Source organism: Daphnia pulicaria, chromosome 4 (assembly GCF_021234035.1).
Source record: "Daphnia pulicaria isolate SC F1-1A chromosome 4, SC_F0-13Bv2, whole genome shotgun sequence".
NCBI lineage: Eukaryota > Metazoa > Arthropoda > Branchiopoda > Diplostraca > Daphniidae > Daphnia > Daphnia pulicaria.
Genome location: NC_060916.1, coordinates 12,108,144 through 12,240,312, shown reverse-complemented (window position 1 = coordinate 12,240,312; position 132,169 = coordinate 12,108,144). Strand labels below are relative to the sequence as shown.

At 40.0% G+C, this 132,169-nt stretch overlaps 25 protein-coding genes, 10 long non-coding RNA genes, 3 other non-coding genes and 3 pseudogenes across 51 annotated transcripts; 22 read left to right on the top strand and 19 right to left on the bottom strand.

Annotated features, from left to right (window-relative positions):
* Positions 1–16,775: 16,775 nt before the first annotated feature.
* Positions 16,776–17,548, bottom strand: LOC124337408. The gene is made up of 5 exons (XR_006917336.1): positions 17,488–17,548; positions 17,203–17,421; positions 17,063–17,138; positions 16,949–16,992; positions 16,776–16,882 (listed from the first exon to the last, which is right to left on the bottom strand). It is a non-coding gene; the product is annotated as an uncharacterized LOC124337408 (long non-coding RNA).
* Positions 17,549–17,807: 259 nt separating this feature from the next.
* LOC124337181 (alpha-crystallin A chain-like) lies at positions 17,808–18,759 on the top strand. The gene is made up of 3 exons (XM_046791275.1): positions 17,808–18,064; positions 18,132–18,365; positions 18,443–18,759. Exons 1-3 carry the CDS (start codon positions 17,861–17,863, stop codon positions 18,566–18,568), a joined length of 564 nt encoding a protein of 187 aa, XP_046647231.1. The 5' UTR covers positions 17,808–17,860; the 3' UTR covers positions 18,569–18,759.
* Positions 18,760–19,377: 618 nt separating this feature from the next.
* On the bottom strand, positions 19,378–22,422 carry LOC124337727 (ankyrin repeat domain-containing protein 50-like). Its single transcript, XM_046791756.1, has 4 exons — positions 22,139–22,422; positions 21,579–22,081; positions 21,340–21,467; positions 19,378–21,276 (listed from the first exon to the last, which is right to left on the bottom strand). Exons 1-4 carry the CDS (start codon positions 22,342–22,344, stop codon positions 19,378–19,380), a joined length of 2,736 nt encoding a protein of 911 aa, XP_046647712.1. The 5' UTR covers positions 22,345–22,422.
* A 515-nt stretch (positions 22,423–22,937) lies between these two features.
* LOC124337726 (zinc metalloproteinase nas-7-like) lies at positions 22,938–23,548 on the bottom strand. The gene is made up of 4 exons (XM_046791754.1): positions 23,369–23,548; positions 23,230–23,298; positions 23,053–23,162; positions 22,938–22,982 (listed from the first exon to the last, which is right to left on the bottom strand). Exons 1-4 carry the CDS (start codon positions 23,535–23,537, stop codon positions 22,938–22,940), a joined length of 393 nt encoding a protein of 130 aa, XP_046647710.1. The 5' UTR covers positions 23,538–23,548.
* A 1,801-nt stretch (positions 23,549–25,349) lies between these two features.
* Positions 25,350–31,297, top strand: LOC124337022. Of its 3 annotated transcripts, none has more exons than XM_046791030.1 (9): positions 25,350–25,850; positions 25,932–26,100; positions 26,180–26,318; positions 26,515–26,887; positions 26,954–27,153; positions 27,219–27,414; positions 29,221–29,456; positions 29,549–29,807; positions 29,885–31,297. In XM_046791030.1, the coding sequence occupies exons 7-9, from the start codon at positions 29,297–29,299 to the stop codon at positions 30,942–30,944; spliced, it is 1,479 nt and encodes a 492-aa protein (XP_046646986.1). In that variant the 5' UTR covers positions 25,350–25,850; positions 25,932–26,100; positions 26,180–26,318; positions 26,515–26,887; positions 26,954–27,153; positions 27,219–27,414; positions 29,221–29,296; the 3' UTR covers positions 30,945–31,297. The 3 variants fall into 3 exon arrangements, with proteins under 3 accessions (XP_046646986.1, XP_046646985.1, XP_046646987.1); XM_046791029.1 differs by having other exon boundaries at positions 26,168–26,318; XM_046791031.1 differs by lacking the exons at positions 25,350–25,850; positions 25,932–26,100; positions 26,180–26,318; ... (1 more) ...; positions 26,954–27,153; positions 27,219–27,414 and having other exon boundaries at positions 27,774–29,456.
* A 1,014-nt stretch (positions 31,298–32,311) lies between these two features.
* LOC124337075 lies at positions 32,312–34,429 on the top strand. Of its 2 annotated transcripts, none has more exons than XM_046791105.1 (10): positions 32,312–32,483; positions 32,560–32,634; positions 32,703–32,753; positions 32,826–33,036; positions 33,105–33,241; positions 33,311–33,361; positions 33,426–33,597; positions 33,661–33,797; positions 33,863–34,019; positions 34,111–34,429. In XM_046791105.1, exons 2-10 carry the CDS (start codon positions 32,560–32,562, stop codon positions 34,191–34,193), a joined length of 1,074 nt encoding a protein of 357 aa, XP_046647061.1. In that variant the 5' UTR covers positions 32,312–32,483; the 3' UTR covers positions 34,194–34,429. The 2 variants fall into 2 exon arrangements, with proteins under 2 accessions (XP_046647061.1, XP_046647060.1); XM_046791104.1 differs by having other exon boundaries at positions 32,556–32,634.
* A 105-nt stretch (positions 34,430–34,534) lies between these two features.
* Positions 34,535–37,023, top strand: LOC124337412. Its single transcript, XR_006917339.1, has 5 exons — positions 34,535–34,804; positions 34,912–35,045; positions 36,362–36,558; positions 36,732–36,841; positions 36,906–37,023. It is a non-coding gene; the product is annotated as an uncharacterized LOC124337412 (long non-coding RNA).
* Positions 35,526–37,801, bottom strand: LOC124337019. The gene is made up of 3 exons (XM_046791025.1): positions 37,416–37,801; positions 37,095–37,353; positions 35,526–37,026 (listed from the first exon to the last, which is right to left on the bottom strand). Exons 1-3 carry the CDS (start codon positions 37,564–37,566, stop codon positions 35,940–35,942), a joined length of 1,497 nt encoding a protein of 498 aa, XP_046646981.1. The 5' UTR covers positions 37,567–37,801; the 3' UTR covers positions 35,526–35,939.
* Positions 37,802–40,789: 2,988 nt separating this feature from the next.
* Positions 40,790–40,898, top strand: Trnai-uau. Its single transcript has 2 exons — positions 40,790–40,827; positions 40,863–40,898. It is a non-coding gene; the product is annotated as a tRNA-Ile (tRNA).
* A 2,334-nt stretch (positions 40,899–43,232) lies between these two features.
* LOC124337725 lies at positions 43,233–46,728 on the bottom strand. The gene has a single exon (XM_046791753.1). The coding sequence runs from the start codon at positions 46,726–46,728 to the stop codon at positions 43,264–43,266; it is 3,465 nt and encodes a 1,154-aa protein (XP_046647709.1). The 3' UTR covers positions 43,233–43,263.
* Positions 46,729–47,064: 336 nt separating this feature from the next.
* Positions 47,065–51,815, top strand: LOC124337724 (vascular endothelial growth factor receptor 3-like). The gene is made up of 18 exons (XM_046791752.1): positions 47,065–47,404; positions 47,510–47,734; positions 47,791–47,948; positions 48,028–48,202; positions 48,263–48,429; positions 48,502–48,658; positions 48,726–48,896; positions 48,964–49,113; positions 49,217–49,323; positions 49,389–49,655; positions 49,766–49,910; positions 49,976–50,203; positions 50,272–50,413; positions 50,473–50,573; positions 50,662–50,774; positions 50,835–50,957; positions 51,046–51,175; positions 51,252–51,815. Exons 1-18 carry the CDS (start codon positions 47,065–47,067, stop codon positions 51,629–51,631), a joined length of 3,279 nt encoding a protein of 1,092 aa, XP_046647708.1. The 3' UTR covers positions 51,632–51,815.
* A 624-nt stretch (positions 51,816–52,439) lies between these two features.
* Positions 52,440–60,100, top strand: LOC124337368. Of its 4 annotated transcripts, none has more exons than XR_006917270.1 (4): positions 52,440–52,523; positions 52,585–52,722; positions 52,783–52,872; positions 60,050–60,100. It is a non-coding gene; the product is annotated as an uncharacterized LOC124337368 (long non-coding RNA). The 4 variants fall into 4 exon arrangements; XR_006917269.1 differs by lacking the exon at positions 60,050–60,100 and adding an exon at positions 54,545–54,634; XR_006917268.1 differs by lacking the exon at positions 60,050–60,100 and adding an exon at positions 53,199–53,916.
* On the top strand, positions 55,864–55,972 carry Trnai-uau. The gene is made up of 2 exons: positions 55,864–55,901; positions 55,937–55,972. It is a non-coding gene; the product is annotated as a tRNA-Ile (tRNA).
* On the top strand, positions 56,267–56,375 carry Trnai-uau. The gene is made up of 2 exons: positions 56,267–56,304; positions 56,340–56,375. It is a non-coding gene; the product is annotated as a tRNA-Ile (tRNA).
* A 580-nt stretch (positions 60,101–60,680) lies between the features above and the next one.
* LOC124337455 lies at positions 60,681–77,895 on the bottom strand. The gene is made up of 3 exons (XR_006917383.1): positions 77,639–77,895; positions 73,349–73,350; positions 60,681–60,691 (listed from the first exon to the last, which is right to left on the bottom strand). It is a non-coding gene; the product is annotated as an uncharacterized LOC124337455 (long non-coding RNA).
* Positions 60,995–63,818, bottom strand: LOC124336959 (carotenoid isomerooxygenase-like). Of its 2 annotated transcripts, XM_046790930.1 has the most exons (12): positions 63,714–63,813; positions 63,432–63,653; positions 63,272–63,359; positions 63,051–63,197; positions 62,819–62,963; positions 62,404–62,754; positions 62,161–62,343; positions 61,852–62,077; positions 61,729–61,790; positions 61,605–61,647; positions 61,489–61,544; positions 60,995–61,414 (listed from the first exon to the last, which is right to left on the bottom strand). In XM_046790930.1, exons 1-12 carry the CDS (start codon positions 63,805–63,807, stop codon positions 61,241–61,243), a joined length of 1,791 nt encoding a protein of 596 aa, XP_046646886.1. In that variant the 5' UTR covers positions 63,808–63,813; the 3' UTR covers positions 60,995–61,240. The 2 variants fall into 2 exon arrangements, with proteins under 2 accessions (XP_046646886.1, XP_046646885.1); XM_046790929.1 differs by having other exon boundaries at positions 63,432–63,818.
* On the top strand, positions 61,525–62,257 carry LOC124337410. Its single transcript, XR_006917337.1, has 4 exons — positions 61,525–61,662; positions 61,731–61,806; positions 61,869–61,969; positions 62,169–62,257. It is a non-coding gene; the product is annotated as an uncharacterized LOC124337410 (long non-coding RNA).
* LOC124336908 (jouberin-like) lies at positions 64,882–67,841 on the top strand. The gene is made up of 3 exons (XM_046790824.1): positions 64,882–67,034; positions 67,104–67,274; positions 67,385–67,841. Exons 1-3 carry the CDS (start codon positions 64,963–64,965, stop codon positions 67,821–67,823), a joined length of 2,682 nt encoding a protein of 893 aa, XP_046646780.1. The 5' UTR covers positions 64,882–64,962; the 3' UTR covers positions 67,824–67,841.
* On the bottom strand, positions 68,147–68,599 carry LOC124337323 (histone H3). The gene has a single exon (XM_046791431.1). The coding sequence runs from the start codon at positions 68,594–68,596 to the stop codon at positions 68,186–68,188; it is 411 nt and encodes a 136-aa protein (XP_046647387.1). The 5' UTR covers positions 68,597–68,599; the 3' UTR covers positions 68,147–68,185.
* On the top strand, positions 68,909–69,369 carry LOC124337306 (histone H4). The gene has a single exon (XM_046791413.1). It carries the CDS (start codon positions 68,909–68,911, stop codon positions 69,218–69,220), a length of 312 nt encoding a protein of 103 aa, XP_046647369.1. The 3' UTR covers positions 69,221–69,369.
* Positions 69,823–70,295, bottom strand: LOC124337258 (histone H2B.3). The gene has a single exon (XM_046791364.1). The coding sequence runs from the start codon at positions 70,213–70,215 to the stop codon at positions 69,844–69,846; it is 372 nt and encodes a 123-aa protein (XP_046647320.1). The 5' UTR covers positions 70,216–70,295; the 3' UTR covers positions 69,823–69,843.
* LOC124337339 lies at positions 71,353–76,153 on the top strand (annotated as a pseudogene).
* Positions 76,585–77,510, top strand: LOC124337384. Its single transcript, XR_006917296.1, has 5 exons — positions 76,585–76,779; positions 76,848–76,941; positions 77,008–77,228; positions 77,309–77,411; positions 77,472–77,510. It is a non-coding gene; the product is annotated as an uncharacterized LOC124337384 (long non-coding RNA).
* A 158-nt stretch (positions 77,896–78,053) lies between the features above and the next one.
* LOC124337462 lies at positions 78,054–79,618 on the top strand. Of its 2 annotated transcripts, none has more exons than XR_006917390.1 (2): positions 78,054–78,082; positions 79,524–79,618. It is a non-coding gene; the product is annotated as an uncharacterized LOC124337462 (long non-coding RNA). The 2 variants fall into 2 exon arrangements; XR_006917389.1 differs by lacking the exon at positions 78,054–78,082 and adding an exon at positions 79,081–79,117.
* A 1,094-nt stretch (positions 79,619–80,712) lies between these two features.
* Positions 80,713–84,692, bottom strand: LOC124337340 (annotated as a pseudogene).
* Positions 84,693–85,362: 670 nt separating this feature from the next.
* Positions 85,363–87,762, top strand: LOC124337723 (annotated as a pseudogene).
* Positions 87,763–88,647: 885 nt separating this feature from the next.
* On the bottom strand, positions 88,648–92,143 carry LOC124337241 (histone H2A). Its single transcript, XM_046791346.1, has 2 exons — positions 92,119–92,143; positions 88,648–89,710 (listed from the first exon to the last, which is right to left on the bottom strand). The coding sequence occupies exon 2, from the start codon at positions 89,678–89,680 to the stop codon at positions 89,300–89,302; it is 381 nt and encodes a 126-aa protein (XP_046647302.1). The 5' UTR covers positions 89,681–89,710; positions 92,119–92,143; the 3' UTR covers positions 88,648–89,299.
* On the top strand, positions 89,932–90,405 carry LOC124337259 (histone H2B.3). The gene has a single exon (XM_046791365.1). It carries the CDS (start codon positions 90,013–90,015, stop codon positions 90,382–90,384), a length of 372 nt encoding a protein of 123 aa, XP_046647321.1. The 5' UTR covers positions 89,932–90,012; the 3' UTR covers positions 90,385–90,405.
* LOC124337302 (histone H4) lies at positions 90,859–91,339 on the bottom strand. Its single transcript, XM_046791408.1, has one exon. It carries the CDS (start codon positions 91,317–91,319, stop codon positions 91,008–91,010), a length of 312 nt encoding a protein of 103 aa, XP_046647364.1. The 5' UTR covers positions 91,320–91,339; the 3' UTR covers positions 90,859–91,007.
* On the top strand, positions 91,629–92,081 carry LOC124337325 (histone H3). Its single transcript, XM_046791433.1, has one exon. It carries the CDS (start codon positions 91,632–91,634, stop codon positions 92,040–92,042), a length of 411 nt encoding a protein of 136 aa, XP_046647389.1. The 5' UTR covers positions 91,629–91,631; the 3' UTR covers positions 92,043–92,081.
* A 148-nt stretch (positions 92,144–92,291) lies between the features above and the next one.
* LOC124336909 (jouberin-like) lies at positions 92,292–95,265 on the bottom strand. The gene is made up of 3 exons (XM_046790825.1): positions 93,194–95,265; positions 92,954–93,124; positions 92,292–92,843 (listed from the first exon to the last, which is right to left on the bottom strand). Exons 1-3 carry the CDS (start codon positions 95,263–95,265, stop codon positions 92,405–92,407), a joined length of 2,682 nt encoding a protein of 893 aa, XP_046646781.1. The 3' UTR covers positions 92,292–92,404.
* On the bottom strand, positions 95,193–100,663 carry LOC124336888 (DNA repair and recombination protein RAD54B-like). 2 transcript variants are annotated; one of them, XM_046790790.1, is made up of 23 exons: positions 100,574–100,663; positions 99,975–100,093; positions 99,680–99,880; positions 99,422–99,623; positions 99,242–99,341; positions 99,073–99,177; positions 98,875–99,014; positions 98,637–98,807; positions 98,441–98,540; positions 98,269–98,373; positions 97,973–98,209; positions 97,710–97,912; positions 97,503–97,650; positions 97,282–97,446; positions 97,099–97,222; positions 96,827–97,032; positions 96,605–96,757; positions 96,352–96,540; positions 96,163–96,289; positions 95,946–96,105; positions 95,744–95,870; positions 95,434–95,676; positions 95,193–95,361 (listed from the first exon to the last, which is right to left on the bottom strand). In XM_046790790.1, the coding sequence occupies exons 3-23, from the start codon at positions 99,741–99,743 to the stop codon at positions 95,287–95,289; spliced, it is 3,144 nt and encodes a 1,047-aa protein (XP_046646746.1). In that variant the 5' UTR covers positions 99,744–99,880; positions 99,975–100,093; positions 100,574–100,663; the 3' UTR covers positions 95,193–95,286. The 2 variants fall into 2 exon arrangements, with proteins under 2 accessions (XP_046646746.1, XP_046646745.1); XM_046790789.1 differs by having other exon boundaries at positions 99,680–100,093.
* On the top strand, positions 100,314–101,149 carry LOC124337199 (baculoviral IAP repeat-containing protein 5-like). The gene is made up of 4 exons (XM_046791299.1): positions 100,314–100,559; positions 100,623–100,732; positions 100,794–100,911; positions 100,991–101,149. The coding sequence occupies exons 1-4, from the start codon at positions 100,416–100,418 to the stop codon at positions 101,093–101,095; spliced, it is 477 nt and encodes a 158-aa protein (XP_046647255.1). The 5' UTR covers positions 100,314–100,415; the 3' UTR covers positions 101,096–101,149.
* Positions 101,150–105,334: 4,185 nt separating this feature from the next.
* On the top strand, positions 105,335–111,463 carry LOC124336913 (venom dipeptidyl peptidase 4-like). Of its 4 annotated transcripts, none has more exons than XM_046790836.1 (14): positions 105,335–105,437; positions 107,640–107,907; positions 107,974–108,068; positions 108,142–108,216; positions 108,303–108,567; positions 108,638–108,807; positions 109,276–109,376; positions 109,498–109,621; positions 109,679–109,908; positions 109,981–110,200; positions 110,277–110,464; positions 110,526–110,720; positions 110,792–110,952; positions 111,014–111,463. In XM_046790836.1, the coding sequence occupies exons 1-14, from the start codon at positions 105,384–105,386 to the stop codon at positions 111,337–111,339; spliced, it is 2,472 nt and encodes an 823-aa protein (XP_046646792.1). In that variant the 5' UTR covers positions 105,335–105,383; the 3' UTR covers positions 111,340–111,463. The 4 variants fall into 4 exon arrangements, with proteins under 4 accessions (XP_046646792.1, XP_046646791.1, XP_046646793.1 ...); XM_046790835.1 differs by lacking the exon at positions 109,276–109,376 and adding an exon at positions 108,946–109,067; XM_046790837.1 differs by lacking the exons at positions 105,335–105,437; positions 109,276–109,376 and adding exons at positions 105,656–105,711; positions 108,946–109,067.
* LOC124337451 lies at positions 105,369–106,449 on the bottom strand. The gene is made up of 2 exons (XR_006917379.1): positions 106,161–106,449; positions 105,369–106,033 (listed from the first exon to the last, which is right to left on the bottom strand). It is a non-coding gene; the product is annotated as an uncharacterized LOC124337451 (long non-coding RNA).
* LOC124337446 lies at positions 108,710–109,016 on the bottom strand. Its single transcript, XR_006917374.1, has 2 exons — positions 108,924–109,016; positions 108,710–108,864 (listed from the first exon to the last, which is right to left on the bottom strand). It is a non-coding gene; the product is annotated as an uncharacterized LOC124337446 (long non-coding RNA).
* Positions 111,464–112,209: 746 nt separating the features above from the next.
* On the top strand, positions 112,210–113,557 carry LOC124337100 (dimethyladenosine transferase 1, mitochondrial-like). Its single transcript, XM_046791148.1, has 3 exons — positions 112,210–112,836; positions 112,894–113,051; positions 113,128–113,557. The coding sequence occupies exons 1-3, from the start codon at positions 112,361–112,363 to the stop codon at positions 113,490–113,492; spliced, it is 999 nt and encodes a 332-aa protein (XP_046647104.1). The 5' UTR covers positions 112,210–112,360; the 3' UTR covers positions 113,493–113,557.
* Positions 113,543–126,361, bottom strand: LOC124337338. Its single transcript, XM_046791445.1, has 23 exons — positions 126,206–126,361; positions 125,919–126,099; positions 125,621–125,839; positions 125,460–125,561; positions 125,277–125,400; positions 124,691–124,798; positions 124,538–124,615; positions 124,386–124,466; positions 124,189–124,277; positions 119,603–119,815; positions 118,199–118,204; positions 117,980–118,134; positions 117,579–117,904; positions 117,208–117,501; positions 116,206–116,274; positions 115,674–115,882; positions 115,423–115,606; positions 115,201–115,360; positions 114,940–115,136; positions 114,674–114,861; positions 114,505–114,613; positions 114,310–114,425; positions 113,543–114,239 (listed from the first exon to the last, which is right to left on the bottom strand). The coding sequence occupies exons 2-23, from the start codon at positions 125,952–125,954 to the stop codon at positions 113,796–113,798; spliced, it is 3,507 nt and encodes a 1,168-aa protein (XP_046647401.1). The 5' UTR covers positions 125,955–126,099; positions 126,206–126,361; the 3' UTR covers positions 113,543–113,795.
* On the bottom strand, positions 119,066–119,593 carry LOC124337436. Its single transcript, XR_006917364.1, has 2 exons — positions 119,331–119,593; positions 119,066–119,260 (listed from the first exon to the last, which is right to left on the bottom strand). It is a non-coding gene; the product is annotated as an uncharacterized LOC124337436 (long non-coding RNA).
* LOC124336973 (cell wall protein DAN4-like) lies at positions 120,607–124,039 on the top strand. 2 transcript variants are annotated; one of them, XM_046790953.1, is made up of 7 exons: positions 120,607–120,707; positions 121,428–121,974; positions 122,064–122,555; positions 122,632–122,988; positions 123,059–123,289; positions 123,363–123,479; positions 123,555–124,039. In XM_046790953.1, the coding sequence occupies exons 2-7, from the start codon at positions 121,453–121,455 to the stop codon at positions 123,588–123,590; spliced, it is 1,755 nt and encodes a 584-aa protein (XP_046646909.1). In that variant the 5' UTR covers positions 120,607–120,707; positions 121,428–121,452; the 3' UTR covers positions 123,591–124,039. The 2 variants fall into 2 exon arrangements, with proteins under 2 accessions (XP_046646909.1, XP_046646908.1); XM_046790952.1 differs by having other exon boundaries at positions 120,608–120,707; positions 121,425–121,974.
* Positions 126,362–130,417: 4,056 nt separating the features above from the next.
* Positions 130,418–131,162, bottom strand: LOC124337284 (DNA-binding protein inhibitor ID-2-like). Its single transcript, XM_046791390.1, has one exon. The coding sequence runs from the start codon at positions 131,036–131,038 to the stop codon at positions 130,676–130,678; it is 363 nt and encodes a 120-aa protein (XP_046647346.1). The 5' UTR covers positions 131,039–131,162; the 3' UTR covers positions 130,418–130,675.
* Positions 131,163–132,169: the final 1,007 nt, after the last annotated feature.

The window sequence follows — 132,169 nt, the reverse complement described above, 5'->3', positions numbered from 1 at the left end:
GCTTGGATTTCGTCCCTGCGCCACGAAAATTAATTGGCATGTTTTCTTTAAAAAATCGGAAAAAATCAGCGTATAATTAAAATAATTCGAAACTTTGTCCAAATGAAGACGACTATGTCGTCTACCGTTGGTGCAAGTTTCAAGTAATAATTGATATATTTGAATTGTTTGTAATTTTTTAAGTAGCATATACACTTTAGCTTGGAATCATATGGCGAGCGTGCCCATAATTCCAAACTTTATATCTAGGACTTTTGGCCTAAACTTCTATTCACTGTGATTTGCAAAAAATCATGGTGAAAGAAAATTCTTTCCTCAACAAGAGGATTTTTTTAGATTTGCTTTGCGATAACTCAAACGTGAGTTATCGCGAAAAAAGGGAACACTTTGGACCGTAAGCCGCCGTGTTAAAAGCGCGGAAACACTCGTCGTGTTTCCAAACTTTTTTTGGGTACTGTAGATATATTCGAACAACATCATGGATTAATTTTAGAATTTTCCAACTCAATTAAATATTTTTTAACTTGCTGTTGCATATACAACGGACTATATAACCCCCTTCTCCCCTACGCTAACAATGAAGATTGGACAGAGAAAAAATTGGAATGGATTAGACCTACACTATCTTATTGGTTAATCAAAATATTTGATACTGGTTTGCTGATATGTGGGACTTTTGTAAAAATTGTGTACTTCAGCTGTTCAGAAAAATTTTTATTAAACAATTTTTCATTTGAATCCTTTGACAGGATCACGTTTTCTTAAGACAACAACTTTATGTGTTTGGTAGGACCACGTTGCGACGAAAAACACGGTGACTCCTACTCTCCTAGAGAGGACTACAATGATACGATCTAGCTACAGATCTCTGTATAGCCTAATTATTAAATAGAAAATAAATGTTAAAAGTTCTATGGTAACCTCAAATATACTTACTAGAATGCTCTATGCTCTCTATGTTCTAAAGTTTTTAAACCAATATAGCCAGGGTTTGACCGGTTGGCATCTGGAATCAGTAGCTTAATTCCAGATGTAAAGCTTTGGGTTAGAATATTATATGCACAAGAAGTTTTACAAACACGATACCGGCATTTTCTATTTTATGCGGTTTTATGGTAACAATTTTCATTTAATCACTGGTGACTAATAGTTCATTATTTCAACCAAGCAGAAAAATTCTGATTTTTCATGGTTGGTGGTTGCACATTTATATTTCTTTCCAACCCAAAAATAGCATACCTATTATTTAGAATACAGTTTTACGTTTTCTTCGTTTCATCCTGTAAATAATGTACAAACAGAGGTGAGAATTATATTTATAATACCTTCATCAATTGATCAATATACAGAAAACCTCTATTGTTCCACGTTCCATCGTAACGTGTTTTGTATCCGCAATTTTGATCATGATAATTTGATGACACAAAATCTGTTTCGGAGTTTAGAGTTTTGCTTTTCTTTTTCTTGACGTCCCACGTCTGCTATCAGAGTAGACCATACGTTAGACCGGTTAGACCATCTCTAATAGTCAGTTCCTCCGTGCTAGTAGCTGCTCCACATTTGTTAGCAATTACAAATCATAACTCAATTTTGGCATAATAATCTTCTATTACACTTGAAGCCGAAAGGTTGTTCTTGCAGCCAATTTTAATCATCAACTTTCTTCGACAGTTTTTAAGCGAAAACGATACCTTCTACCTTCGACACTGGCTTCCCCTGATTTGCTACCCCCGGAAAACAGTACTTAAAACGAATTCTCCCTTAGCCTTGTGTGTTGTGGCCGGCTAATTATTGATTGTAACAATAATTTAGAATATTTTGATCTCCAATACATTTGAATGTATTATTGAGTGTTGACTGTAAACAAAATAGCCTTGGAGAACAACAACAACAAAAATTGGAGAATTCGCAGTCAATTATCCAAGACTTTTTTGTTCACAGTCATCACTCTATAAAAATGTACTGGAGATCAAAATATTCCAAATTCCAAATTTAATTCTCACTTACTTGGTTGATTCAAAGCAAATTATATGAAAGAATCATACCACGATAGGCTGACATAGACTGTTTGTTACAGTCAATAATCAGCCCGCCACAACACACAAGGCCAAGGGAGTATTCTGTTAAAGTACTGTTTTCCAGGGGTATCCAATCGGGGGTAGCCAGTGTCAGGTAGCCAGGGTCGGCCGTATAGCCGGTAGCCAGGGTCGGCCGTATAGCCGGTAGCCAGTGTGAGGAAGCCAGTGCTGTCGGGGTAGCCAGTGTCGATCCCCGGGTAGCCAGTGTCGAAGTGTGAAGCAGGTGTCTCCATGCCGTTTTTTACTGCCACTAGATGGTAAAAGAGCAACCACGGCTTTACTTGGCCTAAAATTGAGGAAGAGTGAGCAAAATAAGCTTCAGTTTTTGAATAGTGGTTTTGAGTGGAAAAGTTATGTCAACAAATTACCGGCGTGTTAAAGTCTGAAATGGAAGTGCCAGTTTTTCCCCTATATTGTACTTATTGTTCACGTCCTGGGTAGTAACTGGATCTGGATGTTATGACTGCTGGAATTACGTAAATAACGCTTTTTCTCTATTGAATTTTAGTTGCTCGTTTATGAACTTTACCAAGCGAACTGTGTGCAGGGAATGTGGAAAAGCCAAGAATCGTACGTAGCTATTTATTTTTTATTTACATTTTATTGAAAGGTTATTCTTTATTTTTGTTGTAGCGGGCTCATATGATGATGTGAACGCTGCAAGTAAGAATGAAGAAAATAAATGTCTACAAATAGAAATTTCACTAGTAGAACAGGACGAGATTAAAACAGTTCTGGAGCAGGTCTGAGACAGGTCTGTGATACGGACTTCTGTCGAAATCTCTTCCTCAAAGTTACATTACTTTTAACTTTAATACATCGACAAGTTCCGTGTGTCAGGCAGGATTCAAGAAAATATTCAATAAATTTTACTTGGGTTACAGCATTGAAGAAGTGAAGTCACTAATAGTTGCAACTATATACACCATCAAATCAGGTTCTCCTTTTTTTCCCCTTCATTTACGGGGAAATCGTAATCTTTCTTTTTTTTATCTACAGTGCGCCGCGAAGGTAGCGCAACTTTTGAATTTGCTGATAAAATATTGAAAAACTTCCCTCCCCCCGTAATGAGCGCATTCATATAAAATTGGTTGATGACCTTATCGTTATGACGTCGTCCCCTAGGTTTCTTGTTTTTGTTTACGCGCGCTTGTTTCTCGATTCTGTCAAACAGTGGGGTGGTATTCGAGTCATTTGCTAAATTGACGTCGATTGACTCGTTTTGTCGGCGCCGACTGGGGAAAATCCGATTCTTCAAGTCTTGGGTTTTTACGCGGCGGTTCTCCATTACGATTATCGTCTTCGTTGGCCGCGTTGTTGTCGTTAGACTCATCCCTGCCATTATTTCTGTTACCAGTATTATCGGTTACACCCACTTCATCTGGCATTTTGTGCGCAGTTCGAAGATGGGTCATATATGATGAAATCTTCCACCCTCCTGAGCTATCGACGGTGAGTTTAAAAGGCCGATTACTGCATTTCGTGCACTTGATTCCGTTGTCGACAGCTTCGAAGTCAGTGGAGGTAACGTTCAGTTTTAGTTTTGTTGATAAGAACCATTGCTGTATATACTGTTGGAGGGTCTTGCCTTTTCTTCTAACCAACAAAGTGATTTCTTCAGTTCCCTCAGCCGAGTTTGTTTGGTTAATATCTAAAATTATGTTATCCATGTTGGCGTTATGGCTCGGTACTTATTTTTTTTTGCGCTGGAGGTCTGTCACGTTTTTAAACTTGTCATATAGATAAGACTTTTCATAAGATTGAACGACCCTTTTGCACATAGTCACTGCTGCATGAATTGAGCATTTCTCACCGGCAAGTAATTTAAATTGTTGGGGTTTATCAGCAAAGAATTCCCCTAATAATGCAACTCTATCTTCTTGAGTCATTTTCAAAAGTTCTTCGTCTGAAGCAAACAATGAACGCACGTCTAGCTCAAGATGTTCAAGTTTTTCTATGTTGATCATGGAAATAGTTCGGACGCTATTGAATTTTAATTTTTGTAATATTAGCTGTACCTGAGGACTTAATTCCACATCATATTCACGTAACAAGTCAAAAACACTGGACGCTTTGTTTTGGTGTGCCATAGTTGCAAGTCAACAGAGAAATTACACGAACATTGTTACCGAGAATCTCGAATGTTTACTACTGAATAGCCCCTTGTCTGCTAGGATTTTTCAGGAAAAAAAAAGGAAATTTCCTTTTTTTGCTCTTATGCCTTCCTTTTCCTTCATTTTTCTCCTTTCCTTGTTTTTTCTTACCGATCCATTTTTTTCTATTTTTTTTACTCCGGCTCATTTTTAATCCTTTACCTCCCTTTTTTCATTTTTCTTGCTCATCCTTCCTCTTTTTGGTCATTTTATTGTGGCAAATTTGAGTTGCGGACCCCTTGGTAGCGTCATCATAGTCTCTATAACTCTGTTACTACAAATCAAAACAACTCAGTTATGGGCTTTGGCATAGTATCACAACCGGCCGTATTCGATAATAAACGGCGCGTAAAAATTTGAAATTGAATATCAAAATGGACCAAGTTTTTCCCGATGATTGGCAATGTACTCGTCTCGGGTAGGAACTGAATGATAGAGTGTTGGAATTATGTATTATTGCTGTCTTTTTTCTGTTGAATTTTAGTTGTTCGTTTTTGAATTTTGCTCGACGAACTATGTGCAGGGACTGTGGGAAATGTAAGGGTCGAAGGCTACATCAATTATTTTGCATTTACCTTTCAATGGAAGTTTATTCTTTATTTTTGTTACAACTGGCATATGATGACCCTGTTGCAGTAGCCAGAGACAACGTTTTATTCTGGTGTTACAGGTAAAGAAGAGGATTTCTACTAGAAGAAGAAATCCCACTAGACGAGCAACATTACATTTATTCTGTTCTTGAGGAACAACAAGGTAAATGTCAATTTTTTCTATAGCGCTGCTGCACACAATTTCAACAGCACTAATTTATTGTAATACCTTTACAGAGTCTAAAATAAATGTTGAACCTCTTAACGAAGATTTGGATACTCTTCAAAAGGATGCCATTGACCCTTGCACCAAAGAGAAAACTGGTAAAAAGAAAAATTATAACAAGCTTCAACACAAGGGGGAAAAGCAAAGTATCGAAAGCTTGAAGGACAAGAAAAAGAAAAAAACAAGAGGAGTTGAAAAAAACAAAAATAAAGCGAGTGGAGTAAAAAGTTTTAGGAAATAGATTTTTCCTACCATTGTTGCATTATAGCACTTTCATGAAATCCGGTAGTAGAAACCTCAAATTGTCTGAAACATGTAAGCTGTATTACTTCAGCCACCACCGACCCTATTGCAGAAAGAATTCTCTCCGAGCTAGTGGAGGAAACATTAGCAGAGGTTGTAGGAGTAATGATGGAAGAAGAAGCACACCGCAAGGAAGAAAAAGATATGTCAGACTGTTTTTCCGATGTTCCCTTCATCTATCTAACCTTCAGCTTCAGGAATTCGAATTGAAAGTTACCTATCTTTTATCCTTCCATGAGGAAAACGAAGGTATCTGTAAATATCACCAGTTGTGAATTATATTTACAGCGCATAATAACAAGTTGTAAATCTCAGCAGGTACACTATGTTTCATCAGTTCAAATTCATCTCCCGTTCACCATCCACCGTGAGATCACCTTAATCTTCACAACAGTCTGAAGGAGAAACAATTGGGAAAAAAAGGAAATATAAAAGCCAAGATCGGAGCGCACTAGAAACTGAAGAAGATTTTAAAGAGAAAATTGAAGACTAGAAAATCTGCAACTAAGATTTAACGACGGTGAAAGTCTTGGAAACCAACTAAGGGATGCGACGGAAACTATTTTTTGCAGATCTTCTTGAATCAGTTGTGGAAGAATTGCTGCAGGAGATTGTCCCACTTGAAATCGCATTAGAAACAGAATTGGAAAACTGCTCTGGAAATTTATCCGACTTCATCAGCTTGACGGAATTGAAACAAGATAAGAAGAAAAACTCGAAAGTTGCACGAAATTTCCACTTCGACAGGTCGATGAGAGGGATAAAGGTCTTTCTTGGTGTGGTATTTTTTAAATCTTTCTCTCCTCTTAACATCTATAAATATTATAGGTATGATATTCTCTAGACATCTATTACGCTCATATAGGGTGTATAGAACTAGAATGGTTAGCCCCCTTACGATCCTTCCGGGAGGATCCGAAAGGTCAATGGCCTCGAATGAAGCCATGACCGATAGGGAAAGGGAGAAACCGCAATGGAGATTATCCATGATGGAGTTTTGGATACCCTTGAAAAGGATGCTATGGAGCCTACCACCAAAGAGAATACTAGCAAGAAATTAAAAAACACAAATCTTCAACAATTGAAGAAGAGGTTTGTCTACAAGTAGAAATCTCAACAGACGAGCAGGATAACCTTTATTCTGTTATTGAGGAACAAGAAGGTGACTATTCTTTCTACAGCTGCTGCACACATGCAACTTCAACAACTGCAGAGTCTAAAGAAAATTTTGAACCTTTTAACGATTATGACTATTTGGATATTCTTCAAAAGGATGCTTTCGACCCTATCAACAAAAAGAATGGTCGTGGCCAGAAAAGAAATTTCAACAGCAATGCAAAAAGCTGACGATGGGAAAATAACAGGAAAGAAAAAACAAAAGCAAGAGGATTTGAAAAGGAAAAAAGCCAAATATGCGTCTGTAACCAGCACTGACCCTATGGCAGAAACGATTCTCTAAGAGCTCATTGATGATATATTAGCAGAGATCGTAGGAGCAGTAATTGATGGCGGAAAAAAACATCAAGGAAGAAAAAGACATGTCGGACTGTTTTCCCGATATAAACCTTGACTTATGACTATTCATTTTCCAACTTTTAATGCCACACTCCCCCCTCCCTACTTTGTAAAAATTTTAACATTTTGCTGCAATATTTCACCCAAAATTAATACCTAGTTTTACACACTGAGCTGCATGCATAAGGCAGGCATATAACGCGTTTCTTTTGCTAATGGATGAAATAACTGCAGAGATTGTAGCAGTTTGATGAAGTAAGGCATATAAGGATGACAATCCTTTTCCATCCCTTTCCACCAAAGAGGGGTTTTAACTTTTAAGGCGCGCGCACTGCTACCTTTCATCTTTCATGTCAGTCTCTCGAATGCCTGCGATGAAAGGGGTAATGGAATGGTAAAAAGGATTATTATTTTTGAAGAATTAAAACCAATTTGGCAACTCTACCTCCTATGTGTCAAAATACAAAGGCGCCATAATATTCAAACAATAACAAAGGAGGATAAAACAGTTTCTCTCTTTTTTTGTCTTACAGTGGAATTTGAACATAAACAAAATAAAAGTATGACAACCCTGAAAATCGTGCGACGCTGATTTGCGTCATTTAACGAACCCCAGCCGTTGTTGCATAACGAGGTTCTCTGACGACTACTAGATAGCACCACCGCTCGGATTGGCCTGGGCATCCTTGAGCCCGTCCCGTAAAAAAATGCTACACATTTGGGGTTTTTACGCTTCGACCCCCGGGCAGTGACACGGGATTTCATGTCCCGGTTAAAGCCGTAGTCGACGACTGTTGTAAGTGAGTAAAGTGCGTGCATGGACTATTCTAACTAAAGGACGCCTATCTCGCCGTGTTAAAGCTAGTCGTGTGGGGTATTTTATTGGAAAATGAATGGAAAACATAAAAAAATTCAGTTTTTTTCGCTGAATCCAACTATATGTATAAATCTTAAAAAAATAAACTAATCAATAAAAAATTATAATTTTACTTTAAGTGGGTTGGGTAGTTGGTGGAAACACCGGTGCCATCTAGCAACCAAGCACCCTAAGCTCTTGTAAATATACGTTAAAAAGATAAAATAGAGTTAGGCAGCTGTCAGACGGAATAGAGAAAATAGAGTGGTCTCTCATTCTTAGGTATCCAGTCCACGCATGAAAACTTACAAGACCGAGGGAAGAAAAGCGATAAAAGGAAAATATGGGTTCCCCCCTTTTTCATACTTTCCTTATCTCCCTTTTCTTCCCTCGGGCCATTTCTCTGAAGATTTGGTGGTGAAAAAAGTAAACAACAGGGAAAACCATTTTTTAAAAAATACACCGAATGTGATCTGGAGGCACAAATTGCTACACATACTAACCAAGATACGTAGCAATTAACTGACAAAAATAATTTAAACAAAATAACACACTGATACACAAAATCCACTTTGTATTGGGAAAACAAACTTTCAGTCGATACAGACAACCAAAACAACGGCAGAATATGGCGGAGATCGAAACAATTTTTTATTTATTATAGACTTTTTTTATTTATTAAAAAACTCAAAAACTCAATGTACAAAAGTTATGATTTTTTAGAGAACAAAGTACAGTACCCACACAAAGTTTGGAAACACGACGAGTGTTTTCGCGCTTTTAACACGGCGGCTTACGGCCCAAAGTGTTCCCTTTTTTTCGCGATAACTCACGTTTGAGTTATCGCAAAGCAAATCTAAAAAAATCCTCTTGTTGAAGAAAAAATTTCCTTTCACTATGATTTTTTGCAAATTTTAGTGAATAGAAGTTTATCCCTAAAGTCCTAGATATGAAGTTCGGAAACATCAGCGCGCTCGTAATATATTTTTTCAAGCTAAAGTGTATGCTACTTAAAAAATTATAAAAAATTCAAATATGTCAATTATTACTTGAAACTTGCACAAACGGTAGACGACATAGTCGTCTTCATTTAGACAAAGTTTCAAATGTTTTTCATGAAACGCTGATTTTTGCCTATTTTTTATTAAATGTTGATTTTTCTTCTCACGTCGCGTGGAGCGTATTCTGCCCCAGGGGAAGAATAGAAGAGGGAAAATCGCCGGAACCCTTTGTTCTCCCCTGTTCTCTTCCATCTATTTTTCCCTTGGGCTTGGATTTCGTCCCTGCGCCACGAAAATTAATTGGCATGTTTTCTTTAAAAAATCGGAAAAAATCAGCGTATAATTAAAATAATTCGAAACTTTGTCCAAATGAAGACGACTATGTCGTCTACCGTTGGTGCAAGTTTCAAGTAATAATTGATATATTTGAATTGTTTGTAATTTTTTAAGTAGCATATACACTTTAGCTTGGAATCATATGGCGAGCGTGCCCATAATTCCAAACTTTATATCTAGGACTTTTGGCCTAAACTTCTATTCACTGTGATTTGCAAAAAATCATGGTGAAAGAAAATTCTTTCCTCAACAAGAGGATTTTTTTAGATTTGCTTTGCGATAACTCAAACGTGAGTTATCGCGAAAAAAGGGAACACTTTGGACCGTAAGCCGCCGTGTTAAAAGCGCGGAAACACTCGTCGTGTTTCCAAACTTTTTTTGGGTACTGTAGATATATTCGAACAACATCATGGATTAATTTTAGAATTTTCCAACTCAATTAAATATTTTTTAACTTGCTGTTGCATACAACGGACTATATAACCCCCTTCTCCCCTACGCTAACAATGAAGATTGGACAGAGAAAAAATTGGAATGGATTAGACCTACACTATCTTATTGGTTAATCAAAATATTTGATACTGGTTTGTTGATATGTGGGACTTTTGTAAAAATTGTGTACTTCAGCTGTTCAGAAAATTTTGTATTAAACAATTTTTCATTTGAAATCTTTGACAGGATCACGTTTTCTTAAGACAACAACTTTATGTGTTTGGTAGGACCACGTTGCGACGAAAAACACGGTGACTCCTACTCTCCTAGAGAGGACTACAATGATACGATCTAGCTACAGATCTCTGTATAGCCTAATTATTAAATAGAAAATAAATGTTAAAAGTTCTATGGTAACCTCAAATATACTTACTAGAATGCTCTATGCTCTCTATGTTCTAAAGTTTTTAAACCAATATAGCCAGGGTTTGACCGGTTGGCATCTGGAATCAGTAGCTTAATTCCAGATGTAAAGCTTTGGGTTAGAATATTATATGCACAAGAAGTTTTACAAACACGATACAGGCATTTTCTATTTTATGCGGTTTTATGGTAACAATTTTCATTTAATCACTGGTGACTGTGAATAGTTCATTATTTCAACCAAGCAGAAAAATTCTGATTTTTCATGGTTGGTGGTTGCACATTTATATTTCTTTCCAACCCAAAAATAGCATACCTATTATTTAGAATACAGTTTTACGTTTTCTTCGTTTCATCCTGTAAATAATGTACGAACAGAGGTGAGAATTATATTTATAATACCTTCATCAATTGATCAATATACAGAAAACCTCTATTGTTCCACGTTCCATCGTAACGTGTTTTGTATCCGCAATTTTGATCATGATAAGTTGATGACACAAAATCTGTTTCGGAGTTTAGAGTTTTGCTTTTCTTTTTCTTGACGTCCCACGTCTGCTATCAGAGTAGACCATACGTTAGACCGGTTAGACCATCTCTAATAGTCAGTTCCTCCGTGCTAGTAGCTGCTCCACATTTGTTAGCAATTACAAATCATAACTCAATTTTGGCATAATAATCTTCTATTACACTTGAAGCCGAAAGGTTGTTCTTGCAGCCAATTTTAATCATCAACTTTCTTCGACAGTTTTTAAGCGAAAACGACACCTTCTACCTTCGACACTGGATTCCCATGATTTGCTACCCCTGGAAAACAGTACTTAAAACGAATTCTCCCTTAGCCTTGTGTGTTGTGGCCGGCTAATTATTGATTGTAACAATAATTTAGAATATTTTGATCTCCAATACATTTGAATGTATTATTGAGTGTTAACTGTAAACAAAATAGCCTTGGAGAACAACAACAACAAAATTTGGAGAATTCGCAGTCAATTATCCAAGACTTTTTTGTTCACAGTCATCACTCTATAAAAATGTACTGGAGATCAAAATATTCCAAATTCCAAATTCAATTCTCACTTACTTGGTTGATTCAAAGCAAATTATATGAAAGAATCATACCACGATAGGCTGACATAGACTGTTTGTTACAGTCAATAATCAGCCCGCCACAACACACAAGGCCAAGGGAGTATTCTGTTAAAGTACTGTTTTCCAGGGGTATCAAATCGGGGGTAGCCAGTGTCAGGTAGCCAGGGTCGGCCGTATAGCCGGTAGCCAGTGTGAGGAAGCCAGTGCTGTCGGGGTAGCCAGTGTCGATCCCCGGGTAGCCAGTGTCGAAGTGTGAAGCAGGTGTCTCCATGCCGTTTTTTACTGCCACTAGATGGTAAAAGAGCAACCACGGCTTTACTTGGCCTAAAATTGAGGAAGAGTGAGCAAAATAAGCTTCAGTTTTTGAATAGTGGTTTTGAGTGGAAAAGTTATGTCAACAAATTACCGGCGTGTTAAAGTCTGAAATGGAAGTGCCAGTTTTTCCCCTGTATTGTACTTATTGTTCACGTCCTGGGTAGTAACTGGATCTGGATGTTATGACTGCTGGAATTACGTAAATAACGCTTTTTCTCTATTGAATTTTAGTTGCTCGTTTATGAACTTTACCAAGCGAACTGTGTGCAGGGAATGTGGAAAAGCCAAGAATCGTACGTAGCTATTTATTTTTTATTTACATTTTATTGAAAGGTTTTTCTTTATTTTTGTTGTAGCGGGCTCATATGATGATGTGAACGCTGCAAGTAAGAATGAAGAAAATAAATGTCTACAAATAGAAATTTCACTAGTAGAACAGGACGAGATTAAAACAGTTCTGGAGCAGGTCTGAGACAGGTCTGTGATACGGACTTCTGTCGAAATCTCTTCCTCAAAGTTACATTACTTTTAACTTTAATACATCGACAAGTTCCGTGTGTCAGGCAGGATTCAAGAAAATATTCAATAAATTTTACTTGGGTAACAGCATTGAAGAAGTGAAGTCACTAATAGTTGCAACTATATAGGAAATGGAGGATTCCTACAGGGTCGCGTAATCATAGTCTCTTAACTCTGTTACTACAAATCAAAACAACTCAGTTTTGGGCTTTGGCATAGTATCACAACCGGCCGTATTCGATAATAAACGGCGCGTAAAAATTTGAAATTGAATATCAAAATGGACCAAGTTTTTCCCGATGATTGGCAATGTACTCGTCTCGGGTAGGAACTGAATGATAGAGTGTTGGAATTATGTATTATTGCTGTCTTTTTTCTGTTGAATTTTAGTTGTTCGTTTTTGAATTTTGCTCGACGAACTATGTGCAGGGACTGTGGGAAATGTAAGGGTCGAAGGCTACATCAATTATTCTGCATTTACCTTTCAATGGAAGTTTATTCTTTATTTTTGTTACAACTGGCATATGATGACCCTGTTTCAGTAGCCAGAGACAACGTTTTATTCTGGTGTTACAGGTAAAGAAGAGGATTTCTACTAGAAGAAGAAATCCCACTAGACGAGCAACATTACATTTATTCTGTTCTTGAGGAACAACAAGGTAAATGTCAATTTTTTCTATAGCGCTGCTGCACACAATTTCAACAGCACTAATTTATTGTAATACCTTTACAGAGTCTAAAATAAATGTTGAACCTCTTAACGAAGATTTGGATACTCTTCAAAAGGATGCCATTGACCCTTGCACCAAAGAGAAAACTGGTAAAAAGAAAAATTATAACAAGCTTCAACACAAGGGGGAAAAGCAAAGTATCGAAAGCTTGAAGGACAAGAAAAAGAAAAAAACAAGAGGAGTTGAAAAAAAACAAAAATAAAGCGAGTGGAGTAAAAAGTTTTAGGAAATAGATTTTTCCTACCATTGTTGCATTATAGCACTTTCATGAAATCCGGTAGTAGAAACCTCAAATTGTCTGAAACATGTAAGCTGTATTACTTCAGCCACCACCGACCCTATTGCAGAAAGAATTCTCTCCGAGCTAGTGGAGGAAACATTAGCAGAGGTTGTAGGAGTAATGATGGAAGAAGAAGCACACCGCAAGAAAGAAAAAGATATGTCAGACTGTTTTTCCGATGTTCCCTTCATCTATCTAACCTTCAGCTTCAGGAATTCGAATTGAAAGTTACCTATCTTTTATCCTTCCATGAGGAAAACGAAGGTATCTGTAAATATCACCAGTTGTGAATTATATTTACAGCGCATAATAACAAGTTGTAAATCTCAGCAGGTACACTATGTTTCATCAGTTCAAATTCATCTCCCGTTCACCATCCACCGTGAGATCACCTTAATCTTCACAACAGTCTGAAGGAGAAACAATTGGGAAAAAAAGGAAATATAAAAGCCAAGATCGGAGCGCACTAGAAACTGAAGAAGATTTCAAAGAGAAAATTGAAGACTAGAAAATCTGCAACTAAGATTCAACGACGGTGAAAGTCTTGGAAACCAACTAAGGGATGCGACGGAAACTATTTTTTGCAGATCTTCTTGAATCAGTTGTGGAAGAATTGCTGCAGGAGATTGTCCCACTTGAAATCGCATTAGAAACAGAATTGGAAAACTGCTCTGGAAATTTATCCGACATCATCAGCTTGACGGAATTGAAACAAGATAAGAAGAAAAACTCGAAAGTTGCACGAAATTTCCACTTCGACAGGTCGATGAGAGGGATAAAGGTCTTTCTTGGTGTGGTATTTTTTAAATCTTTCTCTCCTCTTAACATCTATAAATATTATAGGTATGATATTCTCTAGACATCTATTACGCTCATATAGGGTGTATAGAACTAGAATGGTTAGCCCCCTTACGATCCTTCCGGGAGGATCCGAAAGGTCAATGGCCTCGAATGAAGCCATGACCGATAGGGAAAGGGAGAAACCGCAATAGAGATTATCCATGATGGAGTTTTGGATACCCTTGAAAAGGATGCTATGGAGCCTACCACCAAAGAGAATACTAGCAAGAAATTAAAAAACACAAATCTTCAACCATTGAAGAAGAGGTTTGTCTACAAGTAGAAATCTCAACAGACGAGCAGGATAACCTTTATTCTGTTATTGAGGAACAAGAAGGTGACTATTCTTTCTACAGCTGCTGCACACAACTTCAACAACTGCAGAGTCTAAAGAAAATTTTGAACCTTTTAACGATTATGACTATTTGGATATTCTTCAAAAGGATGCTTTCGACCCTATCAACAAAAAGAATGGTCGTGGCCAGAAAAGAAATTTCAACAGCAATGCAAAGAGCTGACAATGGGAAAATAACAGGAAAGAAAAAACAAAAGCAAGAGGATTTGAAAAGGAAAAAAAGCCAAATATGCGTATGTAACCAGCACTGACCCTATGGCAGAAACAATTCTCTTAGAGCTCATTGATGATATATTGGTAGAGATCGTAGACGAACTTTTTTTTGTTCTTGAGGAACCAGGGGGTAATTGACTACTTTCTATAACTGTTGTGCATAATTTCAGTAACAGAAAGTTATCGATATATGCAGGGTCTAAGGACAACTTAGAAATTATTCATGGAAACTCGGATTTCATTCTTGAAAAGGATGCAGTGGTGGAGCCTACCACTGAAGAAGCAGAGGATCGAAAGCTTGATGCGAATGACAAGAAGAAGAAGAAAGAAGAATAGTTGAAAAAACAAAAAGAAATGGCTAATTCTGATTCCACAGTTACCACCAAATACTGCAGAAAGGATTTTCTCCTTACTTATGGGTGAAATTGTTGAAACCCTCCGCAAGGCAGATAAAGATGATATGTCAGACTCTTTTTCTGACATTAGCCTTGATTAGCAACTTGTGCACCCCCCCCCTCCTCTACTATGAAAAATTTCTTAATATTTGGCCAACATTACTCTCAAAATTTTATACTTATATATACATGAACACGAATTCATCGTCACAACTGCAGTCTACAGAAAATTTTGAACCTCTCAACGAAGATGGAAATTTGGTTACTCTTCAAAAGGATGCTGTTGACCCTATCATAAAAAAGAATGGTCGTGGCCAGAAAAAAAAACTTCATTAGCAATGCAAAAAGCTGACTATAGAAAAATTAAAAGAAAAGAAAAAAGAAAAGCAAAAGGATTTGAAAAGAGAAAAGCCAAATATGCTTCTTTAACCAGCACCGACCCTATGGCAGAAACGATTCTCTAAGAGCTCATTGATGATATATTAGCAGAGATCGTAGGAGGCGAAAAAAAATCAAGGAAGAAAAAGGCAGGTCTGACTGTTTTTCCGATATAGCCTTGACTAATGACTATTTATTTTCCAACTTTTGATGGCGCATTCCCCCCTCCCTACTTTGTAAAAATTTTAACATTTGGCTGTAACATTTTACCCAAAATGTATACCTAGTTTTATACACTGAGCTGCATGCATAAGGCAGGCATATAATGTGTTCCTTTTGCTAATGGATGAAATAGCTGCAGAGATCGTATGAAGCAAGGCATATAAGGATGACAATCCTTTTCCATCCCTTTCCACCAATGAGGGGTTTTAAGGAACCCGCAAAATCGTGCTACCTTTCATCTTTCACGTCAGTGTCTCGAATGCCTGCGATGAAAGGTGTAATGGTAGAAAGGGTTATTATTTTCGAAGACTTAAAACCAATTTGGCAACTCTACCTCCTTTGTGTGAAAGTACTACAAAGGCGCCATAATATTCAAGCAATAACAAAGGAGGATGAAACAGTTTCTCTCCTTTTTGTCTTACAGTGCAGAGCTATAGATGCCTGGTCAGTTCACGGCTGTGTTGGCTTCCCTATCCCGGTTTCAGGGTAAACGTGGTCCGATTTGGAAACTGAAATGAGCGCTCTAGTGAGTGTGTCAGCTACTACGCTCAGCTACTTTTGAGAGCCTAGATGGCTCTGTTTCCAGTTTTCACTTCACAATTCTGACAGGCCCCGCCCTAAAATGTCTGAAAATCGGGGATACGTTTACCCTGAAACCGGGATAGGGAAGCCAACACAGCCGTGAACCGACCAGGCATCCATAGCTCTGCTTACAGTGGAATTTTGAACATAAACAAAAAAGAAGTATGGCAACCCTGAAAATCGTGCGACACTGATTTGCGATTGTCATTTAACGAACCCAGCCGTTATTGCATAACGAGCTTCTGATACGACTACTAGATGGCGCCACCGCTCGGATTGGCCGGACATCCTTGAGCCCGTTCCGTAAAAAAATGCCATCCTTTTGGGGTTTTCACGCTTCAACCCGGGCAGTGACCCGGGATTTCATGTCCCGGGTTAAAGCCGTAGTCGACGACTCTTGGAAGTGAGTAAAGTAAGTTTAGCCACCATGTTCGATACCATGCTATGTTTCAATCTCCATACTTTTTCTTTTGTTCATCGAAGAAATGGACATTTGTTGCTAGGTATGTAGTATCTATTGTTTTCTTGTGAAATGGAAACAAAACGTATAATCACGTCAAAAATTTTCGGGCTGAAATTATATCAGATTTTCTCGTTAGCTAAGGTTACATGAACGCTTCTAACAAGAAATATTAATTTACAATTAGTTATTGAAATCTGTATTTTAAGCCGAACAACATGATTGGCATCAACAAACACAATCACCCATACCGATTACACCTATATAACTTCAACTTTTTCGAAAAAGGAAAAATGAAAATAGACGATCCTTTTTTCTATTAACATCAAACGCGAAAACGTCCTTATTTCCTTGGATTGGAGTCGAAGGATTAGTTGATCCAGCAGTCATGGTAATTGGGATGACTCGTTCTTTAGAACCTGAGGAATTACCATCCAAGAATTAGACTTCTGCACAATAAAAAGTTTGATTATGAAATTGCCTTCAAGTCATTTTGGAGCCATAATTCCTTCGGGCGACATAGTGGATGTCACCGTCTCAGGATTTACGCCTCGGGGAATGGTAACACGACGACGAAATGTCGAAATCTAATTAAGAAAATTATTCAGCTTTTATGATTATAAATTAGACCTAATGAAATAATAACTTATTACTCCCGCGAGACGTGTGAGAATTGATCCTTGCAAATTATGCTTGGCTAAAAAAAATAATTTTACACCAACTTTATAGCTCACATTAAAGGAAATGTAATAGATAATTAGGCTCACCGTGGACAATGATGTTATTGTCGGTCGTCTTCACAGAGATCTCGTGTGGCTGGAAATGCGATACATCGACCATCACCTGAATAAACGACATTCTTAGTTCACAGACTCACCCAGTTTAATAACAAACAATTTGACTATACCTGAAACGATTTGTCGTCTTCCTTGACGCTGGATAAAAGTTTTCCAAGTTCACGATCCATGTGACGCATCGATCTCCTCATTGACCGCGGGACAATGTTGAATCGGTTCAAGAAAGGATCCAATGTTTTCATCGGCTCGAACTGAGTGAGCTGATTGAATGGATATCCATCATGCTGGTGTCGAAGGGATCGTTAAAAGCTAGAAGAGACATGATAAGCCTTAAAACATTTAATCGAAATGAATAATGAAAACATGAAGTAAAAAACGTAACGGCTAAAAATTACAAATAATTGGAAGATGGGGAATTGGGAGACCAGTCACCAACAGCGAACAGCTCTGCAATAATTTGTTGGTGCAACGTTTCTTTTTTAATTGCACGATAAAAACATTTGTCACTAGTAATCGTTTGACTAATAAATCGTATTGCCATCGTTGGAAAATTATCTTTAACTAATACCAATTACCAAGTATAAGTTCCACTTCATTTACTAATCATTTACCTCGAAAATCAACGTTTGAATGGCTGAGTAGAGAACCTTCTAGGAATCGATAGCTAACCTATATAAGCCCTTGGACAAACGGTTCCGAGCCTCAGTCAAGAAATTTACGTTGCCAATTCTTTGACCTGTTCTCTCCAACTTTTTCCAGTTCGAAACCATGGCTCTCTGGAACATCGATCCTTTCTTTGATATGGGCATGGGCTGGCCTAGAGATCCTTGGGCCGTTTATCGCCAGGACCCGCTGAATCGTTGGATGGAATCGTCTCTTCCTTCGGTTTTGTCAGCAATTGACTTCGCTCCCACCGGCACCCGGCGTCGTTCACCAATCAGGGAAGTCGTCAGCGACGAGAACAAGTATCAGGTAAAAATCCCAACCGTTATCGCGCTTATTCATTTCCATTTTTTTTAATTCTATTGTGTTTATGAAGGTGACTCTTCACCTGGGAGATTTCAAGTCCGACGAGATCAACGTCAAGCTGGTTGATCGCAATCTCGTGATTCACGCCGAACACAAAGAAAAGCCCGACGAGCATGGCCACATCTCGCGCAACATCAAACGCAGTTACATTCTCCCTCGTAACACGGATTTTGATAATCTGAGTGCCACTTTCTCGGACGACGGAAGTCTGGTGGTTTGCGCTCAGAAAAAGGCGATGGAACCGGTTGGTGGCAATTGAATATTTTTTTTAATTATTATTCGCTTGCATTTTAAAATTTTGTGTGGATGTATTTTTACCAGGAGAAGGAGCGTGAAATTGAAGTGAAGCAGCTTCCGCCTACATCCCAGCAGTCCGTGAAATCCGGGCAGGAGACGGAGAAGGGAAATGTCAACATTCCCGTGAGTCGTGAGGCCGGCAAAAACTAAAGCAGATTGGAAAATGGATTCCCTTCTTGAAAGTTTTTTGAATCGTCGAAGCGTGTTGTGATTTGTTTGGAATCGTTAAGATTTTAATCAAGAAATATGTGCTTGTTATTGTGTTGAAAGTTTTTGGAGTCTCGTCGTAGGGCTTGCATCTGCTTCTGAGAAATGAGAATAAAGAATGTCATTTTTGAAACTTTTTTTGTAATGCTGATATTTAAATAATTCATCGTTGGCGTATTTTCCATTTCACAAGGCAGAAGAGAAAATTGGAGAGAAAAATTTATGACAGATAATTCGACGCTATCAGCCACAAGAATATTGGAAATTAGATGATTAACATGTGGCTGGATATGGCGTTGGAAATCTAGTTTGGCCAAAATGTTATTTAATCCGGTTAAATACTTAAATATCCGGTTTTATTCTATTCGAATCAATTTTTGACTCATTTTCGCAATCTGGCAAATTCCAAACCGAGTCATCCCAGATTGCAGACTACAATTTCAAACGTCAATTTGAATTTTTTTTCTATTTAGAGAATGTGAAGAAACATAGATATGGATATAACCTACTAGGAAAAGTTTGTGCACTTCACGACGGACATTTCTACTATTTTGGCAGGTATGTCTGTCTTAATTTTTTAAAACCTGAGTGTGAATTATTTTTTAATGCTGAAAGTTAGCAGAGGTAGACACAGACATAGTTTTTTTTTCTTGTCAGAGGCCAGGCTGAGGGCACCAAAAGGAAACTTTGAAGAAAATGATGAGGGTTTTGCAAAATTAAATGTTTGAAATTAGTTTTATTTCGTTTTTTGTCTACAGTAAACTAATGCTATCCATATTGTATCCATGTTCAGTAAGAAGGTTGATGACAGTGTCTACTACAGTTTCAGAAAATCTTTTAGTTAAAATCTGGAGGCCATTCAAACCTTCATAATTCTTGCAGGTAATGTCAACATTTTGTTCAGCTAACATTTTCAAAATTTCCATCAAATCTTCTTGTCGACAAAAGGTACACCAAACAAGGAAAGCATTGAAACCATCCTGGTCCTTTAAATGGACGTTAATGTCGTTTTCAATCAGCAGTCGTATAATGGCGGTTACATTTTCAAGAAGTCGACTCCCCCAACACAGTAAGAGTAGAGCATTATTACCATTCTTATGCTTAGAATTCACATCGACATTTTTCTTAATAAAAACACGGGCGATTTCTAACGAATTATTGTGCGAATAACTCTGGCACAAAACGTAAAGAGCATTACACCCATCAGAGTTCTTGCAGTGGACGTCGATGCCATTGCCGATCAAAAGATTGACAATCGCAATCAAGTTGTTGTGCTTGTAATCTCGTAGCAACAAGAGAAGGGCGTTCCAACCCTGGTCGTTTTTAGCGTTCACGTTGATATTTTTATCGATTAAAGTTTTGACGATTTCGATTAAGTTCTCGTGCTTATAGTATTGACACAAAATGGGTAGAGCGTTCCAACCGTTATCGTGTCGACAATTAACGTCAATATCTCTTTCAGTCAAAATTTGAATAATGTCAGGCAAATTGTCGTGCGGATAATATCGACTTAACAAGAGGAGAGCGCTCCAGCCGTCGTTCCTGTAGTTAAGATTAATTCCCTTATCGATCAAAATTTGAATTAAGTCGATCAAATTGTCTTGCGAATAATGACGACACAACAGTAGTAGAGCATTCCAACCATCTTCGTTTTTACAGCTAACATTAATCTCATTTTCTACCAGAAATTGCACAATTTCAATCAAATTTCTGTTGGAATAGTTCTGACATAAAAACAGCAAAGAATTCCAACCACTTTTCTTACAATTAATGTTAACTTTTCCGTCGATGAATATTTTAATAATGTCGATCAAATTATCTTTTGAATAGTTCCTACTCAACAAGAGGAAAGCATTCCAACCTTCTGAGGTGGAAAGATTAATGTCCACACCTTTAGCGATTAAAATTCGCACAATTTCGATTAAATTTTGGTGAGGATAAAATTGACATAAAATGTGCATAGCATTCCAGCCCACACTTGTTTTCAAATTGACATCAATCCCGTTATGAATTAAAATTTTAACAATTTCTACCAAATTATCGTGCGGATAAAATCGACTTAGAAATAGCAGCGCATTCCAACCATCTGTATCACTGCTGTTGACGTTAACATTCTTTCTAATTAATATTTGTAAAATTTCTATCAGGTTATCCTGTTGATAATATCGACAGAGAAATAGCAGCGCATTCCAGCCATCTCCATCGCAGTAGTTAACGTCAATACCTTTGTCGACTAAAATCTGCACGACGCCAGCCAAATTTTTGTGCGGATAATATCTGCACAAAAAGAGCAGAGCATTCCAACCATCAGCTGTCCAGTTAACGTCGACGTCTTTTTCAATCAGAACTCGAACAATCTCGATCAAGTTGTCGTGTCGATAATTCAGGCACAATACGAGCAGGGCGTTAAAACTGTCTTCGTTCTTGGAGTTGACGTCGATGTCTCCTTCAATCAAAGCTCGGACGATATCGATCAAATTCTCTTGCGAATAGCGTTGGCAGAGAAAGACGAGGGGCTCTATCCTTTCACCTGCCGGCCCACTGAAGCTGACATCCGTTATTTCTTTGAAAAAATATTCCATTTCCGCTAAATCCGGATGTTGGTTGTATTGCTTGCAGAGTCTTGTCAACACGGACTCCCGATCTTGGATCTGTAAAAACAAACATTCTTTATCAGTGACGTCATTTTACACATTTTTTTTTTCCAGTCTAACCTTGCTCTTAAATTGAACGTCTTCCAGTAACCGAACAACTTGTCCGGACGTGATTCTATCCCCGGGATTTTTCGTTATCATTCGATTGATTGTGGGGGCGGCATAAGGCATTCCACGAGTTTTCATTTCTTTAAGGGAATAAGGTTCCAAAAAACAAAACAAACAAGTTAAATTATTTTTATTATTAAATTGTAATTAATTTTATAATTAAATTGAAACAGTTTAACTCTTTAACTCACGTTTTAAATTCACGAAATTTTCTTTTAGGATGTTGGATTGGATTTCGTTCTCGGCGTCAATACTACTGCCAAACGGATGTTGGCCGTCCAGAAGCAGATAGCCAAACACGCAGCCCTCGGAGAAGACATCGCTCTTGGTTGTACCTCTCATTTTATTTTCAGAATCTTGATTAGCTTCACTAGCAAACACCTCCGGGGCGAACCAATCCATCGTTCCTTTGACACCACTTATCGAGAATGTTTCCCGCTCGTTCACCGTTTTGCTAAGTCCAAAGTCGGTCCACTTTATCGTCACCTGACGACTTTGATCATCAACAGAAACAAGAACGTTTGCCGGCTTGATGTCTCGATGCACTATCTTTTGCGAGTGGATGAACTCCAAGCCTTTTGCCAGCTGGAACATGATGTCGTGATTGAACGGCAGCTTAATTTGCCCTTTGTATTTCTCTGGTTTCTCAAACAAATCTTTGAGGGATGCCTTACATCGTTCCAGAATAAAGAACCTGCAAAGCCACTTATATTGCTTATTGGGAAAACACCAAACAAAGTTGGGAACTTACTTAAAGTCGTCGTTGCTAGTGATGGAGTAGAGCTTGACCACATTGGGGTGATTTAACTTTTTGAGAGCGTCTTCTTCTCTTAATAATTCAGTCAGATCGTCGGTTAACTGAATTCTTTTAATGGCAACGGGATTGCCGTCGTACGTTCCGGCAAACACCACCCCGTAACCACCACTTCCTAAAATCTCACCTTTATCGAGTTCCATCACGGAAATGGTTTACTTTTACTGGCTGAATCAAAATTCCGGAAATGTACGAGAAAATGAGAGTGTAAGTGCGTAACTTTCTTCTGATAGACTCGTCAGATTGTGTTGCTGATATTATAACTTTGTCAAAACCTCAAACTGCTTTTTATCTGCTTATGTAGGCTACATACTTATCGAGCAGAATTCAGATATGGTTGCACTATAAAAAGCATTAGAGTTCTATAGCTCACCCTGGGCCGATCCTGATACAAAATATTTTGTTCTCATTTTTTTTTTTAAATTGCTCTTTGGAGTTTGAACTCCACAGCTTCTTTATTTAAGAGGCATATTGTAACTGCGTTGCATTTATTTATTTATTTTTCATCACGGAGAGATTTTATTTCTAAAAGCTACGCTCTTTTGTTTTTTTGCGATTTATCAAAATTTAAAAGTGATATTTTTGTTTAGAGAAGAATGCACACATAATATGGAAAAAATATAATGTTTATTAGAGAAATCAACCGACAATAAACAATCTACTAAGCTTAATTTAACAGCTTCACAGATACTACGGTAAAGATTAGGCGGTGAATTGAAAAATAAGTACGACCCAATTAGTAACGGCAGTTGTACAACTTGTTAATCTTCTGGGTGTCCAACTGCATTTCCGATTGAATAAAATATTAAGCGGTGTTTTGTAAAAATAATTAAAAAGAATAGCATTAGTACCTTAGTAAATCCCTTCAGATTTCCCAAGTTCAAATCGCCACTCCTGGCTACCATAGTCGGGATCGATGGGTTGCTTGCCATGAACGAGCTGGGGTAATGCATCACAGATTCTGCCAAGCCACAGATAAAATTGTCATTAAACTGAACTGGTTAAGGTCAAACTTGGAATCGAATTACTGATGTCGTATGGGAGACCCAAAGTGTTGACTTCGTTAGGTTTGAATGGATTGAAGAATTGACGATTATCTGTTGAGAGAAGTGAAGAACTATTTTAGTTTCAGATGACGTGCACACTGTTTTCTAGTAGGAAATATACCTAGACGAATGTTGGGATAGTTAACGTTGATGTAATATTGTTGGTCGGGTCTCTGGTGTTCGTGTTGGAATCCAGTAGCGTGCATCAGTTCGTGAATAACCGATCCGGGGTAACTGTAGCTGACGCAATAGTCCGGTAGACTCACATCTTGCACGCCGTTTCCGTTCATGCCGACGTAACTCCAGCATCTGATTTCAATGATTTAAAATTAATTCTGAATATTTCTTTAAATGCATTTTATAATTTTCGAAAGCCCGAAAGGTATTGTTACCCAACATTAAGGTCTCTCCGGATGTAAATGTAATTTTGTTGATTGGTCCGTGGAACGAAGCGGATGCAAGTTTTGGTGTGATACTCGTTCATGGCGTAACCGATGACTCTGCGTTGGTCGGGGGCTGTTTTTTTTTCCATTACATAACGGAGGGAGAAAAATTGAATAATAATTAATTTTAATGAAGTAATATTTCCCCATCGCTCATGTTTTTATGACTTACTGTAGCTTGCAGAAATGACGTAAGGGATTTGGGCATTGGGCCAAAGACTGTTGGGATCCACGACAGCGTTTTTGTCACCTGACAAAGTCATAATGTCACCACCCCAAAGCTGATGCAGCAGCTCATCGGGAATCTTCTTCTCCGACGAATCCAATTCGAATGCTTTAAAAAAATAATTATGTAAGGCAATCAAGGCAATTGAAAATTCAATTTAATAATTTGGTTATTCTCAGCACCATCTCTGTAAGTTGTAATGTTGCTGTGGAATTCTTCTTCGGTGAGCGGCTGTCCGATTTCAGATGGATCTGTCGGTCCACTCGGCAGAGTTTGAACTGGAACGGTTGAACGAAGATCGTCATCTCCATTCGATGTCAAAACGATGGGCGACGATGTGACTCCAGATCCCAGCCAAAGGCAAGCCACGTAAATCGCCATGATGAATAAAGGTCGTTGGGACATCATATTCTTTGATTACTGAAGGTGAAACAAAATTTGACAATTTTAATAGATCGTGAAAATTAAATATTAGACTTACAGAAAATTGAACGTTGAATAGGTTTGTGGTTAGTCAGATGACTGTACTTGAGAGCTGGTTGTGAGCTGATGGTTTCTAACTTCTAAAGTCACCTCTTTATATAGGTCCAAGAATTCTAGGTCCCATCACTCTACAGAAGGGAGCAATACAAATCGATGGACGAAATACTTTACGATGTACATACATCATATGTTTGACAAATTACATCACAAAGTCACACTTACATTCAATATTGACAACTACGACTTGGCCGATTACTTGTCGGAACATCAGTTGTTATGGTAAACTTTGCTGGCGTATTTTCAAACATGTTCGAGCCAGTCTATTTACTGGACCGGAAATGTGATGCGACTATCCCCAATGAGTCAAAGCGGTTCAGTCGTGTTAAACTGATAAGTCTATGAATGTTGATATATCCTGCAGTCGCGTGACATTTACAGCCTGCCGTGTTTGGGTATACCTACATTTGAGTGATAAAAGCGTGTGAAAAGCTATTACATAGAGGCTGTAAGCAGTTGACTAACCTATGGTTGGTTTGTATACATCCTGTGTTAGGTAACTAACTAACGATATTTTTTCTTTTACAAATAGACAACAACAATTTTGTTGTCTATGGTCAGTAACATGTTTACAAAAACGTGGTGGATAGTGTGACCCGGTGCGACCTAAATTTTTTGTTAAGAATAATCAATTGTCTCTGGTTATTTTTTTTCTTCTTCTATTCCTATTTTTACTATTTTCTTTGGTTTGCAATTGATGAATTTAACTTTTAAAAATCGGTTTTAATCTAAATGACAGTGCTGCTCGTACAACGGACTACGGACGGTGTTTTTCTGGTTTTTCTGGAATGTCTGCTCACTTGACTTTTTGTATCATTTTATTGAGAAACGGGATTACGGGACATTAGACAAACTTTTCACAGATAAATTAAGTTGTAATTCCAGAATTCACTAATATGTCGAATTAAGAGTGTATCCCTCCCAGAAAAGTGTTTAGTTGTCATCGTAAAAAATGTAGAAGTATTAAATCAGCCAAGACTCCCTGCAATCGATTGCGCAAGTTTTACCAATTTTGCCAAACAAATATTTACTGTATAAGTAGTTAAAACTTAAAAGCTAGTATAATATGCTTATTTTTATATTTCTACTTATTTTTAAGTTAGAGAATAAACGTTAAAAATTAAAAATTTATTCATGCTAAAAGCAAACGATAAAAAAAATGTATAAAATAAATTACTCCTTGTTGAAAAAAACAAAAATGCCGCCATCACCAGGCGCAGGTATCCACACCTAGTGGACGAATTATGTACTCCTTATTGGAATCTCATCCTATCAGTATCAGCGTGTCGAGCTGTCGGCGCCTCGGTGGTCTGCTTTTATTTATTCCCGACCGCATTTTCTGCACATGGGCTTTTTTGTCTTGATGTGTCAATTTCTCTCTATGTTGCAAGTTGGTAATTAAACTAGATATCGTTTTTTCATTATGAGTTAGAGATTTTTTTTTTATGTATAATATTACATCCGATTTATTATAGCAATTTGTTTAAGGTTGGTCACGACTCTTGAGCTAGTCCACTTGATCTTTCGTCGGTCGTCAAAGCCTTCGCTAAGGTCTATTCTTGTATTGACACTGGACATTCCTGGGATTGAAGCAGAACACGAGGTCTCATCTACCCACCTATAAAGATCATCTTTAATGATATGGTTTGTACCTCGTGTAACTGAATCTTGCTCTCACTTGTCAACTAGGTGCCTAAAAGTTTATTTTGAGAATTTTACTTAGAAAGCTGCACCCATTCTACATGTAAAATGAAAATTTGGTTGTAAGGCTTTTATTCATGTAATCAACTTCCGGCCACAATAATGATTTAGCAGCAAGGACATGGAATGGCTGCAGAAGCCTGCTACTAAGTTTTCAGTGGGTGAGATGATGGACAAGTTGGCTGCTAATAAGAAACTTGCTGTTACGTCTTGTCAGCTGCAAGTAGTGTCACAGCCTGTTTCCTTTAATCCTTTATCACTGATGTTTCTTAAACCCACTCAAGCATATGCAACAGGAGTAATTTTGAATCTTCATTGTCTAATTTTATTTCATGATTTTCTTTTACTTGTTTCCAGTTTCATAACCCTACGCTAACCTAGCTCATGAAGGAATGTTAGATGTCATATTAGATCAAGAGCCTGGATGTTTTTTGGGAAAGTTCAAGAAGATCCCAGTAATAAAGGATCTAATTGACATGGTCGCTGACTCGCTGAGCAAACGATGGCTTATTCTACAATCCCAACTCTTCCTTTCTGTGCAGACGTCAAAAGCCATTTGAAGCATTTTGGCGTGGTCTATTGTTGTTGTTGGTGAGTTGGTATTGGCAGGAAGATGAAAACTTGTACCGGATTCGTGTAACCAAAGAGTTGGTCAACCATGCTGAAGTTCAATTAATCGGCTATGGAAAACAGTCTCTAAATACCACGCTGCAAAATTTTGGCACCCCTAGTAAGGATTGACTTTTTGGTTTTTTTGTTGTTTTTCCAAAATGTTCGCGGTTAATCCTATTTATAGGTTACAGCTAATTTTACAATTGTCCTGGGACGAATGGAGGTCATAGGATTACTGCATCAAACCATTTATGATGGCCCTATTTCCTTTTTCAAACCTTTCCTCTTCTCTCTGAAATTAAGGGGGTGTTGTCATTTTTCGCAGTGCGCTTTTTCTGAGAGACAAATAACGTTTCTTTTTCTTCTTTTCGGCTTCTAACATGTGTAAGTGTTTAGTGTCCAATTCAGTAATTCACAGCCGTGGGAACTCAAATCAAATTGTTTGTTAGTTCTACTTTGCAGTTTGTGATTCCAACGCAATTTCAACCGTGATCCGCCTGTTGTGTTCATTTTTCTTGTGACGTCGTCGTGGTCCCTAGAAGGAGAAGAGCATTTCTGCAACTACAAGAATTCTATCACGCCAAGGGAGGAAAACGCCAAGCTTCGAAACTCATCTCTTCCAAACATGACCGTCATCCATCAAAGGTAGGACCTTCCACTTTTGTTTTATTCATGGGATCGTGCACGACGTTCTGGGAAATTAAGTTTTCAACTGGTCAGGCTACTTGATTCAAAATGCCATTTCGTTGGCCAAGAAAAAACAAGAGAATTCGTTATTCGTTTGACGAATTTTTAAGTTTATTATTTTTTTTTATCTTCATAGCATTTGTGCGAAGAATTGTGTTAGAGGGTTAGAGATTTTCCAAGTAAGCTCCAAAAATAAAAACGTGAAGTAGATGAGTAGGATACGATTTGATGAAAACTGACAGGGCGAATTCGTAGCCGTGATGTCAGTGAAGGCCCATAGAGCATATCTCCAAGTCCACATAGGCCGTTTTAAGCGGGACTCCAACAACCCTTAATAAGAAATTCCCAATTTCTTATTTTGGCTTTTCGTTTACTAGAGAAAATTCCGTCACATTTACTTTGTACGTTTCCAATAATTCTTCCAAGTTGTCTGATGTGGGCGTCAAGTCTCCTTGGGCCGCTTGGTCAGAATTTCACGAAAGACTTGGCCAGCATGTCTGTTCCATTTCGTCATTAAAAATTTTTTAAAAAAAACTTTGATTTTTTTCCAATCTCTTTTCAAATTGTTAATCTCGTTCACCTCACAGTTTTCCTCCATTTCATGAAGGACTGTTTGAGATGGTCAACGACGGACTCTTCCAATTGCCGGACGCCTTTGTTGTTTGTTGCTGGGTAGACCAGCCTCTCTGGTATCTGAATCGTTGGGGAATTTGCGTGAGAACAACGGCCGCCAATCGGCTGATTTTGTCACTTGATTTTGCAGTTGGCTCGGGTAGACTTTGGTGTGAGCATTGACCCAAAACTGCGCCAAATTTCTTATGAAATATCGTTGGAAATTGATCATTTGAATTTAGTAAATAATTACGTCGTTTTGGTTGAATAAAGCCCAAACTTGTTGCATGGCGCCAGTGGGATCTGTGACGTTTGTTGTGATTCCGGTTGAAGGATTGATGACACGCATCGTCTGGTTGGTTTTGTTCCGATAAAGAACAAAGGCCGTCTCTCCTTCGGACACTGCCATTCAACAGAATGTACGTACACCTCCTAATGGAGAGCGGCCAGATAGTTGTGTAAAAGGATGGCCCGCTCTTCGTCCCCGCCCACCAGCCATCCCAGCACCGTCTGTTTAAACATTTAACTATTTCAAGATCACAAAGAATTATTTTTTATGAAAATTTTTACTTGGCAGGTAAACCAAATCTTTGTTGTCAGAATGGGCCGGTCATTAGGTTTAAGAGATTTTTTGTTTCATGTTGTGACGTTCTATTTACAAGACGATCGTCTTCATCCGCCATAAAAGTAGCTCCCCCCTCGGTGTGACGTCTAGTGACAGCCACTTCCAACAACTAATCAAGACGAGATAAGACGCTTATAGATGAGTTCCCTTGCATTTTTTTGTTCCCCTTTTCACTTGAATGAAACAGATTATCTTAACCGATTACCTCGAATAAATTCTCTCCATCAACTATTTCTTTCTTATAAGTTCCTTTCTTTTCATTCTCAGTAAAGAGTGTTAAACTACAGTCTCATCGAATCACTGCCATTTCAATTCAGCGCGAAATCTGCCAGTGCCAGCCAATAAAAAGTGAGCGAAAGGGGTTTTGTTGGGGTGGCAAAATCCACACGTTAGGGCGGGGAGGAACTTTGCGCAATATACCTTAAAAATAAATTGTCCACAGCTTTCGCGCTGTGACATAAGCTGCTGCGTTGCCAAATATTAGTATGAGCCCTATATAACTGGATATTGTTCTGTTTTTAATCCAGTCTCTATGAATGAATCCTTCCAACAACATTCCTTAAGTTACTTCTTTGCCAACATACATCATTTTCAAACGTCACCATGCCTAGATTGCCTCAACCCGAATCTCTCGTTAAACTGTGTGTCAAGTGCGTAACAAATGCAAGTAGGAGATCTGCAAATAAAATTCCAGCAGTTATGCGGAATTGTAATATGACCGCTATCAATTCTAAATTTTTCCCCAATGCATTTCATCAATTACGTAAGTTTATTAACAAAAAGCAACATTTTATTTTATCTCTTCAAGATGATGCACGAATTAATTTTTTTAAATATTTTACCAAATTTGTTTAGCCGTTGCGCTCCTGGAGGAAATCATTTTTGCTTTTACAATGAGGCGAATGAGAGACAGAGGACGAATGCCGATCCCACATCCATATTTCCTTCATTATCTCATCACTCCACAAATTCAACATTTAAGTTTTTCTATTTACTATGGGGGTTACTTGGGTTTATTCCCCAAGCTTGAAAATTTGCTAACATTGGACCTTGGAAAAACTGGAGTGAAAGATGACTCTTTAAAAAGCATTGGAATTTACTGTTCCCAGTTAAGGTATTTTATAAGGCTATTACTTTTGATTTGATTTTTCCATAGAATGCCCGGTTTATTAATTATTATTTGGAAAATAGGTCGCTGAATTTAAAAGGTTGCACTGACGTGACAGACGATGGAATTCGATGGCTTTGTGGGGTGGATTTTCCGGGAATGGGAAAATCAAGACTTTGCAAGACCATCCAAAAATTAAGTATTCTTCACACAAGTGTTACTAAGAAAGGAATTCAAGTTGCGCTGAAAAATTTCCTGTTCTTGAATATCCTTGAAAATTATTATATTGTAGATGCATTGGCAGAGTTGGCCCAATCAGCGATAGATTCTAAGCAACCCGGCTTTTATAATAATACGTTCTCAATTTCTACCTTGTACACATCTCCTGATACGCCGTTGAGGAGTAATAGTCTGCCACTAGCCCTCCCTTTATGCCATTTAGTTAATCAGGTTTCAATTTGTGTAACCAAGGAACTGAAAGATAGTGATCTTTTGTGCTTATTGTCGATCAAAATGCTTCGTAAACTTGAAATCGGCGGTTCTTCATTTTGTCTACCAGGCGAAACTGCTATTACTTTTGATGGTGGTGTGGCTCCACTTCTCAAGGCATTTGGAAGATCATTGGAGACTCTTATGTTGGGGGGTATAAAATTAGTTTGTCTTTCCAGCATAATCGAATTCTGCCCAAATCTAATTGCATTGTTTATCAGCGGCGCTTCGGGCTCGTTTAAGGACGAAGACCTCTTCCAGGTGGAAAAGAAGCCGCCTATTTTGAAAGAACTACAGGTGTTGACTTGTTATTTTCAGGTTCCAGCCGATAGTTTGCTTGTTTTGCTATCTTCTCCTTCACTCAAAAAAATTTCAATTGGTCTTTGCGATTCGCTCACTGATGAGGTCTTACTGGAGGCCTTCAAAAGTCACCGATTCAAGCACCTTCAAAAGCTGGAACTATTTCATTGCGATTCAGTGACGCTGCGTTGTATCAGAGCATTATTGTTAAACGGCTGCGATTCTCTAGAAGTCATGAGCCTCCATCAGTGTAAATGCCTTGGGATAAACACTTTTGAAGATTTGCACTCTCTTATTTCTAAGAAAAATTGGAATTTGTATATCACCTGCCAACTTTTTTTTCAGAGAATTTAGAGTTCTGCGTCGGTTCATTTATTCGATTTAATCTGTTATTAGTAAAATCGTTGCATATGCAAATGCAGTTTAAATAATTGTGGAATTCACAAAGGAATGGGGGAAAATTAATATCGAGGTATTAGCGGAGGTATTACAACCTAAACTACTTAGGCTTATTTCCTTTAAAACTTGCAGAAGGTCATTTTTTACTGTGTAATTTCAATATGTAATTTCAAAGAAACATTATCAAATGAATCTGCGTGGCGGATTATTCAAGGAAAAGCTACATTAGTCTTTAATCGTAATTGTTTTTAATAATGTTTTGTAATACTATATATTTTGTATTTGAATTTATTCAAATCAAAAGGCTTAACGCATGAACATGACTCAATAATGTGTTATGACAGTGCAATTTGTGTAATCATACTGTATTTCCTTTTTGTTGTGTACATGCATGTCTTGAATATGTCAAACGAACATTAAACAAATGAAAGAGCGCGATCAGGATTTTTTTGAGCCAACGGAGCAGAGGAGGTGGCCTACAGTTAAGTTTAGGCCATAAGTTAACATAATTTTGTTTTGATTCGATTTCGCCCTTTGAAATGGTGTTATACCACACTAACCGTTGTAATCATGAAGCAAACTTGTTCTTTTAGTTTATTTCGACCTTATCTTGTTTCTTTAACACTCTTCATGAAGAAATTGACTTGGTAGAAGAAAAGCCAAAGAGGCCGACGGATTTGTTTCAGCCAATAAGCGTTAAAAAGTCAATTCCGTGTCGTCAGTTGAATCCGGATCGGCAACGAATTTTTTCAAATAGACTTTATTCCTAGAAATGTTTATGTTGCTTGTTTTCAAAATTGTCCTCAACAAATACTATGTTGTTGAAGTCGAGAAACCCACCACCGTTTCATGCATTGGATACCCACTGAGCATCGATTCATCTTCAGTGGCGCAGTTTGTTAGCGCATGGTACTTGTACGACAGTAAATCTAATAGGCTATGCATCGACAAGTAATGCCGAGGTCGCGAGTTCGGGTCTCGCCTCGGAGAATTCGTTCTGAATACAATAAATACGGTCTGCCTAAAAATAGGCATTGAATAGAAACTAACTGCTCAAATAAAAGAATGTTCTACCCGACCCGTGGTCCCGTCTTGCTCCGAGTCCAATGGCGTTCAATAAAGTTTTCCGTTGCCCTTTGAACGCTCATCGTTTTAATGTCATCGCTTCACTCTGAATCCTTTAAAAATTATGGCTTGTTTGGAAAAAAAAAATACAAAACAAAAATAATGCCATCAGAATAATCCACACCTATTGGAGGAATTGTGTACTGCTTATTGGAACCTCAGTGAGTCAGTGTCGTCTCCTTTATAGACCTCTATAGTCACGACTCACGAAGTCGTCAGTCGAGTTCAGTGACTTCAGTCACGTCGTAGACTCGCAGTTCAGTCGAAGTCGCCATCCATCGCAGTTCTTTATTTCTACGGTTCTGGTTCTACACGTGTCGTGGCTGGTCGACTCTACTGGAGTGCTCGTACGACAACTAATATTTATTGGTAGGCCTAATTGAAAATTTTCTATCCGTGAGTTTAGTTTTCACCTTAAAATGTGTATGATCTATTTGAAAGGAAGATGAATGAAATTCCACAAGCTGAGTCTGCAACAATCAGCAGTGGAGTTCCAATGTTCAACGACTGCCGAGTTTGTGTAAGATTTCAGTTATAAGATCAGAAGATTCATGATGATAAAGATTTCACATAAATACTTGATTGCAGGACCTTATGTCTTTTTTTAGGCAGAAGATCATTAGGGATGAATCACGATTGGTCAGTTAGTAATCAATTCGTCATTTATGGTCTTTAATCCAATATTCCCCAAAATTTTTTTTTCTTCTTTAGGAAGGATTTATGCTGGAGTCTTTGCCAGAGTTACAATTTGTTGTTTCTGTTGGAAAATTTGGAAAGCTGTTGCCATTAAAGGAAAATGCTACAACTCTGACATTCCACCTCCTTGAAAGTTTTTTCTGTTATTATCATGATAATTCATTTTCAATAGGGAATTGCCATGGTTCTAAGTTCCAATATTGTTTGGCTAATTTGGCAGTCAAAAGTAAACTAATGCTGACTTAACTATTAGAATATCAAATAAAACTAATTATTTTGCTTTTTAACCAACAGGAAAAGTTCTCGAAGTGTTTCCTAATAACGGGGACGCGAAATTTGCTATGGATGTCCAATCCTGGTTCACAAATAAAACAAATTCATTAGCAGTCAGTAGATCCGGTGCCCATAGAGCACCCACATGTACAATCTGCGTAATATAATTAAATTCCTGGTTAAAAATTTTAATCGCTTATTTTCAGAGATGATTTTTTTTTCTACAGTTTGAACGATCGAGAGATAAGAAAATTGTAAGGGCTGACAGTGAAGAATTGGTCAGTGCTTTAATTTATTTTTAATTATTTGTTATTGAAAATTAATTCTCAGTGCCATATTTAGGGCAGAATATTGGAGAGGTGCTATCCGGAAAACCCCCGTGAAGTAAGGGAGATGGTAGATGTCTTTCTTACCAATTTCATTTTGCTAGAAAAAAAAACCGGCACGTTAACTTTGACAAAGAATTGCTTCGGAGAAAACTTTAGAACCTGCGAAGTTATGTTAAAGATTTTGGGTAAATGACTTCATTTGACTTATCCACTTGAACAATTTATTTCCTGTGTTAGTTTCCTTACAGAAAAAGGTTACTCACTATTTAGTTCTGATGTATGCCAAGCTTTGAACTTTGCTCAAGATTGGTTCAAAAATCAGCTCACTTCATTCGAAGAAATTAAATCGATTGCAACTGGTCCACCCAAACTGGACACATCCAACGTAAAAAATCATTATATTAATTGCGTAGCTACATTAAAATTTTAAAATTCCTTACAATACTGCAGGCAATTCACATCAATTTGCCAGAAAAATGCAAAAAGGAGGAAGTGACTATGATTGGTTCATATCTCGACTACATATTTGAAAAACATTATGTTGGTTTTGTACAATCATGTGGCATGTCCAAGAAGATTCCAAGGTGTCTTGATGATGAGATCTATCGTAAGTTATTGTGATCAATCAAACTATTTAAAGCTATCTATTATTAGTTAACTATTGCTCATGTTTATAATTCAAACAAATCTGAAAACAGGTAATGTATTGGAGGAATTTCCCAAACTCAAAAGGAATATCTATGAAGATTATGTAAAAGAATGGTTTCAATCCAAAGAGTAGCCTAGTCTTTCTTTTCACACATGCTTGGATATTGTTGTCAAGCCTGCCAGTATTAATTGTTTACTTATACCATTAAAGTTGTTCTTTGAACAATGAAAAGTAGCATATTAAGAACTACGAAGTAAGAATTGATGTGAGTAGGCCTATAATTTTCTATTTAAATAAGTTAATGTTCTGTGCTACTGGATTATTGAAGAGAAGTTGTTTATTGATCAGATCAAATAAAATTAATCACCTGAAAACTTCGCCTGGTAGTAATGTTTGACGTTCAACTACTATCAACCATTATGATTTTTTTTTAGTAAGTCGGTCGTAGGTTCGTAAGCGCTCCAGCAAACGGCGCCAACCGAATTATTTTCTTGAGCGATGACTTGCCAAGCAGTTCACGACCAGGTGTCATGTGCTTTTCGAATAGTATCAAATTTCAATTCCGTTGTTTAGCAGACGACAGTCAGTCAGAAAACTACAAAAAACAGCGAACAGAGGGACCTGCCGACCGGCTCATCATCACTTATCAGTAATCAGCAGTAATCGTGCGTCTGCTTTATTCGGTTATTCCGGACTCCCGACCGCATTCTTCCTCACATGCTGGGCTTCCTTTATCTTTGAAGGTATGTGTTAATTTTTTGTTATGGCAGTTGGTAACTAATAAACTAGATTTTTCATTATGAGTTGGAGCTCTTTTTTAATTTCGTACATTACATCCGATTTATTATAGCCATGTCTGGAACGATCTTGGTCACGAGTCTTGAGTTGGTCCACGAGATCTCTCGGTCGTCAAGACTCAAGAGCTTCGCTAAGGATTTTTGTATTGACTCTGGACATTCCTGGAATTGAAGCAGAACCCATGAGGTACAGGCCTTATCTACCCATTTATAAGGATAATTTTTAATCTTTACTGATAAGGTGTGTGCATCTTTGTGATAAGGCTCATGTAGCTACCTGATAAATGCTCCCACTTGTCAACTAGCTAGCTCAAAGTTTATTTCGAGAATTGTAGACGTTTGTTGTGATTCCGGTTGAAGGATTGATGACTTGTATCGTCTGGTTGGGATTGTTCCGATAAAGGACATTATTTGAATAAATTTTATTACAAGAAAATACGTAAGAATTCGAAAAGTAATGCCTCGAGTAATGCAGATGATGATAAGAAAAACTTTTTATAATTAACTCATCAAAAAATGAATACTAATAGCAGTTTAAACGGTAACAATTTTTGTTTGTTTTTTCCTTTTTTTTAAAGAATAAAATATTTTTCAAAAATTGGACATAAATGTGTAGTGATGAAACCATCTCTGTGTTTTAAGGTACCTCTTCACTTTATCACATAATTACTAATTATCCAGTATGTGATTCAATGCAATATATACCATCTTACCAAGCCATACATCTTGAGCTAAGTAAAAGTAAATGTTTTCTATCTGTTCATAACTTTTCTGAGTCGAACCGTCCGCAAAGCGAAAAGTATCAATTCGTAGTGGTATTCTATCGTCTGTCCTTGTAATTGCCCCACAACTTCTGTTAAGTAAGTTAAGTAAAACGCACTTACGATTACGAGAATTGCTGCATTCTAGTTCTACACAACATTTTTTATTGCCAAAAATTTGATGAAAAAAATATGATCAGCAAGTTGCAACATTACAGTGAAGAATTCAGACGTGATGATTACAATTAAATGAAAATTGTACAAAATTCGTTCAAATCTTTAGTCTTCATCAGTTATGTATTTACCAAAACGTTGGTTTATCAACCAAACGACCAATTAAATGGCAATTTCCCATCATTCCATTTGTCGTATTTTAATTTCAGGTGGGCGGCATCGGCCTTTATCAGATTTTTACAATCTCTAGTAATTAAAAAGCGTATAGGATTCGCATCTGTCATTAACGCATCAATTCCCCGATATGTTATCGAGTTACACTTAGTTAGATACAAAGTCTCTAGATTCTGGAAACGGCCATTTTTTGTGGCATTCTGAAATACATCGTCAGTAAGCGAATCGCAAAAATAAATATTAACGTAAGTAAGGAAAGGAGAAGATAATAAACCTAACCAGATATCGGATGACGAAATGGTAGGACAGTATTCTACATCCAGCCTCTCAAGTTGTGACAAACAAAATTTCTCCCTCCTACATTCAGTTCGAAATAATTGTTTCAATATTATAGGAAAGCAGAGAAGAGGCATATACAAGTGAGAAGTAAGACAGCCCAAATTTGGACAATACTCGATGATGGCCGAAAAATTGACTATTCTAAAACAGGAAAGATTCAGATAAGTTAAAGAACTTCCTATAACTACTAGAAGTGGGTCAACTCCACCGTCAAAAGTGACATCAATTACTTCTCCTATCCATCTATACAGTGTAAGTTCACGGAGCATTTTTAAAGTTGTTATGCCCAGTAGGTCGCTGTCAGTAATTTTTTTCACTAAGCGTATATCCAGCCTAACGAGAGAAGGACAAAGAGACAGTGCTTTCCCAATGCTACCGATAGTATATTCCTCCTTATCCCTCAATTGTTGTTCGTATACTCGCAGTACAGACAAGGGAAATGTTGGAACATTCGGAACTTCTTGATTCACCGTTTTCTGAGCCAATTCTACCAAGACATCAAAAGTTAATTGATGATGGAGCACCTTCAATAATGGTAAATTTTCTAGGGCTACTTGTATCCCCTTTTTGGTAACATTACAACAATTTTGAACTTTCAGCACTTCTAAAGACTTGCATTTCCCAGTTCCTCCGTGAACTTCCTGGTTATCTATGGTGCTCGAACACAGCCACTGAATACCGACATCAGTAACTTCGAAGCAGTATTGCATATCCAACGTTCTTCAGAAAGATTTAAAAATGATTAATCATAGCAACTGATAAAAGAGGACACAAAATAATTACCATACCTCAAATGTTCGCAATGAGTTCCAATAAATTGTAAACAATGGTCATCTACTGGCATGCTTGCAGTGTCATCACCGTCAAAAAGCTTCAGAACTTGCAATTTCATAAACTTTGGGAAAAACTTGGAGTTTTTTTCATTATAAGGTATCCCAAACAGTGTCAGAAATGTAAACTGTGATGTAACCAGATTGAGTATGGCGTCTTTCGTCGCTACACTTTCGTGAAAAAGGATTTCGAATATTTCTTCCAAAATATGAAAAGCTGAAGAATAAGGAACAGATTATAAACATGTGTTATTTCTAACAAATTAAGGGATTACTTACGTAACTGAAGAAGAAGATTGTGCTTTTCTCTAATTTCAATCATCTTTTCCTGATTCTGCTGTGGACGGATGAAATAAGTGATATGATTTATAACACAATTCACACATGAATCGTAAAGAGACTTTACTTTTTCACTTCTAGCAATAGGCATTCTCACGATATCAAAGTACGTAAAATAATTCAATAAATGAAAATCGTTGAGAATTTCACTTCTTAGCACGTAAATTTACGAGACCTATACCTTCCATGACTCTGCCCCTACTGCTTAATACTGATTGCACAGATAAAGACCGTGGTCTGTTGACCTTGGCCTTGTTTTGTTAATGTGGGTCACAAGAAATTAATCGGAAGCTTCTCGGAAGCTATGTTGGGAGACAGAGCTAGTTGTTCATACCGTTAATAACTTTTGACTAGTAGTGTGACTCAGATTCAATGAAATTCATTCCCTCTTGGCTTACAAGAGGGTCCTGGGGGGGTGTTATTGGGACTGGGTTTTCGTCGGTTTTTTGGACAATTGGCGGGTTTCGTGGTTTTTTTTACAAATATCTTGTCTGTTCAGAGTGGATGTAGTCAAGGTTGTTGAGACGAATAATTGGATGTGAAAATCATCACGATCTGTTCAGCGGATCGTGAGCGCCGGCGATTAAACCGCTTTTTTCGTTTTTGCGGTTCGGATTGGGGGAAGGGGTCGAAGGGTGGTGGGTGGGAGGGGGCTCTTTTTGCGGGGGGTTGGTTTTTTGGAGGGGCGATAAGACGGGGGGTGTTTTTTCTACTGGGGGGGGGGGCACCCACCACCCTTCCTATACAGTGCTGGTCCACAGGTAACGATATCGCTCGCTTGTCTATCTACCGCAATTTCGCCGTCTTTCACTAAACTGTATTTGAAAATCAAATTTCCCGCCCAATCCCGGTATTTCGGTTCCCAAATGAAATTTGTAGTATATAGGTAATAGAGGAAAAAGGTTTTTTTTAACGCATGAAACTTCATACGCAGTGATAAAAACAACTTAATTAACTCCTCTGACGAATGGGAAGGCTGTTTGAAGGAAGTAGTAGGAAATAAAGAGGGCGGGTCTTGGTGGCTTATGCGCGTCTCCGTGAACAACCAAGTTTCGGGGAAATCATCAACTTAGGTGGTGAGGAATCGCAGTATCGTCTCGGATAATCGCAAGTTTTCATAAACATCGTTAATGTTACGACAGAAATACGACAATAATATCGACACTCGACAGAAACAATTTTACACTTGTTTTTGTTTTGTCTGTTGAGTTATCTTTTTCTCTTTTGTGCTGTTTACATTCCCAATTATATTGTTGTTCCTTATTCACTAGTCATTATGACTGCTCCTTGTGTGGCCGATCCTTTTTGCAAGCTTTCAACGAGGGTTCGGTATTTCAATTAAGAGTGTTAAGACAGAAGAACGGGCGGAAGGCAATCATGGCGAATTTTATGGACACACCCTGCAACCAACAAGGCGATACGTGTCTTAAAGTGGCTGTTGAAAGCGAATTTACGATGTGCTCGAGTTCCTGATAAACCAGCTGAAAGAGCACATAATGTGCATGGATAAGCTCCATTGAAAACGTAACGTCCTTTTTAATTGGAAACGCTTTTAAAGAAGATTCCGAGCCGTTTGTACTATCGCCTGACATTGCGATCGTTCGTGATATTTGCCATCAAATGCCAATTACCAGGTTGATAGGATATTGACGTTGAGTGTGACGAACCCCTATGGTTAGAGTTTGTGTAAAGCTCAATAATGGCGAGGTCCATCTCCCACCAGATAACATTTTTTACGCTTGAATGTATGGGCATCGCCTACAACTTTACAGACGTTGTGTTTAACCAAGTCAAATTTTGGCGTGGGTTACATTGTTGGAAAGAGACTTTGATCCTACGAAATGCGACAACAGATATGATGAAACAGCTATTCTCAAAGTGTAATTCCCTAAGATGCTTCGCGATGCTTCGTAAACTATTTAGAAGATGATTGGAGACTCTTATGTTTGAGGGATGTAAAATTAGTTTGTATTTCCAGCATAATTGACTTCTGCCCAAATTTACGCAAATTAACTAATTAATACCTTGTATATCAGCGGTGCTTCGGTCTCGTTTAAGAACGAAGACTTCTTCCAGCTCGAAAATAAGCCGCCTATTTTGAAAGAACTAAAGGTGTTGACTTGTTATTTTCAGGTTCCAGCCGATATTCTGTTTGTTTTGCTATCTTTTCCTTCACTCGAAAAAATTTCAATTGGTCTTTGCGATTCGCTCACTGATGAGGTCTTACTGGAGGCCTTCAAAAGTCACCGATTCAAGCACCTTCAAAAGCTGGAACTATATTTGTTTGCGATTCAGTGACGCTGCGTTGCATCAGATCATTATTGTTAAACGGCTGCGATTCTCTAGAAGTCATGAGCCTCCATCAGTGTAAATGCCTTGGGGGTAACACTTTTGAAGATTTGCACTCTCTTATTTCTAAGAAAAATTGGAATTTGTATATCACCTGCCAACTTTTTTTTCAGAGAATTTAGAGTTCTGCGTCGGTTCATTTATTCGATTTAATCTGTTATTAGTAAAATCGTTGCATATGCAAATGCAGTTTAAATAATTGTGGAATTCACAAAGGAATGGGGGACAATTAATATCGAGGTATTAGCGGTAGGTACTAAACTGTATTTGAAAATTAAATCATCAAATTTCCCTCCCAATCCCGGTATTTCCGTTCGCAAAAGAAATTGGTAGTCAGAAGCGATTCCTCTAATCAAGAAGAGCATCAAATAGGGTATTTTTTTTCCGGAAGATTTTGGGTTCACAGTCGTGCCCGCTGACGTAATGCAAACTGCATTTTTTTTTTTTTAAATAACGCTTACAACTTCGTATGCAATGATCAGGCAATGATGAAAACACGTACGTGAAAACCTGCGTTGATCAGCTCTTGTCAGGCCCTCGTCGACATTGCATAGGGATACTTTATGATGTCTTAGTTAATATTCCTTGTTTGTTGATTAATATCCCTTGTAGCTAAGGTTGCCAACGATGGTTTAGGGGTGTATGTATCTTATTGGTTTCTATATCTTGTTCGGCTGTTGATTGCCGCCCTTCTGCTGCTACAGTCATACGTAGAAAAGAATCAAAATTGAAGGCCGTCCTTCGTCATAGTGCACTTCTTAGCTTACTTTGTTGAGCTGCATTCAGATATTCTGATTACCGCCGTCGTAATGAAGCAAGTTGGTTCTCTTAGTTTATTTCCACTTTCTCGTTTTTCTCCAACACTCCCCATGAAAAAATTCGATTAACAACAGCCCCAATAAATAGAGTTGTTGAATTCAAGTAACCCACCACGGCTTTCTGAATGCCCGCAGAGGTGTAAAATATCTCCAGTGGCGCAGTTGGTTAGCGCATGGTACTTATACGACAGTAAATCTAATACGCTAGCAAATAAAAGTAATGCCGAGGTCGCGAGTTCGAGCCTCGCCTGGAGAATTCATTTTGAAAACCATGACATAATTTAAGGCATCGAAGAGAAGCAAACTGCTCAAATGAAATCATGTTCCACTCGCCCCGTCGTCCCGTCTTGCTCCGAGTTCAAAAAGAAAGCTTTACTATGGGTTATAAGTTATAACTGGATAACATCAACCTAGCCTAAGTGATAACAATGTTGACGTATTGCATATGGATTCAAAAGTTGATCAGTAATTACCTATCTCCATTGTGCAATTGAAGAAAGGGAAATCCACATCCTCATCCGGGAGATTAATTGCTTTACGTTTTTGCTACCGTCAAAAGCATAGTAAAAGTAACCGCTAACCCAAAAATTCTCTACGTGTTGTGAAAGAGAAAATCAATTTGCGGTTTCGGCTTGTTGCTTTCAACACGCCAGATATGGTTTCCAAGTTCCAAATCGGTTAAGGATAATGTTAAATGTACACAGGAAAAGACGGTTTTTAGTATTCATATAAAGGCAGAAATCGCAGAAACTAGACGAAACACGCAAGAACTTTTGTTGCTCTGTTTAGAGGCCAACTAATGCTGTGCTCCCGAAGGTGAAATCTTTTATTTTAAGTTTATTATTATTATTCCACGTCCGTCGCAATCTTTTGAAAGAAAAGAAATAAAAACTGGCAGTGTGCGAACGAAAGGAGATCCGTAGAGACGCGCACGCAATTTTCTTCCTTGCATAATTTATCTGCGTGGAAATCCATTCGGCTGCGAACTGCGAATTCAGACTTGGAAAATGTTTTAACTTGCCTGAAACAACGGTCAGGATGTGAAGTTGAGTGGGAACCAGTTAATTTTCAGTTCACATTTTGTTTGAACGTTCAGTTGTTAGACTTTTTCTTACAGTTGAGAACATGAGCCTGAATTGAAAATTACCAGAGGGATCGCTCAGCGATCCCGAAAGGTAATTATGATTATACAAGAAATAACGAAAGAAGACCCTAAGGGTGTAGACGATATTTATTTAAGCTCTTTAAAGTTTTGAGGTTACTTCACCCCTTGCAACGCCCCTTTCCGATCAGACTTTTTTGGTGGCTGATTCGAAGAATAATATAAAGTTGGGCAAATGAATGTTGCAATGCATATTGGGGTGAGGGAACAAAATAATCAATGAAACAAGCGTGACATTTAACAAGTGGGCTACAACATAGCTTGAACGGTGTACAGAAACTGAAAAAATTGGAACACTGCTGTTTGGGCAAAAAAACCGGCGGTACCGGAAAAAAAAGGCTCCCAATCCGTTCACGACTATAACTTGAGTTGCAGGAAAAAAGGAAGATGCCATCATTCTTGTTTGTCGCTTGCTCCTCGCCTGGATGGAACAGAGTTCAAAAAATTATGAAAGAACATTGAAGGCGCGATCCCAAAATAACGAAATAGGGTGGTGTGGGAGGGAATAAGGACCCTTAGGGTCTTCTTTCGTTATTTCTTGTATAATCATAATTACCTTTCGGGATCGCTGAGCGATCCCTCTGGTAATTTTCAATTATACCTACGAAAGTAACTCTTTCGACCCTAAGGGTGACTTCAAAGCTGATCGAGCGCTATTTGGAGGTAGGATCGATTATTGTCGATGCTACCGACGGCAATATGTCCCTTTGGTAGAATTTACTAAATGTAGATTCCCTACTCCACTGCCCCGCTTTCAGAATGCTATCTAACGATAAACCGGACGCTAGGGCTTTTGAGGCCGCTGCTCCTCTAGTAGAGTGAGCTTTAAACACCGTTGTGTCGACTCCGGCCGCTTTAAGAGACGAACGGATCCAACCGCTCATTGTGTTGGCCGTGATGCTTCTATACGGCGCGATAAGGGAGATAAAAAGAGAGTTAATGTTTGTGTTTTTTCGAAGGGTAGATGTACGGTCGATGTACGTTCTGATCGCTTCCACAGGGCAACATGCGGCGTCCGGAATGCTGGGAATAACGATGGATTTCAAAGGTCCACTATGCTGCGCTTTCCTGGGTTTAAGCAACGTGAATTTAATTCCGTTGCTTGAAAATACTACTGACTGCATATCAATTGACGATAGTTCCGAAACCCTCAGGAGAGAAGCTAGTGCCAACAAAACCGCTGTCTTGCGAGCTAGAGCTGGGAGTGGAATATAGCGATTTTCGCCTAAAGTTGAGAGATATTTAATTACGACATCCGGATCCCAAACGCTATTGTACTTAGGACGCGGGGGATTGAGGTTGTAGCAACCATTGAGGAGCTTTTTTACTAAAGGATGGGTTCCGACCGGATGACCGTCGACAGACGGGAGGGTTTTGGACAGCATCGAGCGATTTATATTGATGGCACTATAAGATTTGCCCGCTCTATGCAATCCGGCCAAATATTCTAATACGGAATTTAAAGAGTTCGACAAGGAATTCTCACCCCGTCGAACACACCAATTATTCCAACATCGCCATGCCGACTCGTATGTCGAATGTGTTGTAGCTCGGTTGCCGGCCACGAGTAAATCGACCAGTGGTTCCGAAAATCCCTTCCGGCGGAACTCTCGCCGGATAACATCCAGGCGGCTAACTGAAGTGCGCCTGTCTCCAATAGGGGGTGTGGCTCTCCCTTCGCTGACGTCAAAAGACTGGGGGCTGGTTGTAGGAGGACTGGGACGTCGCACGCTAGTTCTAGTAGAACTGGGAACCAAGGTTGCGCTGGCCAGACTGGACAAACCATAACGATATTAGCTGCTTCCTTTCTAATTTTTTCAAGACATTTAGAAAGCAAGGCAAATGGGGGGAACGCGTATCCCATCCTTCCCGACCAATTAATAGAGAAAGCATTTATCGCCGTTGATTCGGGTTGTGGTCGCCACGAAACGTAAGTGGGCAACTGGGCGTTCCAAAATGAGCTGAATAAGTCGATCTCGGTCGGCCATACGATCTGTAATTTCCTGAATATTGCGCGATCCAACATCCAGTCGCTCGCGTCGCTGGTGGCCCTTGATTCCCTATCTGCCTCAATATTGAGCACCCCCGCCAAGTGAGTCGCTACGATTGATATTTCCCGCTGCTCGCAAAAACTAGTTAGTTCTTTCGCTATCTTTGTTAATTCAGTGGATTTGGTACCCCCTCCTTTGTTTATATAGCAAACTGCAGTGGAATTATCTAAGTGTATCCTTATGGAAAGGCCGTGCGCGTTTTTGGCAAATGATTGTAAAGCATATAAAGCGCCCAGTAGCTCAAGACAGTTGATATGCAAAGTCGATTGATCCGTCGTCCAAGGCCCTCGCGTTGTTATTCCGTCACAGACGGCCCCCCAGCCTGAGCGCGACGCGTCCGAAAAAATTTCAATATCCGCTATTTTTGGAAAAAATTCTTTCCCGTTCGCTTCTTCGAGATTGGCTACCCACCATTCCAAGTCAGATCTCGCCCCGACTGAGAGAACACATTTAACGCTGAGGTCGCCTAGCGCTTTCTGAGATTCGTTTATATAGAATCTCTGCATGCTCCGATAGTGCGACTGGGCAAAAGGTATGGTAGGGATCGCCCACGTAAAGTTGCCTAAAATGGACGCAACATCTCGAAGAGGGACTTGCCCCGTATTCAGAGCGTTTGTGCACATTTTCTTGACTTCTTGGACCTTAATAGGAGGGAGAGCGAATGATAAACGTACCGAATCTATGACCATTCCCAAGTATTCCATAACCCTAGATGGAGTGGTGACAGATTTCTCCCAATTTATTAGAAAACCCAGGGACTGTAATAAACGTAAAACGGTTTCTAAATCTGCGCGCGCACCTTCCTCCGAATCGTTCATTATTAAAAAATCGTCAAGATAAACGACTATCCGAATGCCCCGTCTTCTTAAAAAGGCCACTGCTACTTTCAGGATTTTTGTAAAAATCCTAGGGGCGGGAGAGAGACCGAAGGCCATGCATCTAAACTGGTATACCCTACCTTTCCATGCGAATCTGAGATATTTCTGCTGTGAGCTATTCACGGGTACCGTCAGATAGGCGTCCTTGAGGTCTAATTTTATGAACCAATCCCCTTCCCTGACTAAATAACGAACCGTCTCTAGATTCTCCATTTTAAAGTGTTCGTAGACAATGAAACGATTGAGTGGCTTGAGATTAACAATAGGCCTAAAACCCCCGCTTTTCTTTGGGACACAAAAGAAAGAACACACGAAACCATCTGATCCATCTGTTACTTCCGTAACTGCCCCTTTTTTTAAAAGACTAGAAAGTTCAGAATTGCAGACTGACTGCATTTCGTCCGACATCACGACATCGTGAGGCAAAAAATTTTGTGCTGGTTGAGACAAAAAATTAATTACTAGCCCATTCTTAACCGTGTTTAGTACCCACGGGTCGTCTGTTATGGTAGCCCAAACATGTGCAAAATCTAGCAATCTAGCCCCAACCTTAACGCTTTCGGGGGACTGGCTACATGAATAAGGGCTAGAAGGTATCAAGGGGGACAATTCGTACCTTCTACTGGCGCCACCGCGTCCGCGGGTGCCTCTAAAATCCACGAAACCTCTCCGGCCGCGTCCTCTGCCACGATCGTTTTGCTGGTGGTCCGCAAAATGTACTTGACGGCCTGGAGTATCTCTCGGCTGGTCCCTCCTGGTCGACCGAACTGGATTTCTCCGACCACGGGTTGCGGCCGCAACCGCCTTATCCCGTCTCGCCAAGGTTTCATCTTGATTCGCCTCTTTCAACATGAGATCAAGGAATTTTCCGGTGAACAGGAGCTCGCGGGCCTCCTTTCCGGAAACGAAGACGTTATCGTCTTTCAGTAGATAGCCTACCCTGGGGTCAGTGACGCTGACTACTGCTTCGCGGCGTTTTTTTGAAATATGCGCGAACGCCCGGCCCCACTGTCGTAAAGCGGCTTGGATAGAACCACGCATACGTGCGGTTTCACGCGATTCATCATTCAAGGCAGACAACCTCGTATACATATCGATGAGAGGTGGGCCAATGTCCATAATCTTCAGCTGAGTGTTCACGAGCGCTTCTTCTCTGGCGCTAACGAGTTTGAAAACGACCTTTTCTTTCGCCCGGCGGCTCATCCAACCATCTAACTTCGGCGGCAAAATCGAGAGGTCTTCCTCCTCGAATTTGAGTTGAAATGATTTCGATATTTCCTTTGATTCGGCCGTGGACACTCCGGAAGCGAGTAAAGACGCGATTTCTTGACAGATTTGTCCTGGGATAATCGAAAGCGGAATAATTCTTGTCTCGTCGTCTGGCTGTTGGGTTTGTACTCTAGGTTCTGGGACTAACGCGTGCTCTGTGCTTGCTTCCGTCGGCGCGTTTTGTCTTGATTCGTTCGCCCCGTCCCTATTCGTACTGGCTCCACTCGTGCCGGCCCCACTTGATCCGACCCCGGTCGTCTGAGACGTATTCGTCTTGCCGTCGGTATTTGAATTTCCACTACGCGGTCGCCATGGACGCCTGATTACGACAAGATCCTCATCATCGCCTTCCCATTCTTCTTCCTGACTCTCTTCTGGCACTAAGTCCTCTACGTTTTCCTCGTCGTTCTGCAGAAAATCGCCATGCGTTGGATAGGATTGTGGATCGTAATCGGGGCGCCTCCTGTATACATCGGCGTAATCGTACGGCCCGTAGCTACCTCCATAATGATGAGGGTCAGGGGGATTGCTGTACCTTCTCAACGGGGATCTCTCCCTATAACTGAATTCTTCTCTAGCTTCCGGATAGTAAGGATCATACCAGCTGTAGGGACGCTCCCGACCCTGATCGTAACCTAACGGGCCTGGATTGTCAAAGCGATAGGCAAAACGATGGTCATCGGGGCCATTTGGGAACTCCCACCTGTCACGAGGGTGTCTTGGCATTTTACTACGATTCTACTAAGGAATCACGGAAAGCGAGAAGCGAATCACGTTGAATAAACTGGAATTGAATAACTGCAAATGAAATTAGGGTCGACGAAAGAAACTTTGTTTTAGCGACACAAGTTTAAGCGACGACCTACTCTGACAAGAGCTTAAAAAAGTCTGATCGGAAAGGGGCGTTGCAAGGGGTGAAGTAACCTCAAAACTTTAAAGAGCTTAAATAAATATCGTCTACACCCTTAGGGTCGAAAGAGTTACTTTCGTAGGTATAATTACATTAACGTCTGTAATTAAAGTGTTTAAATCAACAGGTGTAGTTGAATGACAAAGGTGAAAATGTCTTCGATGTACATTCTGTTTGGAATCGCAATGTTATCTTTGATACATCTAGTGATCGCCGAGAATTTGACAGATTGGAACACTGGCGACGGTGGATTCAAATGGCGGACCGACTGTTACTTTCACCGCAACGATATTGGAATAATTCCCCTTACGGATGCTCAAGGAAAAGAGTGTGGTCGACTGTGTATTGCTAACCCGCAATGTAGCCATTTTTCGTTTGGTTATGAACAGAATTGTTACATGCAGAAGGCGCCATTGACGAAACCTCGTCAAGATAATTATAAGATCCCAACCATTTGTGGCATCATTCCCTGGAGGTTTGGATCTGAACCAGGTATGTATTAACAAAATTCATTATTATTATTATTAACATATTTATTGACAAAATTAAATTGAATCCAACTAACTTTTGACATTTTTTTTCCTTTTTACTTCTCAGCGAAAGATGACTGGAAAAATGACAACAGCAGTGGTGCTCAAAACTGCGGTTTTTATGGAAACAACAGTTTGATTTTGACGACAGAGTGCCGACAGGCCAAAGATTGTTCCTATTGGTACGAACAAGTTCGTCCCACTAATGGATCAACATCCTGTAAATTAGTGGATGGAAGTTCAGGATCGTGTTGCCCGGAGATCCCCAAGCCCACCGAGATCTCTAAAGAAAGTAATTTGTTATCCTGTTAAATGAACTATAAATTGATTCTTCTAATTTTACTTTAGCCCAATATATTAGAATGATTCCTGGTGGGGGTGAACGAATAATCGACGCGGGAACAACTCTCACGTTGACGTGCGTCTACGCCTTTGAAAACGAAAATCAAAGGAACACGTTCAATTTTTCGTGGAAAATTCCAGATTATTTAACTAATCATGCGGAAGTATAGAAAACCATTTGCGATGCAGATTACAGCCGTTCTTTTTTCACTAAAATATTTTATCTGTCATTTGATTAAATAGTTGAGCGACTTGGACAACCGCCTTCTCAAAACGTTTGGAAGGAATGAGACCCACATGACATCGACGTTGTCTCTGGTCAACGCAAGAGCCAGAGACACTGGAAACTTTGGTTGTAGGGGTATCCCTTACGGCTTTGCAAACACATTTACAGTCAACCAATACGTCTATGTTTTCAGTTCGTTTGATTTAAAAAAATCACTTTACTGAGTGTCATTTCTTAACAATTTTATTTTAGATGATACGGAACTTGTAATAATCGAGGGTAATGAATATTACATCATCATCCCACACGGTGAAACTAATTACCCGTTCAAATGCAAACCAACTCATCCGGATGTGAACGTTTCTCTTATACACGGACATCAATACACAGTAAGAGGACAAAATTGTCTGGAACCAAAAGTAAGAAAAATTCAAAATCTTCTCGGCAAACCAAAGACAATCAACTTATATTGGGTTCCAATTTATTATCAGAGCGATTTGCTGTCAGATCCCAATTCAAATTGGTCTTTCGAAAAAAGAAATGGACTAAAACTCAAGAAAGCGAAGATTGACGACAATGGCATTTTTAATTGCATAGGGACCTATAAAAATAAGAAACATACACGCGATTTATTTTTATTTATCGCTGGTAGGCGCGTACTAGATTTCAGCAAAGCGATACGAAATTATTAATTTAAACAATCTAAATTTAATAGGAATGGAACTCGCAAAAATTGATGGCGCAAATGATCCTTTTGAAGGAAGTAACGTTACTTTAAGCTGCCGAACTTACCAATATGCCGCGTCCTCTACTCCACCAAAATGGTCCTACCAAATCAACGGAAATGGACAAATGCAAATAATTGAGGAAATGAATCCATCTGAAGGTTTGAACCTTGAAGTTTTTGAGTCCTTGATTCGCATTATCTAGAGAAATTAATTTAAATAATTCAGGCATTAAAATATCAAGAGAGAAATTTGACTATGATGGTAATAAGGCACTTTACGAAAATAAACTTTACATTTTCGACATAAGTTCAGATGCCTATGCCTTTCAATGCCAAGGAAGTAAATTCACTGAAAATATTTCATTTCGCGTTAAAGGTAGATGACTTAATTTTCTATTGCTATTTCAGAGGTGAAACTTTTTATTCGTATTATATTGAAACTTGAAAAATAAATCGATTCTTATTCGGTCAATTTTCAGAATTAAATGGCGACTCTAAGCTTAGATCTGTTCAACTTGAGAAGGATATCGCTCAAGACTTAACTTGCTTTCAAGGATCTCAGAATACTCGCATCACATGGTTTAAGGTGAATGATTTGATTCAAAATTAATTCTTCACATTTAAAATATTTATCAAACATTACGTTTACAGGATGGGAAAGAATATTCAGGACCAGTCTACTCCGATAGTACCTCTTCAATCTTACCGTTGCAAGGAAAGATGGGTGAAAATGGAAGTTACGCTTGTCAGTGGAAAGTCAGCTTTCCAGGTGATGTGAAATACAGAAATTTCACGGTCTCTTACCTTGACAGAATCCCAGAAAATGTCGAGACCGTCGTCATCGCCGTTTCTACAACATTTGCCGTTTTACTTTTGGTACTAATTGTCATCGTTGGAGTTAAATTTTATTACGACAAGGTATAAATATTTTATGCATTAATTAATTAACAAGTAGGCCTCATGTATGTGTATGGAATCTTACTTATGTTCTTTCATTCTTTCGCTAAATTTGAAATATCAAACAAAAGAACCAACGAGTTTCACAGGAAGCGTTAATGAGATTGCTGAATGGAAATGCCAATCAAATTAATAACCAGTCACCAATTGAAGACCAGGTAGAGTTCCTACCCTATGATAGACGCTGGGAATTTCCAAGAAGTCGACTGAAACTCGGTTCGTTTTTATTTTCTAGTTTCATGTCTTCAAAAACAGAATCATTATTCTCATTGTTATTTTAGGAGTCCAGCTGGGAGTTGGCTGCTTTGGTCGTGTAGTCAAAGCGGAAGCAGTGGGACTCAAAGACTCTGAAGAAACTGTCAAAACAGTGGCCGTCAAAATGGTTCGGTCGGAAGCCAACGTCACTGCAATGGAAGCACTTATCAGTGAACTGAAAATCCTCGTCTATTTGGGATCGCACCTCAACGTCGTCAATCTGCTGGGAGCCTGCACTAAGCAAATGCACAAAGGTAATTAACTAGTCCAAAGTGTTCGAACATGTTGCGTATTTTCTTACAATTGTCGTTATACTTTTTAGGAGAACTTTTAGTGATCGTTGAATATTGTCGGTTCGGGAATTTGCAATCGTTTTTGATAAACCACAGGAAGAACTTTGTTAATTTGGTGGACGAATTTGGGAACCTGAAAACGCAAGACGAATTAGAAAGCCATTTCACCAGGTAAAGAACTTTCTTCATTTTGACGTAATAAAAAAGTTTAATTGAATTAAAATCCACAGGTCAAAATGGGAAGAAAACTCATCGCAAGTCAAGACGAGCGATTCGCAAGCTGACGATCATCCTGGCGTGAATTCATCCTCTGAATTTTTAGACGTCTCAAGTAAAAGCACATGTCAGATTAATTTTAAATGATTATCGAATTACCCCGGAATGAAATAAATCCTTCTGTTTGTCTGTTTCTATGGCAGTTTCCAACCTACAAGATCTGGACGGAAACTTAGATCGGCCGATTTCAACAACAGATCTCATTTCTTGGTCTTTTCAAATAGCTCGAGGAATGGACTACCTGGTTAGCAAAAAGGTAAGTCTTTCTAGTGAAGACATAGATATTACTGGATATGACTCGCATTATTACGGATAGGTCCTCCATGGTGATCTGGCCGCCCGAAATATTCTGCTCGCTGACCATGGAATAGCAAAAGTGGCCGACTTTGGAATGGCGAAGAAAATGTATTACGATGAAAATTACGAAAAAGGCGGACAAGTAATTGAAAATTAAAGTTATAACCTTTCTTTATAATAATATTAAAAATAATAATTTGATTTTTTAAAAATAATATTTTAAATGTTAGGGTTTGATGCCGGTGAAGTGGATGGCGATTGAATCCTTGATTGATCACATCTTTTCCAGTCAATCCGACGTTTGGTCGTACGGAGTTGTCCTCTGGGAAATATTTTCTTTTGGCCGAGTTCCATATCCAGGTGTGAATTTGACGTTTCCCTAATCCATAATTAATTCTATGTAGGCCTAATTACGAATATTTTTCTGTTGAATTAGGTATGGACGTCGGTCACATACTCATGAAAGAAATTCAAAAAGGATATCGGATGGACAAACCGGAACTGGCGCCCAACTTCTTCAGTGAAATGATGGCCGATTGCTGGAAATCGGATCCCAAGGAGAGGCCCACCTTCAGTCAAATGGAAGAAATTATCTGCAGCCACATGGAGTCGTCGGTCAGCTCGGACTATTTGAATATGAACGCGCCATATGCCAAGCTCAACGAAGAAAAGGAGAACGCAACGCCAAAGGATCAATTTGGATTGGCCAAGTTGTTGAGAGAAAAGTCTGGAACTCAATCGAAAAAATACGCCACGCCACTAAATTCAATGTTTCCTATGCGATCTTCCAAAAAAGTTGCGGATTCTGATCTTTAGCCGGACAATGCGCCGCACTGAGTTACAAGTTTTCTTATGCGCTGAAGCGGAATAATAATTGTAATAGTTGTAATAGTAATAATAATTGAATCTACGAAAATTACTTTTTCTGTTCAGAAACATATACGAGGGCTGGTGATTAGATGGCGATTTGAAAATAACATTAAAACTCGTTTTAATTTGATTGTTTTTCTTCGTTGATTAATCGTGAAAATCAGTGTTTAACGTTATTGATTGGATAGGCCAAGTAAATTTGCAAATCAAATTGATCACATCTTTTTTAAAGACACTTCATGTATAGCGAAGACTTGTGCTTAAATTCTTACAGCCCTATTTTATTCATTCATTTTTTGTTGTGGTATGTTATTACTTTACTATTACATGAACCGAAAGATTTTGCTTGAATGGATAGTTTGAATGCACGCATTGCTGCGGTTTTTTAGTGCAAAGGATAGGCGGCCGTTCCAGTGTTAAAAATTTTTATTAAAATGACTAACTTTGAATCATTGGATTGACAAATTTCCAGTAGTCGGTCGTAGTCAGGTTGCAGGGTACATCCTCTGTCGTAGCTTTTTTTGTAAAGGGAGCTGTGACCACTGGATTTATTTATTATAAATTGAATAACGTACTTCGTAGTCGTTACCAACAGTGTACCTTTTTTAGATTCCTTTTCAAATTTCTTGAATTAGAAAGGGAATAGGAAAGTTTAGGCCTAATGAAAACAAATTGAAGCCAGCGCTAATCAAATTCGTTTTTATCAGTGTTAATAACTTGTCCGCCAGGTGGCTTTATTGATATTGCTCAACAAAATAAAAACAGCTGATTCAAATTTCAATCAAAAGGGTTTAGTTTACGGTCTTTCGAATAACGGGTTACGCTATTAAGTTGAATGGTTGTTCTTAATTCTTTATCTGAATTTTATTCCTTTATCATGTGTTTTGTTTTATATACAGGTATCTAATAACAGATAGTGAGGACTTAAAAAAGAGAGACATCAAACAGCTCCCGATCAGGCCAAATGGCAGAGATCTGAGGACATGGCTGAATTCATAGTGGGACCACCATCTACTCCATCAGCTCTAGAACAAAAGGTGTTCGTCTATGATGCCAATTTTCAGCTCAATTTATTTAACAGCCAATCACATTTATAGTTGCAGAAAGCAGAGACAGAAATGAAATACTTATTTGTATCTACAGGCACATTGGCTCAAGGAGAACTTCGTGAAGACAAGCAACCAAAGGTAAGACGAAATCTCTCACAACTATTCATCTAAATGTACGTAGATAAACTTTTGGGGCCATCGAATCGAACAATTATGGAAAATAGTCCATCCACTTTTTTGTCATCCCTTCGACTTCGACTTCTCTTGGCTCTTTTTTCATTTTTTTGTAGAAGTTGGATAAGATTGTGGATTTCCTAGTCCGGAGTCCCTGCTAAACCGCAAATAATGATGACGCGTTTTCTCCAGTTCCTTTCGGTCATTGTTAAGCTATTATTATTATGCTGTTATGACGTCTAGTTAATAATCCTTGTTAAGTTCATGATTAAACATTCCTTGTCGATAAGGTTGCCAACGATGGTTTAGGGGTTGATGTTGATTTCGACATCTTGTTCGTTTGATGAATGCCGCCCTTCTGCTGCTACAGTCACACGGAAAAGAATCAAAACTGAAAGCTTGTCCTGTGTCATAGCACTTGTTCCATGCCGTGCAATAACAGTAAATCTTTCTAACATTTCTTAGCTTCTTTTCTTTTGTCCCCTATTTTGTATAAGAAAAAAAGGATGTAATTACATCCCATGACGAGGTTGTTTGAAAGTAAAGTGGGGGAAGCTCTTGATGGCTCGCCTTCGGTTTCGGAAATATCATCTTGGGTGGCGAGCAAACGTTGGGGAAAGGACAACGTCGATTTTCAGAATCGGAGTAGGACAAGGTCAAGTTTGCAAAAATAACGTTGCGACAGAAATGCGACAATATATCGACAGTCTTCCACTTGTTTTTGTTCTGTTGAGCTACATTTTTCCTTCTGTTCTGTTTGCATTCTCAGTTACTGTTTTTTTTTTCCATTATTAATTATTCGTTATGGCTGCTCCTAATGTGTCCGATCTCTTTTGCAAAGCTGTCAGCGAAGGTTCGTTTGATGAATTAAACGCGTTATGCCAAAAACACGGACGGGAGGCAATCGTGGCTAATTTTATGGACACTTGTATCAACAAACATGGTGATGCGTGTCTAAAAGTGGCTGTTGAAAGCAAATTTTACGACGTGCTCGAGTTCCTGATAAAACAACTGAAAAGCACATAATGGGCAGTACATGGAAAACCTCCATTGAAAATGTAAGTCCTTTTTCATGGGAAACGTTTAATTTGATAGAAGTCACCGAGCCGTTTGTACTATCACCTGACATTGCGATCATTCGTGATATTTGCCATCAAATGCCAATTACCAAATTGATAGAATATCTCGTTGATATTAACATTGACGAGCCTCTGTGGTTAGAGTTTGTTTTAAACTCAATAATGGCAAGTTCAATCCCTCGGCCGGATAAAATTGTTGCGCTTGAGTGTATGGGTATCGCCTTCATCTTCAAACAAACACGTTGTTACAATTGTTACAATATCCATCAGAAAACTCAGTTGAACGAATTTATATTTTGGCGTGGACTACGTTGTTGGAAAGAAGCTTTGATCCTAAGAAATGCGACAGCAGAGCAGCTTTAACAAACGTGTTTTCAATATCGCGATACTTTCACCGTAACAGCTCCAATGCCCAAACTAATATACGCGTTCTGTTATCAAAATGCCTATCCTACTTAACACAAGAGCAAATTGCAAATGTGAAGGAATGCCTTATTCCTTTTTTTCGAATTTCAAACCCAACATTTCACTACAATTATACCGGTCTTCTTCGCCAGTCGGTCGTTGGACACTGTCGTAGAAGTGGGGTTCAACTCATTCAACTACTGCTGGATGCTGGAGCGGATCCCCAAACTACCGACGGAAAAGGCAAAACTCCGTTTCACTGCTTGTTTGAAGGTTGGTCAGCCTATGAGCCCTATGAATTTTTAAAAATGGTTTTCAAGGCATTGCTGGATGCTGGAGGCCATCTCGATCAAGCGACTAAAAATGGGGATACCGTTATCAGTTTAATTAAAGACTGGAGAACCTCGACATTGCCTTTTGTCGATCTCGTTCGTGATCCTTATTTTGACTCGATTATTTACTCTGTTCTTCCGCTTTCGTGCTATTGTGCGCAAGTCATTAGACAGAAACGAATCCCGTTTGAAAATCAATTGCCTCCAAGTTGGAAATCGTTCGTCCTCAGCCACAGTGCGTCTAAATAACACGAATGAAAAGGTATTTAATTCAATTATTCATTATTGTTATGAAATCTTATGATTTTTTATTGTTTCGACTAGTTTTCATTGGTTTGGTTCATCTTTGAAATCTGTCTCGTGATTGCATCACCACCTGGAACCGACACATATGGAACTGACACGCATGCTTTGTGCGTTTAAGAAGATAAAATGTAACTAGTACACCAAGAAAGTTGTCCAAATAAATTTAGGCCTCCTAATCGTGTTTCATATACTATCAGTAATGTTTGGTAATGTTGTTTTTAAGAAGGTATCAATAAAAATTGCTATTGCGACTTACTGCGGAGTGGGTGGTTGGTTGCCTAGTTACAACGTAGCTTAACGTACCTTATAACTAAATGGATAAAAGTAAACCAAACTTTTATCGTTCTGAAGCAAAGGACTCGTGCAGTGTTTTCCACCGATTTCTTTATTGCTGCGCGTTTGTATCGTTTCAGACTTTCCGTAAACGTTGTAGCTTAGTAACAAGTATAGTCAAACGGAAATCCCACTTAATTGTTTTCTGAAATGTGAATCGTCACTGAAAGGATTTACGCCGATGCAGAGGTAGGGAGAGAAAATCAATGATGATGGCCGATCCTTCCAAGTCCTTGCCCTTTATGGAGACCTTTTGGGTGTGCTATTATTTATTATTCTGTATTACGTTTTCACACTGTTTCAAGGACCATTACGCAATATCTAAGCGTATAGCTTTATTGAAATGGTGTGATTTTTTAAATCTTGACTTAAGTGGGAGATGGAGACTGTTTTATCACTCTCAGCCAAAATGTTGTAATCTAGATTCGAATCCCCATCGCCATCTTATTTACCTTTTTTATGCCATGGATTATTGCGTGTTCTTAGGAACTGTTTTCTCATCTCCAGTGGCGCAGTTGGTTAGCGCATGGTACTTATAAGACAGTATTAAATTTCGCTAGCACACATGAAGTAATGCCGAGGTCGCGAGTTCGAGCCTCGCCTGGAGAAACGTTTTGTAATAAAACAGATGGATTATGAATAATTGGATTTTTTGAACATGAGCAAAATAAGGTAAACTATAATAGTAATTCAGAAGAGAAGAAGAGATATTGGTCTGGATTTAAGTACAAAGTAATCACAACTAACCTTAACCCTGATTCCTGACCCACCCCTTTGTATTGTCTACGGAACGCACGAGAAATACTACACTAACCTTCGTAATCACGAAGTAAGCTGGATGTTTCACTTTATTTCTAACTTATCTGGTATCTTTATGCTTAATGCCCGCAGATGTACATAACATCTCCAGTGGCGCAGTTGGTTAGCGCATGGTACTTATAAGACAGTAAATCGAATACGTTAGCACCGACAAGTAATGCCGAGGTCGCGAGTTCGAGCCTCGCCTGGAGAATTCATTTTGAAAACGAGAAATAAAATTCAAATAAATGGAATAGAAGCTAACTGCTCAAATAAAAGTATGTTCCACCCGACCCGTGGTCCCTTCTTGCTCCGAGTCCAATGGCGTCCAGATAAAGTCTTCCGTCTCCCTTTGGTCGCTCTTGAATCAGGATATATTGTAATTATAATTTCCATTCCCAGAGGACGATCGAACCAATGATAACGGGAATACCCGAATTATAAGCGTAAATATAGTCCAAAACAAAAATGCCGCCATCACTAGAAGCAGAGGTATCTACACCTAGTGGAGGAATTGTGTACTGCTGATTGGAATATCAATGTCATCTGCTTTATTCCCGATCGCATTCCTCCGCACAAGGGCTTCTTTTACCTTTTGATGTGTAAAAATTGTCTTTATACGACATTTGGTAATTAAACTAGATATTGTTATTCATTTCATTTGAGGTGGTACTCTTTTTTAATTAATTATATTCCACCCGATTAAAGCCAAGTCTGAAGTTGGTTATGAGTTTGTGTAAGTCTGCGAGATCCATTGCCTCTGTTCATGGTTGTAAATGCCTCTTGCCAAGTATTATTTTGGTATTGGCCCTAGATATTCCTGGAACCTGCTGGAACCTGGAATTGAAGCAGAACACATGAGATTGAAGCCTCCCCAGCCACAAACATCATGTTTGTGAATGATGGTTGTACCTCGTGGACCTGGATCACGTTCTGACTGGTGAACAAGCTGCCATAAAAGTTAGTGTGTGGAATTGTGCTTAGAAAGCTGCACCCGTGGGCATGGGTATGGTAACTATTAAGGTGTGAAGTTGATTGATGAAAATAATCAGCTTCTGACCATAATCTTTATTTCGCTAAGTACTTGGAGCTGCTGCGCTGTGGAAGCCATGGAAAAACAGTCTGTAAATGAGGAACCTACTTTTAACACCTTCTCAGCTGCAAGTAGCGTCACGAAAACCAACAACAGCATCGCCTTCGTTCGCCATACCAGCAACATACCGTGATTATTCATTATCGTTCATTATTCTCAATAGCTCTCACAAGCAGTTACATTCCTATTGCAGTGTTCGTGACTAAAGACTTTCCTTCTAAGAGATGACACAAAATTCCTGGTGAATTTCATAAGATGTATACGTACGCAACTGAGAAGTGAAACCATCAACTTTCTGAGGTTACGAAAGAAACTCGACACCTCGATACATCCTCAGCCCTTTCACGGATCATAGAAACGTGTAACAGCTTGCGAAGTTTTGCTTTCACCGGACAACATTTTCCGGCTTTAGCAGCCCCGCATCTCCAAGTTGAAGTCGTGGAAGTTCAATTAATCGGCTATGGAAACAGTCTTTAAACAACTCGCTGCAAAGATTTGGCTCCTCTAGAAGGATTAAGTTATTGCTTTCGAAACCCTCCATATGGGATTATTGCAAGATTGAGGACGTGTTTAATGCAGTACATTCCTAACTGGCACGATCTCATGTTTGAAAGCAAAGTTATAATCGACAGTTGTGTCGTAACGTACACACAATACGCAACGTAGATGCCAGTAAGTTAACGAATTTTATTTATTTTTTCATTGAAGTAATGCACTGATGAGTATTGAATTTTGTTCATCAAAGAGCATTCGTAGTGACCATGCAGCTAGGCAGAAGATACAACACAATCTGGTGAGATCATCCAACGAGGGCTACAATTGGAGATCGTCGTCTAATCAAGTTCAAGAAAAAATATGCGCTCTTCGAGATTTGCGCTGCTGGAAGATAATTTCGACGTTCTCACCTGTATAGTTCATGTTTGTTTTTCCTTCTTTCTCTCTCAAATTAAAAGGGGCGTTGTCATTTTTCACAAATCGGTTTTTCTGAGACAAACTTTTCTTTTTTCTTCTTTTCGGCTTCTAACATGTGCAAGTGTAGTGTCCAATTCAGTCACTCACAGCCGTGGAATTCAAATCAATTTTTTTGTTAATTCTACTTTGCAGTTATCGTGATTCCAACGCATCTTCATCCGTGATCCGCCTGTTGTGTTCATTTCTCTTGTCGTGACTCGTGGCGTCGTTCGTGGTCCCTAAAAGGAGAAGAAAATTTCTTCAAGAATTTCATCACGCCAAGCAGGGAAAACGTCAAGCTTCGAAATTCTTCTCTTCCAGACATGACCGTCAGCCATCAAAGGTAGGACCTTCCACTTTTGTTTATTAATGGGCTCGACTGTGCACAAGGTTCTGGGAAATTAAGTTTTCAACTGGGTAGGCTACTTGATTATAAATGCCATTTCGTTGGCCAAGAAAAAACAAGAAAATTCGTTATTCGTTTGACAAATTTTCTAGTTTACCTTTTTTTTTTTACATCGTCACAGCATTTTTACATCTTCCTTTCGTAGCGCTGGTGAACGCTCACATCCCTTTGACGGTCGATTGTCCAAAATATCGACCACAACCTATTCCGTAAATATAGCTTGTTGAATTAACTTCCAATTCCAATTTGTCTTTAAAAAGTAACCTCGTCAAAAAGTTGAATGAACAAATCGTCCTGAATGGACTGCAAATAAGCCAGTGAACGATATCCTTCCGCAATACTGTAAAATTCCATTTGTTTTACATTTAACGATTTTAAAAAAAGAGTAATTTTTTTGAAAAATACTTGATTAGAAGACAAAGTTGTTAGTTCCAAGGGTACCGTTTCCTGCTGTTGTTCGAGCGCTGAATTTTCGGAAAGACGCTTCGACAAACGGGTGGACCATTAAATCTCCTGATTAAGGCGGGAAATTTAAATGAAAAAATTATGGGATTATTTTGAATTCAATTTTTTTACTGTTGATTTTATGAGGTAAATTGAGCGCTCAGATGACGTTGACTCTCAGGCTGACTTGCTCCGTCGTATGGATGGCCAGGCCGGCCAGAAGTGGCACAGGATTTCGCTCTTTTCTCGTCGAAGGAAAAATTTGATCGTGATCCTCCAGAAGTATCAGCTCGATCCCGCTCTTCTTCAGCTTCTGCTCACTGTCGAAGCCAATGTTGGTGCAGATGATGCAATCCTGAACATTTTCCGGGAGAATTCCTTCAGTTCGTTTAATTATATCACGGTAGTACGAACGAAAATATTTCGGTAAACTGAATTCTCCGTTATTGTCTTGGAGAAGGTCAGCTGCCGTTATTGTTTCATATTTTTCATTTGGTTTATGTTTAGCCTGTAGGTAACGGTATCGCTCGCTTTGTCTATCTACCGCAACTTCGCTGTCTTTCACTAAACTGTATTTGAAAATCAAATTTCCCGCCCAATCCCGGTATTTCGGTTCCCAAATGAAATTAGTAGTATTAGGTAATAGAGGAAAAAAGACTTTTTTTTTTACGCATTAAACTTCATACGCAGTGATACAAACAACTTAATTAACTCTCCTGACGAATGGGAAGGCTGTTTGAAGGAAGTAGTAGGAAATAAAGAGGGCGGGTCTTGGTGGCTTATACTCTTCTCCGTGAACAACTAAGTTTCGGGGAAATCATCAACTTGGTGGCGAGCAAACGTTGGGAAAGGGCAATGTTGATTATCGGAACGGAATCGGAGTAGACAACGTCAATTTTGCAAAAACAACATTTTTTTTTTTTTCTGTTGAGTTATCTTTTTCTCTTTTGTGCTGTTTACATTCCCAATTATATTGGTGTTCCTTATTCACTAGTCATTATGGCTGCTCCTGGTGTGGCCGATCTCTTTTGCAAAGCTGTCAACGAAGGTTCGTTGCACGAATTAAAAGTACTAACCAAAATCACGGACGGGAGGCAATCGTGCAAATTTTATGGACACTTGCTACGACACAAACAAGTCGTACGTGTCTTAAAGTGGCTGTTGAAAGCAAATTTTTACGACGTGCTCAAGTTCTTAGTGCACCAGCTGGAAATAAGCACATAATGTGCAGTACATGGAAAAAGCTCCGTTGAAAATGTCCTAATTTCATAGGAAACGTATACTTTTAAAGAAGTCACAGAGCCGTTTGTACTATCACCTGACATTGCGATCATTCGCGATATTTGCCACCAATTACCAGGCTGATAGAATATTGACGTTGAGTGTGACGAACCCCTATGGTTAGAGTTTGTGTTAAGCTCAATAATGGCGAGGTCCATCTCCCACCAGATAACATTTTTTACGCTTGAATGTATGGGCATGTATGGGCGCCTACAACTTTACAGACGTTGTGTTTAACCAAGTCAAATTTTGGCGTGGGTTACATTGTTGGAAAGAGACTTTGATCTTTCGAAATGCGACAGCAGATGGTGAAACAGCTATTCTCAAAGTTTAATTCCCTAAGATGCTTCGTAAACTATTTGGAAGATCATTGGAAGCTCGAAAAGAAGCCGCCTTTAAAAAAAGAAAGGTGTAAGATTGTTATTTTCAGGTTCCAGTCGATATTTTGCTTGGTTTGCTATAGTTTCCTTCATAGAAAATATTTCAATTGGTTGTTGCGCTCTCTTATTGCTAAAAATAAAAATTGGAATTGAATTTCTCCTTCAGATTTTGCATTCAGAGAACTTAAGAGGGAGAATTGTGGCGAATTTTCAAGGAAAAGGGGGAGAAGGTATAGTCCTTCAGCGACTTTAAGCGAAATTATTGTCAATAATATTTTGTTAATACTGTATTGTATCTCGATTTATTCAAATCAAAAGACTTGACACATGACTCGATAACGTGCTATGACAGTGCAATTTGTGTAATCGTATTATTTCGTTTTTGTGTATATGCATGTGATGAATATGTCAAACGAACGTTGAACAAGTGAAAACTTAAACGAAGAATATAGTCGAGCCTTATCAAAAGCAATTTCCTCTTACAAATGACGGTCGAACTTTGGGGGGAATCAAAGAATATTATTTTACTTTGTAGGAGAGAAATATCCATGAAGGCATTTCGGCACGGGGCTAGGAGTGTGAAATTCTGTTCGACCGATTTCCTTGAAAGTAGCCGCATCCAACACTAAAAGGCCAGTCCGCTTTTCGTTGTGTCCGCCAAATATCATCGACGACAACAGCACACCGTCATCTTCCGACTGCAGAGTAAGTTAAATAGAAGTTATTTCAAATTCACCTGTATAAGAATAAGTAATACTAATTTTTTACGTACTTTTGCATCTGGATGTGGGACAAAAACTGGTTCCGAAGCGTAGACGTTCTTCTCAGCTGGAAATGTCATTGGAAATTAGTCTTGTTTATTTCGAAATCTATTTAAGAATGACTTACCCCATGTCCGGCATTTCTTCTCGATGGTGTCAACTTTAATAAGCTTTCATCAAAAATGGTATGATAAAATTGGAAAAATGATTAGTGAAGCAACGTAATTAATTATTTAAACAATTATTCTTACAGTGCCTGGATTTTCTGCGTCCACATCCGAAGAAATGGCGTAGAAATAACGGTACGGCTTCCCTGCACAAACAAATAAGTAATTTTTTAAAGACATTCACCGTTATTTAATTCAAGTAAATACCATTGTATTTGTTGTAGTTGATCTGTGGCGTTTCGCAGCCCAGCGGGCAAAGTTCGTCCGGTTTGATGTACATTGATGAGCCACCGTTCATCCATTTGGCTTCAGATAACGAATGAGCGTAGGTATTCAGATTTCCTTCCTTTCCCTGTTTAGGATTCAACGGCATGACGAAGCGCTTCGGTCTTCCCCTGAAGAGCGAAGCATAATTGGGATCGCTTTGGGCGTTCTGTTGAATCAAGAAATAATTAAGAGTTGATTGTGTTGTTGTTAATCATGACCATTCTCAGATTTTTAATTTTTTTTTTTTACCTCCAAAGCGTCGATGTACATGCAGTCCAACATTTTAGCATTGGCGTAGCAGCAGATGTCGACAATCAGGTGATCGTCAGCTTCGAATGCGTTGACAGTGTGTAAGAAGAAAAAGGCTTCCGTCACGTACTGCACCGGTAATTCAGCTCCAGTTTTGCGGGATATCACGCGAATCCTCGTTTTCTGCGTTAGGTAAAATTGCGATTTAATTTACCTGATAATAATCTATATTCTGTTTGATACCTTGTTTGGACGCCATTTCAGTGAATTAACCAGAGGTTTGCCGGATAGGAAACTACTCAAAACCGTCTTGAAAGAGACATTTAGCGGCTGTTCGATCAGGACGAAGTAGGAATCTGTGATTGAGAAACTGTGCATGTAGCTCGGCTCTTTGAGCGAACGGCACGGAACAGTTGTCACGACGCGAGCTCGTTCGGTTGCCTTGGATTCTTGATCGTCTGGAGGGTAATGAATAACGACATAGCTCGGTCCTTTGGCTCCGATTTTCTGGCCAAGTTGATAAGCTTCTCCGCTCTCTGTGATGTGCGGATGAGACGATTGATTGAAGACACTCAGCGTCTCGTGAAGGCTTTCCTGTACGTCAAACGATCACCGGTAAATATTTCAATTGCTTCATTGATTTACTCGCTCGACTTACTCGTCTTGTCGTTTCCATAGTTACAGGATCGATGCGATGGATGAACGGAGTCTCGGCGAAGGCGTAAAGATCCTTGCCCAACGGATAAATACTAATCATCGCGTTGTCTGAAACGACTTGATCCAAAACGAATAACGAGCTGATCCTGAGTGAGTTTCAAACCAAATTGACACAAATAAAAAATGCTTTTATACACAGGAATATTTTCAAAACAGAGGTGTTGCCTATTTACCTGTGGAATATGGATTTACACGGATCGGGAGCTGCTGGAGTAGTGAATTCCGGGACTACCAATTGCCCCGCAGCAGTGTTGAGCACGTAAGACGTCGAGTTGACATAGCGGGACTGGTAGGTTACTTTGCCATTGCGGACGTTAAATCTGCAAAAGGTGTAACAACGTGAAACCGTAGTCTAATATTATCAGGATGAAATTTTAAATACAGGAATTCTTACTTATGCAGAAGCCCAGCAGCGTCGAAAAGATGGTTGACTCTTTGGCGACCATAGTCTTGCTTTCCGGGCCCATTTCTGTACAAGCTTCCTATTAAAGGTAAAGCATTTTTAGTTAATACAATTGTAGAATAGCTTTAAAAAAAAATTGAAATCAAATTACCATTGACCCATAATGGAATGGCTCCAGTAGTGATGCCTTCCAGTGGATTGATCACTTCTATCTCGCAGGACCGCAACCAAATATTCAAATCACAGTTAGGATACGCCATGGATGTTGGTGGACTGGTCGTCTTCAAGTCGGTTGGTCCATTGCTGCCGTCCGGAATAGCTTCGTGGCCGTAAGATTCTTCGATGACAGTTGTTCCGGAATTCTTCTCGTGTTCTGCGATCGACCAAAAATGAAAATTTTCACAAACGTTTTTCAGCGTGCCTTCAAACAAACTCGTATTTTTAGTAGCTGTAAGTCCTTCCATCTTCGGTGAAGTTGTCACTGGAACGGTCTGTGCCGATGTGATGACTTTCCATCCGACCGACATCAGCTTTTATATTATCCTCATCCTTTTAGAAAGAGCTATTAATTCCCAAACTGGGAATTTGAGACTGTTTTTATTGTGTGTTAAACACGTGACAGTCGTGAAACCCTCGTACTTGCTGGCTTCAGTAAAACATTCGACGGAAACAGTTCTTAGTCGAGTCCTAGTATTGATATCAAGGTCAGCTTATTCTTGGAGCTCCGCACGTAGTCAGTCATCCTGTCTCGGTCGAAACGTGATTTTGAAGCGCGTGCATGTCGCCTGCCATTCGATACTGAGGCCGATTAAGAAGAGATGGTCATTCGGTCACTTCCCAGTCGCTAAATTGCTCGTCGGAAATCACGTAGATCCGAGCGTCTACTGTTTTTTTCGTTTTGTTTTTTAAAGCTCCGATTACTTTGGTGTCACGTTTTCTAAGAGTTGCATCCTCCGACTTAAGGGCTGATCAAAAGTTATACCTAGCAAATGATTAATTGTCAAGAGTTTTGTAAACTTTAGCACAGTTGGAAAGATTGGAGAGAACTTTGTCGAACAGGACAGACGAGTAGACGACAGCTAGTTGTACTGACGTTGTTCAAATTTAAAATGTTAACTTGAGTTTTTTCTTCTGTCGCCGGTTTGAACAATAACACAATAGTCTAGTAAACAAAATTGTTTCCTATGTCATTTCAAAAATAACAATTTTACATTTTAGTTAATTCAAATTCAGACCTATCTGTGTACAATAATTTATTCTTTTTGACTTAGATATTTGCTTTGGTTTTGACGCGCTGCATTTCATGATGTCCCAAGTTGCCACAAGTTATTATTGAATTTGATTTTTTCTTGCTACGCGGATAACTAACGAGAATTTTTTTTCTAGAAACATGATAAATGATTATCGCGACTGTCAGCTTGGCACTCCTTGCAACAAAAAGAAAGAATCGCACAAAACCGTCGATCAGCTCATGGATTGGCAGCATTTCGGACAACCCTTCAGTAGTGGGATTTTTGAGGTAATTCAATATTTCATATGCATTCTTTGCTTCATTTTTGCTCAAGTTCTTTTATACCAAAATGTTTTACGTTTTTCTAGAATCGGCGCTGGAAAATGTCACCTTCGTTCTACGTTGTGTTTCCGGCACCACCAACAATTAACACATTTTTTACGTAATTAATATGTTTAAACGTTCATTTAATATAGAATTTTGTTTCTTTTTTGAGTTGCAATACATAATTGCTATGCTTCCAAGAGTAAGTTATCATATAGCTATAGGGATTTCCGGTTGTTGTCATGGTCCATTTGGCGTTGCCATAGCAACGCGCAATAACATCATAACAAACCTGCGGTGGTCAGTGTTCGATTCAGTGATTCGTTACTTTAGCAAGATGAAGCCTGAAGACAGATTGCAAATTTTACCCTCCTCGCCCATTTCAGTGCTTGAGAGCACTCGTAAAGACTTTGAAGCTCTACTGGGAAGTGCAAACTCGTCTAGCGAAGAAGTTCAGGAAAGAAAAACAAAACAGACGAATCAATCCAAGAGGCATCGATTCAAGAAACAAGAAAAACACCGTAACAGTGTTAAAGAACACGTAGAGCTACGTGAGCTTTCTTCCGTGCAAAACAAAACTATCATCAATGTAGGCCTTCAACAAAATTTAGTGAAAGTGAAATCCCATACCAACCCCTCTTTTTGGTATGAAGATGAGCAGCAGAATGAAATCAGCTCCAGCTCTTTAAATTCTGAAAAGCTTAAGAAAGTGAAAAGTTCCAGTAATTCTCCAGAACTTGTGCATTCATCTTCAGTTGAGCGAGCAACCATACATCATGAAAGAAGGGCTTCACCAGCAATCACAAACAGCAGTGACGATGAAAATAATAGTGACAATGTTTTAAGTGTGGCACCTTCTGTTGGTAGCCAACACACAAGAACTTCAATTTCTTCATCTCATCCAGCAAAGATAAATTCAAATAAAGAAAGTCACAAGAATAGTAGACAAACATCACTGAAGAACCTGTACAGTTCAGCAAGTTCATCATCAGATCACAATATAGAAGAAGAGAACAGTGTTGGTTATCAAGAATTGAATGAAACTTTGTCATTGGAGCACAGTATCTTGAAAATTGTTGTCCACCAATGTGACAGATTGATTTTAGATCAACCTAAAAGTCAACCACTGATTGTGGTCCATGCCGTCAGTTGCAAGACAGGTCGTTACATGGTGAACAATAAGGTCCCCGTTTCACCGCAATGTACAGGATCATGTATTGCCCATAGTCCTCATCAAGTCTCCAATAAGTCCAATGCTCTGCCAGAATGGAATCAAGAAATGGTTTTTGACTTGGATGCAGACAAATATTTATCAGAAATCCTTTTCTTATTCGAATTAGTGAGTGAACCCAACACTACAGTAAGCTCTTTATTGGCTTGGGGGTTTTTGCGCCCCATGTCAAGAACTGGCGTCAAACACATAGGCAAGAAACTTCAACTTCAGCTGTATAAAACGCCTGCGCGTCGCTTACTCGGACACGCAACACCTAGGCCGACTATTAGCGACCTCTTCCATTTGTTTAATAGCGCACAGAAAGAAAAGTATCCAGCAACTCTTTACGTCACATTGCTATCTTCCGGCAGTTCTAAAAGTTCAACCGTGACGAAGGAAAGTCGATTCAACGTAACCAGCCCATTACGAGGAGGCCGACTTAGCGGACAGCCATTCAAACTTCCCACCAGACGAGGCTTTACATACGAGTCTGCTGCGGCAGGAGCCTTAATTGCCTGTTACCGCTCAGATGGATCATCTTTAGCCTTTGCTTTGTCAACTGGAGATATCATGGTGTATCAAAACTCAGTTATTTCTTTGCACCTGAAAGGACATCAGGGCAATGTGTATGATCTTGAATGGAACAAGAATGAAGGCGGAGAGGGTTGGCGTTTACTTTCCTGCGGTGCGGACTGCACTGCTCGAGTTTGGAACGATTCCAATGACGTGGTTTTGTCTCATCCAGCTTACGTGTACAGCGCCCGTTTCGGCGAATCCGACGACCGTGTAGTCACTGGATGTTTCGATCAGCTGATACGGTTATGGGAATTGAATTCATCGTCACCTCGTCTAATAAGCACCTATGTCCAGCACAGGGCACCGATCAACAGCCTCTGCTGGGACTCCAATGGAAGATTATTTAGCGCAGATGCGAAAGGTTCCATTTGTGTCTGGAACTCGACCATTTCTGGCTTACATTTTGAAAAGTATTTCTTATTTTTTATTGTAATATTACGTGATAACTATTATACTTTTCTTTCCTCTTCAATCAACAGGATCCTCAACGAATCTAGTGAAGAATATCGCAATGAAACTCCCATCAACTGCCTCTGCTTTCATCCTTCTGGAGGCAGATTACTAGTCCACTACAGAGGAAGTCAGATGTGTTTACTCGAGCCAAAGTCGGGTCTTAAATTGATTTCGTACAGTGGCATCTATAACCCAAGGTATAGTCGGTAGTAATAGGCTAATAGCATTCAGGCATAGTCTAGCTCTGGCGAAAAGCATTATAATTTAAACTGATATTCAATATTTGATATGGAAATGTTGTTGGCAGGCTGAGACTGGCAAGTAGCATCAGTCCGTGCGGTGGTTACGTGATATCCGGCAGTGAGGATGGTTCTGTTCACTGGTTTGATTTGGAGCGGGGTGATCTTGTAGCCGTTACAACCTTGGCCACGTCTACAATTGATCCCGTCATGGCGGTCGCTTTCCACCCCACTTGTCACGCCATAGCCTTGTGTTCAATGAGCTCGCAATGTTGTCTTTCAGTTTTGGAATTTAACGCAGCCGATACTGTAATTGAAGGGTTTTCCTTGATAACATTTCCTCGTACAGTGCAAAGCGCTGTTTCCCCGATCGAGAATATTTCAAAGAATAATATCTCACAAGGAGGAAATTGCACACCTACGCTGGATAAATTAGAAAGAATTTTCAAAAAACTTGATCTAGTCATGGCCTGGTCCGACTCGCATAAAAAATCGCTGGAAAAATAAAATGTAATTCGTGTTTCGTTGGTTTCAAATTACCACTTTGATCGATTCTTTTCGAAATATTATTTAGTTTGAAAATGGCTCAGACTCGCCAATAGAAGTCTGAACAGAAAGTACTTCAACAGACCCGTATTCCGAACCTCATTTGTACTACAAACACACGTCAAGCATGCGTCAAGTGACAGTTGGATAAAATTTACCACCGTTATTTATTTCTTTTAATTTGCTGTGATATTTGTGGACGTTTTTGTCAACATTTTGGTTATCAACATGCCTAGAATGAGATGAGGTAAGCTTAACTTTTTCTTTATACTTTTGGTGGCCCTGAAAAGGGCCGATTTGTTGGTAAAAGGGAATCGAATAGCTTAAGCACGTTCACCACGGATACGGCGGGCGAGTTGGATGTCTTTTGGCATGATGGTGACTCGCTTGGCGTGGATGGCGCACAAGTTGGTGTCTTCGAAAAGACCCACCAAGTAAGCCTCGCTGGCCTCCTGCAGGGCCATGACGGCCGAGCTCTGGAAACGCAAGTCGGTCTTGAAATCCTGGGCGATTTCTCTGACCAAGCGCTGGAATGGCAACTTGCGGATCAGAAGCTCGGTCGACTTTTGGTAGCGACGGATCTCACGAAGGGCGACGGTGCCGGGACGATAACGATGGGGTTTCTTGACTCCTCCAGTGGCCGGGGCACTCTTGCGAGCGGCTTTGGTGGCCAACTGTTTGCGGGGCGCCTTGCCACCGGTGGATTTACGTGCCGTTTGCTTGGTACGAGCCATTTCGAGTGTCTGAAATTTCAGATGTCTTTGCTAGTTAAAAGTGCTAGGTATATGTGGGGAACCTACGGACGTTGCGGAGCTAAGGGAATTCACTGGCTAGGGATTGGTTAGTTCAAAAATGGGAGGGAAAGAATTGATAACGGAAATTCTCTCTTTGTTATTAGAACGATGGGCCTTGAAAGAATTCCTTGCGGAGGTTCCCACCAATGGGCGTTAAGCTTGAGGGGACTGGAGCGAGTATAAAGCAAAAATTCTTCCACAGTTTGAATCATTCATTCAGTAGATTGTCAAACTTCCGTAACTCATCTCAAAATGACTGGTCGCGGTAAAGGAGGAAAAGGACTCGGCAAAGGAGGCGCCAAACGTCATCGTAAAGTTTTGCGTGACAACATCCAAGGTATCACCAAGCCGGCCATCCGTCGTCTTGCTCGCCGTGGTGGTGTGAAGCGTATCTCTGGTCTCATCTACGAGGAAACCCGCGGTGTTTTAAAGGTGTTTCTCGAGAACGTGATTCGTGACGCCGTCACCTACACTGAACACGCCAAGAGGAAGACTGTGACGGCTATGGATGTCGTCTACGCACTGAAACGCCAGGGCCGTACTCTGTACGGTTTCGGCGGTTAAACATTTTGATTTTCATTTAGACTCGGATCTCAATTCAATCGGCCCTTTTCAGGGCCACCAACTTGTTACAGAATGAGTTCTCGTTTAACTTTCGGTCTCCATTTAAAATTTGCTTAAGCTATCTCGTGCGTGGGGTAGTCTTACGTCTTAATCACTTTTCAAATATGTCATACTTGTAAAACTAATCCAGCAGGAAAAAATTGACTGGTTTATGATGAATATTAAATCATTCCCTCAAAAGGTTCTCAGTTTACTTCAATAATAGTGTTTTCGGATAATAAAGAGAGAAAACGTAACATTTGTGTAAAAAAAAATAAATAACCTAATCCCAAGCCAAGCTTGCTAGAAAATGTGTGATCTAGAAGTAGTCTTGGGTTAATCAAATATAGGTTATTCATTAAGTTATTCCAGCAAAAAACCAGTAAAGCAAAGCTATACTTGAATAACCAACACTGCCTGGGCTTAGGATTCATTTGTTTTGGAATAAATCTTGGCGATTTCATGTGTTTATTGAATTTATCACTTAAGTGACGTCTGTGTGGCAGTAAGGTTATTTTCTTTTCTTTAAACGTTGGTGGCCCTGAAAAGGGCCGTTTGGGTTGAAAGAGAAGACCGGAGACAATTTACTTGGTGCTGGTGTACTTTGTCACTGCCTTGGTGCCTTCAGACACGGCGTGCTTGGCCAACTCACCGGGCAAAAGCAGACGGACGGCCGTCTGGATTTCCCGGCTAGTGATGGTCGAACGCTTGTTGTAGTGGGCAAGACGGGACGACTCTCCAGCGATGCGCTCGAAAATGTCGTTGACGAAGCTGTTCATGATGGTCATGGCTTTGGAGGAAATGCCAGTGTCTGGGTGGACCTGCTTCAACACTTTGTAGATGTAAATGGCGTAGCTCTCCTTCCTCTTGCGCTTCTTCTTCTTGTCTCCTTTGGCAATGTTCTTCTGAGCCTTGCCGGCCTTCTTCGCAGCTTTTCCGCTTACTTTAGGGGGCATTCTAGGACTTGAGTAAATCTGAGAAAGTAACGACCGTCACTTCAAATTTCGTCTTTATATTGAAGCTGGCTCCCCCTCACTACTTGATGGTAGCCAAAACTCGCGTCTCCAGAGACTTACGTATAACAGATAGATGTTCAGTTGGGGGCGGAGCTAGTGACACAATCAGGGGAGAGATGAAAAGGCGGGGCAAATAAAAGTTTACTGTTTGGCTACCAAGATTGCATTCTGAATCCGACATCAAGCGACTATATAAACCCCGGTTTTTCAAATTATATACATCATTCGTTCCTTGATTTTAGGAACCGCGTTAACTTACTCTCAATCCAAACATGTCTGGTCGTGGTAAAGGAGGCAAAGTCAAGGGAAAGTCAAAGACCCGTTCCAGCAGGGCCGGACTTCAATTCCCCGTCGGTCGTATCCACCGAATGCTCCGCAAGGGATCGTACGCTGAACGCGTCGGTGCCGGCGCCCCCGTCTACTTGGCTGCCGTCATGGAGTACTTGGCCGCTGAGGTCCTCGAGTTGGCCGGTAACGCCGCCCGTGACAACAAGAAGACCCGTATCATCCCTCGTCACTTGCAATTGGCCATCCGCAACGACGAAGAGTTGAACAAACTTCTCTCCGGTGTTACCATCGCTCAGGGTGGTGTTTTGCCCAACATCCAGGCCGTTCTCTTGCCCAAGAAGACCGACAAACCTGCCAAGGCTTAAATTTCCCTTCCCTCTCGTCTTTCAAACAAACGGCCCTTTTAAGGGCCACCAAACTATTTTGAAAAAAAGGAATTTGCTGTGCTACATTTGCATTTAAATCCGGTTGTGATAATGATAACGTTCACTGATTCATCACAAGGTGGCATTCTTAATTGTTTTGATTCAACCTTATTAGCATAGCCAATTAAAATATTAGTGTCGTCTGCTTTTGTTTGTTGCAAGTTTCGAAAAAGACAATGTTTTAAAATGCATAATGATTAATGAAACAGGACGTTGACGGAAACGTACTCGTGGTCGTGGGTGCAAGGAAAATAGCACATCATATACAAATACGAAAGCTGTACTCTGCCGGCGTCATTTGATAGAATCGCTTAACACACACTCCATCCTTTCATAGCAGGTTCAATTCAAATAGAATGATTGTGGGAGCTTAAATAGAAGAGTTAAACTTGTTACAAATTAGTGAAATTTTAGTTCCTGACTTGAATTTATCATGTATTATGCTCCCTGTTGTGACCCTTTTGATGGCATTTTGTTTGCACTATGTAACATTTTCCTGTGTGCAGACTTGAGGCCTGAGCCAGCCATCGTAAACCACAAGATATGAAGTTTTTCTTTTGCTGGTGTTGACCGGTCATCAGCTTCAATCTCAGCATCATCACTTTGGGATTGGGTAAGAATTTTCGTTACTTTAATGCTAGATTTGTTAATGATGCATGACTTGCATAAATATTAGATGGAAACCTTAAATCATCCTGTTTATTCACAATTAGGGCTTATCCACTGTCTCATTTTCAACTTTTTCTTCCTTGTTGATTATGTCAATATTTATTTGTAAATCGTAACCCAATTTTGTTTTAAATTTAGATAAACAGCATCCCGTTTGGAGAAACTACCGATGTCGGTGGAATTCTTCTTAATTTGTACACCTTCTCGTTTATTAAGAAAATGAACAGTAACTTTAAACTTGAATTCTCCCCCGTGCATTTGTTTTTCTCTTTTGATGTTCAAACGGGTTGGATTCTTACACAAGGATCTTGGCGAACGTTTCTGACTCATTTTTATTCAAAATTGGACGTTTCCATACTTTCCAAAGTGAGTGGACTAGTAGTACACCTCGGAGTGAAATCGATAGCATGGTAAAATAGCTCTAAGATAATATACCATGTCGATAGCGTTGTTAGGTGTCGTGCATTATGTTTTACCTCATATAGGCTTGTCTATGTGTGTGTGTGCTGATCAACATCTGGTTCTTTCTTCACGTTTGACAGTTTGTTTTTCTTAGGTGTTGGAGGTATAGGGCCGTTTACCGTTTATTCAAATGTGACCACAACTCGATACAATTTCCTTAAAAAGAAAATAGGATAAACTGTGCGGAGCTGTTTTCCATTTCGTTTTCATTTTCTGTCAGCAGGTGACACATTCCTTGTTACTCTGTTTTTTGTTTTGTACTCTGCCAGGATTTTCATTCTTGTTTTCTTTTCTTTTTTAAAAGGGTGTTCCAAGGTGAATTGGCTGGTCCCACAGGTAAAATCTATCGGCATTCCTGCACCTGCTTACCTCCCACATGGTCTCGAAACGATAGGAGTAAATGTCACGTAATAATGATCCCTACTTCTTTGTCTATGCAACGTATTTGAATAACTGCATGTTTACTGTGTAGGTGAGAGCTGTAGTGAAAATAACACTTGGATAAGGTAAACTTGTTTGTTCAACAAGTTTCTTCTCCTCCGAAGGATGAGGTGCAACATAATTCACGCGTAATCACGTAATCGAGTGGTTTGGGATGGAGGCGCGTAATAATATGAAGAAAATAAAGACGGTAACTAACAATCTCTTCGCCAACTGGTTTCAACTGCCTCGAGAAGTTAAACGCCATCATTTGCAAGACAGGTGAGCAGACACTTTGATATCTCATAAAGCCCTTAACCGTGACGTTAGTTAACTAAAACATCACAATTTAACTGGAACATATCCAGCCAAATATGATTCATTGTGTACTCGAAGCCATAATTTCAGTTGAGGGAAGGTACTTGATAACATTTGACGAATTTGGGTGAATTTGGGCTGATTGCGCCTTTCAGTTAGAGGAGGAAAATAATCCCTTAAAATGCCATCATTTGCTTTGCCCGCACCGTTTATTCTTTCATTTAAATTGCCTTCAGGTATAGATATCAATCACTAATTTATCGTGCGAATAATCCAAGTTGAAGCAAAACGAGACAGTGACTGGAAGACGTTAGACTATTCGATGAGATAGGGCTGGTTTGGTTTAGCAAAAATTCTGAATGAATTCGGCGGCCGAGCAGCCAAATTTATGTATTCAAATCATAGCAAATGAGTCAGAAAATCGAATGCACTTTGATTTAGACGGCCACTAGTCGTCGCTCCTTCAATATGTCGGCCACACTTTTATCGACATCTTCTTCTTCGGGTAAGCGAAGGAGACTAACAGTTGTCGAACGCCGCAACTTTGAGCATGCTTCAATGTGATATTAGCGCACCCGATATGCTGTAAAAACAAACGATTTAAATCGTCAAATAAACAGCAATTATACGAGAGAGGATATATCGAAGAAGTCAACATGACACCCATACCTTATCATTTGTTCTCAATCAATGTGACATATTTTAGTTCTACGCTACGCTAAATCATTTTTACCAAAAATATGGCTGCCGCTATGCTCATTCGTCTTTTTCTTCTTTTTTCATTTAGTTTTTCCGTGGTTTTTCGGCCCGCCATGACCAGGTAAGTTCCCTTATTTTTAGGTCATAGGTAAGTAAGATAGAGAGAGATGAATTCGTTTTAATGTTATAGTGCATATATAGTGTTGTTATTGAATTTTCACAGCTAAGAAATTAAAGTCCAAAGAACAAGCCATCCTAATAAGCCGCCGTCGGTATATATTAGTCCAGCGGGTATTGATTCGGGATAAAAAAATCATATCAGAACTAGTTGAAGCCAAATTATTCCCAAGTCACTCTGTTTGACATTCGGCAGCAAGTGCGCTTTTTCATTTTTAAAGCAAATGTTTTATTTTTACTCAAAAATTATCAAGTTTGTCGCGAGTTTTAAAAGTTATCCGCGTTGATTAAAAATCATTTTTGAAAGAAAAATTAAAAAACTTTAAACCTTTCAAAGAGGAAGCAAAATACAGCGAATTGTGTACACACGCAATGACGTAATCACGTATGAACTTGGAGCAGATCGCCTTTTGCACTCTACACGGTTAGTTCTTGCCGATTTGAAAATCGGAATATCATCTGAGCTACCCTTGTTATGTGGTCTTACACGTCCTACACAACTGCAATGTGAAGCATGTTAATGGCTTGACTCGTAAGTAGACTGCATAGAGCATAGAGCATGCATAGATGCATAGAATAAAAATAAATGACCCGATAGTTGAACGGTTCAGATGTCAAAGTCTAGCGCCATGTCAAAGCACTCATTTGCGCATGCAGATCATCACGTGAGCCATTACAACTGTCTGCCATCTTCCCAGTCTCTCTCCCAGCCGAGAGTCTGTGACTATAAAAGGCAACTGGAAATGTTAGAGAAGACATCACTTAGCTGACTGATACTTCCAGAGCTAAACTCTTCTTTACTCGCAGCAATGGCTTTCAAACTAGCCCTTCTCTTCGGCGTAATCGCTTTCGCCAGCGTTTATGTGGTAAGTCCAATTCATTCGTTTATACAATTAATTGATGTTCATTAGTTTGAAATATTTTGCAGTCTGCAACCACGACGACCACCGTCACCACTTCCGTCACCACCGTCTCGGCCGATGATGACAGCGAGGGGGGACTCTCGTTGAGCGCTCACGACCGCAGTGTCATCCGCAAGACCTGGGAACAGGCCAGGAGAGACGGCGATGTTCCTCCTCAGATTCTCTTCCGCTTCATCAAGACTCACCCCGAATACCAGAAGATGTTCAGCAAGTTCGCCAGCGTTCCCCAAAACGAACTGTTGACCAATGGAAACTTCTTGGCCCAGGCCTACACCATTTTGGCCGGTTTGAACGTCGCCATCCAGTCCCTGTCCAGCCAGGAGCTGATGGCCAGCCAACTCAACGCTCTCGGTGGAGCCCACAAGCCCCGTGGTGCTACTCCATCATGTTCGAGGTTTGTTTAATCAAAAACTTGTTTTCCAATCAAGACAAATTGAACTAGAATTTAACCCGAAATTGTAGCAATTCGGTGCCGTCGTCGAGGAAGTCCTCGCTGAAGAGTTGGGCAGTTCCTTCAACGCTGAGGCCAAGAGCGCCTGGAAGAACGGACTTACCGCTTTGGTTGCCGGCATCTCCAAGACCCTGAAGTAATTTTAAATTGTCTCTTACATTACATCACTGATGCCCATTTAATATGATTGCATTAACTTGATAGGAACCCACAAGATTTGGCTGATCCCCAGACCAAATTGTCTGCCCGTCAAGTTCGTGACGTCCAGAGGAGCTGGGAAAACATCAGAAGTGGCCGCAACGCTATGGTCTCTTCCATCATGATCAAGTAATTCGTTAAATTAGCCTATACTGTAATTTAATGTTATAATTTTTAATAACTCTTTTTGATAAAAGGCTCTTCAAGGAGACTCCCCGCATCCAGAAATACTTCACCAAGTTCGCCAATGTCCCAGTGGGATCTTTGAGCGGCGACGCCGAGTACAACAAACAAGTCGCCCTGGTCGCTGACCGTCTGGACACCATCGTCTCGGCTACCGGCGATAAACTTCAACTTTTGGGCAACATCAACTACATGCGCTACACCCACGCCGCCCGTAGCATTCCCCGTAGTGCTTGGGAGGTGAGATATGCCTACATTCCATTGCTATTTACCAACGAAACTAACTTATGCACCCATGTGCATGTCTTATTTCAGGACTTTGGCCGTCTTCTGATGGAGTCTTTGGCTGCCAGCGGTGTCTCCTCTGACGATTTGGCTTCCTGGAAGGACGCTTTGGGCGTCCTTGTCAACGGAATCTCTCCCAGGAATTAAGACACATTTTCTTGGGTCCGCATTCAAGCAATGACACGGAATGGAAGAGAAATCATTTCCCGCCCATTTTATTCATCGATGTTCTTTTCTTTTTCAAATACAATTAGTTAAGCAATCCAAAGTTGGCTATTGAATTCGCGGATAGAAATTGGGTTTACAAAAAAATGTACAGTCTGATAAAACTTTTTATCTGGCTCGGTCTGCTCCAAGGATGGAGTTGTTGACTATTCAGCCAAACTGAATTAAGAAGAAGAATTATGTTTTACTATCAACAATAATTTTAGAGTGAACTACCTGACCACTGGGTATGCCATCGTTATTATTTTCTTACAGATTTAATTCAACCTGGAACCTGATTTAATTACTGTCTTCGCTCTTGCCGATGAGATTTATTAACTGGCAGCACCGCTTTACAGTTTTCAAGCCAGTTCGTCTGCACTAGCTCTGCTAAAATTCACAATACAGTAATTCACGTCGGTACTCGGTAGTAGGTTACCGGCAACGAGGTATAAACCTTTCATAATATTCAATAGATATTCAATGTTACTGGGAATTTGCAATATAACTCCGTTCATAGGAAGAAGTAAGTTTCCTTCTGTGTCACAATTTACCAATCGTAAGCTTTTGTTTTTCATGAATGTGGGTGATGGTCTCTGGCTTTCAGTACTCCCAGAAAGTGAGGATCGATGGATTGTTTCTCCTGCACTGGATAAATGGATATTCAATCTCTTAATGTTGAAAAGGAGTGAGTGCCATTGTGCCACAAGAAAACTTTTGTTTTATTTGTAGTTCTCGGCTCATGTTAAATTGGTTCCACAATATCACTTACCCAAAAGAAATGTGGGACTTCAAGTACAGTGTAAAAGTGAATTCATTATTGTACTCATTATCATTTGCTAAAGAAGGCATTTTGTTTTCTGACACCAGACAGAAGAACACAAAGTCTGTGACCTCCAGAGATGCTGGGAAGCCATCAGTTGAGTTGCTGCAACGCCATGGTCTCTTCTATAGTCTTCATCAAGTGAGAGTTGATAAACCAATTATCTTGTACTGTTATCTAATCTTAATTTTCTAACACTTTTTTAAGAAATGCTCTTCAAGGAGACTCCCCGAATCCAGAAATGCCTTGACAAGTTCGCCAGCGTACCCGTACGATCTTTAGATAGAGACGCCGAATACAACACACAACTCTGCTTGCTGTGTTATTGTAGGACTTTATATATTTTTTGGTGGCGTACCCTGCAACAGCATGTTTGTTGGTATGACTGTTTTTACTTCTGTTTAGAAGGCAACCCAGCTAAGAGATAGGTAGAGTTTTATTTCTCATAGGTAAATTTGTGTAAATTTGTAAATAACGAAGATAATTTCCCTGTCCCATTCCCACTTAGAGTTTCACAGACATGAAGAGTGTGAAGTGACCTGACATGTATGTACCAGATCTGCTTGATGAAAGTCAAATGCCTTACTAAATTCATCACCCATATGATAAAGGTAAGCATCAATACCACCTATCACCACGCTACTCCAATACTTCATGACACTTTTCTTTAGCATCAGGAAATTTATCTCAACATGTTGAGTAATGCTGTTGGTTGCTGTGAATTCTATTTTTTACGGTTTTTTCATCATTTTCAGTGTGCTTCTTAGAAAAGGTAAAGATTGATATGCTTTATTCATTTTTATATTTTCATTGGTGTTAAACACTTTTTTTTTTTTACAGAGTATGCAGTTTCTTTATGGAATCGTGTGGCCCTGGCACGGAGATTCTTGAGCCAACGCTGACCTTTGTCCATGACGAAAGAGGGACTTCCACCAACGTTCTTCTCCATCCTCATCTTCGCGACGCACGCTCATCTAGCTTCACTGCTTCTAAACACAATTTGTTTTACTTCACTGGCGACTTGGCGAGTTTCTGGACCACTTCAGTGATCGCTTCCGTCCGCTGTTACACACCTGCAGTCACTCACCACGTGATTATGCCCAGGTACCCAACAATTGACTTATTTTCGTAGGTTATTTACTAATAGTCTAGTTGCGTTAGACTCTGTCTGTGTAATAGTTTCCAAAATCAGGTCCTTCTTACGTGCAAACGAAGTTTTTACTTGGACGTTTCTTTTTTCTAACGCTAGATGGCTTTTTAATAATTTGCAGCTGTCAAAACAGTCAAATACTTTGCACTTAGTTATCTCTTTAAACAACTGTAGGCAGCGTACGTACGCCGCAAGGTACCCGAAGGGAATGTTAAGGGTATTCTAGTTGGTATAGTAGTATTGGTATAGTTTTACAAAGACAGAGCCATAGAATAGTTATAGAATAATAAAAATATTCTGTTATAAAGGTAGGCCTATTATTAAGATGGATTAATAACATTTAAAAAAAATGTATGCCCTTAGTTTCCGGAAGATTGTAATAAGCAAAAATCGAGAAAGAGATTAAAAGAATATTTCCGCATGTTTCTATCCAAACATTAAATAAAAATTAAATTCCAAAAAAACCTAATATGATATGGCGCGGCGTAAGGGTAAGGCGTGACTTTGGTGCGGCGGAGGCTTCGCCCCGCCACCCCACGTCACACCGGATCTTGTTAAAATTAAATTTAAGTAACTACCTATCAGCACTTCTGTTACTGGAGATTGATAGCGTTCGGTGATAACATACAGTGACTTCTATTCTATCATACAATAGTAGTCGATTGTCACGTTACGTTTATATCCCTGTCACATGTCTCTGTATTATCGTCTGCTATAACAGCTATTGAAATTCTGTCAAAAAGTAACCAGAACTCCGTTTGATCAAATGCCTGAATCGATTGCAGCCAAATTTTCAGAATAGATGTAAAAAATTGTAAGCTACCGATTACTGCCATTGAAATGCAATAAAATTGTTGATTACAATCAATAATTGCCAAAAACTAGTGCATCCATCTATGTAGTGTTACGAGAACTGAGGGTGCCCATGTAAACCATACTGCAAACGAAACTTTGACCAGTAACCCTTCGGGTAATTATCAGCAGTTATTTTGTTGAAATATTTAGTGATAACTGACGATTACTATTCCACCAACAAAGTTCACTTGTTAGATTTTTAAATGTGTTATTTTTTTCTACTTCCGGTTTTGTCATTTCAGTCAGTAGTTCAGTTAATATTCACTTGACGCACAAAAGAACCACATATTCGTGATCCTCGTAAAATTTGTGGTAAAGTTCATATTATTTTTTGTACGTACGCGTACTTCCGGTTTCGAGAATTATCCTGAACTTATAGTTCAGGAAAATTCTCGATTTTGGCCAAATTTTGGATTTCGTTTAAATCACACCTAATCGACCCCAAATTTTATGGAGATCACGAATATGTGGTTTAATTTGATGACAGCTCAATGGTTGAGGAGCTGTGGTTACTTCCGGTATACTTCCGGAAAATTTTCAAAAAACAAGCAAGTGAGCTTTGTTCTGTTTACAGTTCTCAATATTGCAAGCTTGATTTTAAGTTTAAAAAATTGCATCTTTAAATCTTTGAGCTAAAAAACCTGACTATTGTTTCTATCTGTACTATATAACTTTTATTTGCATGTCACTAAATAAGAATTGTTTTCTCTTTATTCAGGTAATGCAGAGGAAACGTCGAGAATATGGACACAAAAACGTCGCCGGTATCCCCAAAATGTGAGCGCGGATCATCATTTGTTATTGGTAATATGTTTGTGTTTGTTAACCCGTTGCCTGCCACGCCTTTGTTCTCCCCTAGCTCCTTAGCACGGGCCGCGCTGTTCGGTCTCGTGGTTTACATGCCGAGGGGTCGGACAGTCGCACCAGCCCCAGATTCGCCGAAAGGCCCCGTTAGGCAGTGCACCATAGGGACTTTCCCCTTTTCGATACGGTGATGGATTCTAGAGGCGTGCATTCCATCTTCTCCTGTCACCGTGTCAGCCCGGACTTGTCAGCAATGGCAAGTCCCACTTTGGTCATGGATCCTTCAGACGTGGCGCGTAGAGTAGTAGAGAGCAACCTACGGGTTGTATGGCGTGGCAGCCAACGGGTTAACTTAAGTGTATGTATGTATATGTGTATGTGACTGTAAAATGTGGTGGAATTGTGGGTGGAGGTGGGACAATAAAGCAATTTCTTTTCAAGTTTTTTGTTTGCTGTCTCTTGACACTTGTAACAAAATGGTCAAACTTATACATTTATACATAAGTTTTGGCAAGTGACTTATCATTTCCATACTTTAAACTTCTATGAAGAACCCAACACCATCTGCAACTCTTTGTTACGACAACTTAAGTTAAAAATGAACTATTCAATTCAAAAATTTTGAGTCAACACTAACCAGTACGTCTCTTTCGTAACTTCATAGCACCAGAATATGTCCGAATGCAAAGCGATTGGAGCAATAGAAACGACTCCAACATAGGAAATAGTCGCAATGTCAAAAGGCTTGAAGGTGTTAGGAGATGTCGTAGAAGATGTATACCGATGTCGTATACCATTAAAAAATTTATTTTCTCATATAAGATCAACAACGATTCCCAGTTACTAGTAACTATTAAGATATGACCGACAAATCTAAAAACAAATAAATAAATCAGAAATTTCGGCTATGGTATTTAAGAGCCTCACTGTAGTAAACTGGAGAAGCGAAGGTTGTGATGCAACATTCAGGTGCCTTGGTGGTGTAGTAACTCGGGGCAGTGGAATACTTCGCAGCTTCGGTGCAGTAGGTCGGAGAAGCCTAAGTAGTAGCTCGGGTGCCTTGGTTGTGTATTACTTGGAAGCATCGGTATGGGAGCGGAGCCTCATAAATCGTCAGAGGAGACACCGCTGGCAGCCAAAGACTCCATCAGAAGACGGCCAAAGTCCTGAAATAAGACATGCACATGGGTGCATAAGTTAGTTTCGTTGGTAAATAGCAATGGAATGTAGGCATATCTCACCTCCCAAGCACTACGGGGAATGCTACGGGCGGCGTGGGTGTAGCGCATGTAGTTGATGTTGCCCAAAAGTTGAAGTTTATCGCCGGTAGCCGAGACGATGGTGTCCAGACGGTCAGCGACCAGGGCGACTTGTTTGTTGTACTCGGCGTCGCCGCTCAAAGATCCCACTGGGACATTGGCGAACTTGGTGAAGTATTTCTGGATGCGGGGAGTCTCCTTGAAGAGCCTTTTATCAAAAAGAGTTATTAAAAATTATAACATTAAATTACAGTATAGGCTAATTTAACGAATTACTTGATCATGATGGAAGAGACCATAGCGTTGCGGCCACTTCTGATGTTTTCCCAGCTCCTCTGGACGTCACGAACTTGACGGGCAGACAATTTGGTCTGGGGATCAGCCAAATCTTGTGGGTTCCTATCAAGTTAATGCAATCATATTAAATGGGCATCAGTGATGTAATGTAAGAGACAATTTAAAATTACTTCAGGGTCTTGGAGATGCCGGCAACCAAAGCGGTAAGTCCGTTCTTCCAGGCGCTCTTGGCCTCAGCGTTGAAGGAACTGCCCAACTCTTCAGCGAGGACTTCCTCGACGACGGCACCGAATTGCTACAATTTCGGGTTAAATTCTAGTTCAATTTGTCTTGATTGGAAAACAAGTTTTTGATTAAACAAACCTCGAACATGATGGAGTAGCACCACGGGGCTTGTGGGCTCCACCGAGAGCGTTGAGTTGGCTGGCCATCAGCTCCTGGCTGGACAGGGACTGGATGGCGACGTTCAAACCGGCCAAAATGGTGTAGGCCTGGGCCAAGAAGTTTCCATTGGTCAACAGTTCGTTTTGGGGAACGCTGGCGAACTTGCTGAACATCTTCTGGTATTCGGGGTGAGTCTTGATGAAGCGGAAGAGAATCTGAGGAGGAACATCGCCGTCTCTCCTGGCCTGTTCCCAGGTCTTGCGGATGACACTGCGGTCGTGAGCGCTCAATGAGAGTCCCCCCTCGCTGTCATCATCGGCCGAGACGGTGGTGACGGAAGTGGTGACGGTGGTCGTCGTGGTTGCAGACTGCAAAATATTTCAAACTAATGAACATCAATTAATTGTATAAACGAATGAATTGGACTTACCACATAAACGCTGGCGAAAGCGATCACGCCGAAGAGAAGGGCTAGTTTGAAAGCCATTGCTGCGAGTAAAGAAGAGTTTAGCTCTGGAAGTATCAGTCAGCTAAGTGATGTCTTCTCTAACATTTCCAGTTGCCTTTTATAGTCACAGACTCTCGGCTGGGAGAGAGACTGGGAAGATGGCAGACAGTTGTAATGGCTCACGTGATGATCTGCATGCGCAAATGAGTGCTTTGACATGGCGCTAGACTTTGACATCTGAACCGTTCAACTATCGGGTCATTTATTTTTATTCTATGCATCTATGCATGCTCTATGCTCTATGCAGTCTACTTACGAGTCAAGCCATTAACATGCTTCACATTGCAGTTGTGTAGGACGTGTAAGACCACATAACAAGGGTAGCTCAGATGATATTCCGATTTTCAAATCGGCAAGAACTAACCGTGTAGAGTGCAAAAGGCGATCTGCTCCAAGTTCATACGTGATTACGTCATTGCGTGTGTACACAATTCGCTGTATTTTGCTTCCTCTTTGAAAGGTTTAAAGTTTTTTAATTTTTCTTTCAAAAATGATTTTTAATCAACGCGGATAACTTTTAAAACTCGCGACAAACTTGATAATTTTTGAGTAAAAATAAAACATTTGCTTTAAAAATGAAAAAGCGCACTTGCTGCCGAATGTCAAACAGAGTGACTTGGGAATAATTTGGCTTCAACTAGTTCTGATATGATTTTTTTATCCCGAATCAATACCCGCTGGACTAATATATACCGACGGCGGCTTATTAGGATGGCTTGTTCTTTGGACTTTAATTTCTTAGCTGTGAAAATTCAATAACAACACTATATATGCACTATAACATTAAAACGAATTCATCTCTCTCTATCTTACTTACCTATGACCTAAAAATAAGGGAACTTACCTGGTCATGGCGGGCCGAAAAACCACGGAAAAACTAAATGAAAAAAGAAGAAAAAGACGAATGAGCATAGCGGCAGCCATATTTTTGGTAAAAATGATTTAGCGTAGCGTAGAACTAAAATATGTCACATTGATTGAGAACAAATGATAAGGTATGGGTGTCATGTTGACTTCTTCGATATATCCTCTCTCGTATAATTGCTGTTTATTTGACGATTTAAATCGTTTGTTTTTACAGCATATCGGGTGCGCTAATATCACATTGAAGCATGCTCAAAGTTGCGGCGTTCGACAACTGTTAGTCTCCTTCGCTTACCCGAAGAAGAAGATGTCGATAAAAGTGTGGCCGACATATTGAAGGAGCGACGACTAGTGGCCGTCTAAATCAAAGTGCATTCGATTTTCTGACTCATTTGCTATGATTTGAATACATAAATTTGGCTGCTCGGCCGCCGAATTCATTCAGAATTTTTGCTAAACCAAACCAGCCCTATCTCATCGAATAGTCTAACGTCTTCCAGTCACTGTCTCGTTTTGCTTCAACTTGGATTATTCGCACGATAAATTAGTGATTGATATCTATACCTGAAGGCAATTTAAATGAAAGAATAAACGGTGCGGGCAAAGCAAATGATGGCATTTTAAGGGATTATTTTCCTCCTCTAACTGAAAGGCGCAATCAGCCCAAATTCACCCAAATTCGTCAAATGTTATCAAGTACCTTCCCTCAACTGAAATTATGGCTTCGAGTACACAATGAATCATATTTGGCTGGATATGTTCCAGTTAAATTGTGATGTTTTAGTTAACTAACGTCACGGTTAAGGGCTTTATGAGATATCAAAGTGTCTGCTCACCTGTCTTGCAAATGATGGCGTTTAACTTCTCGAGGCAGTTGAAACCAGTTGGCGAAGAGATTGTTAGTTACCGTCTTTATTTTCTTCATATTATTACGCGCCTCCATCCCAAACCACTCGATTACGTGATTACGCGTGAATTATGTTGCACCTCATCCTTCGGAGGAGAAGAAACTTGTTGAACAAACAAGTTTACCTTATCCAAGTGTTATTTTCACTACAGCTCTCACCTACACAGTAAACATGCAGTTATTCAAATACGTTGCATAGACAAAGAAGTAGGGATCATTATTACGTGACATTTACTCCTATCGTTTCGAGACCATGTGGGAGGTAAGCAGGTGCAGGAATGCCGATAGATTTTACCTGTGGGACCAGCCAATTCACCTTTTAAAAAAGAAAAGAAAACAAGAATGAAAATCCTGGCAGAGTACAAAACAAAAAACAGAGTAACAAGGAATGTGTCACCTGCTGACAGAAAATGAAAACGAAATGGAAAACAGCTCCGCACAGTTTATCCTATTTTCTTTTTAAGGAAATTGTATCGAGTTGTGGTCACATTTGAATAAACGGTAAACGGCCCTATACCTCCAACACCTAAGAAAAACAAACTGTCAAACGTGAAGAAAGAACCAGATGTTGATCAGCACACACACACATAGACAAGCCTATATGAGGTAAAACATAATGCACGACACCTAACAACGCTATCGACATGGTATATTATCTTAGAGCTATTTTACCATGCTATCGATTTCACTCCGAGGTGTACTACTAGTCCACTCACTTTGGAAAGTATGGAAACGTCCAATTTTGAATAAAAATGAGTCAGAAACGTTCGCCAAGATCCTTGTGTAAGAATCCAACCCGTTTGAACATCAAAAGAGAAAAACAAATGCACGGGGGAGAATTCAAGTTTAAAGTTACTGTTCATTTTCTTAATAAACGAGAAGGTGTACAAATTAAGAAGAATTCCACCGACATCGGTAGTTTCTCCAAACGGGATGCTGTTTATCTAAATTTAAAACAAAATTGGGTTACGATTTACAAATAAATATTGACATAATCAACAAGGAAGAAAAAGTTGAAAATGAGACAGTGGATAAGCCCTAATTGTGAATAAACAGGATGATTTAAGGTTTCCATGTAATATTTATGCAAGTCATGCATCATTAACAAATCTAGCATTAAAGTAACGAAAATTCTTACCCAATCCCAAAGGGGTTCCGGACATCTCGTACCCAAAAATTCTCGTACTCATTTTTTCAACCATCTCGTACCAGTACGAGATGGTGGTACGAGGTGGCATCTGGCGGTAGAGAACAGTACCGGCTGGTACGAGGTGGCTGGCATAATCTTCCGGCTGGTACGAGTTGGCTGGCAGAAGTTTCCGGCTGGTACGAGATGACTGGCAGAAATTTCCGGCTGGTACGAGATGGCCGGCAGAAATCTCCATTCTAGAGGGAGCCAAAGGGGAGCGCCGAGCTGGATGTCCGGATGAAGTCCGCCTTGAAGAGCGCCTAGCCGGTGACTGATAACTTAGTACGGCCGCGGCGACCTTATATACTGCGGCTCGAGCATGCGCCACCTGGTGGCCAGTACGAGATGGCAGTACGAGATGGCCGATATAAAGGCAACCGGCTAAGTATCCCAGCAATTATGCCATGGTATAGGATGATAATGCTTGTAATTATTCACCCTTCAATAAACTTTTTAAGAATTTTTTTATTATGTTAGCAGTGTATTTCATATTTTTCCTCAAACTTATTTTAATGCAGGAATTATGGTTGCTGTATGGGTGAACCACACAGCAGACTAAAAAAGATCGGTAAACATTTCGTTAAGAAATGTTTGAAGTGTTTCGTTAAGAAGTGTTTTAAGAAGCTTTGTAAACATTTCGTGTGCTGCATAGAACAGGTAAAGATTGGTCTTAATTTGAATACCAATATTTTCATTAATGCAATACATTTTTCACAGAGCAGGCAACATCCCAATCCATCAGCTTCATGTTATACGGCCTCAAAGCTTGTATATACCAGACCAGGAGGTATTCCTCCAATACCTAATCATTGTACGTAAGCTCATTTTTCAGCTTATTATGACATTCTTAACATTTCATTTTTACTTTGTTTAGATAAAGACTGAGAAAATGCTAGCCAGAAGCAGAAAAGGCATTATTGCCCTTGATTGTACTACATGCTCTTTCTTGGATTGTTGGTTTTCATTAGTTAACTCGTTGGCTGCCTCCAGTCTAAAAATTTGGTCTCGTTGTCAATTTAGTTTTGGCACCATTAGAAGTGTCAAGTGTGTTAAATTGTTTTTATTTGTCAGAATTCCATTCAACCTAACTAGCTAACTAATTTCTTTTATAGTTGAAATCTGGACTGGCAGAAGTATTTGGAACAGAAATTGTCAAAGGAAAAGTGTACAGTTTTGGTGGTGGTTCCAAGATCGCTGTTTTCACATGGCAAGGTTGTCTTTTAGAACTGAGAGGGAAAACAGAAGCGGCTTATGTGGCAAGAGAAACTCCAATGATTATTTTTATCTCAATACACATGCTGGATTAGAACAGGTAAAGTTACATGCAGATTGAATTGTATTACTTAAAAGTTTTCCAATATTATGTTTTGTGTGTATGTTCTTTATTTCTTCCTCAGATAAGGAAGAAAGCTGATGCTGACGAGACTAAAAGAGGCCCTATAGCAATGATCGTTGGTCCAACAGATTTTGGAAAATCAACAGTTTGCATGTTGCTTTTGAACTATGCAGTGTGAATGGGTAGAAGGTAGACAAATTAAGAAAACACAATAAAACATTTTATATCTAAAGAAATAGAATCAAATTTGCTTATGTTTAAATAGGCCTATATATGTTGATTTAGATGTTGGCCAGGGACAACTTTCCATTCCAGGTACTATTGGTGCAATGGCAATTGAACGTCCTGCTGATGTTGAAGAAGGATTTTCCCAAGTATGCCCACTATGGGCATTCAATATACCACTATGGGTACAAAGAACTGGGAGTAATGTAATGCTGTACAATTTACTTGTCACCAAATTAGCCCAAACAGTTGCAGAGAGAATGGAAGCAAATCGACAGAGTAGGAGAGAAAGTAATATTCATTCAATTATTCAAATTATTTAAATTTCTGTGTAGATGCTGTTAGTGGAGTAATAATCAACACCTGTGGCTGGGTAAAGGGCCAAGGGTATCAAATGCTTATTCACGCAGCCAAAGCGTTTGAAGTTGATCTAATAATCGTCCTTGACCAAGAGCGACTTTACAACGAACTAGTGCGTGATTTACCTGAAACCGTGAAAGTTATATTTCAACCCAAAAGTGGCGGAGTATGTTTTCATGCTTGTTAGTTATTTGTGTCATAGCTACAACTCTTAATTCTGGAATTATTGTTTGTGTTAGGTTGTGGAACGGAGTCGGCAGGCAAGAGTAGAATCTCGAGATCAGAAAATTCGCGAATATTTCTACGGATCAGCAGCCCAGTTTTATCCACACTCATTTGAAGTGAGATTTAAAATATTTAAAATTGGTGCGCCGGCCTTACCAGATTCATTAATGCCTCTCGGAATGAAAGCAGAAGATCAACTTACGAAATTAGTCACTGTTCAGCCAAGTATAGATTTTTTATTTAATTTAGAGACTGACAAATTTTATTTTTGACGTTCCCTCTATTGCAGGCCAGCAATTATTGCATCATTTGATTTCAATTAGTATGGCTGAATCCGGGGAAGATGAGATTATTCAGACCAACGTTACTGGGTTTATTTGTGTGTAAGTTTTGACGTCCTAGATCAGATGTTATTTTATTTATGACATTTCGTGCATTTACAACAGGAATAACGTGGATTTAGAACGGCAAATGCTTACGGTGTTGTCACCTCAGCCTCGACCACTACCTCGAACCCGATTGCTTTTATCCGACATTCAGTATATGGACTCCCACTGACCCTATAAATTGAACGAACAATAAAAATTCTTGACAACCTTGTTATATCTGATCTTGTGTATTGTTCGTTCTGTAGGCCGTATGATTGCTCAAGTCAAACACTCACATATACATACATACAAAATTTCTCTATCACACATATTACACCCCTCACAAAACAGTTAAATAAGCCTCGCAATCGCGCAGGACGAGGTATCCTTTTTTATCTAACCAAAATTTATGTTGAATTAAGAAGTGGACACTTAATAATCCGGGCACTGTTACATTTGACGACACTAGTGAACTATCTCATATTTTCGAGAGGGTAGGAAGAAAAGGTGGAAAAAATATCCTAATGAATAAGATTGTTAAATTTTGCAAAATTCCCGTCGAAGAGACAAAAATATTCGGCAACTGAAGCCAAACACACAGAACGTAAGTTGTGGGTGGCATTCTGTTTGAAATACTTATCGATAAAGAAACGCGCGCAGTACACTGAATACGATCAGCTATCTATATCTATATCGGCCATCTCGTACTGCCATCTCGTACTGACCACCAGGTGGCGCATGCTCGAGCCGCAGTATATAAGGTCGCCGCGGCCGTACTAAGTTATCAGTCACCGGCTAGGCGCTCTTCAAGGCGGACTTCATCCGGACATCCAGCTCGGCGCTCCCCTTTGGCTCCCTCTAGAATGGAGATTTCTGCCGGCCATCTCGTACCAGCCGGAAATTTCTGCCAGTCATCTCGTACCAGCCGGAAACTTCTGCCAGCCAACTCGTACCAGCCGGAAGATTATGCCAGCCACCTCGTACCAGCCGGTACTGTTCTCTACCGCCAGATGCCACCTCGTACCACCATCTCGTACTGGTACGAGATGGTTGAAAAAATGAGTACGAGAATTTTTGGGTACGAGATGTCCGGAACCCATCCCAAAGTGATGATGCTGAGATTGAAGCTGATGACCGGTCAACACCAGCAAAAGAAAAACTTCATATCTTGTGGTTTACGATGGCTGGCTCAGGCCTCAAGTCTGCACACAGGAAAATGTTACATAGTGCAAACAAAATGCCATCAAAAGGGTCACAACAGGGAGCATAATACATGATAAATTCAAGTCAGGAACTAAAATTTCACTAATTTGTAACAAGTTTAACTCTTCTATTTAAGCTCCCACAATCATTCTATTTGAATTGAACCTGCTATGAAAGGATGGAGTGTGTGTTAAGCGATTCTATCAAATGACGCCGGCAGAGTACAGCTTTCGTATTTGTATATGATGTGCTATTTTCCTTGCACCCACGACCACGAGTACGTTTCCGTCAACGTCCTGTTTCATTAATCATTATGCATTTTAAAACATTGTCTTTTTCGAAACTTGCAACAAACAAAAGCAGACGACACTAATATTTTAATTGGCTATGCTAATAAGGTTGAATCAAAACAATTAAGAATGCCACCTTGTGATGAATCAGTGAACGTTATCATTATCACAACCGGATTTAAATGCAAATGTAGCACAGCAAATTCCTTTTTTTCAAAATAGTTTGGTGGCCCTTAAAAGGGCCGTTTGTTTGAAAGACGAGAGGGAAGGGAAATTTAAGCCTTGGCAGGTTTGTCGGTCTTCTTGGGCAAGAGAACGGCCTGGATGTTGGGCAAAACACCACCCTGAGCGATGGTAACACCGGAGAGAAGTTTGTTCAACTCTTCGTCGTTGCGGATGGCCAATTGCAAGTGACGAGGGATGATACGGGTCTTCTTGTTGTCACGGGCGGCGTTACCGGCCAACTCGAGGACCTCAGCGGCCAAGTACTCCATGACGGCAGCCAAGTAGACGGGGGCGCCGGCACCGACGCGTTCAGCGTACGATCCCTTGCGGAGCATTCGGTGGATACGACCGACGGGGAATTGAAGTCCGGCCCTGCTGGAACGGGTCTTTGACTTTCCCTTGACTTTGCCTCCTTTACCACGACCAGACATGTTTGGATTGAGAGTAAGTTAACGCGGTTCCTAAAATCAAGGAACGAATGATGTATATAATTTGAAAAACCGGGGTTTATATAGTCGCTTGATGTCGGATTCAGAATGCAATCTTGGTAGCCAAACAGTAAACTTTTATTTGCCCCGCCTTTTCATCTCTCCCCTGATTGTGTCACTAGCTCCGCCCCCAACTGAACATCTATCTGTTATACGTAAGTCTCTGGAGACGCGAGTTTTGGCTACCATCAAGTAGTGAGGGGGAGCCAGCTTCAATATAAAGACGAAATTTGAAGTGACGGTCGTTACTTTCTCAGATTTACTCAAGTCCTAGAATGCCCCCTAAAGTAAGCGGAAAAGCTGCGAAGAAGGCCGGCAAGGCTCAGAAGAACATTGCCAAAGGAGACAAGAAGAAGAAGCGCAAGAGGAAGGAGAGCTACGCCATTTACATCTACAAAGTGTTGAAGCAGGTCCACCCAGACACTGGCATTTCCTCCAAAGCCATGACCATCATGAACAGCTTCGTCAACGACATTTTCGAGCGCATCGCTGGAGAGTCGTCCCGTCTTGCCCACTACAACAAGCGTTCGACCATCACTAGCCGGGAAATCCAGACGGCCGTCCGTCTGCTTTTGCCCGGTGAGTTGGCCAAGCACGCCGTGTCTGAAGGCACCAAGGCAGTGACAAAGTACACCAGCACCAAGTAAATTGTCTCCGGTCTTCTCTTTCAACCCAAACGGCCCTTTTCAGGGCCACCAACGTTTAAAGAAAAGAAAATAACCTTACTGCCACACAGACGTCACTTAAGTGATAAATTCAATAAACACATGAAATCGCCAAGATTTATTCCAAAACAAATGAATCCTAAGCCCAGGCAGTGTTGGTTATTCAAGTATAGCTTTGCTTTACTGGTTTTTTGCTGGAATAACTTAATGAATAACCTATATTTGATTAACCCAAGACTACTTCTAGATCACACATTTTCTAGCAAGCTTGGCTTGGGATTAGGTTATTTATTTTTTTTTACACAAATGTTACGTTTTCTCTCTTTATTATCCGAAAACACTATTATTGAAGTAAACTGAGAACCTTTTGAGGGAATGATTTAATATTCATCATAAACCAGTCAATTTTTTCCTGCTGGATTAGTTTTACAAGTATGACATATTTGAAAAGTGATTAAGACGTAAGACTACCCCACGCACGAGATAGCTTAAGCAAATTTTAAATGGAGACCGAAAGTTAAACGAGAACTCATTCTGTAACAAGTTGGTGGCCCTGAAAAGGGCCGATTGAATTGAGATCCGAGTCTAAATGAAAATCAAAATGTTTAACCGCCGAAACCGTACAGAGTACGGCCCTGGCGTTTCAGTGCGTAGACGACATCCATAGCCGTCACAGTCTTCCTCTTGGCGTGTTCAGTGTAGGTGACGGCGTCACGAATCACGTTCTCGAGAAACACCTTTAAAACACCGCGGGTTTCCTCGTAGATGAGACCAGAGATACGCTTCACACCACCACGGCGAGCAAGACGACGGATGGCCGGCTTGGTGATACCTTGGATGTTGTCACGCAAAACTTTACGATGACGTTTGGCGCCTCCTTTGCCGAGTCCTTTTCCTCCTTTACCGCGACCAGTCATTTTGAGATGAGTTACGGAAGTTTGACAATCTACTGAATGAATGATTCAAACTGTGGAAGAATTTTTGCTTTATACTCGCTCCAGTCCCCTCAAGCTTAACGCCCATTGGTGGGAACCTCCGCAAGGAATTCTTTCAAGGCCCATCGTTCTAATAACAAAGAGAGAATTTCCGTTATCAATTCTTTCCCTCCCATTTTTGAACTAACCAATCCCTAGCCAGTGAATTCCCTTAGCTCCGCAACGTCCGTAGGTTCCCCACATATACCTAGCACTTTTAACTAGCAAAGACATCTGAAATTTCAGACACTCGAAATGGCTCGTACCAAGCAAACGGCACGTAAATCCACCGGTGGCAAGGCGCCCCGCAAACAGTTGGCCACCAAAGCCGCTCGCAAGAGTGCCCCGGCCACTGGAGGAGTCAAGAAACCCCATCGTTATCGTCCCGGCACCGTCGCCCTTCGTGAGATCCGTCGCTACCAAAAGTCGACCGAGCTTCTGATCCGCAAGTTGCCATTCCAGCGCTTGGTCAGAGAAATCGCCCAGGATTTCAAGACCGACTTGCGTTTCCAGAGCTCGGCCGTCATGGCCCTGCAGGAGGCCAGCGAGGCTTACTTGGTGGGTCTTTTCGAAGACACCAACTTGTGCGCCATCCACGCCAAGCGAGTCACCATCATGCCAAAAGACATCCAACTCGCCCGCCGTATCCGTGGTGAACGTGCTTAAGCTATTCGATTCCCTTTTACCAACAAATCGGCCCTTTTCAGGGCCACCAAAAGTATAAAGAAAAAGTTAAGCTTACCTCATCTCATTCTAGGCATGTTGATAACCAAAATGTTGACAAAAACGTCCACAAATATCACAGCAAATTAAAAGAAATAAATAACGGTGGTAAATTTTATCCAACTGTCACTTGACGCATGCTTGACGTGTGTTTGTAGTACAAATGAGGTTCGGAATACGGGTCTGTTGAAGTACTTTCTGTTCAGACTTCTATTGGCGAGTCTGAGCCATTTTCAAACTAAATAATATTTCGAAAAGAATCGATCAAAGTGGTAATTTGAAACCAACGAAACACGAATTACATTTTATTTTTCCAGCGATTTTTTATGCGAGTCGGACCAGGCCATGACTAGATCAAGTTTTTTGAAAATTCTTTCTAATTTATCCAGCGTAGGTGTGCAATTTCCTCCTTGTGAGATATTATTCTTTGAAATATTCTCGATCGGGGAAACAGCGCTTTGCACTGTACGAGGAAATGTTATCAAGGAAAACCCTTCAATTACAGTATCGGCTGCGTTAAATTCCAAAACTGAAAGACAACATTGCGAGCTCATTGAACACAAGGCTATGGCGTGACAAGTGGGGTGGAAAGCGACCGCCATGACGGGATCAATTGTAGACGTGGCCAAGGTTGTAACGGCTACAAGATCACCCCGCTCCAAATCAAACCAGTGAACAGAACCATCCTCACTGCCGGATATCACGTAACCACCGCACGGACTGATGCTACTTGCCAGTCTCAGCCTGCCAACAACATTTCCATATCAAATATTGAATATCAGTTTAAATTATAATGCTTTTCGCCAGAGCTAGACTATGCCTGAATGCTATTAGCCTATTACTACCGACTATACCTTGGGTTATAGATGCCACTGTACGAAATCAATTTAAGACCCGACTTTGGCTCGAGTAAACACATCTGACTTCCTCTGTAGTGGACTAGTAATCTGCCTCCAGAAGGATGAAAGCAGAGGCAGTTGATGGGAGTTTCATTGCGATATTCTTCACTAGATTCGTTGAGGATCCTGTTGATTGAAGAGGAAAGAAAAGTATAATAGTTATCACGTAATATTACAATAAAAAATAAGAAATACTTTTCAAAATGTAAGCCAGAAATGGTCGAGTTCCAGACACAAATGGAACCTTTCGCATCTGCGCTAAATAATCTTCCATTGGAGTCCCAGCAGAGGCTGTTGATCGGTGCCCTGTGCTGGACATAGGTGCTTATTAGACGAGGTGACGATGAATTCAATTCCCATAACCGTATCAGCTGATCGAAACATCCAGTGACTACACGGTCGTCGGATTCGCCGAAACGGGCGCTGTACACGTAAGCTGGATGAGACAAAACCACGTCATTGGAATCGTTCCAAACTCGAGCAGTGCAGTCCGCACCGCAGGAAAGTAAACGCCAACCCTCTCCGCCTTCATTCTTGTTCCATTCAAGATCATACACATTGCCCTGATGTCCTTTCAGGTGCAAAGAAATAACTGAGTTTTGATACACCATGATATCTCCAGTTGACAAAGCAAAGGCTAAAGATGATCCATCTGAGCGGTAACAGGCAATTAAGGCTCCTGCCGCAGCAGACTCGTATGTAAAGCCTCGTCTGGTGGGAAGTTTGAATGGCTGTCCGCTAAGTCGGCCTCCTCGTAATGGGCTGGTTACGTTGAATCGACTTTCCTTCGTCACGGTTGAACTTTTAGAACTGCCGGAAGATAGCAATGTGACGTAAAGAGTTGCTGGATACTTTTCTTTCTGTGCGCTATTAAACAAATGGAAGAGGTCGCTAATAGTCGGCCTAGGTGTTGCGTGTCCGAGTAAGCGACGCGCAGGCGTTTTATACAGCTGAAGTTGAAGTTTCTTGCCTATGTGTTTGACGCCAGTTCTTGACATGGGGCGCAAAAACCCCCAAGCCAATAAAGAGCTTACTGTAGTGTTGGGTTCACTCACTAATTCGAATAAGAAAAGGATTTCTGATAAATATTTGTCTGCATCCAAGTCAAAAACCATTTCTTGATTCCATTCTGGCAGAGCATTGGACTTATTGGAGACTTGATGAGGACTATGGGCAATACATGATCCTGTACATTGCGGTGAAACGGGGACCTTATTGTTCACCATGTAACGACCTGTCTTGCAACTGACGGCATGGACCACAATCAGTGGTTGACTTTTAGGTTGATCTAAAATCAATCTGTCACATTGGTGGACAACAATTTTCAAGATACTGTGCTCCAATGACAAAGTTTCATTCAATTCTTGATAACCAACACTGTTCTCTTCTTCTATATTGTGATCTGATGATGAACTTGCTGAACTGTACAGGTTCTTCAGTGATGTTTGTCTACTATTCTTGTGACTTTCTTTATTTGAATTTATCTTTGCTGGATGAGATGAAGAAATTGAAGTTCTTGTGTGTTGGCTACCAACAGAAGGTGCCACACTTAAAACATTGTCACTATTATTTTCATCGTCACTGCTGTTTGTGATTGCTGGTGAAGCCCTTCTTTCATGATGTATGGTTGCTCGCTCAACTGAAGATGAATGCACAAGTTCTGGAGAATTACTGGAACTTTTCACTTTCTTAAGCTTTTCAGAATTTAAAGAGCTGGAGCTGATTTCATTCTGCTGCTCATCTTCATACCAAAAAGAGGGGTTGGTATGGGATTTCACTTTCACTAAATTTTGTTGAAGGCCTACATTGATGATAGTTTTGTTTTGCACGGAAGAAAGCTCACGTAGCTCTACGTGTTCTTTAACACTGTTACGGTGTTTTTCTTGTTTCTTGAATCGATGCCTCTTGGATTGATTCGTCTGTTTTGTTTTTCTTTCCTGAACTTCTTCGCTAGACGAGTTTGCACTTCCCAGTAGAGCTTCAAAGTCTTTACGAGTGCTCTCAAGCACTGAAATGGGCGAGGAGGGTAAAATTTGCAATCTGTCTTCAGGCTTCATCTTGCTAAAGTAACGAATCACTGAATCGAACACTGACCACCGCAGGTTTGTTATGATGTTATTGCGCGTTGCTATGGCAACGCCAAATGGACCATGACAACAACCGGAAATCCCTATAGCTATATGATAACTTACTCTTGGAAGCATAGCAATTATGTATTGCAACTCAAAAAAGAAACAAAATTCTATATTAAATGAACGTTTAAACATATTAATTACGTAAAAAATGTGTTAATTGTTGGTGGTGCCGGAAACACAACGTAGAACGAAGGTGACATTTTCCAGCGCCGATTCTAGACAAACGTCCTGTAAAACATTTTGGTATAAAAGAACTTGAGCAAAAATGAAGCAAAGAATGCATATGAAATATTGAATTACCTCAAAAATCCCACTACTGAAGGGTTGTCCGAAATGCTGCCAATCCATGAGCTGATCGACGGTTTTGTGTGATTCTTTCTTTTTGTTGCAAGGAGTGCCAAGCTGACAGTCGCGATCATCGTCTAAATCAAAGTCATAGTCGTCTAATTCAGGAGGAATTGGGCTGACTCCTTTCTGAGTGCACTGGCAATTGATTAGATCATGAGTGTCGCAATCAGTGTCTTCCCTCAGAGTAAACAGGTCCTAAACCATTTAATAAAATGTTTAGTTAATTCCAGAAAGAACACATGTTAAGGAAGTGAATATAGACCTTGAGTTCTTCTCTGGTGAAATGGCCTTGCGTAGAGTCTCGAGCATCAACGATAGCACCACTCAATCCTTGCTTAAGAATTTGTCGCTGGAAAATTTTTTCTTCAATTGTTCCAGTCGTGAGCAATCTAGTAAGTCAATATTTTTTTGGTTTTAAAAAATTAAATTCAGTCCAAATAATTCATTTCTTGGTTCCATTAAACCTGTAAATTTGTACCGTCCTTTTCTGTCCTTCTCGCCAGATTCGAGCCATCGCTTGCATGTCATTTGCTGGGTTCCAATCAATATCATAAAGGATAAGTCGTGATGCTCCGATCAAATTTAAACCTACTCCACCGGCCTTCGAACTCAATAAAAAAATTCCTAAGGATGCCATTTCAATTAATAAAAGTAAAATCCTCCGAAGATAAGAAAAATTACGATCAGCTCCTTGAGGGTCGTTAAATCGATCAACAATTCCCATTCGGGTATTAGTTGGTGTGCTTCCATCTAATCTGACAAAGCTGTATTTCCGCTCAGTACAAGACTCGCCAAAAAGATCTAGCATCTGTAATCACAAGATAATCCTAATGGTATTAAATGTAAATTGGAAATTAAGAAGCCAAATACCTTTGTCGAGTAGGAAACTAAAATGATTTTCTCTTTGGTATTTTTCATAAGAGAATCCAGAATAGCAAATGTAACTACAAATTTTCCTGATGCATCACGAGATTGGATTTGGGAGCTATCCTCTTTGTAATTTTCTTGCCACAGCTCTGAGCATTCAAAATCATCGATTTCCGAGTCCTCGTTTTGCTCCTGTAAAAATTGTTTGTTTAATTCAAATTACTCTTAAGTTCAAAATGACAACTTAAGTGCCTACCTCAGCATGTTTTCTCGTTGCCGCGAATAGTGTGGGATGATTGCACAGTTTGCGCAACGCAAGGATGAATGATAACTGGTCGTTACCAGTCTGTGTAGATGAAAGAATTGAACGGACCGCTGATGAATCCAGCACATTGCGATACAAGTTCACCTAAGATGAGCACACAGAATAGCATGTTAAAATTTGACATATGAACTGCAATCTAATGAAGATCATTACTTGAACACATGTTGGTTTGCAAAAGATGACGCTTTCTACTTTTGGAGGTAGATGGGCGTTCATGACTTCCTGAGTGCGACGTAAAACAAACTGTGATGTTAAGTGACTTAGCTCGGATGCACAGCTTTCACCAAGTTCCCGTTGATCCTCATCGCATTCAGGCTGTTGAAGAGCGACGATTGGTTCCTCATAGGTTCGGCGAAATGCTGTTAAAAGAATCATGGAAATAATGGTGTATTTAGAACCCGACTAGTTTTAAAAAGATTAATTACAAGATAAGCTTCCTAAAATGCCAGGATTGACAAAGTCAGCCAAGGAGAAAAATTCTTTCAAATCATTTTGAACAGGGGTTCCAGTCAACAGGACTTTTCTGTTAGTATCTAGTTGTGAGAGCAGCTATATGAAATAAAACTTTGATTAAACTCTGTTGCAAACTAAAATGCAACTTAAATTACCGATGATGTTTTATTGCCCGCATTCTTTAATCGATGTCCTTCGTCGCAAACAACCATATCAAAATTAATTTGCTGTATTTCATCAAAGCAGCGGACTAGCATTTCATACGACACCACCATGACGGGGGATACAAGATGTTTCAAAAACTCTATCGGTCGATTTTGCTGGAATTAAAAAAAAAATTGGTTTTGGTTCTTTAAATGCAGGAAAAGAGAAATACCTGATCAGCAGTAAAAACAGTTATCCGCTCTCGACCTAACCAACGACGAAATTCTTTTTCCCAATTTTTGACCAAACTTGACGGTGTAACGATCAAAACACGTTGAATTGTCGGTCGTCCATTATAAGGACCTTGCTGAAGTAAAATCCTGTTCACAAAGATAAAGGATGAAATAGTAATGAACCACAAAACAGTATTGATTGTTACCATATGAGAGTGATACATTGCAATGTTTTACCCAGCCCCATTTCGTCGGCTAATATAGCTCCGTACATGTTTGGTGTTTTGAAGCCCATCAAACATTCATACATGAAAACCACACCCTCACGCTGATGAGGACGAAGATTCTTGCTAAGCGTCGGATCCACAACAACGTCAACGATGACTGTCCCACGTTGCGATTCTTTCCACTATAAGAATCGAATGACTTCATCACTTCAGTGAACAATACCATTAATCGAAACACAAACCTGAATGTCAGTAGGCGGCCGAGGCATGACCAGAGCTGAAGGGTGGTTAGGGTTATATCTGGGTTTGATTTCGTTCACTCCTTGATTAATCTTGGGCGCTATATGTCCAGCTTTAAGTAGAGGAGGCACAAATTCTTTGTTTGATAGACGAGAACTGGTTTGTGATTTAGTCTCACAAGAATTTTGGCTAGAACCATTCCCACTCACGCCGGCAGTATCAACAATTTCATCTTGAATCTTTAAGGAAAACCAATGTAAACTCAACAAACAATTTTGTAATTAGTTAAGGGACTTACCAAAACTTCTCTTCCACCAACTTTTAATATCTTTCCGCTTTCGAGCTCTTGAAGTTGCGCAAGTTTGAATCCTGTAGCTCGACCAATTTCTTTCCCCGCCATGTTCTGAATTTCAATTATCTCGTGCAAATGACTAAATGACCAATTACGGAATTCTATGCGATAGTAATACCTTAAGAAAAACTCCTCTATCTTTCACAACCAGGACAGCTTCTTCTTCCCAATTCTTGTGCTTTTTGGTCGAAGCTTTGCACCAAAATACATTATACTGTCTGCAATAAAATCAGGTCAATACAAGAAATTATTTTAAACAAGAATACAACGAACAAATGACATTGGTATGAATGAACAATATTTTAATTCCATACTTTACAGCTTCCAGTAACGATGGATTATTCTCAACAAGCACTCGGTGTGAGGCGTTTTCTGCAGAATCTCCGTTTTTCTTGTTATTTCCCAAAAGTTCCAGAACATCTTGTGAACTTCTCAGTTTTTGCGAAGGTGCGCACTGAGATTGATTTATCTGAGGTGAATTTAGGCTTTCGAATTGATAAGAACGATAATTAGAAGGTTTGTATGAATAATTGTTAAAAACATTCATATTACTTCCGCGTTACTTCTTTTTGAGGAGGACGGTAATTTGAAGAAAAAGCGGATTTTACTTCTACTTTTGATTTAATCACAGACGAAATTTGACCCGAACTGGTACCGCTCAAACCGGAAGACTCAACAATTGGGTCCTGGATCTATAATAAAAAGCAAATGTCATTATGAACGTTTCCCATATTACGCAAGGCGACTTACAAGAACTTCTCGACCACCAACTTTCAATACACTCCCATATGCGAGTTCCTCAAGTTGCGCAAGTCTATAACCATTTGCTTTGCCAATTTCTTTTCCTTTCATGTCCTAGAAGAAAAATTAATAGCAGCCTGGTTATGCATTTACTTATCACTATGAATTATGAAAATACCTTTAGAATCACTCCCCTGTCTTTCACAACCAGAACAGCTTCTTCTTCCCAGTTCTTATTTTTCTTCATAGTAGCTTGGCACCAAAATACACTGTACTGTCTTGTTGATTACAGGCAAATAAAAAAGTTGATGAATTAATACACCGCAATGTAACATTAGTAATTAGCTAAGATACATACTTGACACCATCCACTGGTTTCATAACATTCTTTTCAATGAGCAATTGGGGTTCATTATTCTTCATTGGACCCATACTTTTGGGGTTATTTTCCAAAAGTTCCAGAACATCTTGTGAGCTTCTTTGTGTGTTAACCTTTTTTGAAGGATCAAAACATGATGCATTGGTAAGGCCACCAATTAACGAAGTTCCTCCAACATTGTCTACATAACAAAAATAATTTTTAACTATGTCGTATAACTACCAATGTTAAACCTACCGATCCTTAGACGTTTTGCTGCTGGGGTACCTCCAAGTTGTGATGGAGCAAGTGACCGCCTCATATTCTTTACTTATTCACGTGTTCCTTTGTGCTTTTTTCTCAACAAAATGTAAAAAGGATTCTTTTGTCCATCAACTTTGGAATGTTTATCTGAAACCCTTGTTCCATGTGTAACGGCCGTTGACAGTGTTTTATGGTCTTGGAATTACACCGTTCAAATCAAACAATAGTTGTTTAATTTTCTTTCGTTAACTATTGCCTTGAGTTTATTCGATTAGGTTTATGAGCTTACAGTTCTTTGAAGTCTGTAATTGATTTCCTACTTTCTTATTCTTGCATTTCGAAGGCAATGATGTTTTCGACTGCTTTCGCGCTTAGCCAATACATGTTTTCCGGGAAACGGCGAGACATCTATGAATGAAACATAAAACTTGCTCCACATTACATTACTATGCACTTGTAAGGTTTGCAAAAGCCCCCAAAATAAATAAATAAATAAATCATCATATAATTAAATTTCGCAAAATTGAATGCCCAATTCTTTGATTTGTGTAAAAGGTTGAAACACAATCGCTGTTATTCTAACGCAATGCTAAATTTACGCACTTGGCGCGACTTCTAATGTTGTTTTAGTCGTCTGCCTTTTTTAACTTCAAAGCTTTGAATATTTGAATTGAAATAACAGTTGGGATTTTCCTACAGTAGAGTAAAATCTAAATATTGTTACAGTACAATGACTACCGAATTAACACTAAAATTGGATGATATTGATTTCAATGTGTTGTCGGAAATGGTGTATGAAGAAAACCGATTGAGCACTTTTTTAAAAAATCGACAGTGGCCTTTCTTGGAAGACTGCAATTGCACTCCTGAGAAGGTAAACACACTAACCTTCAATTTCAATTGGAAGATTTGTTGTTTAAGCATTTGTGTATAATAGATGGCTACAGCAGGGTTCTACTGGTGTGGCTCTGAGAGTCAGCCCGATCTAGTGAGGTGTTTTGTTTGTCTTAAAGATTTTGAAGGCTGGGAGCCCAACGATATCCCTAAGTATAAACAAATCAATGCAAGTCTGTTAGTTCAACCATGAATTTAACCATTTCTGTTTTAGGGATGAACATAAAAGGCTTAGCCCTCAGTGTCCCTATGTCAAGTTGGGAAAGGAGCCGGAAAATTGTACAGTGAAAGAGGTGATGGAGTTGTGTCAAAAAAGTTTAATCAACTTTATTGTGAGTATTCCATACCTGATAGATATGAATGTTTTTACATCATTAAAACTGTGTGTCTTGTTATTGTCTATTTCTACAGGGAAAAGTATCTAACACACAAGTAGAGCAGTATACAAATCTGGCTAAAGAAATTTCCAACAAACTAGAATTTTTGGGGGAAAGTAACATGGATGTATCTGATTAAATTGTTTATAATATATGTCATAAGACAAAATAAAATCCATAATGCTTCTAAGTGTTAGATGAGAATGGTATTGTTTAAAAAAATTCAATCTGGAAATCTTTTAATGAGCATTACGCAAATGTTTTTATCAAATTTGAGTTCTTAGTTTGTAAAATACTATACTGCATTTTTTAGTAGTCGGAAAACAGTGAATCTACAGGGACTCAGGGAGTGAAGGGATAATAAATGTGACACAAGATAAAAGTTGTGTTCAATAAAAAAATTGTCAATCGGAAAAAAAAAAAAATAATAGGCGTGAAGCCTGGCCACGCTTTCCATATTTGTTAAACGTGACATACTTTGCTGTCAAGTCAAGTCAGCATCCAAAATTTCCAACATAACGCAACGAATTGGGCCGGAAACTTACAGTCGGAGCGAGATATTGAATTTTACCAGCAGAACAAAGGGTCAATGAACAGGACTGTATTACGAATTCAAACCACGCCCGTATGTATAAATATTCTTCTGTCGTGTCACATGAATAACAAATCAATCAGTGCGTGTCCTTGGGCACTTACATAAAAGAAACCACTGCTGGACGTCATAAATCAGCCAATGCATTTCGTCATCAAGTTGCAAATTATATGCAAACCGGAAAATCCGACAATTCAACACGTTAAATTAGTTTCCTATACTAATGTTTACCCATAAGGCGATGAAAATACGATCAAGGTGAAATAAATTTCGAGGACGGAAGACCTTGGGTCAGTTCAATCCAGGTTCAACCTCATTGCCTTGCCATCGACATCCTTGTCCTTACAGAACTAAACCTGAACACAGAATAAGCAAACAAGCGCAATTTTCGCAGTCTCTTAACCCCCATCTCGCGATAAAACATTCTCTGCAGACAGACGAAACCAGGACACGTTTCCAAAATCTCAAAAGAAAGAAAAAAATATCGAGGTTATGAGAAAATATTTTCTCGGAGATTCTAATACCTATAGGGTATTGTTCCTAATTCGGGACACTTTTTGGCTATTGCCGTTTCGCATGCTTTAGTATAGGCCGAACACCTTCCTAAGTCGGGACACCGATAAAAAGTATGGGACAAAGAAACCAAATGCGGGACAGTCGCCAGCGCCATCTACCGTTGGTTGTGTAGCAACAACCACTTTTTGACAGTAATGAAAACAGAAATCAAAACACACGATTGGTCTTACGGATAGCATGTTGACCTATCAATCTCACGTACAACAGGTTAGGGTTCGACTCCCTTCACATCTAAAAGTGTCTTTATATGAATAAACGTTAATCAACATATTTGACTGTCAGCATCCCTCTTATTCCGAATTGCACGACTATTGTCAACGGTATTACACAAGAGATCATTTTCGACAGTGTTTCATGGCACGTTGGATTGAGTGACGGATAACGAAACCGTTACCGTTTTTTGTTCATGTTTCAAATCCCAGGAAAGGCATTTTTTAAAATATTTCGAATATCGCCTCAGGGCTGTCCCGAATTTATAGCACAGTAAGGATACCCGTAAAATTAATTCTGCGTGTTCTATCCTACGATTTGCATCATACATTGAAGAGATCGCCCTATTTTTGTATGTTCCCATGACTCAGTGGATAAGTGGCTGCCTGAGAATTGGATTATCTTTCTTGGTCGTTGGTTCGAATCTCGGGTAAGGCATTTTTTAAAATATTTCGAATATCGCCTCAGGGCTGTCCCGAATTTATAGCACAGTAAGGATACCCGTAAAATAAATTTGACGGTCATTTCCCTTTGGTTTTCATCACCTGTTGAAGAGTTCATCACATATTGTCGTATTCCGATGGCACAGTGGGTTCAGTCGTTGGCTGGGAACCACGTTATACTTTTGATTATTGGTTCAAATCCCAGGAAAGGTATTTTTAAAATTATTTCGAAAAACGCCTTAGGGCTGTCCCGAATTTATAGCACAGTAAGGATACCCGTAAAATAAATTTGACGGTCATTTCCCTTTGGTTTTCATCATCTGTTGAAGAGTTCATCACAAATTGTCGTATTCCGATGGCACAGTGGGTTCAGTCGTTGGCTGGGAACCACGTTATACTTTTGATTATTGGTTCAAATCCCAGGAAAGGTATTTTTAAAATTATTTCGAAAAACGCCTTAGGGCTGTCCCGAATTTATAGCACAGTAAGGATACCCGTAAAATTAATTCGACGGCCACTTCTCATTGGTTTTTATCTTACATAAAAGAGTTCGAACAATATCGATATGTTGTATTGACACAGTGGTTTAGTGCCTGTCTCTTACGAAATTTTTGGTTTGGTTCTGTGTTCGAATCTTACTTTGGTTATTTTTAAAAAATATTTCAATCTGAAGTCTATCGAAATTATCTTCTGAATTTGAACACGGGGCTGAAAACGACATTCAATGAAAATGTCATCTATGTTAGCAATTAACCCGTTGAGCCATGAGAACAACGAAAGTCTTCTACATCGGGGAGATTATGTTGCCTGTCGAATTATTTTTACATACGGGTACACTACTGGCTATGGCTATGGCTTTTAGCTAACCCCTGTGTTATAAATTCGGGACACCCCTTGGGCGATATCCGAAATAATTCAAAAAATGCTGGTAACAGGATTCGAACCCATAATCGATTACTAAAGCTTGCGTTAGAACCAGCCACTAAACCATTGTGCCAATACAACTTATCGATATTGTTCGAACTCTTTTATGTAATATAAAAACCAATGAGAAGTGGCCGTCGAATTAATTTTACGGGTATCCTTACTGTGCTATAAATTCGGGACAGCCCTAAGGCGTTTTTCGAAATAATTTTAAAAATACCTTTCCTGGGATTTGAACCAATAATCAAAAGTATAACGTGGTTCCCAGCCAGCGACTGAACCCACTGTGCCATCGGAATACGTCAATATGTGATGAACTCTTCGACAGATGATGAAAACCAAAGGGAAATGGCCGTCAAATTTATTTTACGGGTATCCTTACTGTGCTATAAATTCGGGACAGCCCTGAGGCGATATTCGAAATATCTCAAAAAATGCCTTACCCGAGATTCGAACCAACGACCAAGAAAGATAATCCGATTCCCAGGCAGCCACTTTATCCACTGAGCCATGGGAACATACAAGAATAGGGCGGTCTCTTCAATGTATGATGCAAATCGTAGGATAGAACACGCAGAATTAATTTTACGGGTATCCTTACTGTGCTATAAATTCGGGACAGCCCTGAGGCGATTTCCGAAATAATATCAAAAATGCCTTGGATTTGAACCCACGACTGAGAGTTTATAAATGCGATTCTTAGTAGAGTCACTCAACCCACTGTGCCACAAGAATTTTTTGGAAAGTGTCTTAACAAAATTATATAGAATTAACAATTAGGGGCAAGACTCTTATACAAAATCATAAAAGACGTAATGAAAAAAACTTTCATCATCAATATTCGACCTCACAATAAGTGTCGTCCAGGACGGAACTTAGAAGTTAGATAGTAAAACCCTGATTTTGACAGTTCAACTAGTGCCATCTTGCGTACATTATACTGTCCCGATTTTGTGTACTTGGGTGTCCCGATTTTGTGTTATGGGATTTATCGCCAGCAAGCTTCAAGTTCGATTTGATGGAAATTTCTTTATTTTTCTTGCATTTCTATGCATTGAATCTAAAGATTCTGTCGAGCTCTTTATTTTAAGACTAAATTCAGCTCAAAATAACCCCTAAATATCTTAATATTGCAAGATTGCAAACGTCCCAAATCTAGCTTTTTTCTAAGTCCTTTTTCCCAATATATTTTTTGTCATATCTTTAAAATTTGTACAGCTACATTGACATAGTTGTATATAAACGTAGATCCGTTCATTTTCTTTAATTTCAGCAACTTTTCTTATCGAAACTCGGGTTAGTTTTTGTTTTAAACTGAAAAATGTTATTTCGTCCCAAATAAGAAATTTTCGGGCCTGTCCCGAATTAGGTACTTTACCCTATCTCTATGTAACCGGTTATTGGGAAGGGTTCGCTAACCAAGCGGCAAATATCAAAACGATTTTAGTATATTTTATTTACATATGCCCCAAGCCCATCGAATTTTTTAAAAATCCATTTGTATTCCCAAGGACGTTTTATTGTGGCAAATTGAGAACCCCGGGTTTCCTCCCTTTCAAACGTCCAATGGCAATCGTTTTACTAAAAAAACGTATGTCATAATTCCGAGAGATGCGACGCGAGTGATTTCCAGTACGTGATTAGGCGTAACCCAGTTTTCGTGAAACAAGTACGACTGGACGATGATGCCCACAGTTATTCAGAGCAAAAGATTGGAGAAGGATTCGTGCCGCATCGTAAGTCCGGTTTTTCCCCCAATTTCTTTGTGTAACTCCAATAGAACATTTACAATTGTAAAGAGAGACAAGTCATGAATTCGTTCATGAAACGCATCACCTTGCACATTGAATAGGAGGAGTTTCGTGTAAAGCACGCAGCTGTTACAGGTGTGCATTCTAAAAAAAAACCATGTACAAACAATTCAATAACTGATCTAGTCTTACTCAAACAATCTATCTATATGGTTAACGACGGCAATCAGTTTAAGTGCAAATGGCTATTTCGTGTTTCGTAAGTGTCAAACTGTTATTTTCTGCTTAGGATTTGCTCATTTTTAAGTTGATTTAACGCCAGATCTGAGTGAAACGGTATTTACAATGCGAGTCGGCTGCTGTCATAGAAATTTAACGTTTCATTAGAATGCAGTCGAAGCCTCTTAAAATCTCCAGTCACGTTCCTAAAGGGGGAATTGAGAGGAAAGTTTAGTAACATTTTACCGTTGAGCGAGCCTTACGCGAGGCCAAGTCGAATTAACAGCTTCTAAATTCATCGTGTCAATAACATTAAATCGTGACATGCAGTTCACGCCGAAATCTCGCAGCTTTTTGTTTTCCTGGAAAAAAAAAAAAAAAAATTGACTGTATTGACCACACACGGAACGATAAACAAAACTAAGCGCGACCCTGGAAAACTGAAAAATATTTGCTTGAGGGGGAAAATGAGACAGAGGCCATTGTTACCCGCGTTGTTCTTTTTTGCATTCATCTCCCAAGGTTAATTGTAGGCTACCAAGTTGCTCAAGACGTAGGATGATAATGGCCTGTCACTTGAGGGACGATAATCAACACTGGAGACGGACCAATGATCCAGGCGCAGACAGGTTTCACTCCGAGTTCATAAAGGGGAGAGAGAGAGAAGGCAAAAAAGACGGGTTTTTTCGGTTAAAAAAGATTCGAAAGGCGGGGAGTTGGAAGAATTAAAAGGCAACGGGGGAGAGACCGGCGAAAGAAGGTCGCATTCAGTCGGGCAGAGACCGCCTCGCCAGCAACATCACTGTGCGTATCCAGTTTTTAGCTGCTCCCTCTTGTGCTTTTTATTTGTTCACCCAAGCTTGTCAAAAAAGTGTCAGTGTCCCGGAGAAAAGGCGTGTGAAAAGTCAACATCGTTGTAGCACACAAAGCCGTGAAAACGACCGAATCCGTCAGATTGTCCTTCCAGGTTGCCGAACCCTACGAGGACGATCAAGAAGCTCTCGAGGTGATTCACGCCACTCGTATTTTTTGACTAGACAGCCGTTTACATTATTCTTTTTTTTTTTTTTTACTGACTTCATTTCGGAGTCGTAAATGTTTTGTTTATAGCCATCCGGTGCTGGGTAGGGATTTTTAAAAAGGCAACGGATGCGTGCCTATACCAAGGTCGCTCGCTCCCTGCTACAAAAGAGAATGAATTAGATTTAACCGGTTTCAATCGAATGTCTTTTTCTTCCCTCTCTCTCTCGCATACAGCACAGGCATTGGCATTTTTACGTTGGGTTTCTGGCATGATGGACTAGTCAAATTTCTAGTTGATGATGCTCCTTTCTCTATATGGCGCCCCCTGCTGAGAATGGGGTCAAGAACAGACGTGTAGAGAGAAGAGTCGACCTCTCAACCTATTAAAAGAAAGAAGAAACGCATTAATCATCCTGTGACTGAAAGGAAAAGAATCAAATGGAGCTTTCTTCCTGCCTTTGGCACTTTTCCTTCGTCTCCTTGATTTTTTTACTATACCTGTTGAACGGTTTTGGTGATCGCACGGTCCAGGCACGTGAATATGTGTTGGTCCGTTATTGAACCATGCAGAGATATCACGAAGAGTGAAAGTATGCTGATAGGATCCAAACAGAAGGGTGTTTTTCTTCCAACATTTTCGGGCGCAATTTTCTCTTTTTCGACGATGGGAGGCGCCAAGCTCTCCAGGGAGAGCGTCTAGAGAGAAAATTACAAGACCATCATTCGGTTTTGAAAGGAGAAAATTATCTATTTAATCAGGTGGAGAAAGTCCAAACTTGTTTATTTGTTCTTTCTCCCTCGTATCTCGACTTAAACCCTCCTTAAATCATTTGACAGATACCGTTGTTTTTTATCCCTTTCAAGGGAGATTACACCACCCAAAACCCCAAAACACACACACATAGCTTTGTTGTTAATTCTCGAATTTTTGTTGGGTCCGTCAAGGGCTTACTGAGCGACGTGTCGACAGAGCAGGGCTCGGCCGTCCATAGCAGCAGCGAGTATCAAAACCACCGCCACCGTCGATTCCTTGTCATATTCGTTACAACCATGGGTTTGGCAGGAGTCGCTGTCGCCATTGTATTGGCGACCGTCTACGGAAGTGCTTTCACCGATGCAAAACCTTCGGCAAGACAGCAGGAAGGTTTTACTTTAGAAGAAGTACTCAGCGGAAAGTTTTACGCCGAATCGTTCAACGGAACATGGATTTCAGGTTCTTAACTATTGTTTGAACTCGTTTGTTACTTAAAGCTTATCGGCATCTTTTTTAAACGCGCAGACAGCGAATTCGGCTACCGAACGGCACAATATGGAATCAACGTTTACGACGTCAAAACTTCCACGGCAACTGTGATGGTGAAACCCGAAATTGTGGTAAGTGTTTTTTAATTCCAGGAAATGTCGAACAACAATTGTTACGTTAAACGCAATCTGTTGTACCCGCTAGGCGCAATTGGGGGCAATTACGTACAAGTTTTCACACGATCGAAAATACGTCCTCTACAGTTTCGACATAAAATCGGTAAGATTTCCCTTTCTTCCGACGATTGCGTAATAATAACGCTAAAAAAACGACCTTAATGATGACGAAATTTTGCACGTCCGTAGTCTTACCGGTATTCCAGCTTGGCTCGCTATTCCATCATTGACTTGGAAAAGGAAATCGTGTATCCACTGAGACCTGTTCCGAACGAGCCCCAGCCGCAAATGCGTTACGCCACCTGGAACAAAAAAGAAAACAACATAATTTACGTTTACAACAACGACATCTATTTCCGGCAGATGCCCGACTCGACAATAGCTGATGTTCGTCTCACCAACGATGGCGAACACGAGGCCATCTTCAATGGCGTCCCTGATTGGGTTTATGAAGGTTAGTCATTCAACTTTTCCTTTTTAAAAGTCGTGATGAAACTAATTGGCTCTTTTTTGTGAAACGGTAGAGGAAGTATTGAGCCAAGATAACGCTATCTGGATTGCCAACAGTGGCGCTCGCATGGTTTTTGCCTCTTTTGATGATCGCCAAGTTGACCATATGGAGTTTTCCGTTTATGGTGAGCCCGGATCAGTGCAAGACCAGTATCCGGTTACCAATGCCATCCGCTATCCTAAGGTAAGATCGGATCGTTCCTCCCTATTTTGTCCATTATGTTGAGTCAAGGGCAAAACGCTGTCCAGAAAAAATGAGGAAACGAAGCGACAGAAAAATAGATTTTATCACGTCCTTACCAATATGCTCCGACATGTTCAGCCCGGCCGACCCAATCCAAAAGTGGCCATTTGGAGCATCGATCTGCAGAAGGATGAATCCGCCCAAACTGGATCGCATTTCAGCAAAGGTCTCATTCCGATTCCCGAAGAGTTCAGGCAAAAGTTAGTTGCAAAGTTGAATTTCTGCGGGATAACCGGAGCTTATGGGATGGAAACGGCATTTTTTCTTAACACACATATCACATATTCAAGCTTGTGTTTAATTGAACTTTGATTTTTGGTTAATTACCTCGCACTTTTTAATGGAATGGTCGAGGGGTGATGGTTTTTTTATAACTCTTTTGGTTTTCGCTATCTCTAATTCACGCAGGCCGGACGCACCAATCCCACCGTAACTCTTTCGGTGATGGATATATTCCAGACTTCTGTGACTATCAAAACGCTGAATCCGCCAGAAAGACTGCAGACCATGTTAGTGCAGAGACACAAAACTTTCTAACAAAACTTGCACGACGTTTTTTTTTAAACTGCATCTGACAAATTTTAATTAGACGTACTGATATGATTTGGTTTTATTTCCTCCGCCAATTAGGGATCACTATTTTACGACTGTAGCTTGGGCCACAGACGATGAGGTCATGATTGCCTGGCTCAATCGTCACCAGAACGTCTCCCTGCTCTCATTTTGCAACATTACCGGTGGAATCTGCCAAACAGTAAACGTTGAACATTATCGATTGGAAATTTGTGTTAATCGTTGATTGGACTAACAGGAATACGAAATAAGCGAACCCAAAGGATGGGTCGATCAATATTCACCTCCCAAGTTCTCCGCCAACGGACGCAATTTCCTCATCATCCTTCCAGTTGATCAGTTGAATGATGTGGGCAATTTCAAACATTTGGTCCTCTATGACCGTGACACCAAACAATCACGCGCACTTTCCAGCGGGCGCTGGGAGGTTACCGAAATCCTTGGCTGGGATGAGCCCAACCACCTAGCGTAAAATGCAAATGCGTTTTAAACGTCTTAACACTGACTTGAACAAAAAATATGGGTTATTTGAATTTGTAGGTACTTTATTGGAACGGCAGTTGATAAGCCAGCGGTTCGTCACATGTACAAAGTGAGCACTGGAGCTGTGGGTGATGTAGTATGCGTCACTTGTGGCACCCTGAATGCCGATTCGAAGGAATGTACATACAACACCATCGAGTTTAGTACCGACATGGGATATTACGTTCACGGTTGCGATGGCCCAAATGCCCCTAGGTCTGTCATCAAAGAGGCAGCTGTAAGTAAAATTTTGATTGTTTTTGTTGATATTAAATATTTTCATTCAATGTCTTTATACCATTTCGAATATACAGACGGATAGAGAAGTTTTCCTGGTCACCAATAACGATGTTCTCCGTGACAGACTTGCACAAAAGTCTATGCCAAGACCGTTGACCATGCAGGTGCCGCTGGACGGTAACTACTTCGCCCAAGTGAAACTGTTGTTACCTCCGTCACTCAATAGAAACAGGGCTTCTCAGTATCCTATGCTTGTCTATGTGTAAGTTTTTATCATTTAAATTTACCTTGAACATGTTAATAGTAATTCTATGCACTCACAGGTACGGTGGCCCGAGTTCGCAACAAGTCTCTGATCGCTATCGAGTTGATTGGGGCTATCATCTCTCAACCTCGAGAGGTGTCATTTACGCGTTGATTGACGGAAGAGGATCCGGCTTCCAGGGAGACAAGATGCTGCACGAAATTTACCGCAAAATGGGCACTGTTGAAATTCAAGATCAAATTAAAGTTGCAAAGTAAATTCAGTCACTTAACAATCATGCTATGGCTATCTGAAAACTTTTCTAATCACAATTTTGTGCATTAGATTCTTGAAGGAAAATTTACCTTTTGTCGATGGAAACAAAACTGCCATTTGGGGGTGGAGTTATGGTGGTTACGCCACAGCTTCAGCACTAGCTCAAGACACAGAGGGTGTATTCAAGTGTGGAATGTCAGTAGCACCAGTCACCAATTGGATCTATTATGGTATGAGTTTGAAAATATTTGAATTGTTAAAATAATCATTTGACAATACTTTGCTCTCTAGATTCTATCTATACTGAAAGATACATGGGTCTCCCTACTGCGGAAGATAATTTGAAGGCTTATGAAGATGGGGATGTTTGCAAATATCCTGAGAACTTCAGAGGAAAACAGTTTTACTTGATTCATGGAACAGCAGATGATAATGTCCACTATCAACAATCACTTCAGTTGGCCAAGTCTTTAGAGGGAGCTGATGTCTTGTTCCGGCAACAGAGTTACACAGATGAAAACCACAGCATTAACACATTTAAGAAACATCTTTATCATTCCTTGGGAACATTCCTGATGACTGATTGCTTTGATATTGAAAATGAAGTTTGGGGTTGATTTGTTTTCATTTTTTTAATTTTTAATTCCGAGCAATAATGTCGTTTATCATCGGGTAAACTGCTCTAATTTTGTTTGTACAATCAAAGCATAATACACAAACCTGGAGATTCCACACGATAAATACTGCAAGCATCATTCAGATATTTCATATTTGAAAGTACATACACAATTTTTTCAGTAAGAATTAAGCAAATTGTCATTTTCGCCCAAGAATTATTCAAACTAGATTTTGAGGTTGCCAGATGTAGAGACGAAATCATATGCGTTTTCAAATTTTCAATTTCAATTTACAGAATTTACTTAATCTGTGAGTTCTAAAAATATTAGTTAAATTTTTTAGATTTTAATTTAATCATTTCGAATTGAAAACACAATTTGTGACTGACCTTTTTAAAAAGATTGAAAAGTTTTGTTCTTCGACACAAACTAGCGCTACTTGTCAGAAAAAGCATGTTTAGTTTTCGTCTGCTCTGCCCAAAGGACTGAAAAATAAAAACGCGTTTTCTCTTTTCTTGTGATTGATCCGGTAAATAATTTGATAAAGTTCTCGTTATACTTTTTAAATATCGGAATCGGAGTCGGTAAACTAACTATTCATTACAGTGTTAATTAGGTATAGGTAGATATTAGCTTTAAAATCCAATTTTTTGAAGTATTACATAATAGCACTGATAAGTTTACACAGTAGTTATGCCTCATTGTTAATTACATAATTTTTTCTCTAGGGTGATGCTCTAATTAGGGCATAACAGAGTAATGGATGCTAAAAATCACATGCCAAAATTGGACATCTCCAACGACAGACTAAAACTTTCTCAAGCTCAATTGGACTATATGAAAATTTTAGAAAAGCAGAACATCGACAGAGTATCAAAGCTCAAACGTCTGAGGAGGAATAATCTACTCACAGGATTTGCTCTTCTTGGTGGTGTCCTCAGCATATACGCGTATTCAATTGTTGCTGTAAAGCAAGAGAAATTCCTTGATGAAGTGGATGACTCAAAGTAACAATTAGAAGATGTCAACTGTTCCTTTAATTTCTCGTCTCCCTCCCCTCCCTGCTGTACGCGACCTCCTAAATTTGTACCATCTTCAAGCAGTGAAACAATTGTCGCAGAACTTTTTGATAGATCCCAAGTTAACAAGTAAACTAGTATCAGCTGCTGGCAAGATCACCAACGGTTATGTGTGTGAAGTGGGTCCGGGTGCCGGCTCCCTCACCAGAGTTATTTTATCACGAAATGTCAACAAATTAGTTGTCGTCGAGAAGGATAAACGATTTCAGCCGCCTTTGGAGATGTTGGCTGAAGCCAGTGGTGATAGGATGTCAATCGTGTGGGGTGACGTTCTTAGTCACAACTTGACAAATGCCTTTCCAGAAGAATCCAAACGTGATTGGAACGATCAACCTCCCAACATTCATATCATCGGCAACTTACCCTTCAACATTGCCACACCTCTCATAATTAGATGGTTGAAAGCAATTTCAGAACGGTAATTTATTCAATAGTTTTCATTCCTTAACAAATATTACATTTATTTTACTTACAGATCAAATGCCTGGGTTCACGGAAGAGTACCCATGACTCTTACTTTCCAGAAAGAAGTAGCTGAGAGGATGGTGGCAAAAATTGGATCTCGAGAACGCTGCAGACTGTCAGTTATGGTTCAACATCTCTGCTATGTCGAACACAAATTCACGATTCCTGGTGCTTATTTTCAACTTAATCTTCAACTCAATTTCCTTGAACGTTTAAAATATGTTTTTAAAAATCTTATCTATAGGTAAAGCCTTTGTTCCAAAGCCGAATGTCGATGTTGGTGTGGTGCATTTCACTCCTCTCGCTACCCCCAAGATCCAAGCTCCCTTCAAACTGGTTGAAAAAGTCGCCCGCAACACCTTCTCGTTTCGACAGAAATATTGCCGACGTGGTCTGGAGACGCTGTTTCCTAGTTCCATGAGAGATGAGCAGACCCACAAACTTCTTCAACTGGCCGACGTTGATGGAACATTGAGACCCTTTGAGCTGAGCATCGAAGAGTTCAATCGCATCTGTCAGGCATACTCCATAATCCTCGAGAAATATCCATCTCTTGAGCGATATGATTCGCGGTCCGAAGATGGTTTTGACGATACTTTGTTACATTGATTTATGATGGTACAATCTTTTGGAGGTTTCAATTAGCAAAAACATTAATATAGTCATTTAGTTGATACTGTAATAATTTCCAATCCCTCGTTTATCAACAATTTTTTTACAATGTGTCCATCACCTGTAACGTTTTGGGTAATGTTATCATTATTGTGCAACGAGCAGGTAGCCAGAAAGAGCAGGCAAGGGGTGAAAGTGCAACTGATGCGAGATTCGCTTTTACAAAGTGCTCGCTCATCAGTGACAACGGCAGGAAAACCAAAAAAACAACAAAAACTGGCAGAAAATTGTTTTAAATACTTAGCGGTATAACATAAGATCAGGGCTTTGGTAAAGGCACATGTAGGCGTCGGAAAATAGGCGACGGACATAGTCCGGAAGACCAGTGCCTGGCGGATTGCTTGAAGAGGAGGAGGAAGAAGGATCAGAGCTGTTGGACAACAGTTGCTTGTCCCATTCGTCTGAAAGCCATCGCGGCAAATCAGGACATGTAATGACCTCGGGTATGTTGAACCCATTTTGTTCACCTTTACGGTCGGCCATCGAGTCGAAGAAACACCAAGGAGCGTCAGGGCCTGGCCCGCACTTGACGAATGCGACGTAATGGCTTGTAGCGATACATACGACAGCAAACAACTCCATGTACATTCGCGGTATAACGCAGTGTTCCTGCAAGGCAGCGTAATCCGCAGGAACCTGCAAAGGCTGGGCCTGATGAGTGGTTCGCTTTTTATGACTGTGGACCTGTAGAGAAAAATTCTTTCATCAGGAGAAAGTTTGCGTGTAGAACATAAAGACATAAAACTTATTATACCTTGTAGAGGCACGGCGCACAAAATGCGATACTTTCCAAGCCGGAGCCACATTGGCCGAGACATTGCTGGCATTCCATTTCGGCTAGATGGCCGCACACGATGCACTGACGAGGGGCTAAGAAAGAAAAAAAGAAGTTCCAAGAATTTATATAATAGGATCATTGGTATTAAGTCGTGCTTATGTTAGGGCTTACAATTTTCCAATACGTCTGTTATGTCCAGCAAGGAGGACGGAAGAACATAGGGATACATTTTGTAAGATTTCCCGAAGCGGGGCATTTGAATAATAAGTGCCGGAGGAACCTATCGAATTGGTCAGAATTAGCTCGAGTAGAAAAATAACGAATATTAAAGCAGGATTACTTCTTTTAGTTTGATGCCGCTGGAAAGAAAACTTTGCTCAAAGAGCTGTTGGACGGTAGGCATCACGAGTTTTTCGTCTTTCTCAACGAAAAGCTGATGGTGATAAGCCTCTTGCCCAGAGCTTAATTTCAAAAACGGTTCCGCTTTGAGCGTTTGTGACAGCAGACAATGAAGAAACTCTTCTGGATCTGATAAGGAAAATATAAATAGGCCATGGAAACCATTGTTAGGATAATCTTACATAACACGTGTTTCTCTGAGCTCACCTTTCTCTTCATTAGTTAGACCTTTGACAGACCCCAATTTCTGAAGGAGACGGCGCAGTTTCATAACTTTATCTGCCCGGACGTAGTGATTCTGACGTAAGGGGTTCACGATTTCTTCTTTCAAAATCCTTTGAACTTCCTCATATTGCGGTATATCGTTACGCGTTGGGGGTCGATAAAGCAAGCCGTCGAATATGCTGGCCAGCCATAAATACGTTTAGTAACATTCAAGCTCTTTCATTTAAAATCATGCTCGTTCACCTGGTGAAAGTGAACATGCTGAACAACGTGGCGTCCAGGTAGCAAGAATTGTGATGACCCTGGATTCCACGGAATTTTCCAGTCAGCTTACTCCAATCGCCGAATTGACCGACGGGTGGGATTTCACCGCACACCGATGGACATTCTGGTCCTCCATATTCTAATGATCGACAAATTCATCGTAAACTTTCCTCGGTAAAATCACAAACGACGTCATGATACCTATTTCAGACGGTAGATCATGATTTCGCCCGTACATAGAGGTCCTAGTCACATCGCAGGAGCTGCTAAACCTCGAGTCAGCTCTGCAATGCCTGAAAGGGACGAACACACCTCTTCCGGGTGCACAACGAAAGAATTGTTGGCCCAAGTAACTGCCATCCGATCCTTCGTCAATATCACACTCCTGAAATAGGTAACCATTGTTTTATTTTAAAAGTCAGTAATTTGTCTGCCAAGAAATTATACTGTACCAGCTCAACTCCGACTAGACCTTGCTCCGACTTGTTTCTAGGTTTTCCACACCAGCGCACTACACCGAATAGCTGCCGGCCGCCGAACGACACTTCTACCAAGGAACCTACTTCCATTCCATCGTGTAGATCGCTCGCCAACTGGGAGAACTCTTGTGCCAAAGAGTCACTGTTGACTGAAGATGAACTTTCAAGCCTTTGCCTGGAAGCTTAGGTTGAAAGAAATAAGAATTAAAAAACAGAATAAGAACTAAAACATGTTTGTTGAACCCAGGACAGCCTCATACTGACTATTATTAGAACTCAAGCCCTAGCTTCATTTGGCTAAAAATAGGAAATTTTAGGATCTAGTTAGGGCAGGCCATGATTTATATTAAAAAATGCATGGTGATCAAAAAGAGAATGGAAAAAGTAATATGATATTACTATTTTCATTGTAAGAAACACATTGATTTTGTTCTGTTACATGGTCGGTAGCTAATATTAATTCATCAACTAGGAAAACACACAAAAGTATTTTATGTATATTTACCTGGAACAGCATAATGATAGGCCTGCCGGGTATCAGTGGGTGATTTGAGAGGACTACTTGGTGGTGAACCGAATTCTATCAAATTTGTGTGAAGATTGCTGCCTTTCAATTTGTGGGGATGCTGCTGTGGTTTTCGTGATTCGAGAGTAGATGTATAGTTAACAAGGCCTGGTTCGGCAGTTGTGGAGGAATCCAAATGTCCTTTGGAGTGGTATTTTTGGGGGAGAGTTCTGTAACTCTGATCACTGGTAGTGTAGTAGGATTGGTTTGTTTCTGCTGCCGAATTGTGTCTGCCAGTGGAGTAGTTACCGTATGACTGCATCTGCTGAGGCTTGTTTTGAATTACTGTGCTATTTGCACTTGATTTAGGCAAATCGGATAGTACAAACGTAAACGATGAATCTTCTGACGATGTTAAGAAAACACTTTGAGGCGAATAAAGTTGTTGCTGATGAGAAGAAAGTTGGCCAGGGCCGCAAAAACTTCTACCATTTCGTTGTCTGTAAGCTGTAGATTCCAATATATCTAAATCCTGGGATTTCGCCATGATGAAAATTAAGTTGTTGTGAGTCACTTTTCGTCATTGTCTCGGGCGAGTCATTATGGCGATAACTGTAAATGTTTTGTTACGGTGAGATTTTGACACACGATTGCTGTTTATCAGACTTTGCTCTTGCTGTCCAGTACAAGACGTTGCCAGATACCAAATTGTTGCTTATTAACAGTATGTGCTGGCCTGCTTCCTGCTGGGCCACTGGGCCAAGTTCCCAGAATCCGTAAATACCATTTCAACATTCATTAAATTTACATTTAACACGTTGATACCAACAAACGATTTCAAGGCTGGATATTGCATTACTAATAAACTAAATTTAAAACCGTGCATTCGTGACTGTGAGCAATATTATATCAGCCTATTATTGGATGGATTAGAAGAACACTATTTTGTATTGATACTGCTATCAGCTGGTCCAACAGATAATAAAGATTTCATTCACGTTTTATAGTACTCGAGCAATTTCTCATCTTCTGGTTCGAAAATCTTCTTGTCTTTCAGGTTTACTACCCAACCAGGATTGAGACCGTAAAATATTTGTCGAGGATCTTTTCGTTCAAGCAGCATGGCAAGCTCTGGATCGTTTTTCAAATCTGGTAGCTCATAACCGTATTTTTGAGCTAACTTAAAGCGCTCCAATGCGACCAAATCGGGATCAGCCAAGTATCCTCGATTCCTGGGATCAGTGTAGTATTCAATCGCATCTTCTGGTGGCATTTGTCTCTTTGGTATGGGAATTCCTAAAATAAAAATTACGTTTAAATTAGAGTTTATTATTTTTTTGTAAATTAAAGTGATTGATATGTTTATGTTTTACCGCTAATGAAAAATTTCATGGGATCGCGCATAGCCAGTAAGGAAACAGGATCATAGAATGCAGTAGTTATGACTCCGCCGTTCCTTTCGATGGCTGCAATAACTTGCTCCGAAGCGTGTTGCACTTCAATATTCACCTTACCCTTGAAATTGTCAAGGCCTTCATCAGTGAGTTGGAACCCAAATTGTTTTTCCAATGGAGATAAGAGGAAAAGTTTTGAGTTGCACAGTGCAACCAAATCTAGAGGTTTAGAGGTATCCACTCGCCCAGTGTCAATCATTGTCTGCAGCTGCAGAAGGGAGATTGGTGGATATTCACGCTTCAAGCTGCAAGAAACATAAAATAGATTATAGAAATGCAAAGCAAACTATTTGCAAATATGGTTAATGGTGAACACTTACTGGTGCCCTTTGTAGTACGGTTCTTTGGGGACTCTCAAGTAAAATGGATTGTTTCCCGTTTCATAGCCAAGCCTCATGAAATTTTGTCTTTGGCCTGAACCTTTATTTCCAGCTCCATGTTTACCGCCCCCATATATTCCTCTTCCACGTTTTGGCTGAGACAAAATATCATGATGATGAAGATTTTATGCATTCAAGTTATTTTCTTTTTAAAGCGACATATACCTGTTTATAAGCCTTTGGGTTACTCTTCATATTTCCGAGAGAGAGTCGTGGTAGTGAGCGAAGTAAGTCGAGGGCTCGATCCGTACCAGACAACACTCGATTACCAGCACCTGCCATTGCACGCGAAATTTCTTGCAAAGAGAAATGAAAATATTCAACCTTGTAAATGAAGGTTATTAGAAGGAAAGAAAAGGCACTTTCAAATATTTTTTTTTAACAAAGATGCGGTTTTATCGGTTTTCACCTAAGAAAAATCACACGACACTTTCTTGCGGTCAAATTCGTCTGCTCGAACAGCGTGAAATGACATCTAACGATCGGTGTCGCAGTTTCCAATATTTTTATTTTTAAAAATACACAGTAGGTTGTAGAAATTGATTATATCGATTTCAACTAAATGTTTAAATGTACAATCATTTCGAAAACCATTCATTCAATAATTGGTTACATAATCGTCAGTTGTTGTCCCTATTCCTAGGTGGCACTACGCGAGTCACGAAAATCGGGAGTCATTAGAATCAGAAATAGAATCAAACGATAACGCAACATCACTTTTGGGAATTTCAAAAAACACATTTATATACTAGGCCCTAAAACGTAATAAAAATGCGGTCTCTATTAAAAAGACTCAACGCTCCACCGAGGCGCAGTCGTGATGAGGCTATCCATTTCTTTTCACTTTCTTTTCTGAAAGCATCATTCCTTTCACATTATTTCCCCCGTCAAAATGTGTAGTGTGACCGTCATATGTGCGGTTCCACTTCTTTGCTGTTTTTTGTTTTGTTTTCCACTGCCTTGGTTTTAGGGACCGCCGACCATTGGTGTCGAACTCAATTTACAACCGATCCATTCACAAAATCAAACATTTCCCATGACTTGTATTTTCCAATATCAACTGTCAAAACCAAACTCGAATATCATCACAGCAACAACAACAAAAAAGGCACAAACGTTCACTAAACAGTTGTCCTAGTCGAAACTAATTGCAGCCTCGATTTCATCCGGAATACACCGGCGCTTTTCTCGTTGCTTGGCCAGCAAAGGGAAAGGATCCACCTGCAAAATAAAATAGGGGATGATGAACACACATCCAATCTAATGGCCAAATCTCTTTTATTTTTATTACGTCTGAAATTTTTATCAATGATGGCCGATTCATTCTTTTATTTTGTTTTTGACTTTTAACTGTCGGTGCAGTTGCCCGCACTGACATACTAGAAAACGCGTGAAAACTTTCAAAAAATTAAAACTCTGAAAGTACTAGAATCCTAGGGATGAAACTGGTTTCAGTTCCAAAAATTCAGGGTGGAGCCCATGAGACAAAGCAATGCGTTGTGTTACGGTTTCCATGGCAACCGACTTGATAGTACTTGCAAATTTTATAAAAAAGTAACGTACCTTTTTGGAACCAAGCGCTTCGAAATCGAAATGATGGTAGAAAGCGTGATTTTTCAACGTCCGTAGACTGCGGACTCGTTTCGGCGGATCAACGGTGAGGAGGCCGCGAATTAGCCGCCGGGCGGATTCACTGCTGCTCCCGCTGCTATCGTCCGACGACGATTCAAACTCCAGCGGGTGATCGGCACTCCCGCTGTCACTGCCAAATGGGAACTGCAATGAATAGAAGTGAATGAAAATTTTTTTTTAAATAAATAAATAAAACAAAACCAAACAAATAAGGTTACCATAGATATATCTAATGCAATTCGGCATGGGCGAAAGCGACCTAAAAGCGCCACACGCAACGTCCTTGGGACATTTTCCGATTTCACGCGCGACGATAATTACTCGAGCTGCTCTCTCACACACAACAATCGGCCAAAAGAAGAAGAAAAAAAGAAGATAAGAGCTCTACGACTTGCTGATTGGGACAGCCGAAAAAACTGTGATTTTCCTTCGTTTCTATGCCAACCGAAACGACGACCCCCCTACACATTACGACTTTCGCTTCAAGAAATCGCCATCGCTTGGCAAAGTTGTAACGAGACAATCTTGATGGGAAATATAGAATTAAAATTTTAACAGAAAATAAAAACGAGATTTGAAAGTCATGGAACGCTGGCGGGGGTATACGAGCGTGAAGAACCTCCCTAGTTGACATTCTTCCACATTCCTGAATTATTTGTACGTGCCATAAATTAAAATTTGGCTTTTTTTTTTCCTTCTTTACTCCAACCAAAAGTGAGTTGTAGTCTCTATACAATCACTTTGTCGTTGGGCTTGCCCGCCAGAAAATAATACTACTACACACACTTTTCACCCACACACACACACTCGAGAAAAAGTACGCCCACCACCTCCTCCTCGGACGTGAGTGAGAACCAATCGGTTGCACAGGACTCGAGTTGAGAAACTTGCGCGTCTATAAAAGGCTCACGATGGCTCTTGTCCAACAGTCAGTCGCTGAAACCCCAAACAAACTGGGACTACCAAGAGTTTGATAGTATCGAGTGATAAAACCAAACCAACCCAACCCCTACACATCCCAATCATTCTAACGCAGGTACAATAATTCATGAATTGTTTTTTTGTTTTTTTTAAATCAAACTTTCTTATTAATTCCCTTCTAAATTACTCTCATTAAATTCCAACCAACTGCATTTCGATGGGTGCAGCTGTTCCAAAGAATTAAAGAAACGGGATTTTTGGTTTGTTTGAAATTGTTGCGAGTTAACATTGAACTTTCATTTTCATCGGGGCGAAAACTGGAAGATTCACATTGTTGGGCACCTGTGAAGTATAGTCAACCGTCAAGCTGCTGCTGGCCGATGTAGACGATCGATCATGAGCGCATGGCCAGCCAAGGGTTGGCTGAAAAAAAAAGTTATTGGTTTCTCAGACCGGTTAAGATGGTCGAATAGTGGATGGCATCTGTGTGCCAGGGATTGTTGTTGTAGTAGTCGTAGTATATGTTAAGCGTGTGCCCGCCACGAAGGTCACATGCTCAAAGCGAAAAAGTGAAAGGAATATTACGACGACGGGCAGCAGCAGCAGCTGGGCGAATCCTGTCCATTTCTTGTTGGGGAGTTTAGATTCGTTTTTTCTAAACGCGGGAATTCAAATTTCAAACGAAAACAAAAACACATTTTCGCAGGTGGTGCGGGGTGGATGAAATTGTGCAATTGAAACTAGTACAACTGGAGGTGGTTTAAGGCGGTTCGAGTCCTATATTGTTATCCCCATTGATTTCTGACCTGAATTTCAAACTCTATTTGGACAGCAGGTTGGAGAGAGAAAAGAAAGATAAAATGACAGTACTCAAGGCTACAATTCGAGTCTTGACTCTCTTGGCTTTGACGATAACGCTGGCCAGCCCGTACCCGGTCGGCCGGCCACAGACGGCCGAGAATAAAGGAAGAGGAAGGTCCTACCCGTTGATCATCAGCCATTATTCGAACGTCAGGAATTCCAAATACGATTCACCGCCGGCCACCGAAGCAACAACAACAACGACATCGACGACGACTACCCCCACCACCACAGCGGCCGCCGAGTCCACCGACCTCAAGGAAAAGGTCGAAGATTTCGACGATAAAAAGGCGTCGGCCAGTCTCGTGAATACTGATGAGGCCCAGCCAGCGGGAGATGCTGGAGATGAGTCAAAGTCTCAGCAGCAGAAAGTCGATGATGAAGCAGCAGCTGCAACAACATCAGCAGCGCCCAATATGGAAGCAGCTGACTCAGCCAGCGTAGCCAGAAACGAAAGTATTTCAGTCACAACCCAGGCAGTACCAGCAGCGACTCCGGAGGATTCACTACTCGTTTCCAAGGTCAGTTTGAAGGCGGCAAATTCGAAAAATCTAAATTCATTCAAATGCCAAACCAGTTTTGTCCAACTCTTATTCTTTGAAATTGACAGGCCCCAGAAGAAGAAGTCCAGTCGGTGGAGGTCGCCATCGAAAAAGTCCAGGAAGAGGAGCCCAAGTCGGAGGGAACAGTGATAGAATCCACCACTTCAACTGGAGCGACAGCAAACGCCAAAGAGGAAGTCCCGACGACGACAACAACCAGTTTGGCTATCGAGGCTGATCAACCGGCTGCCCTTGGAGAAAGCGACAAATCAACGACGACAACGACGACAGATCCAGTCAAGACGCCCGAAATGGACACTGCCAAGGAGACGGAAAGTGTGGCAGCAGCAGCCGAGAGTCTCACCAAAGAAGAATCTGTCGACAAAGTCGCAGAAGAGACTGTCAAACCTTCAAACGACGAGGTGAAGGCGATCGAACCTGCTGCTGCTGACGTCGATCAAGTGAAGGGGGCGGCAGAAGCGGAGGTGGCCGTCACCGCCACTCGAGATGAGGCCGTCGAAAGTTCCAGGACCGGCTCATTGGCCAACGGAAAAGAGAAAGTGCGTGATTCATTCTCCCCCCCCCCTTCGTCTACTTCAATCATGTAACCATTTTATTATTTTTTGAAACGTTCAGACGGGCGAATTCTTCGAAGAAGATCGTTCGTTCAAGGACAGAGCCGATCCCGAGCTGATTCTGGCCGCCATCCGATCCGGCGCTGCCGCCGCCCTGGGTGTTGAAGCCAAAACTCTGCCGGAGCGGATCGACGACATCACCAACGAGGGCGTCCGGCTGGAGCGCGAGGACAACAAGAAAACGGCCGAGAAGAAGGAGAAGGAAAAGGAGAAATATCTGCTGGCCAAACCGTCCAAGGAGAAGAAGCCAACCAAAGCCATCCCGAGCAACGATCCCGTCCAAGAGTACGACGACGTCATCACCAGGGGAGGCAAATCCAACGACGAAACGGAATCCACCACAGACGCCGTTGTCGACGTGAGTTGAACCCCTTTCTAACCATCGCCCAGTCATTTTTAATAAAATTAAATGTGATTTTTAAAAACAGAAAGCTTTGACAGCCGAGGAGCCCATCACTTTGACGCTGGTGCCCGACAATTACCCGGTGATTTTGCCCAGCGGAGAGTCGACTTTGAGCGACCAAGTGAAACCAGAAGATTTGGAGACGAAAACGGTCGAGGAGGAACCCAAGACGATTAGCCTGGTGCCGAGCAATTACCCGGTCGTCTTGCCGAGCGGCGAGTCAACTCTGAGCGATCAAGTCAAACCAGAAGATTTGGTAATTTCAAAAATTTGAATTTGACAAATTTCGCAACTGAATTTTGTGGTCAATTCCTACATTTATATTTTAGAAATCTTCACCGACATCAGAGCAGCCAGTAACTGTTAGCAGCGTGCCGTCCAATTACCCGGTGGTTTTACCTAGCGGAGAATCGACTTTAAGTGATAAAGTGAAAACAGAAGTTTCGGTATTATAATTTTCACAAGAAAAAACAAGGTCGATTTTACAGAAATTCCTAATCATTTCTTCTGAATAATTACAGGAATCGCCAAAAGAAGTGAAAACTGGAGAGAAGTAGAGACAAAAAAAATTCCTTATATAATCGTTATGTTGTAATAATGCGAGTTGATTCGGGAAAAATTGTGTAGGGATTTTTAAAAAAAACCGCAATTTATGTTACTAAAGTTTCAGATACTATAAGCTTTCATTTTACCTTTTAAGAATGCCGAAAAAAACAAACATGATCGCAATCCTGATTATTTCATTGCGTGTTCGACCGAAATCTGGCGCATTTTAAACGCAGATTTTTTGAAAAAGAAAACCCCTAGCTCTCTTCAACAATCTTCCCTCCTCATATTATTGCAATGTTGTCATGCATGAATTTTTTTTTTGTTTAGTTTGTAAACAGATCATACGAGCCGTTGAAAGTCTTGGGAAATTCATTCTTTTTTTTTAAATAGACTGGCGAATTATAATAAACATAAATCTGATGATGTGAAATATATATAATAATAACCCCTTCCTACACTTGATGGATTACCGAGTTATTTCACGATGAATCAAGAATGTCAAGGATATCGCACAAAATCCCACCCAAATCGCCGGTGGATATTTTCAAAGCGTACGATTCGCAAACAAGAATGGGAAATATTCGAAGTAAAGTGGAATTCTTTTACCTTGCCTTGAAGCAGAGCGTAGAACAAAATGCCCAGCGACCACCAGTCAACCGAGTGCGTGTAAGGCTCTGGCCGCAAAATTTCCGGAGCTTCCAGCCATGATGGATTGGCAACATGAAATATAATGGAGAAGAAAAAACAAATTTTTTTTTAACACAAAACAGTTTCGTGGAAGACCATTCGTGAATTAAACATACCCATGTACTGCCGAGTGCCGCATATTGTATGGCATCGATCTCCAAAGGATAACCATTTAGACAACCCGAAATCGATCAATTCTGCGAGTAACAACAAATTCAAATTGAATTATAATTTGGCGATCATTTAAAATTTGATTTCGAGGATTTACTTAAATGTCCACTGCCATCTATCAAAAGGTTCTCCATTTTCAGATCCCTGTAAATGATACCGGCATTGTGAAGGAAATCTGTCGATAATTAAAAAAGAAATGAATAAGTAAAACTTTAATAAAAAATGTGAATGATTAATTTGAATAGCTTACCTAATACTAGGGCTACTTCAGCCACATAAATTTTGATCAAATCCTCGTGGAAACTTCCGGTATTTTGCCACATCTGTTGCAGATCTCCACCTTCAATGAAATCTGTCACTTTAAAATGCAAAGAAGGAAAATTAAATTAAAATTAAATTAGTGGACAGGCCAACATTTTAAAAAAGAAGGACAACGCGAGTATAAACAAGCTCAAATTTCTGCGCAAATCCTCGAAAGAAAATCAAACAGAATCATCAATAAAACACTAGACGGCGTGACCTTGTATCTAATAGTAGAGTGATGGATAAAACTGGCGATGTCTAGAAGAGAGACAGAATTTCGTGATCACCGCGGGGACTTGACTACTAAACAGCCGTGATGGTTCGTAAAAACCACATTCGCGGAAGTGGCAAAATATTAAAAAAGGCTATTGGCTACTTTTTGGTTTTTATTTAAAGTGCGAAGGCACCTGTTGGAAAAACTAAACCCACTTTCAAAAGACCTTGACTGCCCTCGTCGCCGTACATTCCTTGAGAACTCTACTGAACAAGTGTTTTTGTTTTTAAGGGTAAATTACACTCAAGACTAAACATACCTATAAAGAGATTCCTTTTGTTTTGCCAGCGGAACGGACCGTGAACGAGAAACGGGTGGTGATCACACATCACTTGTATTTGAGCTTCAGTTTTGACTTGATGGACGAGGTTTTCTTTGAATATCTGCGAGATAAATTGTACGTTTTAAACGATGATGAGAATTGATTAGCTTGTCGACCCACCATAGATTTGGACATAATTTTCATGGCATAATTCTTGGCATCATTCTTGTGAATGACTTGAAGGACTTTTCCAAAGGCTCCTGATGAAACTACCAATATCACCTGTATGAGAAAACTGTTGTTATATAGGTTCTTGTTTAATGGATAATTGAGTAACATACATTGAAAGAATGTTCAGATGTTCCAGATCTGATTGGGAATTCTGGAAAGAATGGAACTTCATGATTGGGAAGTGGCCACACTGTTTTGGCTTGTGAGTAGTTGGTCTTCTTCCGGCTCTTTAAGAAAGTTCTCCCATTATTCACTCTGAAGCTCGCAAGTGGATCGTAAAAAAAGTGTGACAATGATTTCTCTTCAAAGTCGTGATGACTAACAGCCCTCTAGAAAACGAAAAGAGGATGAATCAAATGATAACCTTGGCACTCTGACCTTAAACTGCACAAAAAGGGGGTGACTCACATCACATGTTTCCTGGTGAGTGGCTCGGTTTCCCATTTTCCAACTGACACCAACTCGTCTGAAACGGTCTTATGATACAATGCAGACAAAACATATCAATGAATAGGCAAAGAAACTGTTTCGACTCATTGCAAGCGGACGGATTTTGAAAGCAGCAGCTGGTGTTACAGACGACGACGTCCTGTAAAAACAAAAGGAAACTAATTTCGTCACGTTTGACTCATCATCCGGTTCATAAATTTTTATAAGCGTCACATCAAAAGAAGAAAAAAAATTTTTGGTGTCACCTCTCATGCGAATCCCAAATACGTCATGGAATAACAATGACACACTTAACGGGTGACAATGCAGAAATATCTACAAAAGAAATAAAATAGGACGACAACAACAAAAAAACGACGTTTCTAAATTCCACGCAAAATCTATTGGGCGGATTCGTCTGCTATTCTCCGAAACGACATCTAGCGGCCAACAAAGTAAATAACTGGCAACGGAAAAAACACACAAACAAACAACGCTTTCTTTTAAAATAGAAATCCCGATCGTGCCGATCGCATATTTCCAGGACCCACAAATACAATGAAGAAAAAAAAACACATAAGGGGGCGACAAATGGCCGTGTGTGCAACCGCAATGAATAGAAAGAAGAGCTGAACAGAGGAGAGAGAGAGACCGCCCGGTTGCTTTTCATTTTTTGTCCAACTTCCATCACACACACATTTATTATTACTTTGCGTCTACGTCACGACCATCTGGCCGTTGATTGTGAGTAGTTGGTATGTGTGTGCGCTACCCGTTGTTGCACATGTCGTCCAACACTTCCCTTTTTGATACATACACAGTTGTGTGTGTGTATCTCTAATGAAAAAAATTTGTCCAGCTGTCGATATCCCCGAATAGTCCGGCGGCCCGCAGCCGCAACTGCTAACGATGATCTACATATGGCACTCTCTGCGCACACAGCACACGGCCATCGGCTCACATTTGGCGGTTAGAAAAATATAAAAAAAAATTAAGAATCAATTTTTTAGTTTTTCAATTCCATTTTGAAATAGTGCGCCCAAGGCCTATATCCATTAAATTGTCCTTGTTCACAATGTCAGCAGCCGCACGGCGTTTTTTGAACGAGATGGTCGTTTGCAGATGGTCGCGGTCCCGCTGTCGTTTTCCCCAATGATATCGCAGATGGCGCCAAAAAGATTTTTATGTATTTTTTTTTCCGTTGACCGCCACCTTTAAAAAAAAAAGAAAAATAAATAAATAAACAACACCTGTGTGCGTGCACTGCACAGCCACGGTCAAATTTTCATTCACTAGCGTCCGTATAATATTTGCATAAATTAACAAATTGATTTGATTCCCTTTTTATTATTTGAAAAACAATGGCGCGAGATCATCGAAAAAATTCAATCTGGCGCCTTGATTGTCGACTGCTGTGGCGTCGATTGTGTCGTCATCTAAACCGTTTTGATTTCTTTTTTTCGCCAACGGTTATATGACGATGATGAGGCTTGATGATGCACAGGCACGACAGATGTGATGGCGGATAAAGAGGGGGGGATTTCAATCGAGTCAGATGTCTTTCTGGTAGAATGGGGGGGACTCGATTTTGGAGTTTTTTTTTCCGTTGGGCAAAAACGACGCCACCTGGGTAGCCCATTGATCGCCTCAATTTATTATTTCCAAACGCCAAATAAAAAAAATAAATAAAAAAATTGTTTCCAATTGTTTCGCTTTCTATTTGAATATTCAACCGCACGCGGGAAATTTGAAAGAAAAAATTATTTTCCTTTTTTTTTCTTAAATTTTCTCGAGATATTTAAGAGTTGCACGTGTCACCTGGCATGACGACGATAAAAACATTCACGACAAACAAAAAAAAAATGATAAAAAAATTCCCGCAAACGCGCCAAAAAAATTTGTTTTTAAAAATTTCTTCAAAAAACTGTCAATAAGAGTGAAAATGATATCCTGGTCAGTCCGGTTGATATCAATAATGATGATGAATGGTGAAAAAAAAAGTCTTAAACGGCAATGAGAAGAGAACACAAGTAGTATCGGATTGTAATTCCTTCAAGACGGGCCCCGACTGTTTGGTGCCAAGTGTTTTTGGTTCTTTTTTTTCTTCCCTTAAAAGAAAAAAGAGACTCCCGCCCACTTCTGGCGCAAAGCAAAAGGGCTGTGTGTGTTTCTCCCAGAGCCATTGAGCATATCATGTCCGCCATTGGAATAATAAAACCGGCTCCTTTTTCCTCCTCCTTGAAAGAACCCTCACACACACACACAGCTGAGCTCATATTAGAAAAAGGAGAAACTTGGCGCTGCTGCTGCTGCTGGGTCCTGGGTCCTGGCGACAGCCAGTCTGGCCTGCACCTGCAAACTCGGAAAAATAAAAAAAATAAAATAAAAACGGACGACCTCCTTAAGAAATTTTTTTTTTTCTTTTTTTCTTTCCTAGTCGATGGCGTTACAGTTTTTCTTCTTCTTCGGTTTCACGACACTCAATATTATTTTGGTTTTTTCTAAATTTTTTGGCAAGTGTCCAATCATCTGTCGCTTAGATAATAATAGAATTGTATAAACAAGTTTGGAAATTCGTTGGAAACTGCTGGCCGGATCTCGACCAGCGAGTTTCCGCAATCAGTGGAGTCAAGAAAAAATATTTATGCGTGACCTTTGACACACGGCCACAAGTGCGTGTTAAATGGTGACCCCCCTCGCCGACACTCAACTAAATAAAATAAAAAAATCCCAAGAAAGAAAAAATAAGAAAGAAAAAAAGAATCCCAGAGATTCTATGAGGCAGACAGCGGTGGCGACAGACTGTCGGCTGTACACCTGCATTTTCTGGTGCTGGTGCTGGGGCACGTTGTTATACACAGACTGACTCTCCTACCTTAGCGCTAGCTAAGGCTAGACATAGCCCCGGCTAGAGAGAATAAGAAAGAAGAGATCAACCTGGCGCCACATTGTCTGAGAATGTTTATGTATACAAACCCCTTGGAGAGTTTTGATGTGCTACCTTCTTCTTCTATTTCTTCTTCATCTTATGGGGGGGATGGATGGACACGGGCTCTTATTTTTATTTCTACCTGTGTTCTTTCTCTCTATACCTGAGGGATGAAAAAAAAAAGAATCTTTTTTTCTGTCAAATGTGACACCTTTTCGGTAATCAGGCGCGCCAGTAGTCGATTTTTCGATTTTTTCGGGGGGTTCAATTTGTTTCTATCCAATTTCTTGGTTTATTTTTAAAACCCCTCACAAAATCAGGTATTACATGTACGAATTAAATTTGAAAAAAAAAGAATGTGAACCTGTGATTATTCGAGATTGATCGCCCAGCAGTGTGTCTATCCCACAATAGTCCCATTTTTGGGTAGTTGGTGTGTAGTAGTGCGCATATATAGAAAATAATATTTTTTTTTTTTGCTGGCCATCTCCTTCTCGGCTAGGATAGAAGAGCCTTGAGGGAAATCAGGTGTTCGCCAGTCGGGCTGTCGCCACGGCACTTTTTTTTGTTGTTGTTATTTTTCTTCTATTTATAATTTAAAAAACAAAAAATAAATAAATTCGTGATCTTTTGAGAAGGAAATCAAAAGAATCGTGACGTCAAACTAATCAAAAAATAAGACGAGGGAATGTTATAGGCGACCGACATTACGCACAGGTGCGTGTGTGTTCCGCACGGAGGGAAACCAACGGCAGTTATACACACACACAGAGCCCAGGTGTGTTGCAGCCAACAGAGTCGCAAAGGAAATACGAAACATTTGATATTATTACATGATCACACATCAGCTGATGTGTCTGTGTGTGTGTGTATGAATGAGAAGTTTCTGGCTCTATGAGAAATGCACACCTGCGCCGACATAATGGGCCAGCAGCAGACTCTTTTTCTTTCTTGGGCTATTCCGTAAAAGTCGACCATGCCGACTTCCTCCCTCTCACGGATGAGCAAATATTTGTTGGTGTATAGTAGACACACACGCATTGACATTCCAGTGGTGAGAGAGAGACTCCACCTCAAAACACCTGGGCCGGCCACTCTTCTCCCAAACAATAAATGTCGACGACGACGACGACGGATGTCCGGTGTAGGTGACGTCACTTGTGACAATGCCCAAAAGAATAAGAAAGAAAGACAAACTTGGCAACTCGGTATGGAAGATTCTCCCACGGCCACCTGGGCCACTACTGCGACGTCTTATCACAAGAAAAAGCGGATAAAGAATTAAATAGATATATACCTGGTGAACCATTTGTGCTCATAAAGTTCCCTCGCTATGCGCTTTTCATCATTGAACACCTGCACATCAGATTCTATGGGGGCCATTGTGTGTGTGTGTGTGCGCGTCTTTATTATAACGGGTGTGCGTGTGTGTGTGTGTAACCGAGGAAAAAGACACGTGCAACGCCTCGGGCACAATTTCTAAGACCTTCTCACGCAACCAGAAACAACCCAAAAAAAAAATTGAAATGAAAATAATAAAATGTTGAGGTTTTGTGTTTCAAATTGGAAATTTTTGTATTTTCGCGGGACTCAAATTTTTCGAACGAGAGAAAAATTGCGACAGGCGGGAAAAAAACAAAATTCAAATATAATAGTTTGATATGCTGTGTGTGTGTGTGTGTGAATTATGTACACAGTGAAAGAGAGAGAAATGAAAATGAGGTAGTTATCACAGGTGAAACAAAATGAATCCGAATGGGATGGATGAGGTAGTCGAATGATGAGATGATTCCGGAATTCGGATGAATTAACAGGTCGGACAATCGGCCGACGAGGAGGTTTCCATGACGATGGGCAGAGCGCAACCGTTGACCAGGTTGTTGTTGTTGTTGTTGATGAGGGCGGAAGCAGCCGATGGATGCTGGAGCTGATCCAGGAGGGCCGTCTGGAGGTCGCAAATGTAGTCGATGACGTTGTTGATGACTTCCACCTTGGAGACTTTGCGGTTCTTGGGCATGTTGGGCACCAGCTCGCGCAGTTTGCTCAGGTACATCTGGATCTCCACTTGCTCGTGATCGGCCGGATGCTTGCGAACTTTGCCGTCCAGGACGGATCCGCTGGATGGAGACGAAGATGACGACACTGATTTGCGTTGGATAGCCTTCACCATTTTAGAGACTTTGAAGTTTGTTGAAAGGAGAAACTTGAGATACAAAATTTCACTCGACAGAGGAGAGGAGAGAGTTGTTGTGTAGTAGTCGACGGCTGGTCGAGTTCTGTGCTCAAACGTGGCCAAGGGCCGGCCTTTTTATAGGTCGGCCCAGTCCAGGGGGGGGGGGGGGACTGGAAGGAGGGTCCCTTTGCAGCTGTCGGTTTCTCCCACGGGTGTTCCTCCCTCTCGTCGTACTTGGTGGGAGTTTCATTTCTCTCTCTCGGTCACGGGGATTTTCCATATTGACACGACACAATACGCGCGCAATTGCACATGTCTAGATCTCATAACATAACTAGTTCAGTCCTCCTAGAGTTGAACGACAAATTCCTAATTTTGATTTGACCTTTTAATCCCTCCAGAAATTCCAATCTGTTCCACATTTATTTGTTTGATTGAAAATTTTAATGTTTTCTAAATTACAATTTCCCGGTAGACTTGGACAAAATTTCCATAGAAATGGATTTTTTTGAAATTTTAACTTGTTACAGTAGTGCGAAACAAATTTTTTACTTTCAAGAAAGAAATAAAAGAGTCCGTGCCCTATCCTTTTTTAGTCTTTTCTGTTTTAGAAATATAAAAGAAAAAAACAAGTCTGGGGCTGGCGACAGCCAGTCGGGTGCACACCTGTGTTGTCTGTTGCCTCCAGAAGAGAAGTCTGAGGAGAGCCTGGAGGCTATCTACAGTGACGGCGGCGGCGGTCTTATTCCCCTTCACCTTTTTATATCCATTTATATATCTTTCTTTTCTTATTCTGAGACGTACGTACACATATAGAAATATCAACCTTACAAGTTCTTATCTCTCTCTCTCGACTGCGAAAAAGCCCATTTAACCAACTATCAATTTTTGCTTATTTTAAATCTGGAAGGATTCTCGGGATTCGTGATATTATAGGCCACCTAGCGTGAAAAATCAGCGCCTCGGCTACTAAACAGGATCTTTGATTCATTTATTTGCGTTAATTGCGCTTCGAGGAAAAAGAAAAAAGCCCAAAGAATGTCAAATAAAAAAGAATCAAAAGAAAAAGAGTCAGATAAATCGTTTTTTCCCACGTAGAGCGCACACCTGTGTAACCTTTTTTCTCCG

Bases quoted from the DNA above. Each gene is read 5' to 3' on its own strand.
- LOC124337181 (XM_046791275.1), top strand. From the start codon at position 17,861: ATGGCTCTCTGGAACATCGATCCTTTCTTTGATATGGGCATGGGCTGG. The intron at 18,065-18,131 runs GTAAAAATCCCA...GTGTTTATGAAG, and splicing joins GCGACGAGAACAAGTATCAG to GTGACTCTTCACCTGGGAGA. The intron at 18,366-18,442 runs GTTGGTGGCAAT...TATTTTTACCAG, and splicing joins AGAAAAAGGCGATGGAACCG to GAGAAGGAGCGTGAAATTGA.
- LOC124337727 (XM_046791756.1), bottom strand. From the start codon at position 22,344: ATGGAACTCGATAAAGGTGAGATTTTAGGAAGTGGTGGTTACGGGGTG. The intron at 22,082-22,138 runs GTAAGTTCCCAA...GTGGCTTTGCAG, and splicing joins ACTAGCAACGACGACTTTAA to GTTCTTTATTCTGGAACGAT. The intron at 21,277-21,339 runs GTTAGACTGGAA...TTGTTTTTACAG, and splicing joins ACGTTCAATTTAAGAGCAAG to ATCCAAGATCGGGAGTCCGT.
- LOC124337726 (XM_046791754.1), bottom strand. From the start codon at position 23,537: ATGAACGGAAACGGCGTGCAAGATGTGAGTCTACCGGACTATTGCGTC. The intron at 23,163-23,229 runs GTAATTCGATTC...GTGGCTTGGCAG, and splicing joins GGGTCTCCCATACGACATCA to AATCTGTGATGCATTACCCC. The intron at 22,983-23,052 runs GTACTAATGCTA...TCGGAAATGCAG, and splicing joins ATCTGAAGGGATTTACTAAG to TTGGACACCCAGAAGATTAA.
- LOC124337022 (XM_046791030.1), top strand. From the start codon at position 29,297: ATGCCTAGATTGCCTCAACCCGAATCTCTCGTTAAACTGTGTGTCAAG. The intron at 29,457-29,548 runs GTAAGTTTATTA...AAATTTGTTTAG, and splicing joins CAATGCATTTCATCAATTAC to CCGTTGCGCTCCTGGAGGAA. The intron at 29,808-29,884 runs GTATTTTATAAG...TTTGGAAAATAG, and splicing joins ATTTACTGTTCCCAGTTAAG to GTCGCTGAATTTAAAAGGTT.
- LOC124337075 (XM_046791105.1), top strand. From the start codon at position 32,560: ATGAATGAAATTCCACAAGCTGAGTCTGCAACAATCAGCAGTGGAGTT. The intron at 33,037-33,104 runs GTAAACTAATGC...TTTAACCAACAG, and splicing joins GGCTAATTTGGCAGTCAAAA to GAAAAGTTCTCGAAGTGTTT. The intron at 33,242-33,310 runs GTAATATAATTA...TTTTTTCTACAG, and splicing joins CACCCACATGTACAATCTGC to TTTGAACGATCGAGAGATAA.
- LOC124337019 (XM_046791025.1), bottom strand. From the start codon at position 37,566: ATGCCTATTGCTAGAAGTGAAAAAGTAAAGTCTCTTTACGATTCATGT. The intron at 37,354-37,415 runs GTAAGTAATCCC...CTTATTCTTCAG, and splicing joins CAATCTTCTTCTTCAGTTAC to CTTTTCATATTTTGGAAGAA. The intron at 37,027-37,094 runs GTATGGTAATTA...ATCTTTCTGAAG, and splicing joins ACTCATTGCGAACATTTGAG to AACGTTGGATATGCAATACT.
- LOC124337725 (XM_046791753.1), bottom strand. From the start codon at position 46,728: ATGCCAAGACACCCTCGTGACAGGTGGGAGTTCCCAAATGGCCCCGAT.
- LOC124337724 (XM_046791752.1), top strand. From the start codon at position 47,065: ATGTCTTCGATGTACATTCTGTTTGGAATCGCAATGTTATCTTTGATA. The intron at 47,735-47,790 runs GTAATTTGTTAT...ATTTTACTTTAG, and splicing joins CACCGAGATCTCTAAAGAAA to CCCAATATATTAGAATGATT. The intron at 49,324-49,388 runs GTGAATGATTTG...TTACGTTTACAG, and splicing joins CTCGCATCACATGGTTTAAG to GATGGGAAAGAATATTCAGG.
- LOC124336959 (XM_046790929.1), bottom strand. From the start codon at position 63,807: ATGTCGGTCGGATGGAAAGTCATCACATCGGCACAGACCGTTCCAGTG. The intron at 62,344-62,403 runs GTATCAAACAGA...TACCTAACGCAG, and splicing joins TGAAATGGCGTCCAAACAAG to AAAACGAGGATTCGCGTGAT. The intron at 61,415-61,488 runs GTACGTAAAAAA...CTTACTCTGCAG, and splicing joins TCCCACATCCAGATGCAAAA to TCGGAAGATGACGGTGTGCT.
- LOC124336908 (XM_046790824.1), top strand. From the start codon at position 64,963: ATGTTTAAACGTTCATTTAATATAGAATTTTGTTTCTTTTTTGAGTTG. The intron at 67,035-67,103 runs GTATTTCTTATT...TTCAATCAACAG, and splicing joins TCTGGCTTACATTTTGAAAA to GATCCTCAACGAATCTAGTG. The intron at 67,275-67,384 runs GTATAGTCGGTA...TGTTGTTGGCAG, and splicing joins AGTGGCATCTATAACCCAAG to GCTGAGACTGGCAAGTAGCA.
- LOC124337323 (XM_046791431.1), bottom strand. From the start codon at position 68,596: ATGGCTCGTACCAAGCAAACGGCACGTAAATCCACCGGTGGCAAGGCG.
- LOC124337306 (XM_046791413.1), top strand. From the start codon at position 68,909: ATGACTGGTCGCGGTAAAGGAGGAAAAGGACTCGGCAAAGGAGGCGCC.
- LOC124337258 (XM_046791364.1), bottom strand. From the start codon at position 70,215: ATGCCCCCTAAAGTAAGCGGAAAAGCTGCGAAGAAGGCCGGCAAGGCT.
- LOC124337241 (XM_046791346.1), bottom strand. From the start codon at position 89,680: ATGTCTGGTCGTGGTAAAGGAGGCAAAGTCAAGGGAAAGTCAAAGACC.
- LOC124337259 (XM_046791365.1), top strand. From the start codon at position 90,013: ATGCCCCCTAAAGTAAGCGGAAAAGCTGCGAAGAAGGCCGGCAAGGCT.
- LOC124337302 (XM_046791408.1), bottom strand. From the start codon at position 91,319: ATGACTGGTCGCGGTAAAGGAGGAAAAGGACTCGGCAAAGGAGGCGCC.
- LOC124337325 (XM_046791433.1), top strand. From the start codon at position 91,632: ATGGCTCGTACCAAGCAAACGGCACGTAAATCCACCGGTGGCAAGGCG.
- LOC124336909 (XM_046790825.1), bottom strand. From the start codon at position 95,265: ATGTTTAAACGTTCATTTAATATAGAATTTTGTTTCTTTTTTGAGTTG. The intron at 93,125-93,193 runs GTATTTCTTATT...TTCAATCAACAG, and splicing joins TCTGGCTTACATTTTGAAAA to GATCCTCAACGAATCTAGTG. The intron at 92,844-92,953 runs GTATAGTCGGTA...TGTTGTTGGCAG, and splicing joins AGTGGCATCTATAACCCAAG to GCTGAGACTGGCAAGTAGCA.
- LOC124336888 (XM_046790789.1), bottom strand. From the start codon at position 99,743: ATGAGGCGGTCACTTGCTCCATCACAACTTGGAGGTACCCCAGCAGCA. The intron at 98,541-98,636 runs GTATGGAATTAA...ATTTTATTGCAG, and splicing joins TCGTTACTGGAAGCTGTAAA to ACAGTATAATGTATTTTGGT. The intron at 97,913-97,972 runs GTTTGTGTTTCG...CGATTCTTATAG, and splicing joins GGCCGCCTACTGACATTCAG to TGGAAAGAATCGCAACGTGG.
- LOC124337199 (XM_046791299.1), top strand. From the start codon at position 100,416: ATGACTACCGAATTAACACTAAAATTGGATGATATTGATTTCAATGTG. The intron at 100,560-100,622 runs GTAAACACACTA...TGTGTATAATAG, and splicing joins GCAATTGCACTCCTGAGAAG to ATGGCTACAGCAGGGTTCTA. The intron at 100,912-100,990 runs GTGAGTATTCCA...CTATTTCTACAG, and splicing joins AAAGTTTAATCAACTTTATT to GGAAAAGTATCTAACACACA.
- LOC124336913 (XM_046790835.1), top strand. From the start codon at position 105,384: ATGATGCCCACAGTTATTCAGAGCAAAAGATTGGAGAAGGATTCGTGC. The intron at 108,808-108,945 runs GTAAGATCGGAT...CGACATGTTCAG, and splicing joins ATGCCATCCGCTATCCTAAG to CCCGGCCGACCCAATCCAAA. The intron at 109,622-109,678 runs GTAAACGTTGAA...TTGGACTAACAG, and splicing joins CCGGTGGAATCTGCCAAACA to GAATACGAAATAAGCGAACC.
- LOC124337100 (XM_046791148.1), top strand. From the start codon at position 112,361: ATGTCAACTGTTCCTTTAATTTCTCGTCTCCCTCCCCTCCCTGCTGTA. The intron at 112,837-112,893 runs GTAATTTATTCA...TTTTACTTACAG, and splicing joins TTGAAAGCAATTTCAGAACG to ATCAAATGCCTGGGTTCACG. The intron at 113,052-113,127 runs GTGCTTATTTTC...TCTTATCTATAG, and splicing joins ACACAAATTCACGATTCCTG to GTAAAGCCTTTGTTCCAAAG.
- LOC124336973 (XM_046790953.1), top strand. From the start codon at position 121,453: ATGACAGTACTCAAGGCTACAATTCGAGTCTTGACTCTCTTGGCTTTG. The intron at 121,975-122,063 runs GTCAGTTTGAAG...TGAAATTGACAG, and splicing joins ATTCACTACTCGTTTCCAAG to GCCCCAGAAGAAGAAGTCCA. The intron at 122,556-122,631 runs GTGCGTGATTCA...TGAAACGTTCAG, and splicing joins TGGCCAACGGAAAAGAGAAA to ACGGGCGAATTCTTCGAAGA.
- LOC124337338 (XM_046791445.1), bottom strand. From the start codon at position 125,954: ATGGGAAACCGAGCCACTCACCAGGAAACATGTGAT. The intron at 124,467-124,537 runs GTAAATCCTCGA...TGTTACTCGCAG, and splicing joins AGATGGCAGTGGACATTTAA to AATTGATCGATTTCGGGTTG. The intron at 115,137-115,200 runs GTGAACGAGCAT...ATGGCTGGCCAG, and splicing joins AGCATGTTCACTTTCACCAG to CATATTCGACGGCTTGCTTT.
- LOC124337284 (XM_046791390.1), bottom strand. From the start codon at position 131,038: ATGGTGAAGGCTATCCAACGCAAATCAGTGTCGTCATCTTCGTCTCCA.